We start from the raw sequence: 127500 nt of genomic DNA, 5'->3' as shown, positions 1-127500 counted from the left end.
TACCGCGTTAACATATCGAAAGGGTCTGAGAAATTGTGAATGATGCGGTTTATCTTAGCAAAATACAAGCAGTCGCCCCTGTGACAGAAGAGAAACAGCTGGTTATACAGTACAGTGCAGTGATATAACATTACATAGGTGACTATTAGAAACCGTCTCCTAGAGTGTTTTAAACGTACGTGACTGTAATCCTTTATCCGTCCTCACACTTTTGAGCACAATAGAGCTTGCGTACACTTTCAAGGTATTTTCTTTTGGTTTTCCTCCAGCGCTCAACGAAGGGACGCCCCGCGAAATCCACTTCTCGGATTCGTATCCTGCCAAATATCCCGTCCAAAAGGAGGACACGTGGCGGAGCCGTTTGGATCAGCGCGCGTGTGTTTTGTCGATGGAGGGGGGAGGTTGTTCGTCTCCTCGGGGGTTTGGATTCGGGTGCCGAGGTGTCCGGCCACGCGCGTGCACGGCCGCACTCTTTCCCTCCGCCGATAATGGTCAATCAGAGGTGGAGTGTGAGTAACAGAACTCACATGCCCCTCGGCTCTGACCTCACCGGCAGTCGTCCCCGCCCCCCCCACCCCCGAGTTTGCTGCGGCCTCGGGGAAACTGTGTGCGGTTGCTGCGGTTACCAACACAGAGGTTTTTCCAAAGTCCACGTGATACCTGACTGGTGAGCAGACCCCGCATCTGTTCCCTTCTAACCGTGACCTTGTGCTGACGACAACCCTGCTCCAACTAGTGTGAGGGAACAGAGCGAGGGAGAGAGAGTTTACCCAACTCTGTTTGTTTTATCCTTTGTGTGTGTGTATATATATATATATATATATATATATATAAATTTTGAGTCCAATGTTTACGCATGTCTATATGTATTCTAGTTTATTTTTGCGTACTGAATTTATATTCTTCACTTCTTGCTTTCCATTTGCTTTGGCAATGTCAACGTATGTTTCCCATTCCAATAAATTCATTTGAATTTGAATTGAGAGAGAGAGGGAGAAAGACATATTTACTTTTAAACTGCAATATTAACATTTTCCAGTTTGAATTTTAGGTTATCTGGACCGATATGTATATCTATTTTTTATTTATTTAGGAATGCTTTAAATTTCCTATTTTTACTTTCGGTTATTTTGACTCGCGTTTATTTTTCACTGCAACATTTGCATTTTTCTGTTTTGATTTTCGGTTATGTTTTCCACTTTTATTCCACTTGCTTCGCCAATGTACTTTTAACTTAATTTAATTATTATTATTATTATTATTATTATTATTATTATTATTATTATTATTTTATTTTTAACCATGCCATTTAAGCCCTTTTTTCAATGATTGAAATTTCATTTTAGTTAGAGAAAAAGAAAGAGGAGGGAGGGACCTGATCAGATTTTCATTTTGCGTCTTGATTTGATTTGCCTTGTCACAACACTGACATCTAGTGGTAATAACATGTCGGTGTCAGGTCACTTCATACTGGGCAATGAGGGGTGTGGGGGGCGGGGGTGGGCTTAATTAGAGGACTCAGTTGATTGTGAACTTGTTAGAAAATAATAAGTGAGCCTGCCGAGCCAAATAAATGATCATCTGTATTTCTATAATTTGTCAATATCAATGTCATTAATATGTCCAATATCTGTGGTTGTGCATCACATTCAACATGTGGGGGAGCCAGAGCACAATAAAAACGTTGACACAGGCTGATACGGGGTAGTACAAGCGCTCCAGATCTTTTTGAGATGTCCGTTGGAGCTCCATCGACAAGGGGCAAAAGGGAAACTGGATCACAAAATGTTTTTTTTTGACCTTGAACAGATGACACTGTGAGCTGTCTTTCGCCAATGAAGCATTTTAAGGATTTTTCCTCCACGCAAAACCAACCCAGAAGATACAATATTATACGGTTAGGCGTTTTCCCCTCATTCCCCTCAAACAAAAAACGTGCTTTACTGCTCCCCCAATGCATGACATCATATTTATCACCCCCTCATGCAGCCCCTCCGTGCCCCACCCAAATACCCCGCTTTACCCCCCCCCCCCAAATAAAAAAAACAACTTGCATGCTACGGCGCAGCAACTTGTTCAACCGCCGTCATTAGAGCAGGCACCGCCGTGAAGACAGCCTAATGCAAGCACCGAACGGCTGCTTCATTGGCACTAATTTGTGTCTCCTGTGTTAAGCCGTCAATTTTTAACGCCGCTCGGATGGATGAGGAACGGGCGAAACTGGCCCTCGCGCTGTCCTCCCGATCACTCCCAGATGACAGACTATGATGTCAGCCCTTTATGTGCGGCGTGCTAACAATCTCCCCCCGCCCCCCGCGGGACGCTGGAACATCTGCATTGTTTTGGAGGCCGACGCGGCGCTTGGACAAAGGTCACTTGTTTCTTTGTTATGCATCAACTCCAGACGCCTACGGCTCTGGTTCCGGTGTGCGTGAGCAATCAAGAGGCTCCTCCGCCCCCGGTTCGCCCGCGCCCCCCTGCCGCCGCTGCCTCGTGGAATTAATCTATCTGTCAGAAAGTGAGGAGCAGAGAAGGGGGGCCCTCCCCCACATGGGAGAAAGGCCGATTTCTTTTTTGGAGAAGCCTTCTGGCATTACTCATTCGGACGTGCGTAGAGAGCCTCCCTCTTTTTCGAACAGTGTAATATCGTGGGCGCCGTGCCAACATGTGGAGTGGCCTTTGAATGGGGCAGGGGAGGGAAAGCTGGAGGAAGGTGGGAAATGGGGGTGGGGGACGGGTTTAACCGCAATGTGAGGTTTGGCACGCGGTTAGAGGCCCCCGGTAGGAAGGGGAAACGTGGAGTACGAGGAACATGTCGGGCCAAGGGGGGAGAGAAAGAAGTTTTGAGAGGGTCATTCATCGGCGGGACGGCGGCCGTCCGCTCCGCAGTTTTTACATGGGTTTCAAGGACCCTCTTCCTGTTATTCCGGCCTCCCGCTGCTCGGTGAGGGCACCCTCACGGAGTGGACATGTCCTGTTTGTTATCGCGCTCCGGCTCGGGGCACGGACAGCCGCCGGTTGACCCGGGCGCTTCCAACCGCGGCACCCTTCAGTCACGAGGTTGCCCTTTGTCCTCTTTAGACGCGAATGGACTGACACAGTTCATTTTGGCCCAGAGGTTATGAAGGCTTTGTGTGGTAAACAAAACAAAATAATAACAATCATTGAACCACCACAAATATGTGACACTAAATGAAAATGAAACGCCACTGAGCCTTTAAACCCTCCTGAAGTTTGCTGAAGTTTTCATACTATATACAACAATATCATATTGTTATATTATTATATGAACTATATGAAGTTTTCTAGTTATATACAACTATATCATATTCTTATATTATTATATTAACTATATGATGTTTTCTAACTATATACAACTATATCATATTGTTATATTATTATATTAACTATATGATGTTTTCTAGTTATGTACAACTATATCATAATGTTATATCATTATATGAACTATATGTTTTCTAGCGATATACAACTATATCATATATTATTATATTAACTACATGATGTTTTCTAACTATATACAACTATATCATATTGTTATATTATTATATGAACTATATGATGTTTCTAGCTATATACAACTATATCATATTGTTATATTATTATATAAACTATATGATGTTTCTAGCGATATACAACTATATCATATTGTTATATTATTATATAAACTATATGATGTTTCTAGCGATATACAACTATATCATATTGTTGTATTATTATATAAACTATATGATGTTTTCTAGCTATATTATACCAATTTTTATATTATATAGAAATAAGATTGTGTCATTGAATTGATTGAACTGACTAACATTTCTAGACTCAGACACTGAATCCCGATCTGACTTCCTATTATCTCTAGATATATATGAAGATATATATGAATCTTTTCAATTTGAGCTCGCTCGCCTTAAAATACATTGACTGACCGTGAAGCCCCAAACACCAGCAGCACTGTATATGTGAATGCGTGTGTTTGCGTATCACAATTTAGTTGTATAACAACATACCGACGAGGCGTGTATGACATTTGGATCATACCGAAGATATTGATTTTCCGTCAGAAATTAGCTGATATGAAGGGAGGTCTAATTGGGAGTGGGAATGTCAGAAGTTTGGGTCGGAGCCAGTTTTTTTTTTTTTGGGGGGGTGTTCTCTGCGTTTCTCCACCGGGTAATTGAGTCCATGGACCTTTTTGTAGGGCGCTTGTGTCCGGGCACTCAGCGCATGGAGGAGCATTTCCACCCTCGACAAAAGAAATATATATAAGCGAGCGCTACGTACCCGGATTCCGACAAGGCCCGCGCCGGCACAGAGGGAGCTCTGTGCGGCTCTCGTATTCCGCCGGCTCACGTTACAGCGGAGCCGCGAGATGAACAGCGGCCATACTGTGCTGGTGTTAGTGTGAGCGGCTTTTGTGCCGCGCTCCCTGTCGTTCGCTATTTAAATGCCGGCAAAAGGTTTGCGACGGGCAGATGCCGGGGGCGGGGGGCGGTGGAGGTTAGTGCCAAGGCGACGCGGTCCGCTCGGTGAGGTTGGCCCCGCACGCCTCAACCTACAAGGTCGTTATTTGGGATCACACCTATTATTTATTTATTTGTTTTTTTGTTTGTTTGTTTTTGCGTTTATTTTGCTTTCGCGTTTGTTTGGGGGTTTTTTTTGCATTGTTTTGGGTTTTTTTTCCCTCCACATTCCTTTTCCATTGGCTTTTCCATTGGCTTCTCCACTGGCTTTTCGCGCTCCGCTCGGTGACTTTGGCCCCGCACGCCTCAACCTACAAGGTCGTTATTTGGGATCACACCTATTATTTATTTATTTGTTTCTTTGTTTGATTGTTTTTGTCGTTTATTTTGCTTTTGCGTTTTTTTGTTTGTTTTGTTTTGGGGGGTTTTCACCTCCACATTCCTTTTCCATTGGCTTTTCCGGTCCTCTATTGTTCTCTGTGCCTTCTCCTGCAGGCAGCGGGACTCTGGACCTGCGACGCACATGTAAAGTTGGCTTCAACACTTTGAACGGATTTTTGGGAGGAGTGGTTGTTGTTTGGAGGCGAGTCCTATCCATATCCTTGGCACTGACTGTGACTTTCCAGGGTTGGGGTTCAGGTTATTTCCAGCCCCCCGCCCCCCGAGCTTGAATGGGTTCAATGATTATTTGGAATTGGAATGTGCCAAAAAATCATCCGTAATGTTTCCGGAAGGACCTTCCAGGTCCCAGTTTTGTTGACGGGGGTTCTGGGCGTCGTCTTTTCGGACTTTAGATTCAGAAGTGACCAACACCCACACATACACAGGTGCTGCAGGAACAGCGTCGGCTCCTTCCTTTTGAAGAACGGTGATTGGCCAGTGGGTTTCATTTACTTATTGAGCTTTTTGTTTCTAACTAACTTCAACAATACAAAGGACTTAGCTGTCACCACCCTGTAATAAGATAGATTATTATTATTATCACTATTCACCAAAATGTCATTAAAGTTTAATGAAATGATGAATCTCTGAGTCTCTTCAAAATGTGTCTCTTGATATGTCAAAGGTATCCATTATTACATTAAGCTATATTATATACACACATATATATATATATATATATATATATATATATATATATATATATATAAAGCGACTAAAGCCTTAACGTCACACACAAATATTTTAATTTGGTTACAAGCCTCTTCAGTGACATATTCTTAAGATAAAAAGAAAACATGAAGAAAAACTCTTCTGCTGCGTCATTTGTATGACTGTGCGTATAAACCCCTGACGATGGGACCGGATTACAGGCAAAAATGGGCGACGTAGTACTTCCACGGTGTCTTGTTATTGTAACAGAGAGTGTTACGAAGACATGACTGGAATCCAAATGTTGCCTTCCTCAGTACACGCACACCCACTGCCACCCCGTCCACCCCCACCCCCCGCATGCCTGTCGGGAACTCCTCACTGCAGCGCATATTAATTTCACTCCCCCTCAATTTGGCTAAACACAAAGACTTAGTGTAGGACACCAGTTTGTGCAACTGATCCTGTGTCTGGACAGATTTTACGCTGAGACAGCAAAAAAAAAAAAAGACAGAAGTTTACAGCTGGATTCTCCATGACACACACACACCCCGAAAACCCCTAAAATCGAGCTGGGCCGGCGTCGAAAAGGAGTCCTGCGTGAACTTCTCCGTTCCCCCGCGTCTTGCTTGGGGGGAGCCTACCCCCCGCGGAGCGCGCGCCCGCCTCGGCCCCCGCATCTCTGTTGTTTCCGCTTTGAGCCGCAGCCGCCGTGACGGCTCGTGCAGCAGCCTCATGAGATTCACCGCATTCCTGCATTCCTCCTCTGCTCGAGCTTAGTCACTTTCGAAAGCGCGAACCTGAATGTTCCCCCGACGTTTTGACTGGAAACATTACACGCGTTTAGAATAGGAAACGTGTGGAAAGTTGTGGAAATTCCCAGGGTAATTTTTAATGACTTCCCAGAAATGGGAAGCTTTTAGGTTTCTTGCAAAGTTGTGTTGACCTGAGTCCCAGCGCTGCTTCCATTCAGAAGGGAACCGTCCCACTCCTGTCCCCGTCCGGCTTTCACATGTACGTTTTGTTTTTCTTTATTCGGTTTGTTTTTTAGAATCCTTCCTCGTGAGCACATAGATTTGAGATATTTTTCAAATCACGGTGTAAAGGGATCAAGGGTTTCAGGCCACAGGCCATAAACGTGTCGCTGATGGAATCCATTCTCAAGGATCATGACTTGAAAAAATATTTAAATCTGCCCCGTGACCAAAACACGATGAGCTCTTTCAATGTTCAGATATACCGTATACTCAATTTGGACTTGTTTCCATTTCATGATCATTTGACCGATTTGGGTTACGAAACGACAAAGCAGGCAGATGGCGAGGATGGTGTTTTTTTATATCTCCGGCGCGTCCGACGCGATCCAGCACTGCGCCGCCGCGAGAAAGAAGCTCCGAGAGATGAGGGTGGACGGCCTCCGCAGCCTCCCGGCTGATCGACTTCCTGACACCGGCTGAGGGAAGGCCGTGTCTGAGCGGGGGCAGTTCGGCGACACGGGAGCACCGAAGGAAACTGCCCCCTCACCTTTCCTCTTCACTCTGTATTACCTCAGACTTCCAATACAACGCGGCAACTCGACAACTCCTGTTGTCGGCGGATGTTCTCGGAAGACTCCGCGGTCGCGGGGCGTATCGCTGGTGGACAGGAGACTTGAGTACCGGGAACCGGCGGACCGCTCCGTGTGGAAACAACCGCCTCCTCCCAGATGCGACCGAGACAAAGGAGATGGCCGGTGGATCTCTGGAGGACCGGGACTAAGCCGAAGGGTTACAGGTACCTGGGCGTTCACCTGGACAACAGACCCGGACTGGAAATGCAACACCGAGGCTGTACTTAGTTTAATTCTATTTTATTACATTTATTTCTATTCGGTACAGTAGTTCTTTCATATGTATATGTATATACACATATGCATATGTGTGTATCTGTATATATGTATATATGGGTGTGTGTAAATATATATGTGTGTGTGTGTGTGTGTGTGTGTGTGTGTGTGTGTGTGTGTGTGTGTGTGTGTGTGTGTGTGTGTGTGTGTGTGTGTGTGTGTGTGTGTGTGTGTGCGCATATAGATACATATATATATAGTAATTGATTCAAAAACAACGTGTGTTTTCTTACATTATGTGTGTTTTGTCATGTATGTCAGTGCTGCTCCAACACTGGAACATCCCTTTGGGGATTGATAAAGTATCTTAATCTTATCTCATCTTATCTTATGTTCACTTCTTGTTAAGATTATTTTTATGGAAGGTTGCTTATATGCAATAATTATGCTGCGGTTTGAGTTTATTATTAGGCTTGAGCCTGCTAACAATAAGGGCAACAACAATAAAAGGAAACGTGAAAAGGGGAGCATCAGCAGCCCCACTTGACTGTCTTTCTTATCAAGGTCGATGATAGAATGTGTCTTGATAGAATGAATAGAATGTGTCTTTGCACTGAAATGTGAGGACACAAGGTCTCACCCCAGTGCATTTAATGTCAAGTCGGCCCGTGTAGAACATACAACACAACTGAATAATTGTAAATAAAGGACTTTCACTTTTATATTTTTTTCCACTAGTATTTTTTCCGCAATTATACTTCTACTTATGTATAGGATATGCAAAGCTTTCCAGCAATGAGAAAAAACGGGCTCTTTTGATACATATAGGCCTAAAGCCGTCTAGACTGCTGAATATGTTGCTCTGAAATTCAACGCAATTTGTTATGAATTACCATGTAAAATGTCGTGACACAACAGGGAGTACTTTGATGCACACCTTCTTTCTCTTTCAGCTCGATATGAAGCAAACAATAAGGCCTTCCCAGAAATCACACTGGAGGATACCGGTGATAGAGAAAGTCAAAGCGTGAGGGGGGCAGAGAGAGAGAGGGAGGGGGAGAGAGAGAGAGAGAGAGAGAGGGAGGGGGAGAGAGAGAGAGAGAGAGAGAGGGAGGGGGAGAGAGAGAGAGAGAGAGAGACCGAGAGAGGGGGGGGGGGAGAGAGGGAGGGGGAGAGAGTGAGAGAGAGAGAGAGAGAGAGAGAGAGAGAGAGAGAGAGAGAGGGGAGAGAGAGAGAGAGAGAGACCGAGAGAGGGGGGGAGAGAGGGAGAGAGAGGGGGGGAGAGAGAGAGAGAGGGAGGGGGAGAGAGTGAGAGAGAGAGAGAGAGAGAGAGAGAGGGAGAGAGAGGGAGACAGAGAGAGAGGGGGGGAGAGGGAGAGAGAGAGAGAGAGAGGGGGAGAGGGAGGGGGAGAGAGAGATAGCAGGAAAGAGAGCAGGAAGGATGGGGGGTCAAGGAGGGAGAGGGGGGGGGGGAACCAGAGAGGGGGGACTGGGTGAGAGAGGGAGCGAGGGGAGAGGTGAAAGGGAGAGAGGGGCAGAGAGGGAGAGCGTGAAAGAGAGAGGGGGGGAGTGGGAAGGGGAGAGAGAGACAGGGGGTGAGAGAGGGAGAAGTGGGAGAGAGAGGGAAATAGAGAGGGAGGGACAGGGAGAGGGAAAGGGAGAGAGCGGAGAACAGGGGGAGGGAGATGGAGGTAGGGTGAGAGTGGTAACAGAGAGAGAGAGTGAGCGAGAGAGAGAGAGAGAGAGAGAGAGAGGCACGTGCAGCTTGCTCCGTCAGGGTATATAGAGTCGTGCGCTCCTCCAGACTCGTGTAGACGAAAAATCCTTTCGGACTCTGCAACAGGAGGACTGGGTCGTCTCTCCAGAGCAGCGGAAACAACAGTTTTGGGGGACGACGAGGGCCACCTTCCACAACGTCAAAAATCAAGAAAAAAATTTAATACTGTCCAAAACAAATGAGCGAAGTTCTGTTTATTCGGCTCATTGTGGGAGCCCTCCTCAGTGCGACAGGTAGGCCGCGACCTTTCTGTATTGAATTATTACAATGGACTGGAAACTGTCAATTCCATTACATTACATTTTATTCTGTTGCAAACATATTTCTTTTTATACTTTTTTTTCTTTTTTTTTAACAAAAGGCATCTGTAGTATTACAAAGGGTTGAAACAGGGGGGCCTTATAGCGTTCCATTATGTAGTGGAATAGAACTGTGCTTTCACAGCTTCGACCCTGAAGCGGTTCCACTGCGGATGGGAGCGCGGTGTCACCGACAGAGGGTGACGCTCAGTACATTTTACATTTTACTCCAGGGTTTTTTATGCTCAGCTACATTCCGTCGGGGCCCACATTGGCCTTTTGCCCAGCTCAGGGTCCTACGAATCGATATGTTTTTCTCTTTGATGGTGTGAACAACGTGGCTACACCTGGGAAGCAACGAAAAAAGGAAGTGCACACGCAGAAAAAATGTTAATCTTGTAACTCTGACTTTTTGAATTTTATTCTCTCGTCTTGTTTTAAACTGTATTTGCATATAGCCTTGTATTTGTTATTCTGTTTTAATTACTTTCAGCCATGAGGTATTTCTCACATTAATCGAACTATAAACTATTCTATTACAATTACTAATACTAACACTAATTCAACTATGAGGAACATTTTGTAACTTTTCCCACTTGGTCCTGTGTTTATGAACCAAATAATAAATGTGTAATATGCCAAATTATCAGTTTGACAGAAAGTGAAAGTGACAGTGATCGATTGAGCCATAGAGGATATTAAGTCATAAAAGGTTTTGAACTATTTCATGTTCTGGGGGCTTTTTTCCCGCCCAGTTCATTGTCTGGCTATCTTATCCAAAGGGCCAATCTAAATTCATGTGTTGGTCACATTCCGCCCCCGGGCCACCGGTTGAATAAATCTGCCTGGCCTTCTGATGAACATGGGCATGTGTTCGTTGGTGGCGTAAGTGCCGCAGATCTGTTATTAAAGGGTTCCACAAAGACAACACAATTCTACTAGAGTTTAATACGTGTATGGTTAAAGATTACCGTACTACTGACCATGTACCAAGTAAAAGAAAGAAAGAAAAAAAAGAGATATGTCAGCTACCTTTTAACAGGATGCGTTTAAATGGGAGCACTAGTCCCACTCGTGCCCAATTCTATTTGCATTTTTATTTTTGCTTGATTGTGCAGTTCATTCTGGTACGTTTCTGAAAAACGGAATTGAGAAGTCCATTTTACAACTCCATTGATACTCTTTCTTTTGTATTAGTACCAAAGTTGATGGAGAGTTGGTTGATCTTGTTCCGTAAATGCATAGGTACAATGGATCAACGGTGAACACTGTGTATGTGGATAATAGATTGAAGAGAGTTTGCTAAGAATTATGTTCACATCAACGTATATTTGATCAAATGCTTGAATATGAATGCAAACCTTATCTACTTTTTGTGAGTCATACTTGGAGTTTGTTTGGCTCAGCTTTACTAATCTGGAAGCAGGGGGGAAGCAAAGGTTTAATAATAAATTCAATCCCTAGTGCTTTTTTACAACTGCTCAATATCACTTAAAGGTGCAGTGTGTTGAATTTACAGAACTGACTTCCAAGAGATTCCAAGAGGTTTATTTGTCACATTTGGCAGAAATTGAATATAATATTCCCAAGTATGCTTTAATTTGAGTATAATCCCATGAAAACAGGAGTCGTTGTTTTGGCGTAACCTTAGAATGAGCCGTTTTTATCTACATGGGTGCGGGGACGCTTCCGCCGAGGCCGCCATGTTGCACCGTCATGTTTTTTCTACGGTAGCCCAGAACGGACAAACCCAACACTGGCTCTAGAGAGGGCCTTTCGCGTTTTTCGTGAGTGTCGTGGCTACCGTCTCTTTGGAGAGGTATTCAGTTTGTTGCAATCTGCAACCTCACCACTTGATGCCGCTACATACCACAAATTGCACCTTTAATATCATTATTAACATTGGAAATATTGACATTGTTTTCTGTAACAAGAAAGAATGAGTTTGGATTCGGGTTGAGGTGCAGGATAAAGCATCACACAGGGAAGAAAGGTTATCTGCACAGTACACTGAAAACTCTGCAGCATTTTCAGTAGTCACATAGACCTTCATCACGCATGCCAACCATAACATTTTTTGGGGGTGGGTGAGGGCGGGGGTGGTACCAAAACATCCTCATGAAATAGCTCTCAGCGTGCAGATATCTGTTTTTCAATCTTTTTTCTGTGATATAATCCGTTACTGGTGCTACACAATGGACTTTCCTCGCAAGGGAGAGTAGCTGGACCTGAGCCATTCTTTAAACAACTTGCAGGTGTAGATGCCTCCTGTCCGATTGAGCTGAGCCCGCCGAGCGTCGTGGTTAAATATGGAACCTCGGTCGCGGTCAGCTGCAGCACGTCACACCCAGCGGCTGAAGGAATGGGCTGGGAGGTCAGATACGGAGGAACTAATCTGATGAAGGTTAGAAATGTGACCTGGGCCGTGGAGAATCTCACCGACTGGAATATCAAACCCATGTGCTACGTCAACCTGCCCGAATCAAGCGATGCAGCGGTGGAGAGTCAGTGTCGGCAGATCTTGCCTGTCACTCTCTACAGTAAGTCCTGTTAGTTTCTCTCTTTTTTTTTTTTTTGTTTGTTTTTTTGTTTTTTTTTGTTTGCACTGGACGGATCTTTAAACTTTGTCTGTTTTTCCTCTCTATAGAATACCCTAAAAATGTTACCATCAGCCGCCCTACTGGATTGACCGGCCCTATGACTGAGAAGGAAGAATACATTTTAACATGTGTTGTGGAAGATATTGCACCCGTTCAAAATCTTAGTGTGACATGGTACAAAGGAAACACAACTGTCATCAAAACAGAAAGGTTTATAAAATCTGAGAAGAAACCTGTGGTTCAGTCTTCCGTCCTCGTCTTCAGACCTAGCAGGGATGATGATGGTGTCGGGATCAGGTGTGAGGCACAGTTGAACCTGGAACCTCAGGGACCCAAAATTTCAGTTATTTCGGAAGAGTATCCCCTTGAGGTTCACTGTAAGTACTGTATACAGAGTTGTTAAGTTGCACACTCGTGTTGTGGATTTTGTTCTCCTGTTTCACGTGATATGGCATACATGCTGCTGTGGTTTGTTCGAATAGATGGACCGGACATCAACTGTTGGGATATCGACATACTGGAAGGGGAAAATTTGGAGAGAAAGTGCCAAGTGACTGGAAATCCACTGCCTAACGTTGCCTGGTGGAAAGATGGAAAGCCCTGGGATCCCACAGTCCCTCTGGTTAAGGAAGACACGGGAATTTACACAATTGAAGTTCAGGGCAATACCGATTACAGAACTATAGTACCGGTTCTGGTGTCATGTGAGTCCAACATTCATTATTTACATGTACCTACATGACACTGTGTGCCTATAAACCTGCCCCATCTAACTTGCACAATACTGATGTTTGGTTGTTACTGACCGCACTCTATGCACACATCTTTTTTCAATGCTTTCAGTTGCACCAAAATTAACTTGCCAAAAAAAGTTGCTTGCTGTGGAACACTCCACTCCTGACAACCTATACAAAATTGAGAGTTATCCCGATTCTACGATCACCTTCTACAAAGACGGAGAAGAGGTGTCTTCACTGGACAATTTAACAAGACATGACTCCGGGCAGTACACAATCGTTGCAACAAATTCCATCTCAAATGACAGTTGCATTTTGGAGCTCCATGTATTGTGTACGTTTTTTTCTTTCATCCTGAAAATCCCTGTTGAGCATGCGATTCCAAAAATAGTGCCCACTATTTTGGCCGAGCTGTTACATTCTCCATATTGTGGCTTTCAGACGCCCCCTCGCCGATAGTGGAGCTTGAAGACACCGAAATTGAAGTGGGTTCTTCTGGTGGACTGAAGTGCACCTCCACTGGCAACCCACGACCGGTGTATACTTGGAATTATTACGAGACTCCCAATGTGAAAGTGGATAATGAAGATGGGGTGTCCCGTCTGCACGTTCAAAATGCCACTGGGGTGAACATTGGCAGTTACACTTGCCATGCCTGGAACAGCCTTGGAAACATCTCGAAAACCGTCAGAGTCACCGTAAAAGGTAAGGCTAAATGTAAAAACAACTATACACTTGCCACTTTTATGAGATCACTTTTTAGTTTTTCAGTAGAGCCAACCTACAATCTACAGTTATGATGACACAAAACAGAAATTGAGAATAATATTTACACATATTCATTAAATGCATTTTGCTTGTTTCTCTTCATAATAATAATAATAATCTAAATAATAATATAAATAATAATAATAACAATTCATATTATTATTCAAGTTTCCAATTTAAATCTTGCTTATTTGTCTAATGTATGAGCCCATGTGATATTGTATCATTGAAAAAAATATGTATGTATGTATGTATGTATGTATGTATGTATGTATGTATGTATGTATGTATGCATGTATGTATGTATGTATATATCTATATATATATATACACAAACATACAAACATATATATATATATATACAGGTACTCCTCACTTAACGACCAAGTTCAGTTCCTAGCATCAGGTCGTTAAGCGAATTGGTCGACAAGAGAGGACCCGTGTTATTTCCCGGTAAGGGGGCATGGCGATGCAAACGCTAGTGTAGTGAATACTGACAGAATGCGGGAACCAGACTGAGAATGAGAACCGTGATGAGATGAGATGTATATATAGTGTATATAGTGCAGCGATTCCCAACCTGTTGGCTGGGAATTGCAAGTAGGCCTCCAAATCATGGGCAAAACACATAGATTTTCTTGAAAAAATAAATACTAAATTATTAATCACAAAAACGTTTTTAAATGTAAAAAAAAGAATGATAATTTCATGGTGCTTTTTTCTTTAAAACCTTCAAAAATGCATCATCACTGATAGATACTGGAGGAACTTATGGTAGGGCGTACTACATCCAAGCTGGACCACGATCGACGTGCACATTTTATAACTTGAGGTGATAACCAAAATGAATAGTTGTCTAGCATCAGGCACATTGAAAAGGAAAGAAGCCATTAGTACATCATCTGCAAACAAAGTCCTGGCGAGACATCGGGCAGTCCTGCCTGTCAAACAAAAAAGAAAGGTTCGGAGAAAGTAAGGCGCTGAATATTCATTGGAATATCATCAATCATTGGAAACCTTTACCGCCGTGCGTGGTGGGTTCCGAGATTTTTTCAAACGAAGGTCTAAAGCCATGTAAACTGCTCCGTCACCTCAAGAGAAAACACCAACAGTACATGTCCAAGCCGCTTGAATTTTTGGATAATAAAATCAAGGAGTATCAGGGCAAGAAGAAAGTCATCGAAAAGTCATTTACGGGCACCGAGAACACAAAGGCAGCGGAAGCGTCCTATCAGGTCGCGCTACTCATAGCCAAGCCTGGTAAGCGGCATACAGTCGGGAGAATTTAATTCTTCCCACCACAAATAGGATTGTGAGGGTGATGTTAGGAGAGAAGGCGTGCAAGCCAATCAACCTCATCTCATTGTCTGATAACTCAGTCAAACGCAGGATTGATGATAACGGTGAATGGACTCAACCTCAGTCTTCAAGGATAAAGCAGTGACCATACCATGTTAAATGTCCAGAATAAAATAGAAGCGACCTTAATGAAAATGGATATGTGAGCCAGGCGAGGTGACCAGTTAAACTTTGACTCGTTTGAGAGTCTGTCAGATCTTTTGACAAAGAAAGAAATGCGACTTCTCATCACCATGATCAATCATGTGAAAGAGCACCTGCATGGTTTGAGGACCAAGCTGCGCGAATACTTCCCCATCCAAGATGTGCAGTGCAGCTGGATCAAAAACCCCTTCGCCAGCCACAGAGACGAGACCCTTGCGAGCCTGAGCGCATAAGAGAAGGCCAATCTTGTGGATCTCTTCTGAGACAACGCATTGAAACTGGTTTTCTCACAGAAGTACCTGACAAACTTTGGGCTTCATGTTGCTTCTGAGTATCCCCATCTGTCCAACAGAGCTGTGCGATTTTTGATGCCTTTCCCAATGATGTATCTCTCTGAGGCTAGCTTTTCGGCACTTGTGGTATTGAAGACAAAATACAGGAATAAACTGAATGTTAAGAGACAGATCTTCACCTGGGACTGTCGTCCCTTAAGCCAGACATCAAGCATTTGGTGTCTGCCATGCAACATCAGCCTTCTCATTAGGTGAGTCAATATTAAGGTGCTCCTGTTATTGTTGGTTTTATCAGTGCTGGCGTTAGTAGTTAGGCTATATTCAAAACACTGCACCCTTCAGACAGCACATACTAGATAGCGTTACTAAGGTTACGCGAAAGTTCCATGGATATAAGGTTATTATTAACCCACCTCTTTTTTTGTTTTACCACTAATTCACTGTATGTATGAGAATGCATATGATTGTTAAAATATACGCCTCTGAGAACGCATTGATTGGCTCCCGTATTACTTCTGGTCAGATGTGGGCCGCGAACACTTTCGAGATTTTCAAGTGGGCCGTGAGTCCGAAAAGGTTGGGAACCGCTGATATTGTGTATATACTATATATAGTGTATATAGTATATATAGAATATATAGTGTATATAGTAATATAAAGGGGGATGCGCGATGAGATGCTTGACACTGAGACGGCGCGCACGCAGCACGCACGGCGCGGTATTGTATGCAGCACACAATACAGCCTGGTCGGAGAGCTGGTCGTAAGTCTGAACGGTTGTTAAACAGGTAGATTGTTAAGTGAGGAGTACCTGTATATACATTTGGAAGACATCATCTTGTGATACACCTGGACACATCATCAGTGATGTTACCTGTGGTCATTGGGTGTTTCGGGTCTTTCAACAATCAGATCCCTCAGCCAGGCGACCCGGCCGGGGATGATCAAGCCCTGGCTTGTGTCCAGGTAGCCCATGGCTCTCCTCTCCTGATCCACTGCCATCTTGAAGCAACTTCTGTTGCCTCTGTGGCCAACTTGATGGCCCGTCGCCTACTGGCCCCTGCGATGCCCAGCATGTTGTAGGCCCTGCAGAGGTACTGGCCTGTGAACCCTCTGCATCCCACCTCAATGGGCTCGCACCTTGCTCGCCACCCATTGCTTCGGCATACCTCCACAAGCTCAGCTTGTGGAATTATGCTGTAGTATTCCGCAGTATCCCTCTCGTTTGCCTCCTCAATGCGGTCCTTTCAAGGTACCGTTAGTTCCAAGAGAATTACCTGCTTGGAGGCTTCCGAGATCAGCACCGTGTCTGGCCTTAGCGTTGTTGTGGCAACAGTTTCTGGGAACTTCATTTGTTTCCCCAGGTCAACTTTGAGTTCCAGTCTTGTGCCGTTGCTAGCAGGACAGAGTTGGTCCTGGCAGCTGATGTTGGCTTCTCCCCAGCCCTGAGGAAAGCTACAGTCTTCTTCACTGGGCGGAGGCGCTTACAGTAGCTACTCCCACTGCAGATGGTGTCCACTATGGGCTTCAGGACTTGGTCATAGCGCCAGCAGTAGCACCCCTCACCCAGGGCTTTCAAACAGCAGCTGAGGATGTGCTCCAGGGTCTGTCTCTTCAGGCACAGAGGCCAAGCTGGTGATTCCACCTTCCCCCAGCAAAATAAGTTGCTCCACTGCTTACTTCCATCTTGTCCAGGCTCCCTGCTGCCGCATTCTAACCATCCTGCTGGCTCGCTCTTCCTCGACTGATGCTCTCACCTCATCCTGGATCAGCGACCTCTTGTCCTTCCCCTTCCCCCTTGTTAAAGCAACATGTTTTAATGCAACCCAGGCCAACCCTTCCACGAGACACTGTGCCCACCAGCAACTTGTGCCTCAGCCGCGACTCAGCAACTTCCACGCCCTCTGATGCCCTCCACTTCCTGTCCTGACCTCGATACCAGCCTGAAAGACTTTTGGGTCCCAGGATTCTTTGTATTGCAGCACCTCCCTAGTACAGATCACCATGAATTCTTCTTTCAGGCTGCTGATAGGGAGCTTCAGCTTGTCGTTCTGCTCGTACAGGGCGATGCTGCTCAGGCTCAGAGGTAGTCCCGGCCACTTCCGTAGGAATCTCCTGACCATCCTCTCAAAGCCCTTGACTGTGGAGATCTCGACCTTGGGACCTGCGCCTGGCAACAATTCTGAAAGATATCTTTCCCTCAACATTGAGCAGCGAGATGGTTCTGAAATGATCGATGTTCTTCAACTCTTCCGCATACCTCCACTGATGAGCTACCTTGCGCCTCCTCTAGATCACCTTTAGGATCCTTCGGAGGCTGTGGAGTGACCTTGGGCAGTTCTTGTAAACCTTCTAAGGTACACCGCTCGGTCCTGGGGCTGAGCTTGCTCTTGTCTTCTTGACCACCTCCCGGACCTCCTCCTCTAGCTGGGCTCCTTCCCGCCAAATCCAGATGGATTATTCAAGGCCTTACAGTGGCCCAGATCTTGCTCCCTGGATTCATCACTGAAGGTGTCTCTAAGGTTTTGTGAACCCAAATGGGCTCGCTAGAAAGGCAGCTCCCTTCTCCTTCCCCCGCCTACTATGCCACTCGGCCCTACTCAAGGTTGTGAGCTTCTTGCGGAGGATGCTACCCAGCTCTGTGAGATGTCCCCCCTCCTCTGTCCCCCGTAGCTTCCACGATGGAATCTGCGTTTTGGTCGAACTGGAGCCCACTCCTTCTCCTTGTTAGCTTGGGGCCACTTGACCCAATGATGTTCTGTTGCTTTGCTTGGGTTTGGAGCTTACGTCGCCTGGAGGTTCCGGGCACTGTGGGGTGACCCCAAGCTAGCTGCTCCTGCGTCTCATCAGGGGTAGTTCCTGAGCGCTGTGACACTTGCGTCACCTGCACGCATTTCATCTTGGCCTGGTGGATCTTCAGGCCACGCAGCCTCTTACACACCTTGCCAGAGACACATTCCGCACTCGTCATCTTATTTCTGTTGCCACACAGTACGTCGGTATCCTTTGGTCCCTCCGGATTCTCACCATCCCCCCCTCGGCGATCCCTGCGGGTATCTTTCCGTAGGTTGATCTGTAACTTGCTATGGGTTACTCACAGAAGATGCAGGTCGAGCTGCCAACACTCACTGCCCCGTTGCCGGCTCTCGGGGCTGTCCACTGTCACTCCGGCTAACACCACTTCACTTTTTTAAATCTAGACTTTTTGATATTTAGGTAGCCTAGTCCAATTTCTCCAGTACCAAAATATAATAATAATAATAATAATAATAATAATTTCGTTTCTGAGGTTTTTTTTTCCCTATTACTCGTGATATTCCACTAACTTAGTTGCGGAAAGAAAGAAAGAAAGAAAGAAAGAAAGAAAGAAAGAAAGAAAGAAAGAAAGAAAGAAAGAAAGAAAGAAAGAAGGAAAGAAAGAAGGAAAGAAGGAAAAAAGAAGGAAAGAAAGAAGGAAAAAAGAAGGAAAGAAAGAAAGAAAAAAGAAGGAAAGAAAGAAAGCACATTTTGCCAAGCCTCCAGTGAGGTGCAGCCTGGTGTGAGTGAATAGAGCATAGTGTAATAGAACATTTATAGAGTTGCAGGCGCTGCGGCTCGCTTTGGGGGAGGGCGCTTCCTACCCGCAGCCACAGAGAATCAATCCAGAAGGGAAAAGCAACCAATGAAGGACAAGGGGAAAGGCATCTTTTTTTAAGAAGAAACGGTTTTAACGGAACAGAGTCGGAACTCAAAAAAAAAAAAAAAGAGGCTTTCGGGTCGTCCTTCTTTCTCATGGAGGATCCGCACAATGCTCGCCTTCTCTCGGTCCTCTTGACTCTGGAAGTGCTGTGGCTCTCCGGTGCCGTGTCCAAGTCAAGTGAGTACCGTGTGTGTGTGTGTGTGTGGGGGGGGGGGGGGGGGGCACGGACGGTAAAATGGACTTTTAACAAGCGGACACACGCGTCGAGAGGTAAACCGCCGGAGTTGCCGCTACGGAGAGGAGCGAATTCGCCGATAATAGACTTCGATCGATTCGTCGGTGTCGTTCGTCGAGGCCCAAGTATTTATTTGAGACCAACAACGCGCTTGATTGGGTTTTAGGATCTGGAAAGGACGTTTAGTGTGTGGTTGAAAATTCAGTGGCGGAAAGTAACGAAGTACAACTACTTTATTGCGGCTCTTTAGTATATTCTACGAGTACCTGAACTTATGTACATACTTTTTATTCTATTGCATTTATAACACAGTCACTTTACTTTATTATTATTATTATTATTATTATTATTATTATTAATAATGAATTTATTTATTTATTATTCATATGATTTAATTAGATATTATTATTATTGATCATTTGTTATTATTTATTGTTATTATGATTATTATTTAGAATTGCAACTATTATTTGTTATTAATTATTATTAGTATTATTAATTTTTATTTATTTTTATTTATGATGATGATTATTATTATTATTCATGATAATTTATTATTTGTATTATTTATTTGTTTATGTAGTTATTATTATTATTATTATTAGTAGTAGTAGTAGTAGTAGTAGTAGTTTGTTTATTTAATCAGGGACAAGATCTATCTAACGGTTCATCAGTGATTCATCCAATCCATATACTTTATTACTTTATTATGACACCATGTTATTTTCATTGAAAACTATAAGTCAGGGTATGCATGGTCTCTCATATGCAGAAAAAAGGTACAGTAGGACTTCATGCTCTATATCAGGGCACTGGATATGACAAGCACTTTTACTTTAATTACATTTTAAAACAAGAACACATATAATTTTTACTCAAGTAAAAATGTCAATGTGGTACTTTCACATTTGCTAGAGTAATTCTGTGTAAGGGTAGTCGTATTTTCACAAAAGGAAAAGGTCTGAGTACTTCTACTCCAGAGAGGAAATACTTTAAGAAGTTTAACAAAGAAGTTGTGATTAGGTGCCTGCCCTCATAGCGGGGAGGGGTATATCCTTCCTGAGTGACGCCATTCCTGTATACATAGTGTTTTAGTCACAGCTTTTGTTCAGGAGACATGTGACTCGTTCACCGAGGGCAAAAAGGCCTCAGACGCTCTATGTTTGGAATGGAAAACGATTGGAATAACACTTTTCCTTTGCCCCTTGAACCCCCAGATGCTACATTCCAGTGCCCTATCGAAATAATTCCAGAGAGGATGGTGGTGGCATATCAAGACAAAGGATCGGTGACATGCGAGCCGAACCCCTACCCGTCCAAAAATATCCAAGAAATACACTGGTGGGTCACAGACCACGTCATCGATGACTTCACGTGGACGGTCGACCGCCACGAGGATTGGGACGCCAGGGCTTTCTGCGTCGCCACATTCGAGGGCATTGGAACTTGCCGGAAACCCGTAGATTTCACGTTATACAGTGAGCCTTTCTCTTCCACCTGCAAAAATCTGTCAGCGTTGTATCCGCCTCTGCATTCTTGATACTAGTGTTACTGCCTCCCCAGAAATGCCCGACAGCGTCGTCATCCATTCTGTGAACCACGACGGTCCCATGGTGGCCGGTACTGAGTACCAGCTGCGGTGTGACGTCCTGAAGGTTGCCCCGGTACAAAACCTCACCGTAAGGTGGTACCAGGGGAACGAGTCCGTGAAGAACCAGGGTAGGCAACCACGTCGCTTATTTGGGCCGGAGCAAGGGCGGAGAGCCAGCACCGTACAGTCAAACAAATCAGCCGCCGGTCAACCATATTCCGACGTTCATGTTAAAATATGATCATCATGGTAAAGTCACAATGATGATGATGATGATGTGATAAACGTTTCCCATCGTGTTTTGTTTTTTTTTCCCCTCCCTAGGCACCCTTCAGGTGACAAATTGCACACAGCCCAATAAGGTGCCCTGCGACGGCGTCGGGACCAGGGGACCGGTGAACGTTTCCTCCACCATAAGCGTCATCTTGGACAGGAATCAAAGCCGAGTCGAGTTCCGGTGTGAGGCCGAGCTGGACCTGAACTCGCTGGGATCCCCTCTGACCATGGCGTCCGGCTCCCTCCAGATCGCTGTACTCTGTGAGTTCCATAGAACTGACCAAACGTGCCGACTTTGCGGTATATGAGTATACATATACACTAGAAGTTCAACTTTATCGGGGCCTATTTATTAGACAGTATTATTAGATATATTATGATATACAGTATTACATTGTCCAGTAGCACGGGTCGGATTCTTGTAGTTGATGAGTTTTGATTGGACTTCTCGGGCTGAAGTATGCCAGCTAAAAACAGCCTCACTTCACGGTTCTTCCTGTTTTTCCCCAACATCCTTTTCTCAAATAATTAAAGGTCTAGTTCAGTTCAGTTGCACTAGCAACTCTTATATAATTGTAGACAATTGAGGCAGGTGGCTACGAGTTAAAAGGGTGACAATTAGCCAAAACTACACTTGACGAGTAACAATTTTTGTTTTTGGTTTCCTGTATTAAATCAGTTCACAGACTTGGAATTCCATTTAAAAATATATATATTATTCAAATAAGGCGACGTGATTTGCATTCCCAGCACGTCCCCCGTCGACCAAGCACAGTGTGCGTCGCGAGGAAAACATCGTCCGTAGCAACGAGGCCAACCGCGCCCTTTCACCTCGGGCGAACGTTTCTCCACGTTCCGCCATGAAAGCTCCTCTCCACTGCTTCGTCAAAGAGGTTTTAGTCTCAGCCGTGAGCTTTTGGTGCCATAGGAAAACAACTAGCATCGCCGCATATTTCACCCCGGCCTCTCCCTCCCTCCCTCTCGCTCTCTCTCTCTCTGTGTGCAGACGAGCCTGTCATCAACACCACCAAGCTCCGGAGCAGAGTGCCAGTGTTCCGGGGTTATCCGGCAGAACTGGTATGTGAGGCGGAGGGTCGCCCGCCACCGCAGGTCCGCTGGATCTCGGAGAAGGGTGTCAGCGTCTCCGGAGGCCTCCTCACCGTCTCCGAGGCGGGTGTGTACACCTGCAACGCCACCAACGAGGTGGCTTCCAGCGTCCTGGTCGTGGAGGTGATTTTTGAAGGTAAGAACCACGCTATGAAAATAGGGTGTTTTTTTATTTTATTTTTTTATTTTTTTAAGAGTGCAGCATTGAATAATTTGATCTCTTACATTTATTTTGAAGACCGTCGTTGATTTCTAATTTTACTTTTAATCATTAAAGCAGTCACTTTTATCATCACAGTCGTCATCAACAAAGCCTTTAAGGTAGCGGGCCCTGCCGTTTTCAGGCCTTATTAAAATGTCGGTTCCCATCATCAACTGCTCATTGCACAAACTGGCTGAATGCTTTACTATGGAGAAACTTACCACTCTGCTGCAAGTTCTCTCCGTACAGTCAATGCAGTCCAATGGGGCAAATGTTTATGCCTTAAAAAAAAAAACGTGTTAAATCTCCTTTTTTGAAAAGTCTTGCTCTAATGGCAAAACAATTTTCACAAAGCATTCATTTGACCAGGTTTTTCAGGGTTGTTTTGCCTCTTTTGCACCGCAGCAGGCCAGATCAGATCTTTTGGCTACATCAGTTAAGATGGCAGCTGAAATGTTTCCAAGAGACTAGAAACAGGGAGCTGCGGCGCTTCATTTTTGCGCTCAGGATGTACGACGGCAATTGAGAAAGATAGCACGAATTAAAATGTGATATCACTGTCGTTCGAAACATTTTAAAACATACCTCAGACTGGTACGACTATAATGTTGAGTTTCCCGGTCTCGAAAAAGGAGATTTTTTTTTTTTTTAAACGTTTGCCCCAACCGTGCGGTATTGGCTCCACCGTGAGAAGCTGCAGCAGAGAGGTAGGTTTGTCATTGCTAAAGGGCTCAGCGAGGTCGCGCTATTAAAAGTTACAAATGATGGGGACCAGCATTTCAAATAGGCCTGAGGTTGAAAAAATGGCGAACCTGTTCTTTGATGAGAACAAACCTCAACGGATTAAGTTATTTTTTGGCGCCAGGGTCAAATTTGTATTTTGAACGAATAGAAATCCGTACACTGTTATTCCCGTCATCGATAATACGAACCCTCGTTGATGCAGTTTTGATCCGTCTTGCGAGTGAGGAATTCTCAATCTTCTCCTAATGTACAGTGGTGCTTCTAAGCTACAGGTGTTGGTGTTACAAACCTGTGGCTGCGGAGAAGGAAACAGAGATGGACTCACATGTTTTTTTTTGTTTTTTTTTTGGTATGTTTTGTATCTTTCCACCACAGAGGACTACCTGCCCCTCATAGCGGGCTTTGTGGCCGTCACGGTAGTGGTAATCTCGGTCATCTTTGTCTTCATCTACTCAATCTACTACAAGAACACCAAGATGCGGCGATACAGTCTCAAAAACCCCAAACTCAGCACTCTGAACGGCAACGTAGCTCACAACGGCTGGGACATGCAGCTCCCCATGACCAAGCTGTCTTAGCCCGACGTCTGTTTCTCGCACCAGGTGTAAAGCTCGGGCCCCTCTGAATGGGCGGCCCCCGTCCGCCGCTCGGGCCTCGGCGGCTGAGGCTCTGATTACCGCTCGGTCCGCCGGCTCACTCCAGATCCCACTGGAATCCCCTTGGAAGCCTATTTTTTGTCCATAATCAAGGCGTACTGTGGAGGATTTCCCCCTATTTTGTAATGTACTGAGTATTTCAAATCCCCTACACATCACAGGGACTTTGTGTGAATCATACAAAAGAGCCTAACAACCTGTTCTGCGGCCCCAGTAACCAATTTCGAGATTGAATCGGAGAACTTGCATGTTTTTACTGTCTTTTTTTCATTACATTTACATTACTATTTTTCAAATAGTTGCTCTGAAGGTTAAACCAAAGTTAGTGTGAATATTTGTGCTTTTATTAACAAAAAAAACAAAAACAAAAAAAAACAAAAAACAAGATAAACCATGAAATGGTTGTTGCAAGTACAGTGGCAATGAAGTACCGTGAAGCCAAAAAGTAAGTAAGTGACTGGGTCTACCACACTGGTGACAACTCACTCACGTTTATGAGATAAACGGACAAAAAATTCTGAAAAAAAAAGAAAATGATTTTGAGCTGAGCTCCATCAGAGGCTGCGGAGAAAATGCTGGACAGTATGCCTGCGCGCTCGAACGATGTCACCTTTGAGTTCTCTCACATGATGAACCTCTATATCCACCTTTTATGAAGTATGGTGAAGGTAGAGTCCAATATCAAAATTGAACTCATTGGAGAATCTGTTTCTTTCTTTTTTCATCAGCTCTGACAATAAGATGTTTTTCTTATTGTCATCTTATTGCTTTTCTCTCATTTCACTGATTCAGTTGACTCAATTCTTATCAACCCCCCCCCCAACACACGCAGACAGGAACTTGTGATATATGGATGGATAAAAAATAATAATAATAAAAAAAAATTATCATGGAAGCACAGACAGTATGCTGTTCTGATCATATCAAGGAGAACTCCACTCACTCAAGTGGCACTATTTCCTATTTCCTCCATCTCACACCCACTTCCCTCATGAGATACACTGGAAAATTAACATGAAAACCATGGCAACGTACAGTTGAAAGAAATCCATCGCTGACACCAATTTTTTTGGTTTTTTTTAACGAGAGGAGCACTTTGCACTGCGATATGGACTTGTAACCCTTACAGTGCCTGGGCCCAGGCGAGAGCCTGGGCCTTTTGTTGGAATGTCTTGTGCTGCAATCCTGCTTTATTGGTCTTTTTTTTTCTATTGTCCGCTCCAGATCAGAAATCGCAGGCCAAATGCAGATTCTACTTGTGTTTTGTCATTTTTATTTAAATGTTAAATCTTATGTTTATTTATAAATAGCTGAATACTCAAAACTAGAAAATGGACTGCAAGGAGGGATGAAGATCAATACGTTGCTCTGCTAAAGCACATGAAAAGAGGACCAGTTGTTGGTTTTTAAATGTTTGTCGTTTGAGTTAGTTCCCCCGTGTATGTTTTTTTTTTGCAACATCACTATTTTGGATACTGCTGTGAATTTATTTCTGACAGTTTGTGTAAAACACTTTTAAATATTAAAAGGTTGACTTCTTGATTTTGACTTTTCTTTGTTATTTAAAATTGTCATACACTCACCATGGTTAAAAGTGCGATCAACAACGTGTAAAAAGGGAAGTATACTTTCAGGCTTTCTTCTTTCATCTCAAAATATTCATACATTTCCATTGTAGTCCACAACAATATATTCTTGGCAAATATAGAAAAAAATATATATATATTTTAAAACAACAAATACAGAGGCAATTTACAGAGGTTGTTCTATCGCCTCAGTATATGTATTGGTCACTTTCACCCCCATGTGTTGGGACGGAAACATTGACATTCAACACCATTTCTTTCGAAAATGTTTTGGTTGGACTGAAATGGTGATCGGAGATTGTATTATTTGCTCTTGTATTATTTGACCTTTCCTTTATGTAAACCAAGCCTGGCAACCAGGCGAATCTGCGAGCTCAACGGTGTGTCGAGAAAAGTGGCCGGAGTGTAAATATTGACATGGGAGTGGATTCATGGACCGTTTCTGTGATTACAGAGGCACTTGCAGGTGTATTCATAATCGTACGGGCCATTCAACATGTATGCCTTTGGTTCTTCTGCAAGGCAGGTTGAAACTTGCAGCAACGTCTCACGATTTGGTCTCCAGGACAGGCAAGGGCAAGGCAGGCAATTGCTTGCACAGTAGTCTGCCATAAATAACTTTTTAATATAATGGAAATGGGAGCTACCTGAAATTGTTGATATTGGTCAGTGGGACATTTGTACTATGTAGCATTACTTCTGCGTATAACATAGATGTTTGTTCTTTGTATTTAAAATGGGTCTTGATCAATAAGCAAATCTGACGGCGGCTCTAAGATTCAATGTAGACTAATATAAAACACATTTAAATTGATTGCACTCTTTACTTAAACATTTCTATGTCGTTTTATCTTGTGTTTCTATGGAAAAGGCACTCGTAGGCGCACATAGTTAAGACAAAATAGACCTCTAAAAAAAGAAACATAGAAATAATCACTGAGGACTAATTCAAAGTCATTATAATATAATATAATATAATATAATATAATATAATATATTGTACTAAAATATAATATAATATCATTATTTACTGAATGAGTTGTTGAAAGTTGTGATTCTTGTAATTTAACATTGTTAAGTAGATGTGAACAAGACATCTAAAGAAGCGCCTGGATTCATAGCGGCCGGGCAGCGGCTTCAGCCCTTTAGTGATGTTTCCCTAGACTGATAAATAGAGACTTTCTTAAATATTGGAAGTGAGTCCAATAGCTTCAACTGCATTTTTGGCTTGAGAATTGGTACCACGATGTTTCTGTTAGGAGTTGGAAAATGGAAAAGTAAAAATGCTTCCTCAGAGGGAGGGACAAAATGCGGTAATATAATAAAGTTTAAAACCAATACAGATGCCACAAAAATGTAAAACAAAGGGTCCACCAACCGAGACCCCCAGTTGAATTTGTAAGGAAAACTGTGGGTGACTTCTACACCACCCCGTTCGTTGATAGTGCGACAGGATGGTCGGAGGGTTTGTTCCCACGGGTTCCAGTTCCGATCCCAAGAGAAAGGATCATTTTCTGACTATCACACGGGTTTCACCTCGATGACTTAAAAACACCAATAGTCCAACCAGGCTCAGCCACTGTCATCACTGAGAATCCGATACCAACTCAGACCTATCAGACGGACCACCGGCAGGTCACACTCCGTCCAAGGTTAAAGATAGCCACACGTCAGACAAGCCACTGTTCCCTTTTACGCACGAAGGTATCCAAGTAATGTTAAAACCGCCAAACATTAGCGACCTTAACAGATCAATCAACACAAATCAACAATCCGCAAATAAATCCTGCTGGGTATGTCGCCCACCTGAGACGGAGGACCAAGTACATGGAACCGACTGGCTCTGACTTTGTCTACATTTCGTAGCGGAACTTGCCCCCCTGATCCTCACGAGGAAAGACGATCCCGAGAGTCTTCTATCAAAGAACTAGATTGGAAAAACCCTTCCACCTTCTGACGGCGGACGGTACAAATGGGAAGGAAATGCTTCTGGGGCTGACTCCTTTGACAGTTTGTTAAAGTTTCTGAGGAAGGTTAGTCTGCACGCGAGAGACTTGACATATGTGACCAACTGTAAGCAGAAACCTGGTGAACGCATGACTGTATTTTAGGCGTCGATTGCATGCGGCACGGGTCGATAATGTTGTGATTCCGGAGAAAGTGGTGCTTCAACCCATGACAGGGGCATGTGGGAAGGCCGTATGGTAACTGGGAGGTATCATTGGGGTGCGGTGGAGCCACGTGGCTGCTCCCAAGGTGCGAGGGGATACATATCAGGGTGTCCATCAGAATGACAGGCAGGGGTAGCTGGAGATATTGTCACATGGCTGAGGTGAACGACCGGGAGATCAGTGTTTTAAACCAGCCAAATCAGAAGCATGTGTTTGTACGTCTGATGCCGTTAAATGTGACGATTGAAACCCATCTCTGTCTCAGTAATGAACAAGACAGGAGTTCTAAAAGCAGTTACAGCCATTGATGACTCAGGAGCAGATCACACGTGACTCATCCCCAAAAGACAGTGTGACATTGTTTATTTGGACTAAATTTGTAGAAGGAGTTACGAAATGGTGGGAAAATCCTGACGCAATAAGATATCACCATTCACAAACTCATGGAGCCTCTTATAAAATGCTATGAGCTTTCCTACTGGAGAAAAACCTAAATGATCTGTGCAGCGTACTGCACACACATAAAAAGTCACCTATGCAAAATCAACTTTTCTTATAGAGACTATTCAAACTACTGCCTGATTAACTTGTGTCCCGCCAGGAGAAGTGAACAGTCAGGTGGCGGACGAGTTGTAGTAGAAAGTCTGTGTCCTCTGCTGGGTGACGACCGGGCCGCACAACCTGCAGACCGAGGCCCGTCGCACCAGGGCCAGGTGGGGTCGACACTGCAACATGCTGGTGTTGAAGAGCTCCACCGAGGACTAGGACCGGAGGGCCGGGACCAGCTCTACTGGAAGACGATCCGGGCACTTCCACTGTGTCTACGAACACCACGCTCACCAGGCCGACCGGTTCCTCAAGGCTGACGACGACACCTTCCTGGTGGTGGACGACCTGCGCTGGGTCCTTTCTATCCACTCCCGCCGAGGAGCCCATCTTCTTTGGCAAGCGCTTCAAGCCCTACGCCAAGCAGAGCTTGATGAGCGGAGGTGCAGGCTCAGGAGGTTCGTGGAAGGTTTTCGGACCAATGTGTGCACACCACTCCCATGGAGGACGCTGATCTTGGGCAGTGTCTGGAGCAGGTGGGCATTCTGGCCGGAGACTCCCGAGACACTTTGCATCGACAAACCTTCCACCTTCCACCTGCCTGGCAAGTTCTCAGAGAGCTTCTGGTACTGGAGCTCTTGTTACTACCCGATTGTCGAGGCAAGTGTCTACTAGCGTCCATCTTTTCCTTGGAACTAGTAACTGCGGTAAAACGGGTTTTGTGCTTCAACAGCCATTAAATATATACAATTTTCTATAAATTGGCCCATGACCGATTCACTACAGCATGTCAGTCCTTCATTAGCCAGGTGCGCTCCCCTCTTAGTTTTACTTCACTTAATGGATTAGTCCAATTTAGCCCTTCAAGTCAGAAAGACACATAGTCCAGAGCATAGAGCTTTTAGTCTTGAATATCATTAAGGCACACCTACTGAAAGAAGTTCAAATTTCCCCTTGATTCAATTTGGAAATGTACGTTATTTTATTGTATCGTAGGCACAGCACATTATGAGCACACACTGCAGACAATTTATTTCGGTACTATATTGCCATATGTTTCATGAATAAAACAAAATATACAGGCAGCAAAGCGAAAATTGGCAATTTTTCACTATTGATAGAGCTAAGTCATTATGATTTGCAGTTGAATGAGACAGGTTCATTATCAAGCTTGGTCGTCAGTGACCCTATTGCCGAGAGCTTGGTGTAAACAGTACACTCTATGCGACGTCTTTGAAAGGAAGCAAGACCAAATATTACAATATAAAAGTGATTATGTATTGTTATCAGACTTTCAGCGGTAGATTGTATTTCCAGCAGACCTCAGTGCACTACACATACATATAAAAAGGTATTTTTTACATTTATAACGTGGCGCTTCGCATGTTCATGTTGGTCGTCTCCTCTTTCCACAGGGTCCACGGTGCTGCTCTGACCTGCACGGGTCTGATCTGGGGTACTACGCCTACCACCTGCCAGCCTACGGATACCGCCCCTCCCTGCTCCCAAAAAGTCAGGACCTGGGTTTGCTCTCTCGGACATAGAAGCTGGCAAGAGGTTCCCGGACCAGGGTGTCGTGTGATGTGTGCCAATTTTGAATGGGAATCGATAGGGGGTCGAAGTGCATACGTCGCAGGAGAGGAACGTGTGCAGGTGGCGACGCAGGCGTGGCAGTGAAATCCACCAAAAAATGAACGTCTACCCTCACAAGTCGGCTGAGTCACGTCACTCCTACGTGAGACTAAAAATATCAATGCTATGTTTTGGTTTTGTTTTCCTCCAAAAAAAGAGCGTGTAAGCTTTTAATAAAAAAGTAATAATGACCACCTCTGGGCTTTTGTTGTGGTTTTTTTTTTTCTATTTTTGCTTGAAAAGTCAAGCTCGGCGACGTGTCTTCTTCCCCCTGGTGGATTATCCGTGCACCGCAGGCAGAAGGGCGCTCTCAATTCTAAAACCATGTCTGACAATATTTAAAGACGCCTGACCAAGGACATCAAGTTTGGTTTTTTTTTTGCCTGCTACAATGCAGAATTAAAAGGTTTCTGTTGAAATTTACCAAACCCGAGTTTCAAGCATTCACCCAAACACAAACAATTTCGAAAGTCATGTTTTGTTTGAAAACAAACATGTAATCAAGACATTTCCATTAATTACCGATGTATCAAATATGATCCGTTCTGGCTATTCTTTGATGTGTCACGCTTTTACTCTTCATTTACAGGCTTACAGTACAGTTTTTTCTCAATTGTTTACACACGCTTTCTGAAAACATACCTGTTATTTTCAGAACTCTACACACAAATCCAAAAACTCCACAAATTTTCTTCAAAATGAAACTCCATCCAAAACAATGTGATGTTTTCTCGAAATGGTATTTTGTGTTGAAATGACACATGACGCCATCACATGAATAGACATTTGTAAAAAACAATTGAACACTGATGTGCTCATTGCAAAACATTATGAATGTAAACAAAAAAATATGTTTTTTACTCAAAATACTGTATGCATCCCAACAAACACAAAGTTCACATCCAACTTTTTAAAAGTTTGACATACAGAACAAATAATAGAAACATGCACTGTATACAGTACTGAGTACTGTATTGATATGCAGTACTACAATACTGTCATGAGATTTCTTACCTGTTCTCATTTGGGAGGTCGGGATGATGGACGCTGCTGTGAACCTGCTCAAGTTTGCGTCGACCCTCTGCCCAGCCTCCCTCATTGTTGGACCATGTTGACCACATGGTCAACAAAGTGGCCCGGGCTCTCCTTGGTGTTGCTCTTCCTCCTCCTCCCCGTCCTCCTCCTCCTCTTCCTCTCCCCCCTCTTGCTATGCCTCTCTCCCCCATGTTGGCATCCATCCCTCCAAAACAAAAGAGCTGTGGCCTGTGGCCCCTTTTGTAGCAGTGAAGCTCCGACTGATACTTGAACGATTGTGCAACATGTGTTGGCCCATGTGCAGAGTCAGTGTGGATAGCAGGAAATGTAAGTGTAGTATTTTGAACGGCAGTGTCTTTCACGTGAACACAATAGATTTTATTCTATTTATTCTTTATTCTATTATGAAGATTGTGCCAAATGTAGAGAATTGTGTGTGGTGTTTTGAAAAACGTGTGGTTTGGAGCGGCAATCTGACTGTAAGGCCGGATATGTGCTTGCATCTTAGCAGAATCAGTACAGGGGATTGATGCATTCAAATGCAAATAAAGCCAATTTCGTAGAGGGAGAGAGGGAGAGAGAGAGAGAGAGAGAGAGAGAGAGAAATTAAGTGTCGCAACATTACTAGTATTACGGTAATCCGCGTATCGGCTTTTATCGTCGCTGCTGTTGTTGCCACTAAGTTTGAAAACATCTCACAACGCAGTCGTTTCTGACGGTTCCAAGTTGTCCTACTTAACTCGTGGCCTGGTTGCAAAAACGTGGTTAATCGGTTTCCCGCCGACGTGCGTTCTGTGGTCTGTGTTGTTGTTTTTTTTGTTGTTGTTTTTTTACTCCGCGGTGGGGCTGGAAATCGACACCCCGGCAGTCCGACCTGGCAACACCGTGGGCGTGGCGCTTTCCCCGCGATCCACTGCTCGCCTGGGTCTTGGGGGTTTTCCACGCCTGACCGACCGAGGAGAGGCCGCCGGAGACCGGGAGCGATCGCTTGGAAAAAACTTATACCCTAGTTGTAAATCCGCTAATAAGAGACCGAGACGGGTTTCGACGGGCGGGGACGATGTGCGGCGTCGCGACGTGCCTGTTGGTCCTGGGATGCGCGCTCACGTTGGCAGGTAAAACGGAATGAATCGGGTGAACCGTGGAGAGACGCACGGCGTTGTACCTGCCGCCTACACGTTGGATGTACTCAGGCACCTTGTTTTTCTTTTCTTCCCTTTAAAGTACAAACACCGGGACGCAAAGCGACTCTGGTAAAAGTGCGAAGTGAGTGACAGTAGAGCTACTTAAAGTCATGTCCGGGGTCCCGATGGACCGTCCTCCTCCATGAGCCGCTACTGGACCCTGATTACAATTTACAAAAAAGTCCAACAATAATACTGAACTTATAGTAAGTAACAAGTACATAGGTGTCGTTGTGGTTTTTTTTTTTTTTTTCATAATAATAATAATTATTATTATAATTATTGTTGTTATTTAATTATTTATTTTTTTAGATCAGATCGGCTTCTATGTTTCTTTTAACACTCTTATCTTATCGTGTTTGCGTGGGAATGTAGCGGGGTTAAAGTCAACGTCCTTGAAAAATCCACCCAAGTACAGCGTTCAAGTACTCGTGTATGTCGTCGCGTTCCGTTACCACCGCGCTTGAACCATGGACGCGTCTTTGTCGTCCCGTGTAAATGTAAATGTTACCGAGATGTTTTTCGGCTGCCGCCGCTTCATTCACGCCTGCGTGTGTCTTTGTGTGTGTGTGCGCTTGTGTGTGTGTGTGTGTGTGTGTGCGCTTGTGTTTTTGTTTCCGCAGGCGAGCCGGCGAGGGCCTCTGACCCCATCGAGCTGAGCCCCGCCAGTGTCTTGGTGAAGTATGGAGACCCGGTGTCGGTCAACTGCAGCGCCGCCGTCCCCGAGTCGGAAGGGATGGGTTGGGAGGCGCCATACGGGGGCCAGCCCTTCCAGAAGAATGCCAAGTATGTCGTTTGGTCGGTGGATAGCCTTAAAATCTGGACAATAAAACCCATGTGCTACATCACCATCCGGGATTACGAGCAGTTCAGCCTTGTATTACCGGTCACCATCTACAGTGAGTATCCCTAAGAATGCGCTGACCGCAGCAATGTGGACGCCTCAGTTTCGCAATCCACGTCACGGTATATCAAAATGACCTGAGAGGTCACAGTTTAATTGTAGATCTCCTTCCAGAAACGCCCGACAGCGTGTCCATCTCTCAGCCAGACTTCACCGGTCCCATGGTGGCGGGCCGCGCCTACCGGCTGAGATGTGACTTCACCAACGTTGCTCCATTGAGGAAGCTGTCAGTCGCGTGGTACAAAGGAAATGAGGTCATCGGCAACCAAACATATGACACACATATTGCGACGCCGCAGAATGACACATCCTTCCTCACCATCACCCCACGCAAGGACGATAACGGAGCCCGGATCGTGTGTCGAGTGCAGCTTGACCTGGGGCCTTCGGGCCCCGATCCGTCCCCCGTCATGACCTCGGAGCCATACGTTGTGGACGTACAGTGTGAGGACCTGCACCAACACGCGCGTCCCATCCGCGGCTTCTCTGCCTTTCGCTTATGTGCTGTACGTCGATCTCCCCCGCTCTCCAGATCCGCCCGCCTTCCTGAGTCCCAAGCCGGAGACGCTGGATCTCGCCGTGAACGACGAGAAGATATTAAACTGCAGCGCCGTGGGGAACCCCGCGCCCGTGTACAGCTGGCTGGCGTCCCATCCCACCGCACTGGAGGTGAAGAACGAGGCCGTTTTCAGTCCCGCCCTGCTGCTTCCGGGGACCTACACCTGCACGGCCTCCAACCCTTTGGGGTACAGTGTCAAGAATTTCACCGTCACCGAAACCCAAAGTAAGATTTTGGCTCTCGATTTTCATTCCGACCCTTACCCTATGGGGACCTCTCACATAGGACACCGTGCAAGCTGTGCCAAACACGTCATTGTGGTGACGCGCTTTGACGAAATCCCCGCTGGGCGGATGGAAAGGGGAAGTGAAGCCGAGTTTGTGTTTCCTCAGAGTGGGCCACGGATGCTTGAATTCAGATAAGATGAGTGGTATATTACCAAGGAGATATGATCATGACACTTCCTTGTGTTGCTATGTCAGTTAAATAAGATATGGTTGTGTGAAGACATCTCATGTGATGGCTTTGTTGTAGCAATATTATAATATAATATATAAATATACTAAAAACCCAAAATAATAATACCTTAAACACTGTTCCTAATGAAGAAGTAAAAGAACCACCTGGCCCCTCACACAAGCTGATGCCCACTGGACTGTGCATCCTGTGTAAAAAGCCCAGCTCTGTATCTGTGCCCCACCAAGTGACGAGCACAGTGCACACCGCGTCCTATGTGATAGCCCCTTAACCCTAACCCTGAGCCTGACCCTAACCCAAACCCTTACCCTCACCAAGCCCTGACCCTAACCCTAACCCTGACCCTCACCTAGCCCTGACCCTGACACTAACCCTGACCCCCAAACCTAATCCTGACCCTGACTCTACCCCTGACCCCCAACCCTAACCCTGACCCTCACCCTAACCTCACCCTGACCCTAACCCTGACCCTAACCCTGACAGTAACCCTGGCCCTGAGCCCCAACCCTAACCCTGACCCTAACCCTGACAGTAACCCTGGCCCTGAGCCCAAACCCTAACCCTGACCCTAAGCCTGACCCTGACCCTAACCCTGACACTAACCCTGATCCTAACCCTGACCCTCACCTAGCCCTGACCCTAACCCTCACCCTGACCCTAACCCTAACCCCTAACCCTAACCCTGACCCTGACTCTAACCCTAACCCTGACCCTGACACTAACCCTAACCCCATACGCTGGACGTTGCACGCTGGACTGTGCATCCTGTGTGAAAACGCCAGCTCTGCATCTGCGTCACGAGTGCAGAGCACACCGCGTCCTATGTGAAAGCCCCTTAACCCTGATCCTGACTCTGTCACTAACCCTGACACTAACCCTGACCCCCAACCCTAACCATGACCCTCACCCTCACCCTGACACTAACCCCAACCCTATCCCTTACCCTGACCCTAACCCTAACCCTCACCCTGGCCCTAACCCTAATCCTCACCCTGGCCCTAACCCTAACCCTGACCCTAACCCTCACCCTGACCACTGACCCTAACCCTCACCCTGACTCTAAACATAAGCCTACCCCCTGCCAGTGGTGGAACACAACAAATGACATTTTTCAGGTGTCTCTGCTGTACTTACTAGCATATTCAGTTTTGATTTTTACTCCACTACGTTTCAAAGCAAATATCTATACTTTTTACCCTACTAGATTCAAAAAAAAAAAAAAATCTGGATTCATATTTATATATGTTTTGTTTTGAAAATATGGATTAATATCCATGTACATTCTTAAAATCAGGATTTATATTTATATCCATTTAAAGCAAGACAAATCAGGATATGCTGAGCACTCATCTTCAGCAAAAGAAGGTACAGTATTACTTCATGCAATATTATAGACTGAAGATGACGAGTACTCTTCAATGTAATACTTTAAGTACCTTTAAGTCACAGCTCTGAGTACTTCTTCCACCACTGACCCCCCGGGGTGTCCTCTCCAACTTGGTCCGATGTGTTGGAATGTCCTATAACCATGTCTACGCTGTCGTCCTCTACCAGGCAACCATCCCGGGCTCACCGCTGGGATCGTAGTGGCCGTCCTGGTTGTTTTGTGCTTGGTGTCGGTCGGCGTGGTTTACCACAGACAAACTAAGCCCAAGCCCTCCGGCTCCAGCCCCAAGGAATCTGTATGAACCCCACCGAGCTGAGAGGAGAATGTAACGCTGCGCTGCCGTTCTCCTCCGCAGGGGACCGCACCACCTTCTGCGCCATAGCGGCACCGCTTGGAGCTCTGGCGGTCCTCCTCTTCGGCGCGACGGTTTTGGGGACGAGCAAAGGTTTTTTGGTGTAAGGCAAAGCCGGGCACGCCCCGCCTGAACCCTGTGTGGGTCCCGATTTTCTTTTTTTAACCAGATAGGACCGCGCACGTCCTTTTCGAATGCTTCCTGAAGAACGGGGCCCTCCGACGGCCTTTTGCCCGAGTTGACTTGTGCCTACGATATGTGATGTTTTTAAAGGAGCATGCGGTCCTCCGTGCACGCTGAAATGACCGTCCGCGGCTCCGGCACGTCGCCATTCTATGTTACTTGAATGCATGGCCGTGCACAGTGTTTTACCTTTTGCTGCTTTTAACGCTTTGTTCTTAACCCGAGTACAACACAACATGTCCTTACAGATAAAGCTCTTTGGAAGTGGTGGCGATTTTTCTTGACGAAAAAAAAAAAAATCCTTGGGATAAACGAATGAAAGCCATTTTCTGTGTGGAAGCCGCACACACTGACACCCTGTCGCCGATGCCGTCCATGTGATGTGGTCCTGGGATGTTTACTAATCAGAGGTTTGCATGTTTCTGTGGTGAACGTCCACTCAAAGCCGCCCTGCGAAGACTTCGCCACACAGGACGCAGGCCCCGAAGGAGCGCACCGTTTTTTTTATTCATCTTTTGTTGATTTGGAAACAACTCCTGTGCTATTTGTTCTTCATTTTTTAGTTTTGTGTACTCGCTGAACGTGCCTCTGAGGCATTGCCGGTTTTTGTTTCCTGAGTTCTTTGTTTGACATCGACTGCATCCCTTTTGACAGTGTAAGTCGTGTTATGTTGTACACGTGTCGTTCCACTTGTGTTTCTATGCACTGACACAGTCTTTGAATGTTTTGTTCTAACTCATTTGTTGGGGCTGAAATGTATTATTGTTATTATTTTTTTTTTATATATAAAATTTTGAAGCCAAATTTTTCTTAAAACAAGACTGTTGTTTTTCTGAATGGTTTGGCCGTCACATGACTGTCGTGACATAGTTAGTTTTGGCAGAATATCAAGACGTCCTTAAAAATAGATGAACGTCTACATCCTGAGTCTTCAAATTGTTGCCCTTCTCTTTTGGGGTTAACTGTGACTGTTAATTTATACGATTCAGGGGTGGTTTTTTTTATACCACTACTGAGAAAACTGTTTTAAGCTGAGCAACTAAACAAAACAGCTGTACTGTGTAAAATGTCACAAATAAATCGTTCGAGTTTTGCCTGCGTGCGTTGGATTCATTGTGCAGCCCAGGCCGATGCTCTCAGACGGAATACTGATGGAGGCCGAGGCGAACCGGTGTCCTCCGCTGAGCTACGTCCCCCTGCAACCTTTTGTCGCTCCCTGGGACCTCCTCCTCCCTTTCATTCTATCTGGAATACATTACCCCGCGTTCCGACAGTCGTGCTAATGAGCGCTGAATGTTAAGCACCGGGTTTTCTCTCCTTCCTCCACCGGAAACATAATCATTTATTTTTACTTTTTTTTTAGCCCCCAACGTTGCCTCCTTTAAATGTCATGTCCCCACCACCTCCGGTTTTCCCAGGCCCTTCCTGGGAAAACTGTTGTTCAGATTCGCTCAACGTCTTATGTCACCGCGCTAGGGAAAAAAAAATAGAAAGGCGAGGTCAACGCTTGCAGGAAAGAGCAAATGAATATGAGCAAGATACACATGAACTACAATTTCCTTAGGTACACACTAGACTTCAGGATATCCATGAGCACTCATCTGTAGAGAAAGGTAGAGCAGGTACTTTATTATTATTCTTTTATTTTTTTTATTATAGGCTCTGTTATATCAGGGCACATGCAGTACTTTTACTTTTCATACGCACACAGTTCCCTTTTACTTTTAGGTCAGTATAAATGTCCCTGTGATTCATTCACGTGTACTAGAGTGATTTTTATGTCAAGGTACTTGTACTTTTACTCTGAGTACTCCTTCCAGAGCTGACAGGCTGTGCAGCATTCTGCTCACAGTGAGAGAGAGAGAGAGGGAGGGAGAGGGAGGGGGAGAGAGAGAGGGAGAGTAAAAAGCTGGAGAGCTCCCAAAAATCTGCCTGCCGCTGTGAGTCAACAAAGCCCTGGAATCCTGGAGCCACGGGGAGTCCAAAATGCAGGCGGGAGATGAGCGCACCGGGATCATCTCAGCAAGACACTGGAAACAAAGCCTGACTTCTACATTCCTCATGTGATGAAGCAAGCAGCGCACACAGTGAAGTTAAATCCTTCCAAGCCATTATCTCCTAGTGTAAACTTGAGTACAAAGTAAGATATACACTATGCAGAGGATGTGTTCTCTGGTGCGGCCCATTGTGATTTATTATTATTGTTATTGTTATTATTATTATTATTATTATTATATTTTTTTAACAATCATAAGGTGATCGGAAAGTGAATTATAAAGTGACTTCAAGATGGGAAACAAAAACAAACACCTGTCCAAAATGTCCCCCTCTCGCCTGGACCCCCGCCACGCTGCCCCCCGAGTCAGCGGGCGCAGAAAGCCCCTTTTGTTCCACGTCGTCCGGTCACTTTCCAGTTGCCGAGCGCCCCGGGAGGAATGCAGCGTCTCCTCCCCGACGACCAGACACGCACCGCAGAGACGATGGGAAACCGCGGCGTCCTCGGGTGGATTTGGGCTCTTTGCGCGATCACCTGCGGTGAGAACGTCCTGATCAGATATGACGCGATGCCTGGCGCGCGGCGCGAGGAGCCGCTTTGATGGCGGTTGAGCTTTAGGGTCCAAACGTCTGCGTGCGCGCGTGCGTGTGTGTGTACGTGCGTGTGTGTGTGCGCGCGTGTGTGTGTGTGTGTGCGTGCGCGCGCGTGTGTGTGCGTGTGCGCGCTTGAGTGCGTACGTGCGCGCGTGTGTCTGTGGAAGTGCGTGCGTGCACGCGCATTCCGACAGTATTACATAGATGTATTACTGTACTGCATTGCAATGTAAATGTTATGTAAACACATGATACGATTATTATTAAGTTAATACTAGACAAATACCGTACTACTACTACTACTACTAATACTACTACTACTACTACTACTACTCCCAGTCATATTCATACTCCCACTGCTAAAATACTATATTACTACTACTACTACTACTACTACTACTACTACTACTACTCCCAGTCATATTCATACTCCCACTGCTAAAATACTATATTACTACTACTACTACTACTACTACTACTACCACTACCACTACTACTCTCACCAGCACTACCACTACTACTACTAATAATAATACGACTACTAATACTAACACCACCACCACTACTATTACTACCAGCACTACTACCACCACCACCACTACTACTACTTCTACCACCACTACTACTGCTACTACTACTACTACTACTACTACTACAACCACTACTACTACTAGTACTCCTACTGCTACTACTACTACTACTACTACTACTGCTACTACTGCTACTACTACTACTACTACTATTACTACAACTACAACTACTACTACTACTACTACTAATACTACCACCACCACTACTACTAATACTACTACTATTACTACCAGCACTACTACCACCACCACTACTACTGCTACTACTTCTACCACCACTACTTCTACCACCACTACTTCTACTACTGCTACTAATACTACTACTACCACTATATTTAAACAATGATAAATATAGCTGCAGGCAGCAATACGCAGGGTTCAGGGTAGCCAGCCCTTGGTTAAAGTTCAATGTACAAGTGTGCTTTGGTTCTCTGTTGTGATTTATGATGCAGAAGTTCACTCGTTCCAGCCTGGTTACAGTGTCCTTCTATCATGGGACGGTGTTTGCGGCTGTGGGTGGGGTTGCTACGCCGCAACCAGCGACAGTTATCATTCTGAAGTAGGGCTGCATGATTATGGCTGAAATGATAATCACGATTGTTTAAGTCAGTATTATGAGAATGATTATTTATCAGGATTATTAATCCATTTTGGGGAACAGAATTATTTTATGGCACCTTGTGAATCAACAAAAAACTGCCTTCATCATAATAATGTATTTTATAAACCTATAAATGAATGAACTAAGGAAAGTGGTTTAACCTACTTGAATTTTAGAGGATATATAATAAAATTAATTGTGTGTAGTGGGCTCCACCAAAAACACAAAAGGAATGTTAATATTTCAAAACACATACAATTAATACATGTTCCTTCTATTTAGGGCATTGCTTATAGTTATTGTTACCAGTAATTACAATTCAGGTAGATTGTACACATTGATATCTCTGGAACGTCTATAAATTCTGACATTGGTGTTATGGGGTTTTTGTTTTGCAGAACTTACTCTGGTGCGTGTCTGTTGTCCTCAGAAGCGTATATATTCATGACGTTTTAATACGCTGCACTTTTTTTTAATGCAGTTGTTTTCTGGTAATACTTTTAACTTCATTTTTTTCAAACATAAGGAAGTTGAACCTTTCACCTTGTAACTTCGTATGGTTAATAGTTTGTATCTTATAATCATCGCGGCATATTTAAACGTCATAAATATATACGCTTCTGAGGACAACTGACACGCACCGGAGTAAGTTCTACAAAATACAAAGCCAATAACATCACCGTCAGCAATTAATTTTTCGGGATTATGGGGTGTAGTTGTTGCCGTGTCATCCATGTTCATTTGGATAATGTTAGTGAGCATATCGGTCTCAGTGTCGTTCTATCTGAGTTTTTGCCCTCCTTACGTTTTTTTTCCCCAGAATTTTCAGAGTTTCGCTCGGAGGTTTAAGAAAGTATTTTTGTCTTTTTTTTTAAGAAGAGAGTGGCTGACCCCTAAAGCAGCATGCTCTGTCCGTCATTTCTTTGCTGCCTCGGAATTTGGGATTCTATGAGACTCATAGAAGAGTCTCAAGAAGAGACATTTGTAACTTCGTATGGTTAAGAGTTTGTAACTTTTATCCCTTTAGTTAAAGTCCAATCGCGACTATATCTGCGCTCGACGGTATCTTAGTAGGGTTTGGGTTCCTGACTAACGTGATCGTTGCACTCCGTCAACTGCGCATGTCCTTGGTGAGGACGTGATTGTTGATCACAAACTTCTCCCACAACACTGAACCACCAATCTGGATGGAACTCGAATGACGCCATGTTGGAACTGCCCCAAATACACATATTATTCGATTTTTTCCAGTGGGTTTGTCGGATCCATGACATCCATTTAAGTTCTGGTGTCGGTTACATCTACACGTGCTGCCATCTTGGTGCGGCCCCAATCATTGAACAATCACTAGACTGCAATGCTATCACATGATCCGTGCGCTCAGTCATTTGCGCATGCATGCACATTGCGGCAATGATAGAAAATACAGTTTTCTACTAAATGATTCCGGAATAATGGCGCCATCTGGATCAAACTTGCACGACAGCATGTCTGAACTGACCGGAATACGTATTTTATTAATCTTGTCCGCGAGCGTGGCGAATCCATGAGCTCCACAGACCACAGACGTCAGATTTTCATTAACAAAAGCAAAAAGGGCTCCCGCACCTTCGGGGCCGGACCATTACTAATAACGTTCCGCTCCTAGTGTCAGGAGAAGGCTGCTCCCTGGTCCTCAAGCCGGCCCGGGTGGTGGTGGGCTTCGGGGAGCCCGTGTCAGTGAGTTGTGAAGCTGCTCGCCCGGTGCGTGTCCTGGGCTGGGAGTCAGCCATCGGTGCCACTCACACCCAGCAGCAGCTGTCCGTGCAGTGGACGGTGGACAGCCTCATTGACTGGATAGAGGAACCTATCTGCTACGGGGTGTTTTTCACAGCCCCGAGACAGTGCGAGGAGAAGCTCAACCTTGTCCTCTACAGTGAGTCAGCTTATCTCATTTCATGTCCGACATTGTACGTGAACCTAATCGTAAAAAATAATTCTGGTTTAATTTTCCATTATCTTGCCATATATTTTTATTGTGTACAGTTAGGGAGTTTTTATTGTATATTTAACTTTTTTTCACATATATTCTACTTTTTTAATATAAATATTTTTTATTTATTTATTTAAATATTATGAATATTTATATTGCTGTTATTATTACTGCCTATGGTTTTGATGTGAGCTGCTGGGACATTACAATTTACCTCCAGAGATAAATCAATCTCTGTTGGTTTTTTTTGTTTCTTTTGTTTAGAAACTCCAGACAGAGTCTCCATCAGCTCTGTGAACCACACCGGCCCGATGGTCGAAGGAAAGGAGTACCAACTTCTCTGCGAGGTCCAGAACATCGCTCCCGTGCAATACCTCACGCTGAGGTGGTACAGAGGGCAAGCGGAGGTGTATAACCATTCGTTCTCGGAGCTAACGCCTTCCTCGCCTGTCCAAGTGTCCTCCATTCTCCTGATCACGCCGACCAAAGCCGATAACGGAGCCCAGTACCGGTGCGTGGCCGAGCTGGACCTCGGACACGAGGGACCGCAACCTCCTCCCACGGTGACCTCTGAGCCACTCAACGCCTCTGTGTTCTGTGAGTTTACAAGGCCATGCTGATATTGAAAAGAAAACAGAAAAAAAAAAACAGTCGCATTTTCAATAATGTGCTATTTCATGGAAAGGGTAGTTTCGTTGTACCAGTGTACCCAGAATTCCAATAATAAGCCAAGTTGGGAAAATACATAACTGTCTGTTATGCCAATGCTAATGGCAGTCAAACAAGGAAGCTCATTAACTCACTGCTATCTTCTATGGGACAGATTTTTGGGGGGTTGCCTGTTTGGACTGAATTCTAGTGAGGCCCCATGAAATGGTATCTGGTTCCGCCCCACATCCCTCATTCCAGGCAGACTTGGGCTGGTGAGGCTGGCCAGCAAAGCACTGTAAGAGGGCGGGGTCTGGGTGGATGAAATGGGCAGAGGTGGTGCTGTAAAGGGAGCAATGCTGGCTGTGTGGCGAGGCATAGAACCCACTCCATTATTGGGATGTGGCACAAGTCTCATTAAATGATAACTTCTGATCAATAATAATACCTAAATACTTACAGTATATGTTGTGACCACTTCAATTTCAACCCCTTGGCTCTTTGCCATTTGAAAAGAGCATGAGTTTGGATTTGTCTGCATTTAACACCAACTTAAGTTGATTTAAATACTGGGAACATCAAAGGGAGACTGCAAGGAATTAAAGGGTTTGTACACCGATGGGGATGAGCCACCGTTTCATCTGCATAAAAATGAAACTCAGCATTTGATAAATGATCGCAGAGATGATTCGTACATACAGTATATGGAGAACAGCAGTGGTCCTAGTATGGAACCCTGGGGCACACCTTTTGATACAGGGAGGAATGAAGGGGAGGACCCAGCAAACTGGACTAATGTGTTCTAGCTGATAAGTAATTTGAAAACCAGCTCACAGCCTGCCCAGATAAGCCAATATTGTCGAGTCCGTTCGCCAAGATGCTGTGGTCAACTGTGTCGAAAGCCTTGGACAAATCAATAAAAAGAGTTGCACAATATTTATTTTGCAGTCCAGGGCCTCAATATTGTCATTCACCACTTTATTAGTAGCGGTTATGGTGCTGTGTGGTTTTCTAAAGCCTGATGGATGCTGTGATAGAATACCATTCATGTATAATAATTATTTTAAGTTATTTCCAAACAAACTTTTCAAGGACTTTATGCAAAATACATAATTTAGAGATCAGCCTGTGGTGATTAACAACGGAGGGGTCCCCTCCTTTCAGCAAAGGGAGGACACAGGCTGATTGCCATGCTATGTTTGGAGTGTCATTGTCGGAAAAGGTCGACAGCTAACTTGAGAAAAAGGATGAAGCTCGGGAGGACCTGGGGATTTGTCAGGATCTGGTCGCTTTACGGACCTCCATCACGCCAAAAGAAGTAAAGCTGAATGTGTGAACCGTATAATTAATTGGGGGGCGGTGAAGTGTGAACCCTCTGTTCGTGGGGCTGTTTTGGACCTGGATGCAAACAAACAAAATGTTCATGGAAGCAGTTAGGAATGGCCGGCTTATCAGTTAGAGTGCAAGAGTCTTTCACAACGCAGGCTGGCAACTCCTTCGTGGTCACGCCCCCCAATGAAGATTTTAGGGTCATTTAAGTTGCTAGTAGTTTTAGAAAGGTAGGGTTCAGATTCAGCCAATTTGATGAGAGAGGTAACGCAGCTTCGAAGCCTTCGAACCAAAAAATCAGCCAGTCAGCCTCGGATTTAGATTTTCCGGCCTTAGCGCAGGCAACATCGCCTTCTTTTAGAAGACTGGACGGCTGGGGGGAAAACCAGGGATTGTTTCAGCCTTTCACCCCAAAATTTGCGGAAGGGAGCATGTCTATTTCTAATATACAGAATAGAATCATGAAAGTATTTCCAAGCCAGTACTACACGCTTGCTCACAGAAATTGCTTAAAATGTCGTTTAAGAACAAGAACTTGTCTGACTGTAGCTATGACACAATGGTTGCTCATATAATTTGCAAAAATACCAATATCTGAATTTGTTAATAAAATATAAATCAAGAACAGAGCATTTCTCTGGACATTTCAGATTTTGAGCTACTAATTAGTTGTGTGAGATCAAATGTGTCACGGGTGGATTTAAAACTCTCAGAGACGGAGGACATCCCGTCCTGGTTCAAATCTCCAGCAAGGAGAACAATCCACCTGAAAATCTAAGGTTGATTGGAGATCTAAGGTTGATTGAAGATCCAAGGCTTGTTGAGGAGGGGTCCACAACAACCTACAACAGGGATAAAAAAAAATGGCCTTTAAGAAGTTCCAATTTCAAGGCACGAAATTCTGCTGAAAGATATTGATGATAGGATGGCAGCATGAGATTCATTCTTTATATATAATGGCAACGCCCCCTCCCTTTTTGGGACAGTGACGACGAAACCCACCGTAACCCTGAATTGCAATGTCTTTCTCTGTGATGGATTTGTTAAGCCAAGTTTCGGACAAAGCAAGAGTATCGGTATTTTGCCCGCATTTTTAACAAGATCCAATTTAGGAAGTAGACTGTTGACACTTGGGTGAATAATACCCATCCCAGATCCAGCTTTAAAATCACAAAAGGTAACTCAAACTATTTAAATCCTGGCCAGGCCATCTCCTGGTAGTAACTGCAAGCAAGCAAGATTTGTTTTGGCACTGATTGATTATTCCTAATCCCTGGTCTACTTGGGCGATAAGAGTGGAATGCAAACAGCAAGTCATATGGACAAAAAAGGTGTGGGGGCGGTGATGCATTGGGTACAAAGTTTGAAAAAAGTAGTTTCAAAGTTTTATTTTTCAATGCATAGCATTTCAGCAATGGTCACATGTGCACTTCAGGCCAGTCGCTAAAACCTGTCCAATTAAGTTCAACAAGTCAAGGGATTCAAATAAAGTTAAGAAGATCAGATGAAGGCAATTCCCCAAATATTTACAAAAAATACAGAAAAGTTTATAAAAAAAAAAAAAGAAAACTTACGTAACTATCAGCTGGCCTCCACAGCTCCTTGCAGTCTACACCGGTGGTCTCAAACTCAAATGACCTGGGGGCCCCTGGGCATGTTGAACTTTAAGGGAAAACCAGCCTGTTTTTTTAATTTTTTTTGTTTTATGTTCGTTTTTTTCTCCCGCACATTATTGAATTTCCTTGTAATCCTGTTATAAATTGCTCTTCTTAATTAAAATTATTATTATTATTATTATTATTATTATTATTATTATTATTATTATTATTATTTTATAATTTATTTATTATTTTTTAAATTTAATTAAATGTAATTAATTAAAATGATTATTATTGTTGTTGTTGTTATTATTGTTATTATATATATTTTAATACAATTTAATAAATTAAAGTTATTAATAAGAGAGTTCATAAGAGATAGGATATTATTAAACGTTGTGATTTGAAAAAAATATTTACGGGCCAGATATATTAATATATTATCACCATGTAGCAGGCCACAATAAATCGTCTCGCTGGCCGGATGTGGCCCCCGAGCCAGTGCTTTGAGACCCCTGGTGTACACTATTTAAACTGGACTGCGTTCTTCTCCGTAGTTCCCCCAGCTTTTCTGAGTCCCGAGCCCGAAACGTTGGAGCTGGCGGCGGGCGCCGAAATCAGCCTGAACTGCAGCGCGACGGCAAACCCCGCCCCTGCGTACACCTGGCACGGCCCCGCCCTCCCGCAGGCTACGATGGACGACCTGGCTGTGCTGACGTCCTCCTCGCTGCTCCCTGGAACCTACACCTGCACCGCCTCCAACCGGCTGGACAGCAAGAGCAAGGAGTTCACCATCAGGGCCAAGTCCCAAGGTAGGGGGGCTCTCCGTGAAGTGCGACAGGAACCATTATTACAACTCATTACAGCTTGTGTTTCGTTTCCTTTCATCTCATTTGTTCTGTTTTTTTGTTTTGTTTTGTTTTTCCCCCCCACTCAGGTGTGTGAAACATCCGATCGAAAGGATTTGTTCGCTTTCAGCGGAGATGAATAATAACTTCACGGCTCAAAGGACATTTAGAGGGTCTTGATTTACACCCAGAATCAAATATTTTTGTGTAACGAGGTCAATAGAGTTGATACTGATTTGTTATTGTTTGATAAAAAAATAAATAAAAAGAAAAGATTCATCAGCGTTCTGGATACGCATGTTTTCGTAGGGTAGGGAATCTTAAACGCTTAAAGCCCCTACAGGGTAGTTTGTTTTTTTTTTATTATGAAATACCTGCCACCGCCAACTTGTTTCTCATGCATCTATAACCGAAAGCAATGACACCACGGGCGAGGGAATTGAGAGTTTTTTTATGACATGAATCCCAATCCAAAAATCTCAAATTCCCCTCGAAGGTCCGAGGGAGCGGTTTGCGGAAGGCAGTGTGAAAGGGAAACAGGGGCTTTATTAGCGGCACATTGCCCAGTGGCGTAGGTTGCCTTTGAACACTGGGAGGGGGAGGACACATTAAGCGGGGGACTGGGGGTCCGAGCCCCTGGAATATTTTGAGTTCAAAACGACGTGGGGTGGACGTCATGCCAGTGTTCCACCCCACCCCCCGAAATCTTAGCCTATGACATTACCTCGTTGCCTCATCATAGATCTCACAAACGACTGTTCCTCCGAACCACCTCTAAAACGAATGCATGTCTTGGAGAGAAAAGCGAGCGACGTCGTGGTGTTTTGGGAGGAAAGGCCTCGGGAGCCCCATGGTGGGAAACGCTCCTCTTTTTTTCTTTTTTTTTTCCCTCCAAAACTCATCGTAGGGGCTTTAAGATAGCAGCATATTTATATTATCATCAGTGACATTTGTTTTTTGTATAATTAATACGGAATAATTAAAACAATTTTTTAGTAATTTTCCATGACAAAGCTTAGCAGGATTTTATCGGAATGATTATTAATAATTGTGTTATTATGTACTGGAAATATAACATTTTAGGTAATTATTACTATTATTATTGTTATGTTTCTGGTGTTTCTTAGGTGATTTAATAAATGTTGATTAACAGAAGACGAGGTTCTCGTAAACCGGTTGCAAAAGTCGAAACTTTCTTCTATCTCAGAACTATTCCCAAAATCGAGTCCGTTGTGTTCGTCCAAGATTTGAAAGAAATGACAGCGTGATGTAATGATGCCTTGACGACTCAAACGAATGGGCTTTGTAACGACATACTTAAATATTGACCCGCGTCGACCAAACTGCACTTCTCCTGTCCACGGCTGTGATGTCACCCGATGACATCATTTCACACCTCTTTTTTTTTTTAACTTTCATATTATTTCGATGGCTTTTAAAGCGACGGCTCGCCTCCCTCCCATATCTCTGACACCTTCACCCCATTCATGCCCACGGGGTCACCAAGTGGTTTTCTTCTAGTTTAGATTATTCATTTCCAAGGCATGTAAATATTCATTTTATTAATATCTTATTTTTCTGATATTATATAAAAGGATACTGAAATTTGTTTTATAAAGATCCCTTTAATTTCCTCTATGTAGTGTTCTACTTCTTACAACTTTGACTTCATTTTAGTTGAGTTTATTTTTAAGTTGTCGTTACTTAGCTTTTCTTAAGTTTCTGCTCTGACTGCTTTTCATTTGCCCTTATTAATATATTAGATTGGCACTGTTGTCATTGGATCATTTTTATTATTATTTTTATTCACATTTCTCTCTTCTGCTTTGTCTGGGTGAAGCGCGTTGTAAACCTTTATAAAAACTCCTGTTGAATAAAAAGTTACTAAACTATTCCCCGCGCTTCGTTTGACCTACTTGCTTTTGGCCGCCAGGTGTCGCAGCTGTGCGCGTAATCGGAAGAACGGTAACCGATGCCGCGTTCCTTCGATGTTGGAACTCGGGAAAATGTGACGTCGTGCTCGGTGAAACGATCATTCATTTGAATGTGGGTTTCAATGGAAGTTGAGTTCAGTTGCAATTTCGGGTTCACGTCGCTTGGCGGGCCCGAGGTCGCCGACACAACACAACGTAGCGTGACAGCAACGCGGCGGCACAAAGTTACCTTTGCGTGGACGTTCATTCGAAAACACCTCTAACTTCTCGGTTTGAACTTCGTGTGCTTTTTTTTTTTTTTTTTGCTTTAAGTGAGGACAACACACGTTTGTCAACCTGCCAAATAAACACGCATTTGTTGCCGGCGTCCATGTTTTCCGTGGGAACGACGGAGGGACAATTACCGATTTCTCGCTCGATTCGGAACGCAGCATTACTCTCGTTGGCTGACTTGACTTTTTTAAGGTCACATGACACATGTCACGTGATCAAAACACGGCGCCACAACAGGAAGTGCTGACATGTTTTACTGTCTTGAAAAATATCCAAGGTGGGGATCATAGTAACTTTTTTATTTATATATATATGTATATATATGTGTGTGTGTGTGTGTGAGTGTGTGTGACCTTATAATACAATATAATGTGATATAATATAAACAATCATTATTTCACTTGACTGGATGACAACGCTGCAGATTATAGTGTTGACTTGAACATTTAAAGCAAAAGATATAGCCCATGTTTCGGTGTCTTTTATTTTACTGTATGTATTATGTGTGTATGTGTGTGTGTGTGTGTGTGTGTGTGTGTGTGTGTGTGTGTGTGTCCCCCTTTTAGACATTCAACATGCCACTGAAAGATCCGTGTCAAAAGCAAGCCTGTGCAATTCAAAAGTGCCTGCAAGGTATACAGTAGGGCGTATCGCGGAAGCCAGTCCACTGTTTGCTATCTGCTAGCCGGAGACATGACGTGTATCTGTGTCTGAAACAACCTTCACTCCCCTCCAACAGCCAACAAATACGTGGAGAGAATGTGTGAGGATGTCATAAGGGAAATGCGTCGATGCTGCCAAGCTCATTCTGCTGACCGGTCCATCTGCTGCTCGGGATTCACAAAAGAACAAAAGATCATCGAAAATCAAAACAGTGCTTCGTGAGACGTATACATGTAAATATATACAAGGTTTTGAATAATGCAATAATCTCCTGTCAAATATGATCGCTGAGTTATTAAGTTGTTTGTTGTTGTGCAAAATATACACTATGTGGGTTGTTTGTTAAATTGTTAAGAGAAGATTCACAAAAAATTGGATTGTTGTAAAATGTTCAGGGGCCGTAACAGAAAAGAAAATAAGATCATCTGTTAATATAAGGCTGTGAAAAAAAATACTTATTTATATTCCATTGCACATAAGCCTGTACATCACTGTACAAATCACAGTGTGCAGTGAGTCCAATCTGTACCACGTACAGACTGGACAATTTTGTTGGTACCCTTACAGCTCATTGGAACAATGCTTCATTCCTCCTTAAAAGTGATGAAATTAAAAGCAATTTTTATCATGTATACCTGCATGCCTTTGGTATGACATAGAGTAAAGCAAAGAAACTGTGAAAAGAGATAAATTATTGCTGAAGAGATCAATTATATTTTAAAATGGCCTGGACTGATTTGTTGGTACCCATTAGAAAATAGGAAAAATAATTGGATTATAGTGATATTTCAAACTAACTGTTTTCTTTAATTTAGTATCATAAGTATCACACATGTCTTCAATCGTATAATCAGTCATTGAGCCTATTTAAATGGAGAAAAGTAGTCACTCTGCTGTTTGGTATCATTGTGCGCACCACACTGAACATGGACCAGAGAAAGCAAAGGAGAGAGTTGTCTGAGGAGATCAGCAAGAAAATTATAGACAAGCATGTTCAAGGTAAAGGCTACAAGACCATTTCCAAGCAGCTTGATGTTCCTGTGACTACATTTGCAAATATTATTAAGAGGTTTAAGGTCCATGGGACTGTAGCTAACTTCCCTGAATGCGGCCGCAAGAGGAAAATCGACCCCAGATTGAACAGAATGATAGTGCGAATGGCAGAAAAAGAGCCAAAGACAACTTCCAAAGAGGTACAAGCTGAACTTCAAGTCAAGGTACATCAGTGTCTGATCGCACCATCCGTCGTGTTTTGAGTGACAGTGACCTCCCTGGAAGAAGACCCAGGAGGACTCCACTTTAGAAAGAATAACATAAAAAAGCCAGACTGGAATTTTCAAAATGCATATTGACAAGCCACAATGCTTCTGGGAGACTGTCCTTTGGACAGCTGAGTCAGAACTGGAGCTTTTTGGCAAGTCACATCAGCTCTATGTTCACAGACAAAAAAATGAAGGTTTCAAAGAAAAGAACATCATACCTACTGTGAAACACAGAGGAGGCTTGGTTATGTTTTTATCTCAAGACTATCAAGGCATTCTGGAGTGAAACGTACTGCCCAGTGTCAGAAAGCTCTGTCTCAGTCGCAGGTTGTGGGTCCTCCAACAGGATAATGACCCAAAGCACACAGCTAAAAGCACCCAAGAATGGCTAAGAACAAAACATTGGACTATTCTGAAGTGGCCTTCCATGAGCCCTGATCTGAATCCTGTCGAACATCTATGGAAACCTGAAACATGCAGTCTGGAGAAGACACCCTTCAACCCTGGGACAGCTGGAGCAGTTCTCTCAGGAAGAGCGGGCCAAACTACCTGTTGACAGGTGCACAAGTCGCACTGAGAGCTACAGAAATCGCTAAATTGCAGTAATTGCCTCTAAAAGTTGTGCAACAAAATATTAGGTTAAGCGTCCCATCATTTTTGTCCATGCCATTTTAATTTGTTTTATTATGTAAAATATTCAGCTGAATCAAAAGGAAAGTGTGATTTCTATTTAATATGGAATAAACAATGACGGATACCAATTACTTTTGTGAGTTTCAAGTCATTTCAGATAAAAGCGGTGCACCGATCAGCCACAACATGAAAACCAGCCCTAATAACCACTCATATTGTGTAGGTCCCCCTCGTGCCTCCAAAATAGCTCTGACCCTTGGAGGCATGGATTCCACCAGACCTCTGAAGGTGTCCTGTGGTATCTGGCACCAAGACGTTAGCAGCCGATCCTTTAAGTCCTGGAAGTTGTGAGGTGGGGCCCCCATGGATCAGGCTTGTTGTTCCAGCACATCCCACAGATGCTCCATCGGATTGAGATCTGGGGAATTTGGAGGCCAAGTCAACACCTTGAACTTTTTGTCAGGTTCCTCGAACCATTCCTGAACATATTTTTGCAGTGTGGCAGGGCCCATTATCCTGCTGAAAGAGGCCACTGCCATCAGGGAACACCATTGCCATGTAGGGGTGAACTTGGTCTGCAACAATGTTAAGGTAGGTGGTACATGTCAAAGTAACATCCACATGAATGCCAGCACCCAAGGTTTCCCAGCAGAACATTGCCCAGAGCATCACACTGCCTCCGCTGGCTTTCCTTCATCCCATAGTGCATCCTGGTGCCATCTCTTCCTCAGGTAAACAACGCACAGGCACACACCATCCACATGATGTGAAAGAAAACTTGATTCATTGGCCTTCGATATATTGAAGTTTAATAGACAACACGAATAAAACCTCAGAAAAGCAAACAAACTTAAAAAAAACCCAAAACGATCTCACCGCTTCTTCTTCCTTTATTGACCTGTAGATTTAAGAAAGTCTCTAACCTTTCCTGCAGTCTGACTCTGGTGTTTTGATTCTCCCATTGTTTTCAAGGAGAAAGTATCAACTCCCAATTTTGCAGACTCCACAAAAAGTTCTGTACTTTCCTCAGCATAAATTGGACATTGCAAGACCACATGGAGAACTGTATCTAAAGCCCTGCACTCTTCACAGTTACCATTCCTATGCTTTCCAACTCTTACCAATACACTCTTGTGCCCACAATGTCCCAGCCTTAATGTTGTCAACTTTATATCCTCTACTCCCTCTGACTGACGACTGTATAATATACGTTCGTCTCCCTCCTTTCCCTTCCTCCCATTCCCACTGCCACTGGCTCTAAAGCCCCTCCTGACCATGCTTTTACATTATTCTGGGCCAAATGAAACCTCAATGTCCACTCTTTCCCTTGTCAGACTATCTTTTGCCATCCTATCTGCCCCCTCCTTGCCCTCAACTCCTCCATTAGATGGAACCCATAAAAAAACCCCGCCCTACACCCTCCTCTCTCGAACCTAAAGACTCCTATCATTATACTCTGGATAATGTTTGGTCCAGCACTAGAACCTCCTCCCTCCAGAGCCGCCAGTGCTGCCGCTGAATCAGAGCACAAAGCTGCTTCTCTGGGACCCACTTCCTCAACCCACCACAATTCCCACAGTAGAGCAATTAGTTTGGCTGAGTATACTGACATCCCATCTGGCAGTCTTCTTCCCTGGTATATCTGGATTTGAGGAATGTGCAACCCACACCAAACCCTACTCTTCTACTAACAGGGTTTCTAGAACTATCAGTAGACACCTGAGTATGAGAGACCCACTCTCCCTTCAAATGTTTACCTCCTACTAATATAGGATCTCCAGCATCTTCCTTCTTCGTCATTTCTCGTAGACTTAAATCTAAATTGGGCTCAGGCCATAACCACCAGGGTGCTACCAGCACCCTGGTGGTATATGCCAGCAAATATGGGCCTCCACTTCTACTGTTCAACTCCTTGGTTTTTCTGCCCACCTCCTTACTGACAATACAAAACTGCCCCTCTTTACCCGACCATCTTCACCTGAAAACCCGATTCATCGCAGTCCCAATGGAGCCTCCCCCATTTCCACCGGCAGCGCTGGAACTGGAATGGTAGGTAATGCCCCCGGAACCTCAAATCTTTTGCCCGAATGACATCCAGTTTATTTAGCATTGCAGCAGCTGCAGACCCATGAACTAAACAACCATACTCCAAAACCGACCTTATCATAGCCTGATATATCACCACTGTTGTGCATCTATCTGCTCCATAAAAACACCCTGTCAAACAGCTCATGATGTTGACGACCTTTTTGCATTTCGACGCAGATCTCTCGATGTGTACTTTCCATGTCAACCTTTCATCAAACCCTATTCCAAGTCATTTAGACTCCCTTAACCTTTCGACTTGTGTATAATACCACAGGTGTTGACATTTTCTTAAATAGAAGTTTCACATTTTGGCCTTTCTTCCATATTGCTCCATCGTCTGCAAATAAAGAGGGGCATATTCCTTCTCCCACCTCACCGAAAATACCATCGATCATAATATTAAAAAGCACCGGACCGATTACACTCCCCTGAGGTGGCCCATTGTCTGTTTCTACAATCTCAGAGAGCACCCCTCCCACGTTCACTTGTATTGTACGTGATCTCAAAAACCTCAAATCAAGATCGTCCTCATCTAAATCCACTCCAAAATGGGGGGAAAATATCCTTTCTTTTCCAGCGTACTTACTAGTCAGTCAGCAACCATTCTTTCCATTGACTTGCACATAACAGCCGTAAGTGCAATAGGATACGATATGGTCCAGGACTTTCAGCTGCCTTCCCTGGCTTCAACATCGGAACCACTACAGCATGTTTCCATTCAGCCCGAAGTGGCCCACGTTCCCACACCATATTGATCACCAAAAACACTGGCTACATCACAATTATCTTCATTCGCTGTTAACTTGTGTTTTTTCTCTCATGCCCATCTGATTTTTTTTTTTTTAATAAGCTATCCTCCCCAATGAGTGTCCAAATTAATCAAAGATAACCTTCCCCCTCCGTACCATGCCTCAACACATTCAAGATCTGTCTGGATAGCAGCCCTTCTACATTGAACCCCTTCTCTCCCAAACACTGCACAACCCCCTCCTACTTTGACCCTTTCCATCCTTATGCTGACACTCGTACCCCGGTATGGCAGAATTCAAACATGGCTTCAAACGTGTCTCTTTTACACATATCATCTCATGTTCATCCACAAATCTATTAAATTAGCGACCGCTCACAGCCAGGCAACGGGCGTCCCACGGCGATAGATAAAACCTATAAAAATGAACCACCCCGTCTATTGTTCTTCCTCCGTTCCCTACTTTAAAAGCCTCGGTCAACTCACCGGGGGTTGAATTATTTGAAAACCTGATTGACCCTCTTTGAGCTGGAATAATAACCTGTCTCTCCTCACCCCGTCTCTCCTCACTTCCCTTTATTTTTATTTTATTTGTTTACTTCCTCACTCCGGCTTTCCCTTTTTCTCTCTCGCCTGTGAGAAATTGTTGCTATCCGTTCGCTTCCTATTTTTCTTTTTGGCACCCGACCCCACACCTTCATCATCAGATTGCATTGTTTGCGCTCTCTCCTTCTCACAAAACGTTTTCAGAAACCCAACAAGGTGAGAACAGGGTGGCAGTAATAACCTTCATTTCAAACTGTCAACACACACAATATCATAAGAAAACATCATCATCATCATCGTTGTACGTACAGATGAAACTCGGGAGAACAATATGAAAAGTCATGTCAGACGGGAAGACGAAACAATTAAAAAATAAAATAAAAGTTTAAAAAAAAAATTTAAGTAGAACTAAGGACGCGAGAGTATGACTAAGCTCACTTAAAAACTTTGAACATTCACTGTTTTATTTGCTTTTTTTGTTTTGTGAGGAACAAATCGTGACATATATCGCTGCATTTCTTTCATAAATACAAGGGATCGAGGTTTTCTGTCGATTGACATTTGTGAATGTGGACAATGGCCTTTAAAAAGCTGGCTTTGGTCTGTAAATTGAGAAGTCGTGCAGCTAGAAGAAGAGGCGCACAGATAGAGGACACCGCTGGCAGGCCGCGCGGTTTCGAGGGAAATCTCGGGGATTGGGCGCCGCTGTTTAGTTTAACAGCGCTGTTCCCGTTATTGACCGATTTGCAAAAGGAAATGAGCGAAACCAAACTTTTTTTTCCCTTTAGCGCAATCGTCACGGACTCGTGTTCCAGAGAATCAGGTTTTATAGAAGTTAAAAAATTAAAATTAAACCATCATCTCGAACAATGAATTATGAATAATCGAATTATTAGTAACATAATTGATATTAGTAAACTGGTGTATCTAAAACGAGTCTTACATTGTTAGAAATAAGGCCATTTTGCATAGAACATGATTGAATTCCATCAATGACGGTATCTAGCACAGATTTCAATCTATGAGTCCGCATTAAAGCGAACACTTTCATTCTTATTAAACAAGGAGCTCGGGTTGCGCCCCCTCGTTTCGGAGCGGGCCTTCCGCGACGCCGCCGCGCGTCCGCGTCGTGACGTCACGACGCCCGCTACGTCAAAACGGAAGTAACGCGGCGATTCTTTCTAGAAACTGCCGGAGCGGCGCCAGCCCCAGAGCAACCCTCGCAACAAGCGGGCCCGGGAAACGAGGCTGACCGGACCCGAGAAAGAAAGAGGGACCCCGAAAGAGGGAAGAAGACAAAAAAAAAAAAGCGAAGCGACAAGGCGCAATATTTGCGTTGGCGGCGATCGACCGAGCGCCGGAAAATACTGTTGCGTTAGCGCTCCGCCGTTAGCATCCGCTAGCATCATGTCTGGGATAGACTACAGCGTGTGGGACCACATCGAGGTGTCCGACGACGAGGATGACACGCACCCCAACATCGACACACCCAGCCTGTTCCGATGGAGGCACCAGGTACGGTGCTTGCGACCGTTCCGCAACAAAAGTGCGCACACAACAGCCAAAAAGCCGCTTAATGTCTAAGTGCCGCGTAGGAGGTAAGCAGCAGTCCGGGCGTTTGCGCCGAGGCTGCTGCGGGTTTGTTGGTTTAACAGGGTGGCCGCAGCTCCTTGGCAAATTTTGCAAATATTGGCGATGAAAGGTCATTCAATTGTCTTAAATGTGAACGTTTGAGGTTTGTACTACTGTAAGTGTTGCATTGTTAGAGCCGTTTTGTTTTTCCAAGCCGGTACGCACAGTATATCCGATTTTATATATATCGAGCGATTTTATGTATATCCGATGTATGTATGTATGCAAACTTGCACCATTTCCTATTTTTTACACCGTGTGAAATGTTGATACAGAGGTTTCTTAATTTTTTGATATATTTAAGTTGGTATATTTATCCTTATTTGTAAAAAAAAATTATTACTTTTATCACTACTGCTGTTGTTTTTATGTGAGCTGCGGTAAAACCCCAGGGATGAATGAAGTATCCATCTTCATATCAAATTGAAAATTCGAGCTGCGTTTAACTCAATACCTTAAATATGTCTTGGAAAGTTCCTTCAAAGCATTGAAATTTAACTCTGCCGTCTGCAGGACACCCTGATTTCAATTTAGGCGCAAATAAACAAGCAACACAACATGGAAGAATTGAAGGCAACATCCTGTCAGTGTCTCTGAACGTCGTCTCTCTGTCCCCCTCCAGGCGCGCGTGGAGCGAATGGACGAGTTTCAGAAAAGGGGCGAAGACCTGGAGAAGGCCCTGGGCGAGTGCAAACGCAAGCTGGCGGAGGCGCAGAAGAAAACGCGGGCGCTCGCCAACTCGGCGACCGACGACGCCAAGGCGGAGCTGAGCAAGGCGCAGGCGGAGGAGAAGAAGCTCAAGAAGGAGGAGCGGGAGTGCGAAAGGAAAGTGGAGGAGTATCGGCGGGAGGAGAAGAAGATGCCGTGGAACGTGGACACGCTCAGCAAGGAGGGCTTCAGCAAGGCGAGAAGAGCTTAAGCAAAAAAAAATGTTACTCTTAATGCAGGAGTAGGCTCGGCACCCCGCAGGGCGGCTAGGGTGTCGTCGCACTTCTGATTGAGCTTTGATAGTTGCAACTTTTAAATTGTTCCGACGATAATGTTCCTGCGCTGCATCTGTTTCGCAGAGCGTCGTTAATGTCAAACCCGATCCCAGCGAAGAGACGGAGGAGGAGAAGGAAAAGAAGCATAAAACCTTTGTGGAGAAGTACGAAAAGGAGATCAAACATTTCGGTAAGCGCCGGCGGAGTTCATCCTGACGTTATAAGAAGTACGACGTCGTGTCTTCCCTCTACGCGACGGCGCGGCCGTGTTTTGGTTGAGGTGGCGAGGTGTCCCACTTATTTTTTTTTTTTTTTTTTGTTTTTTTTCAACGCTGCAGGGATGATGCGCCGATGGGACGACAGCCAGAAGTACCTGTCTGACAACCCTCACCTCGTGTGTGAGGAGACGGCCAACTACCTGGTCATCATGTGCATCGACCTGGAGGTTGAGGAGGTACACTTCCTTCAAGCCTTCATCGCCGTTTTCCTGATTTGGCAATAATGAGCTGATGCCCCGGGGTTCCGTTCGCTGGCGTGACTCGTTTTGGGATTCCAACGACCATCAATGCGATCTAGTACGCCAAATTTTTGATTGTAAATGAATTTGTGAGTCCCCCCCGCCCCCCTTTGCTTGCCTCGTAGAAACGTGCGCTGATGGAGCAGGTGGCTCATCAGACCATCGTCATGCAGTTCATTCTGGAGCTGGCCAAAAGCCTCAAGGTGGACCCACGAGGATGCTTCCGTCAGTTCTTCACCAAAATTAAGGTAATGACGCGGGATAATATTACGTTGTTCAACATCTGACTCTACAAAATAGGATGTAATTGATTCGGGTTGTGGCCGATACTGTCTTACAGCCACAACTAGAACAGAATATGTCCGTTGACCTCATGCTTTGAATCCATGCACTACAACTCGTTTCCCTGGGGCCGACGGTTTCCCAAATGTGAACCAACTCAAACTCAGTTATCACAAAATGGAAACCTTGTTTCTCAGCGAGTGCACTCTTTGTCTCAAGTTTTATGTGTTTTGTCTTTGCTGGTTAATGAATATTATTTCATTTTTAATAAAAAATTACGCTTCACTTGAGTAATCACCATCTGGGTGGAATGGAAGGGAAGTTTCATCTGTCTTTCAGATGGTTAATTTTTCTTGTTTTTTCTTGTTTCATTTCTTTTTTTTTTTTTAATATACTTGCATAACGTTGTTGTAAAGATCAGTGGGAATTTTCACGTTTATCCGACTTTGGAGCGATATCTGATAGATTTGCCCACAGCAATCCTCAAGTTATAATGGAGGTAAACAAGGACGGGCTTCCTGCAGCCTAAATTGCGCAAAAGTTGTCCTAAATCACGGGGGGAGACTTAATATTGCAAATTGAAACCGTGAGTATGTGGAGGAGGAGAATCCACTGTGGTTAAACCATAGAAGGACTGTATCTCCATATAGCCAGTCTCTCACACACACACACACACACACACACACACACACACGATAGTGGAGGCAGCCATGTGAGGGGCCGGACTGCTCATCGGGGTTCAGTGTCTTGCTCAAGGGCACTTCAACACGCTGCCAGAGGATCCCGGGTTTGAACCGGGAGCCCCCTCCAACGACCGGATGATCAGCGCTGCGTCCCGAGCCGATGCCGCACGAATGTGGAGCGTCCGCAGGTGGATGGGGAGTCAAAGCAGCGGAGCCTGACGGCCAGTTTATCCAACGCAGCATGTTTACTCGGGTGGTCTTGGAAGGGGATCAGTAGCCAACCTGTAGAATTTTGTGTACCAACCGCGACATTCCAGCCAAAACTATGCAATAAATAATTACGCACACAGTGTGTGCGCACATATTGTAATTTAATTATTAAAAAAAAACAATAAACCAATCGATACAAAACAGCTAGCGTACATTTATTGGGTATTTTAGCTACATCCCTGGGATTGGACCAGATGCTACGACCTGGTGCTGTCAGCCCTCCTCTCCCCTCACTTACTCAACATCCACTGAGCGCAGCGGTGCTTCGTTCTCCACCGCCGCCGCGGTGCTTAGGTGAAATGGGAAGCAGGGGAGCAATGAGCGCACAGATGTGACTGATATAATGTTAACATCTAAAGCGCTGGTAAAAGTTTTCAGCTTGATCGGTGATCAGATATTTTTTTCAGATTTGGGAATGCACAAATAAAGCTAACATTGGGTGTTTTTTTGGGGGGGTGGGGATGCCAGTTTGGTACGCGAGCCCATTATTCCCACTTCAAAGTGCCGTGTCTCCCGTAGACGGCGGACCAGCAGTACCAGGACGCTTTCAACGACGAGCTGGAGTCGTTCAAGGAGCGGGTTCGGGGCCGGGCTAAGATCCGCATCGAGAAGGCCATGAAGGAGTACGAGGAGGAGGAGCGGCAGAAGCGCTTGGGCCCCGGGGGCTTGGACCCTGCGGACGTGTACGAAACACTGCCCGAAGTGAGTGGCGTCAGCTCGTACCGTCCCTTGTTCTGTCAGCGTGCGTGTAGATCTCGACAGGGGGCAGGGGGCTAGATAGCATCTATACCTTTTATCAGTAAACTACGTACCTTCTATTTCAGGAAATGCAGAAATGCTTCGACGATAAGGACATTCAAATGTTGCAGGATGTTATCAGCAAAATGGACCCGACGGTAAGTGGAGATTCAAGAGGTTTATTTGTCACACATGCATACGTTCATACATATATGCAGAGAAATGTTTTTGCAGCGCACCCGGAGAGCATGCACAATAGTTACTAAACCGAACATAATAGCTAACCTAATTCCTACCGAGCAACTAACTGAAACAAACTGATTCCTAAAACGTAATGCAGTTAGTGGATAGAATATAAAAAAAATAAGACTCAAAGGTAATAGTGTGGGGATACAAAAGAGGTAAAAGGAAAAAAATTGAGGTACATACACCGCATTCCAAATTATGCAAATGATATTTTTCTCTGACTTTCCTAAATAATCGATGCAAATGACAGTCAGTATAATTTAGGTCATCAACCGTTAGGGTATAATTCAAATGTTATTGAACAAACCTCCCAATGATAACAGTATTTTTTTCAAAAATAAAAAACTCAAAATGCACTGTTCCAAATTATTATGCACAACAGAGTTTCAAAACATTTTATAGGTTGTAAAGAACTGAAAATGGTCATTTGAGTTTGCAGCATTAGGTCATATTTACTGAAATCAAAAGTTATTTCAATCAAAAACATCTTAACAGGCCAAGTTACATGTTAACATAGGAGCCTTCTTTGATATTGCCTCCATTGAACTTGTGAGTTTCTGCACACCTTTCACACCTTCAGGGACCCTAAAGGGGCCTATCAGCTCTCTCCCCATGATTCCGGCCCCAAAATTAGACTCCGCCACCTCCTTGCTGACATGGTGGCCTCCACCAACCATCCACTACTCTATCCATCTGCACCATCCAGGGTTACGGCGCTCATCAGTAAACAAGACTGTTTGAAAATGAGTCTTCATGTATTTCTGGGCCCCCTCAACCGTTTCTGCTTGTGAGCATTGGTAAGGAGTGGCCCAATAGCAGGTTTATGCACAGCTGCAAGCCTCTGGAGGATCCCACACCTTGAGGTTGGTGGGACTCCAGAGGCACCAGCAGCTTCAAATACCTGTTTGCTGCTTTGTAACGGCATTTTAGCAGCTGCTCTCTTCATCCCATGAATTTGTCTGGCAGACACCTTCCTCATCGTGCCTTTATCTGCACCAACCAGTCTGTGCTCTGAATCAGCCACAAATCTCTTCACAGTACAATAATCACGCTTAAGTTTTTGTGAAACATCTAATGTTTTCATACCTTGTCCAAGGCATTGCACTATTTGAGGCTTTTCGGCAGCAGAGAGATACTTTTTTTTCCCCCCCATGTTGCTTGAAACCTGTGGCCTGCTTCATAATGTGGAACGTCCTTCTAAAGTAGTTTTCCTTTAATTGGGCTCACCTGGCAAACTAATTATCACAGGTGACTGAGATTGATTTCAGTGATTGAAAGAGCCCTGAGACACAACACCATCCATGAGTTGAATTGAAAAACAAAAAATAATGTTTATGACACTTAAATCCAATTTGCATAGTAATTTGGAACCTATATAGGATAGATTATATGTATATACAGATGTGTGCAGTGAGTCTTTTTTTAACCACAACATACAAAATACATGGTTCAATATCTTGTATGGTAATCGGTATAAAATGTGCTTTTTTTTTTATAAATTTTTTTTTAAGTGACCAATTTTATTTTAATTTTGCCTCGCCTAAGAAATGTGTTTGTTCCCTGTTCTTCAGGAGGCGAAAGCTCATATGAAGAGATGCATAGACTCGGGGCTCTGGGTTCCCAACTCCAGGATAGACATTGGCGACGACAAAGACGACGACGCCGCGAATGAGGATGCCAAACAGGAAGAAACTAAAGAATGACCAATAGCGGCTTTTTGCGGCGCAAATGTATCGCTCCCCACTGTATCGCTCCTAGTATGTGTGCGGCCCGTTTGTTGAGCACTGCAACCGTTATGTATCTTCTCAAATGTATTTAGCCCAGATTTTAAAGACCTGTCGTGGCATTCACTCAAAGAACACACTGTCGTATTGGAATCACCTGCTTTGGGTCGGATTTGAGTCGAACTGATATTTCTTAAAGTTTTTTTTTTTTTGTTTTTGTTTTTCTTTAGTTTTGGACCTCAGTAAAGGTGTGTTATTTTGCTTATGCTCATACTTGTGTCTTTTTGTGAGTTCTTTGCGCTCATTACGGCTCGTGTCATACACCGTTGGTGTCCCTCCAACCTCCCGTGTCTGTCAGTCGTGGCGTCAAACTAATTGGGCTTTATTTTTGTTTATTTCTTTGTATCGGAGGGATCGCGCATAAAATCGCAGCGTTCTCTGTGTGCGTCGTGGCGGAGGCCTCTCGTGGTTGTAAAGCGAGGGAGCCGCCGACGCTCAGTTATTAGGAGCGGGGCGGAGGAAGTGGGACTCGGCTCTCAGGGGAGGGGCTGATGTGTCATGCGCTTCTCGAGAACCGGTGGGCGGGGAGGACGGTTCCCCGGAGCCGCGGATCGTGAAGGGATGTGCGTGTCGTAACAACCTTTCCGAGGCTGCCCGGACGCTCCGCACGGTAAGATGCCGCCTCGTAATGTCCCGCTCGCAGGTAGATGTTGTTAAGATGGCAAAACAAGTCAACGTCGTGATGGTGTAACGGCGTAGTTTTGAGACGATACGGTGTGAGTGAGTGAGTGAGTGTGTGTGTGAGTGAGTGAGAGTGTGTGTGTGTGTGTGTGGTGTTAATTTATAGCTTTTATTATTGTTATTATGTAAACAATAATGGCTGCTCCCCCGGAAGGCCTAGGAGTGGATCTGATATAATGGATCGCTCTGTCCATTCGCCTGTGTTTGGAAGGCGTGTGATAAACACATTGGCGATAATGCATTTATATCTATATATAAATATATTATTATTTTATTTATTTATTATTATTTTTTTATATGTCGACTGATCCCAGCGCGCTCGCTGTACGCGGCATGGTTTCGTTTCAGCCGCTCCAGCAATGTTCGGACGTAGCTCCTACCAGTTCAAGAAGGTCCGGTCGTGTGAGCGGCGCTGGGATTCCGCTCCGCGGGGGGACGGGGTCCATGTGTTCCTGTACTGGACCAAGGCGGGGGCTCGCTACCTGACCCACTCTGCGGGACCCGTCACGGCGGAGAGCCTGTGCGTGTCTGCCGCCCAGGCTGTGGGTGAGGAGCTTTGTTTACTTTTGTGTGTTCGTTTTATAGAGCCATAGGTTTGTTGTTCTTTATAAATTATATTTGTGTGTGCTTATTAAAATATACGTACTAAAATGTCGTTTATTGCATGTTGCCAATGTTTTTGTTATAAGAATGATCAATTCTTATTACTTAATTATTAGTACCTACTGTGTTGATGTGTGCTGCTGTCTTGTTTTGATACTTACGCAATTTCCTGTCATGGATGATCTGTCCGTCCGTCCGTCTTTCCATCTTTCTGTCGTAATGATGATAATAAAGAAAAAGAAGAATGCATTTTACAGAAATAAATATTATACCCTACTTCAGTTTTGGGCCATCAATTATATATTGAACGACCTTTTCTCCACAAATGATATTCAACCGTTATTTCCCTCAAATCATCGGTCTTAAACTACTCAAAGCAAAACTCAAATAATACTCAAACTAATATTCACAATAGTTTAGGGCACTGTTCAAGAGATTAAACACATTGCAATGCTCAAATAGCTGTCAGATATAATAATAATAGCATTCAAATAATATAAGTCAAGTGGAAAACGGCAGGTTACGAACACGCGAACGAAAGAAGACGTTCAGAAGCGCAATGAATTGAGACGGCTGTGACTGACGTTGCGGAAGTAACACGGAAGCTCCCTTCCCAGGCGTCACCCCGCTGTGCCATGTGCTGTTTGGGCTGTACGACCCCGTCTCCTGCTGCTGGTACAGCCCAAACCACCTCTTCAACCCCGACAACGGCCAGGCGCTCCACTACCGCATGAGGTCCGTTGGTTTTTCTGACAAGCAGGCAAGAGTATCACGCAGCGTGGCCGGCCCCCTCATGAGAACTTCTGCGTTCCAGGTTTTACTTTCGGAACTGGCACAGGCTCAACGAGGATGAGCCCACCGTGTCCCGTCACGCGCCGCGTTCTGGGACGTCGGCCGAAGGGGGATCCCCTCTGCTGGAGTTCACCTCCTTGGAATACCTATTTTCGCAGGTTTGCTTTGCTGTTGTTCTTAGTGCGTTGGATTCTGCGTGCCTGCCCTGCATTATGTTTCCCCCCTTTTGCTTTCATTCACTACACGGATAATGAAAATCTGTAACGTGTCCCCATTAGACCAAATATGATTTCATAAACGATGTCGTGCCGATGGAGGAAGCGCAGTCGGAGGAAGAGCTGAATCGCTTCAAGAACGAGAGCCTGGGGATGGCCGTGCTCCACCTCTCGCACGAGGCCGTGCAAACGGGCTCCACGCTAGAAGAAGTTTCCAAAAAAATCAGGTAACGGGAAAAAACGGGGCGGGAATGGCGGGGCTGAGTGGGGAGCTGCTTTTTGCAACACCCGTGTGAAAAGGGCAAGCAGCCGTTTTTTTGGGTTGGTTTCCTTCGCCAGATAAAATGTTTTTATTCACTCACTCATAATATGTATTGTGCGTTGTGGGCTTTGGTGATTCTGTTCATCATTTCCTCATGCCCACATGAACAATGTTATTTTTAAGAAGTGCCCTTCAGCGCCTCTGTTTTACCGTAACAGTGTATAAAAAAAGGTATTGATTTTAGGAACTGATCAGGAGATGAAACTCTTGAGTGAATCTGTCATCGTCATCGCTTTGGCGTTCAATATCTGAGCTCTCAGCTCTGGATCCTGATTACTTTTTTATGTGTTTTTTTATTTTCATTTTTAATATTTTTTTTCCCCCTCACAGTTTCCTGCACTGCATCCCCAATTCTTTCTCCAAACACCTCGCCAAGAACAACATCTTGACCAAGCTGAGGATCCAGTGCGTGTTCTCGGACTTTGTGAAGACCTTCCAGAAGCACACTGTGGAAATGGGCCGGCTGGGCGCCCAGGAGGTCATGTGCAAGTACATCTCCACGCTGGAGCACCTCACCCCCCGGTTCGGCACGGAGACCTTTTCCGTGTGCCACATGGAGCTGACCAAGGACGGGAACGGGAGCGGCTCCTACCTCAGCGCCGCCCACGGGGCCTCGGGGGGCAGCTTTGACGCTCCGGCCACGCACGAGGTCATGATCTCCGGCACGGAGGGGATCCGGTGGAGGGAGGTGTCCGGGCAGAAGGCGAGTGCAATCGGAAATATGTCATCGTTCCGTTTTTTTTTTTTGTTTTTTTTTTTGGTGGTGGGGTCTTGTTAAGCGGCGTGTGACTCCCCTCCCTCCCTCTTAGGCCCAGGCCAACAGCTACTACGGAAACGAATACACGGGTCACACAAAGAAGGCGAAGCCCGTCCAACAGCCCGTCCAACCCGATGCCAACGCTTCCAAGGAGTGGAGCTCCTTCTGCGACTTCCCAGAAATATCTCACATTGCCATCACCGGAACCACTGTGTGCATCAGCACTCAGGACAACAAATCCATGGTGAGATTACTCGGATTCTGCGGTAATGTATTTAGCAAATGGAAGGCTGGTTGCAATGCATTAGTTGAATTGATGTTTGATGCTAATCAGGCGGAACGCTGGGGCTCGTAAGTATCTTTGAGCGCACTCTGCGCACACGCCGGGGGCCGTGGTTTTAGATCCTATTGGGTGAACGCCTGATGGGTCACTTTGTGCGCGTCCCGTTGCTGCCGGACCGAAGCTGATCGCAATGTGTTTGTTCTCCCATGTCGGTTTTCTCCGTAGGAGGTCCAAATGAACTCCAGCCTGGAGGCCCGGTCCTTCATCTCCCTCCTGGACGGGTACTTTCGGCTGACGGCAGATGCCCACCATTACCTCTGCCATGAGGTGGCCCCGCCCCGGGTCGTGCTGAGCACCACCAACGGCCTGCATGGACCGTTGAGGTCAGTCCTGTCCCGTCGCCGTAGAGGGGTGTGTGTGGGTGTGTGTGGGTGTGTGTGGGTGTGTGTGGGGGTGTGTGGGTGTGTGTGTGGGTGTGTGTGTGTGGGTGTGTGGGTGTGTGTGGGTGTGTGTGTGTGTGTGTGTGTGCGCGTGTACGCGCACATGGAGGAATGAGAGCTGTGCCTTCCTACACTGCTGCTGATGATATTTGCGGCATTCAGAGATGAAAATGGCAGACAAGCTGAGATCGAAGCCAGGGACAGGGTTAACGCCAAAGCATTGAAAGACATAATATCTCATACCTACGTAAAATACAATAACACTGTATGGCATTTAACTTGCATAGCGGAATTATTGAGGTTTTTTTTTTCTATCGATTCTGCATTTTTCGACTGTAATGCAATTTCTCAAGTCAATAACTACATTGATTTTTTTATTACAACATGGATTTTTTTCCATTTTAGTACTAGTACAACTTAGTACTTTAGTATATTTTAGTACTTCATTAGGTTTAGGTGTCAACTTGTGGCCAGATTGGTAAACTCCAAAAACATTCGCGAATTTGCCTCCTAAGTGCTTCGCACACACGACCTATTCCGCTCTCATTTCCCGAATAAGACGCCCTGGTGTGTGTGCCACCTCTGCTGTGTTCTCAGTGAGGAGTTCATGCTGCTGAGGCTGAAGAAGGAGGCCACGGAGGACGGGGTTTACCTGGTCCGTTGGAGCGCCGTGGACTACAACCGTATCATCCTGGCTGTGATGAACAGAAGTGAGGTGAGAGCAGATCGATGCCCCGCCGCAGACGTCACAGATCCCCTCGACGGGGGGTGTTATAGGGGTTTCGAGGACTAAATTATTTTTTTTATTTTTGACAACGACCCGCAGGACGGTTCGAAGCCGACACACAAGCAGTTCAGGATTCTGTACCAGGACTCCAAATTCTGCCTGGACGGCTGGAACCAGCAGTTTTCCAACCTGAAGGAGCTCACCGACAGCCTCAAGACCTTTGTGCTCAAATCTGGCACCAGCAGCTTCACCGTGAAGAGATGCTGCCTGCCCAGGCCCACAGGTTTGGCCTCCAGCAATTTGGCAGTGTTGCCAACGTGTTTTGGCGTGGTTTGTCTGCTTCTGCACAGATTGATAATTGAATAAAGGGTGTCTGTGTGTGTGTGTGTGTGTGTCTCTCTGTCTGTCTGCGTGCAGAGCTATCCAACCTGTTGGTGATGAGGAACGGTGTCCATCCCTTGTCCCTGTCCATGAACCTGACCCAACTGCGTTTCTACCAAATCAAAGACAAAGAGATCATACAGGTCAGAATTAAAATTCATCACAACGATTTTATTTTGCCGTGTACGAGGAATATGTGGCGGTGTTTAGCCGGTGCGTATCTCCAAATGATTAGCATAAAAAAAGCTTGACAGTCAGAGTACCAAAAATAAAAAATAAAATAGAATAAAAAAAATATAAAAACATATGTGTATGTATGTGTGTGTGTGTGTGTGTGTGTGTGTGTATGTATATATATATATATATATATATATATATATATATATAAAAAAATTGCAACCATCCAGTTTATTTGCATTTCATTTATGTATAGGAGCAACATTTGGGCCGTGGGACTAGAACCAACATCTATTCTGGCCGCTTGCTGGTTTCTGGCGGCGCGGAGAATGAAGATGGGGAATTTAACAACAACCCCAGCGACCGCGAAGGGATCCGCGTGGTTCTCAAGATTCTGGACCACACCCACAAGGATATCGCGCTGGTGAGGGGCCGCGGATAAACCGGCGCAACCCGTCGGCTTGCCGTTGACCCGCTGTCGAGTGTTTTGCTTCCGTCTCAACGTGCCTTTCCCGTTCCCCTCTCGCAGGCGTTTTTCGAGATGGCCAGCCTGATGAACCAGGTGTCGCACAGTCACCTGGTGTTCGTGCACGGCGTGTCGGTCAAAGGATCCGAAAGTAAGACGGTCATACTTTTTTTTTTTTTTTTTTTTTTTTTAACTGCTTTAAACGCCGTTACTTCCACCCGATTATCTGGCGACTTCCCCCTCCCCCGTCGAAACCCATGGCTCTCTGACGTGTTTAAATATGATTGTTGGAGTTTGGCTTTCAGAATGCTTCCCCATTTTCTTAACTTACCCGACAACTTTTTTTTTTTTTTTTTTTTTTCTTTCCTCTTTTCTTCTTCTTCTTCTCCACAGACATAATGGTTGAAGAGTTTGTGGAGTTTGGGCCTTTAGACGTTTTCCTCCGAAAGGAAAAGGCTGCGGTGACTCCGCAGTGGAAGTTCATTGTCGCCATCCAGCTCGCCAGCGCCCTCAGTTATCTCGTGAGTCCCTGCCCCCTCGTGCCGCTCATCTGAATATCGCAAAAATGCAGAGCGCCTTCGCCGCCCGTATCTCTGTCCTTATACATTTTCAGTTTTTGCACTTGGACATTGGCGTCTATTCATCTCCATATTTCATATTCGCAGGGAAAATTTTATCAGGTCGTAAAAAAAAAAAATATATATATATTTTTACGTCTCTACGCTTTTTCTGGGAATGGGTTTGTTGATTTTGCTCCATCCCTTATCTCTTGTCTCACAAAGCAAAGCCAGTGTTTATTTTGGTCAACTCTCTGCAATCTGGCAATGTCGAACATCAATGCAAATGCTATTCTACTATTAACACAGCAAGTTTCTTTCAAGCCTTTTTCTAATGGTAGACAAAATGGGGACTGAATAAAAAAAATAAAATAAATAACTAAAAAACAACAACAAAAAAAAAACATAAATCACATACATATTGGTGTTCTAACAGTTTACTTTTCCTCTTGGATTTCTGAGTAACTCTAGCCATCCTTTCTTCCCCCCCCACCGAGTCATTTTTAAAAATTCTGCAACAAATGTCCCAAGTTAACGCATGTCTCAATCAAAACGGCGAACCCCCTCCAGGAGGCGAAGCGTCTGGTCCACGGCAACGTCTGCGGCAAGAACATCCTGGTGGTCCGCCACGGCCTGGAGCACGGCACCACGCCCTTCATCAAGCTGAGCGACCCGGGCATCGCCCTGAATGTCCTCTCCCGGGAAGGTCAGGACCGGACGCCTGTTTTTAACTCCGCTCGTCCAATTTACCCTTCTAGACGCGGCCGTTTTTTTTTTTTTTTTCAATCTGCTTCGACCGTCTTATTTCCAGTAGATTAGGGCACAGGAAGCCTCATGCAAAACGTGCCAATCATAGACGCTTCCTGTCGCCTCGCAGTCGCAACCATGAAACACTAATAACCCGCCATTAAGGCGCGATCAATGTCGAATAGTGTTTTGATCCTGTCGTATTTTTATTTATTTATTTATTTTTAAAATTGCTTAGTCGATATCGTGAGCGCGCAAAGTAGGGTGTGAGTGGAGATGTCGGCGACGCTTTTATTTTCAGAACCCTGCAGGAAGCACCTCTATAACAAGCCTTATTTGTGTCTGCAACAGTTCCTGTTTTCCTGATAACGCGAAGTGACAGTTTTGTTTTTTGTTTTTTGTCGAAAGTAACACCGACACCAACTTTGTGGACAGCGATACCTGGCAGAGGGAAATATAGTGTCAAAATGGTTTCATCTTTTTTTTTTTTTTTTTGGGTTACATTTTCACCAATCTTGATCTTCCTTCTCATAAGACTAACATGAGCAATATTTTGAGGCGTTGCAAAATACATGTATTTCTTCATCGTTGCTTTGGGGCAGATAATATCAAATCAAGTGTATAATCATTATAGAATTATTAAAGATGCAAAGTGGATGTATTTTCAGAGTGGATTTCCCCTCGTCGTCACTGTACTTAGTATTTTATTTATTTATACTGTATATATTTTTTTAATTTAACTTCTGTATTCTGAGCTATTTATTCCACGACATCATTTCAAGTTCTTGTAAAAACAGTACACGACGCATGATAATCGTAGTTGTGTCCCGGGTTGGGGGAAAAAAAAGCGGAACCTGTAGGCTTTGAGATCGGTCTTCAGTCGATTCTATTTTAATCACTTGTGTCGCCACCGCTGTCTGCATCGCAGAGCGCCTGGAGCGGATTCCGTGGATCGCGCCTGAATGCATCCAGAGCGGCGCGCCCATCGGGAACACCGCCGACCAGTGGTGCTTCGGCGTCACGCTGCTGGAGATCTGCAACAACGGGGATCTGCCCATCAGCGGCAGCACGCTGTCCGAGGTGAGGCTCGCCGCCGCACAGGCTCGCTCCCAGTCCCCCCTCCCCGAGCCCCCGAACGCGTCACCCAACGCTCTGCTTGTCCTCCGACAGAAAGAGCGCTTCTACCAGCAGAAGGGGCGCCTGGCGGAGCCGTCGTCCCAGGAGCTGGCCAGCTTCATCAGCATGTGTCTGACCTACGAGCCGGTGGAGAGGCCGTCCTTCCGCGCCGTGCTGCGGGAGCTCACGGAGATCATGATCAAAAGTGTGTAATCCGGGGCTGCTCCACGGCTTTTCTGTTCGGGATTTCCTCCTCAGGTGAAAAAATAAAAAATAAAAAAATATATTTATGTGACGTTTTATCTCCGTGCTCAGATCCTGACATATCCCCCAGCGACACCTTCTTCAATTCGGACCCGAGTGTTTTCCACAAACGCTACCTGAAAAAGATGCGAGACCTGGGAGACGTGAGTTCAGACGGGGAAATGACCGCCTTCCAACCAGTGTTCCCGTAGTTAGACAAACGTACACATTTTGCCCCCTGCCCCCTTCCCCTCTTGTGCCCCGGGTCTCCAGGGTCACTTTGGAAAAGTCACCCTCTACTTGTACGATCCGGCCAATGACGGGACGGGCGAGTGCGTGGCGGTCAAGGCGTTGAAACAAGAGGGGGACGGCCACCACCTCGAGGGCTGGATGAAGGAGATCGAGACCCTCAAGTCCCTCTATCACAGCAACATCGTCAAGTACAAAGGCTGCTGCACCGAACTGGGTGAGCCGGAACACCACGCCACCGAGACACCCCCCCCCGAAATAAAAACGTGATTCAATCCCCCCTTTCTTTATATATATTTTTTAAAACCCTTTTTAGGGCATACGTGATAACATATAGTCATTGATTCACTCACAATCTATATTTGAACTTCACACTTGATCCGATGTTTGACTGTTAGGAAACGCACGCCTTAAATCGTCCGAGGCCCCTTGATCTCTGGCAACCATGGTTCAAATGCATACCTATTTTAAACACTATAAACTAAGGGGGTATCTCTTATCTTCTCAATCTATATATCTATATACACCTGAGCTCAAGAGGTGGATGGTCGTCACCTTTCCTTTTAGAAGGGATCCGCCTATCGCTGTTTTCATACGCGAGGCCTTGCGGTGACGATGGCCGGGAAGCCGGACGCCAGTGATCCAGGGTGAGGACGGAGCTCGTTCCCGCCGTCGAGCGTCCCGGGGGAAGCGGGGAAGGCCGCCGCCCGACTCGCTCATCGCATATTTTTTGTTTTATCTATTGGGTGAAATCAGCTGGTGAAATCGGGCAGGAGTCTCCGTGGACTATGATGTTCGCGGATGACATTGTGATCCGTAGCGAGAGCAGGGAGCAGGTTCAGGAGAAGCCTGGAGAAGTGGAGGCGTGCGTTAGAGAGGAGAGGAATGAGAGTCAGCAGGAGCGGACAGAACACAAGCGCCTGAATGGCAGGGAAGGCAGCGAAAAGCTGAGAACGCGAGGAGTGGCGGTGGAGAAGGCGGATGAGTTCAAGTACTTGGTGTCGACCATCCAAAGCGGCGGAGAGTGCGGGAGAGAGGTGAAGAAGAGAGTGCGGCAGGGTGGAGTGGGTGGAGAAGAGCGTCCGGAGTGATCTGTGACAGGAGGGTTCCAGCAAGAGTGAAGGGGAAGGTGTACAGGACGGTAGTGAGAGCAGCCGTGTTGTACGGTTTAGAGGCGGTGGCACTGCCAAAAAGACAGGCGGCTGAACTGGAGGTGGCAGAGCTGAGGAAGTTGAGATTTTCACTGGGAGCGACAAGGATGGACAGGATTAAGAACGAGGACGTTAGAGGGACGGCTCAGGTCGTGGTTGGACGCGTGTGTAGGAGAGATGAGAGTTACGTTGGGAGAAGGAGGCTGAGGATGTAGCTGCCAGGCGAGAGGAAAAGAGGAAGGCCAAAGAGAAGCTTTATGGATGTGGTGAGGGGAGGACGTGCAGGCGCTCGATGTCAGGGAGGAAGATGCACAGGACAGAAGGAGGCAGATGATCCGCTGTGGCGCCCCCTCACAGGAGCAGCCCAGAAAAAAGGAAGAAAGAAGATTTTATCTGTTGGGTCTGTGCTGTGTGGAGTATCTCGTGTGTTGCGGGCGTTTTTAGTCGACGTCACTTGTGCCCCTCTCTTGTGAAAGCGATGGGGGGAAAAAAAAACAAATGAAGCTTCTTTAAAAATGTGTCTCTCGTCCATGGGCAGGCGGGCAAGTGGTGCAGTTAATAATGGAGTACCTGCCGCTGGGAAGTCTCATGGACTACCTTCCCAAACGCAAACTGGGCATTCCCCAGTGCCTCCTCTTTGCCCAGCAGATCTGCCAGGTGAGCAAAACGGAGCACTTTGAGAAAAAAAAAAAAAAAAAAAGACTGTATTACAAACGGTGATCTAAGTTATTATTTTTTTAATCACTTCCAGCTGTTAATGTCTTTTTTTGTTTTTTTTTCCATAAGGGGATGCATTACTTGCACTCGAAGCGATACATCCACCGAGACCTGGCCGCTCGCAACGTTCTCGTCGAGAACGACAATTTGGTGAAGATCGGAGACTTTGGCCTTTCAAAGTACATCCCAGAGGGCGACATCTACTACCACGTCCGCAAGGACGGGGACAGTCCTGTCTTCTGGTGAGTTCACGCAGCATCAGGATAGTTGCACGTGAATAAGGACTAAGATCCGCCTTGAATTAACCCAGAATTTCTAATGTGCCTTTCTGAGACTTGGCTTCATTTAAGATGAATCATTTAAATCATGTTATTATTATCATTAGTTATTTAATTTAAGACTTCACTTGGACCTAGATGAGTTCTGACGATCTGGCCGCAGCGCGGAACGAAAGAGAATCTCCAACATGGGAAGGAGCGCGGCGATTCAAAGCTTAACAAACAAAGTGAAACATCTCCTAAAGTCAGTTCCGAGAGACGCAGGCGCCCGGCCCGGTCCACGGCCGGACACAGTCGCCGCGACACGTGTCGGGGCGCCTGCGCGGCAGAGGGGACGAGAGAAAAGCTTTTTACCTTTAAAACCTGTTTTCCTGTTCACAACATCAGTTTGTATGCAGACGATATCCTACTGTACATACGGAACCCAATATCATCCCTACCGGAGGTGTTCAATCTTATATCTAAATTCTCAGCTATCTCAGACTATGAAATAAATTGGACTAAAACCACAGTCTTACCACTCACTGGGGGGGACTGTAATGCTGCAACCCAGAAACTTCACTTAACTATCACAACCTCCCCCAATCTATCAGATTTGTTTACCCTTAACTTCACTCCATTGCTCAAATCCATTGAAGAAGACCTCATTCGATGGAACAACCTACCCATCTCACTAATTGGTAGGATAGCAGCAGTGAAAATGAATATACTTCCAAAAATAAACTATATATTTTCAATGACCCCAGTGCAACCAACAGTACATTGGTTTAATACTCTCGACTCAATAGTCAACAAATTTTATTGGAAATACAACCGAGAATTAAACTAGCAACACTACAGAAAAACAAAGACTGTGGAGGCCTAGCAGCCCCAAACTTTAGATACTACTATCTAGCAAACCATCTTCAATTTATAATTAAATGGTTACAACCAGAGAAACAATTGGCCCATGGATGGCGAGACATTGAACAATCTGAATGTCAGGAGTTATCCTTATCCGATCTCCCATTCCTCACTGAATCTATAAGGAAACATGATTGCTTTAAAAACCCACTTATCGCAACAACTCTGTCAGCCTGGTTGAAATTCCTCAAACTCAGTGTTCACACTCTATCTCCAAACAAATTCAACCCAGATTTCTTGGTTAAAAACAGACCAATAATCTTTAGGTCAGACAAGGAAGACAAGGAAGACAAGGAATTACTCATCTGGAACATATTTTTGAAAACAATTCGCTTATATCCTTCCCAACTTTAACCCAAAGGTATAATATCGGTGGCCACGGCTTAACCTACAATGAAACGGGAAAGAGACCTTGCTGTTCCCATCGATATCAACCTGTGGAAGCTTATTTGCGACCTTTTCTATGACCCGAAACTCATCCAATATAAGATTTTGCACAGAGCCCATATCACGGAACACAAAATGTTCAAAATGGGTTTTGTGGATGTAGACATTTGCTCCCACTGTTCCCTTGATACCAGAGATGACTACTTTCATGCCTTCTGGCCCTGCCCACCTATTCTAGCATTCTGGACCAACATCACCAAGAAGCTATCAACCCTTCTGGATCGCAGCATTCCATTCTCCCCGTCTATATGTCTTCTCGGTGACCTCTCCTCAGTCGACCCACCACTGAAACACCTCCAACCCATTTTGATCGCCTTAACAATGGCCAAGAAAACCTGTAAACCTGAGTCCTGGACCTGGCTGGCTGTGCTAGGCGCGGGGCTCACCATGTGGCCTCCTTCGTGGGTGGCGGTCTCCTGTCATCACACCGGGCTGCCGAGGTACCTGCCCTCTGACGCTCTCGGTGCGCAGCAGGCCGCGCAGCAGGCCGCGCAGCATGCCGCTTGTCGCTGGGGAGTCGGGTTGTGGGTGGGGGTGCCGTCTGCCGCCCTCTGTTTCTGTAGTCCGCATGCTCGGCGGCTGGGGGCTGACCAGGGGCCTGATGGGGGTGCTGAGCTGCCCGACATGGCGGAGGCGGATGGCGGAGGCGTATGGCGGACGCTCTGCGCCCTTGGCTGAACGCTTTGGGTTGGCTGCCACCAGGTACGGGAGGTGGGCGCACTGGGGCGTGTTTGGGTCCGGGAGGAGGGGGTCTGCGTGGTTGCTCCCCAGCCTGTTGCGCCCCTGGATCAATCCGGTCGCGACTTGCCTATCTCTCCCAGTGCCAAAACTCATACTTAGCACATACACCACACAATAGGCCGAGGGCTTGCGGGATGGGCGGGGTGCAGGCTATGTGGGTGGGGATGCGGCGGGCAGCTGCCATCTTGCCTGTCACGCTCCTGCCCAAGCGTGCTTCTCATTCGTCCCAAAAATTTTAATCCCACTCACATTAGCTTAACACAACACTTTAGTAACACATACACTGGCACATCAATCCTACTCCGAACAACACTCCATTAGACCAGGGCCTGCGGGACAGGAGGGGTGCGAGTGATCCCGGTTCGACTTGCCTGAAGGACTCATAACTCGCAGTTACCAACAGCACATTGAGCACTGGGTTTTTCTTTTTTTTTTTTCTCCCCCCTCCAGGGTGGCTGGTCGCTGGCGGGTCGGTGTGAGGGCGTAGTTGGCCAGGGGGCGGTCGGGGGGTCCCCCCCTCCCGGCTTGGCGGGAGTCCTGACGGCTTGCCACCTGGTGCTTTCCGGGACCCCTGGGGGGACTGCTTGTCATTGTGGGTGTGGGTTGGGGTGTGGGGGACGGCCGTTGGCCTTTTGCTTCTGCGGCGGAGCTTCTCTGCGGCGGGCGCCCCGGGTGCTGGGGGTGGCGGAGGACCTGCATACCTGGCGGCCTGCCGGCATCGTCGGTTGGGGGTGTAACATCGAGGTGCCCCGCGCTGGGCACGCGATGCTACGTGTATGGGCACTTGGCACTCACGCCGGGCGGGGCGCCTGTTTGGCTGCGGTGGGGCGGGCCTCCCCCCTTGTGCGGGGCGTGGGTGGGCTTGGGGATCCTGCCGGCCCGCCTATGGGGCTGGTGGCTCGGGGGGGTTGTCGGTCTGTCACCGTGGGGCCGTGATCTGGGCCCGCGGTCCGTACCTTGTGCCCGTGGCCAGGGTTCTGTGCCGGCGGCTGCGTATTGTGCCTGCGGGGCCTCCTCGTGCTCCCTGGGAGCTGGTCATGCTCCTCGGGCTGGGCGCGGGAGTTGCTCCACGGCCCTCTGGCTTCTCTGGGGGCCCGGGGGTCTTCCGTGGCCGCAGGGCAGGGTACCCGGGGATCTCCGGCAGCCGGGGGTTGTCCGCGGGGCTGTGGAGTTCGGGGGGGGCTTCGGGGCCCCTTGCGCTGCTTGGAGGCGCCGCGACATAATACTGACCTTCTACACCAGTACCAATGGGGATGCTGGGGTGCACCCCAGGTTGCTGGTCGTAGTTGTTTGTTTCTATGTTTATTTGTCTCACCGGCTTGATTCTCCCCCTCTTGGAGTAGTGATCAGTTGTTTAGAGACCCAAACATGATGAATAGTTCTTCAAGTTCAAGAGATTATTTGTCACATACATACACATACGGTCGTACATATAAGCAGTGAAATGTCATGACACCCGGTGATTACGCACAAACTCTATAAGCTCGAAAAATACTCAAATGTGCGTAATCGACACGCGGTGCCCGAAGGGGCGGCGCAACAATCGCGATTCTGGGTTCTATAATAAGGGTAAACAAATCTGACAGATTGGTTTGAGATATCATTACCAAGGTATCTAATATGCCTGTTGTGATAGTTAACCTGTGTATTATGTTTAGATGTTTAACCAATGTATACTGTTTCGGCCACAAGTGGCCGGTGCTATAAAAGTCACTTCAAAATTTTAATATATGCATATTTAACCTCCTAACCTCCTAATTATCATCATATCACTGACTATCATTACAAACTTGACCAGATATTTCAGTTTCCAAAGAGGTGGGTTGGTGGTGGCTCTCCATAACCAAAACTGTGCTCTAGTCATCCTACAGGTTGTCCACAGGACAGAGTTATTGCAGCAGTTCTTGATGATTTAAGAATTAATAAAGAGCTGCATTGCAGGTTGAGAACTTGAACTCCACTTGCAGACTAACTCTGTCCTAGATGCAATGGCACAAATATTCTGTGTTGTATGGCCAGCATGCTGACAGCAGAGGTTAAAAAAATTTTAAAAATAAAACTAATTATAAAAAATAAAACCTGTTTTCCAGGTACGCCGTGGAGTGCCTCAAGGAGAACAAGTTCTCCTTCTCCTCCGACATCTGGTCATTCGGCGTGACGCTGTACGAGATCCTGACGCGCTGCAGCCGAGCGCAGAGCCCGCCCCACGTACGTCACCGTCGTGCCCCGGAAGACGGGGATACTTGAACGTGTGTCCCCGTAACCTGTATCACGACCCCCCCCCCCCCCCCCCATGCCTGTTATTTACTGAGCTGAAGTGCACGTCTGACCCAACAGGGCCGTAATCGAACCCCGAAGCGTTTGACGATGACGAATCACGTTACGCTTTGCTTCCCCTTAGAAATTGATGGAGATGATGGGGGTGGAGCCGAACCAGATGGCCACGATGGCGCTGATCAAATTACTGGAGAGACGGAACCGGCTGCCCTGTCCCAAAGACTGCCCTCGCGAGGTAAATCTTGAAATTCTCCGCGCGACAAATGCCGAGCTTTCTGGATGTGGACTAACCGACACCCCACCCCCCCCCACCCCCCCCCAAAAAAAAGGTGTACATGCTGATGGAACAGTGTTGGGACAACAACCCTCGAGAGCGGCCGCCGTTCCAGTCCCTCGTCGAAAGAATCGCCGCGACCCGCAAAGCGTACGAGTGGCAGTCCAACGTGAATTTCCCCTTGGCCAATATCAATTCCTGAGGCTCCGCGGCGAGCGGGGGGGAAATGCCGCCGGCGCCGGTGACTCAACGAGACGCTTTTTCGCTCCCAATTTTATCGTTTGCCATCTCACTGTGGTTTTGAACTCTTTCACTTTTCCCGTTTCCTCGGTCCGAGCCCGCACGTAACCTTTCGTCCGTCCGTCCGTCCCCCCCCCCCCCCCCCCCCCGTCGCTTACATCATCGTGAGAATGGCTTTTCTAGAAGGCCTAGGCTGGATTTCTTTTTTTAATTATTATTATTTTTCTCCCCTCTTCTTCTTCTTCTTCACACATTTGAAAATAACATTAATACAAAATTCAGCTGCTACATGTCAGATGTGTGATTACAACCAGGCTCTCTTCTTTATGACCTTTGTCCTTTTCTGTTGTTGTGTGTAGTAGCGGTAGCTGCCATGGATACTGCTCAAATTATCATGGATGTGGAAAGTTCCTAGTGAGCAGCTGATGGTGGAAGTTGTGGAAGTGTCCGCGTACTTCCCAAATGGCTTCTGCTGGCTGGTTTCTCTAGTTCATACCCAGGATTTGGACTGATCTGAGTGCACAACCCAACAGTAAACCAACATACTAGTGTCTTTGATACAGGTGAACAGTAGCTTGTGCAGAATGTAGTTTTATTTCTGTTACTGTTAAATATTGTGCTGTGCCGGGAAAATAGGAACAATTAAAAAAAATAAAAAAATAAAATATATATATATATATATATATATATATATATAGAGCTATTTTCTTTTTCATGGTACGAGCCGTTTAAATCCTTACACTTCCTTTTGTTATTTCTTTTTGGACTCGATATATATGTAAACATTTTGCTACTCGACTATTTCTTCATCGTTGGATATCATTTCTACTCCTCGATGACCCCTGCCTGTGCATAGCTGCTTCGCAACCAAAGGCTCATGTATAAAACATGTATAATAAACCCACTGACATTGCCTTTAAAAAGTGACTGTTTAATATACTATGGAAATAAATAAAACCTTTGAGCAGTTAGAATCGACTATGGTATGTGAGTATGATGTGAGCTTATGTGACGGCAAATATTAAATGTTTCGCTATATCACTTTCTAACTTTTTGTGCTGAATTTATGTAATTTTTTTACAGAGTTGAAAAAAATATATATATATATACATATAATATACAATGATGAATTTTTGCACAACCTCATTTATGATATGTTTGTGATTGTCTAATATCAAGAACTTTATACAATTTTAAAACATTTGTGTCGATTTTTATTTTTGCGAACAGGGATAACAAAGGGGAAAACGAGCAAATAAACAAAGGAAAGAAATTAAAATGAATTGAACACATTTTGTCATTGAGTAAATTAAAAAAAAATTAATTGACCTGTTTAATTGTTTGTTCTGTAAATGGTTTTATTGAAGGGCCAATTAATACTGCTTTGGTTATTCAGTTCATACATTTTACAAATTGGAAAATCCTAGTTGTAGTTGAATCTAGATTGTGGGTTCCCAAACTGAGGTCCGCTGTCCCCTAGAGGTTTATGGAGGAATTGCAGGGGTTCCGCCGCAATTCATTGATAATTTTGTTTATCTTAAAAAAAAAAAATGAAGTATTTATTTTTTCACAAAATATAAAAACTCCCAATAACGAAGTGGATTCCATTTTTTTTAATGTGAGCTCTTAGCGAGGTTTAGAAAACTTCAGATTCGTGCACTGCGCACATTGGTCACAGCAGTTTATTACAGGCAGATCAATTAGATTTGTTTTTATGTGTTTATTATAAAGTCTCTATATTTGGGGTGTTGTTGTTTTTTTTTGTAGTCTGTTTGTTTTAAAGCTTGGGAATCTCTATTCTAGATCGGTGACAACGTTTTTGTTTTTTTGTCTCTGGGACCCCAATCGGAGAAGATGTGATTTAGTCCCAAACTTCCATCCCTGTTGCGGGTCAAAACAGTCATTATATCGTTCCTCCTTCGATGGTGCTAAAATTTACAAAAAAAAACAAACAAGATTTGCTGGGAAACCGCTGAAACCTCGTGGGGTGGGGCGGTCCGCGGACCGCACGTTGAGAACCCCGCCGGTCGGAATAACTTTATTGTCATTTCCATAACGTGACGTTGCTTTTACCGGCGAGGCCCAAGCCCCGCCCTCCGGCCACGTCACCCGGCGTGCGTTCTGCTCTCCGCCAATCAGGAGCCGCGCTGGGCCCCCGTGTGTATTGTTTAAACTGCTCAAAAGTGACAGTGCGCGGAGGCCGCAGAGGAGACCCCTGAACCCTGTGATGGCGGCCGCCGTGTCCGTTAGCGCTGCCGGAGAAGAGAGCACGGGCGCCGGGCTCGACTTCGCTCACCGTCCGCCGCCGCCGCCGCCCAACGACGGCTACGGCAGCCCCGCCGCCGACGACCCCGCCGGCTGGGTGCCCGGGCAGGGCGGGCGTCCTCCGGAGGTCGAGCCGGGCGGCGGCGACTCGCCGGGCCACGAGTGTCGGCGCCGGGTCGACGAGGAGCTGACGCTGCTGAGCCCGGACGAGGTCGAGGGTCGCCTGGACAGAACCAGACGGGAGTTTTACAACCGTCGCAAAATTACGATTAAAAACCTTCCGTCTGATGTTAGTAACCAGGTGAGACGCAGAACGAGTGAAAGGGGGGGAAAAAAACCCCCAAAAACCAACAGTTTGAAAACAACAGCCTGCGGGCGGCGGCGCGCTCCGATTGATTGATTGGTTGATTGATTAATCGCAGCCGTAGCGGCTAGCGTTAGCTTAGCGCAAACTTTCTGCCATGCCATCAGTTTAGCTAGCTCGTTAGCTTTCTAACCTCGTCTCTGTTCACTTATTCCCGTCCCACGCTTCGGCAGGTGCGACGAGCGCACGCTTTTCAACGCGTTGATTCGACGTTAAAGACCAATACCGCACGCTGATACAATCGATTAAGTTGACTTTGCGGGCCACCACGGCGGATATTCAATTATTAAATAGGGAAAAAAATGACCTGAAAGGGTGGGGGGGGGGGGGGGGGGGGGTCCAATATACATACATACAATATACCTCTGCGTTGACAACTCGCTCTTTCCAAATAGGAAACTGCATAAATATACAATCGTTTTCACTTTTACGTTAATTGGGAACAGTCAGCATGGCGTGGTAGTCAAACATATATTATAAAGCAAAAACGAACAAACAAATTAAAACATAAAAATCAAATCCAGCGTTATGGCGCTGACATCACAGTGATGCAATCGGTTGTTTACTCTGCGGGCTAACCGGGCCAGTAATTTAATAACTACACGGGCAGGTCGTCAGATAAGTTAAGCCGTGCCCCGCGATGGACGTCAACATTCGGAGGGGGGGGGGGGGTTGACAGCAGACGACCACGGTGCTTAAAAGTCGTGAGAGAAGTAGATTAAAGTTGCCGGGGAAAACCCAAAGCACCGCTTCGATCGCACTGATCGATCCCGGAGTTTCAGATGATGCCACATTTTTTATTTTTTTTTGGAACGTGCTTGACTGGTGGGGAACGGGCCTTTTGTTAGGCCCGAGCTGGGAGTTCCAGATGGGGACGGGAGTCGGGACAACAAAGGGCAGAAGGCCTGGAGACAAAACGCTTCGGAAAGTGCTGGACAGCATCGCCGCGCGTTTGTGGCAGGAAAAGCAAAGTCTGAGCTATTTCTCACGCAACAAAAGGGGGTCGTTTCATGCACCCAGGAGGTGTTCGTGCGCGGGCCGTTTCCATCCAAAGGTTTGATTAAGGTTGTAATTTGATATCGACTGAATTAACTTCGCCCCTTCGTGTTTTTATTTGAATTTTTTTTTATTTTTTTATTAACGAGACATGACATGCGGGATAAATGATTTGGCAGAAATGCAATTACCTGCTCGTTATTTATTTCTTTTTCAGGAGGTGCATGAGCTGCTGAGCAACTACGACCTGAAGTACTGCTTCGTGGACAAATACAAGGGCACAGGTTGGTATGGTGAAGAAAATCTCTCTTTTTTTTTTTTCTTTTTTTTTTTTAATTATTATTCTAGTGGGTTGTGAAAGTAATTCAAAAAGTTAGTATTTCAGTGGTCTCCAAGCGCACGCAGTCAACTAGAACATCACAGTATTTAACTTTTCAGCCGGGGGAGGGGTTTGTGTTTGTTTAGCTGTTTTGTGTATAAGTTTCCATCACACTGTGTTGTGCCAATACATCGTTTTATATAGTTTCTAGAATAGACAAATATTTTCAAGTAGTAGGAGCCATGCTGAGCAATTGGGTTTTTGAACATTTTTGAAGTTACTGTGAGATTGATCCAATGAGACCTTTTGTTTGGCCTCCAAAATAATGATGTCATCACTGTATAAGATAATATGTATTTGTGGTGCTTGTATAGAGTACACCCATTCATTTCTCTAGCCATTTTCAGTATTCTGTTCTGACAGCCTAATATCAATAAATCAAACAGTATACCCTCCTTCTCAGTTATCCTCCTACTTACGAATAAACCCACCTCACAAATTATTACTGGAGCTCAGATTTTTCTTTAACTAATTCAGATAAATGGTACAAAAAAGATTACACTAATGATGGGGTCAAATTGAAAAATCAAACAAACCTATGTATGTTCAATAGTAAATGTACTCTTATGGGCATGATGAAAGTAACCATTGACTATTGCATCAGGGAGGAAATGTATCTAGGAGACGTACAAATCTCATTATAAAGCACATGGTGAAAATCAGTCAACCTTGTTGATGTGTGAATGAGGGTTCTGTAGGATAATACTGGTGTGTTTAGATGTCTTATCTCTGGATGTGCTAAATTAATGACTAACCTTTGGTTCCTCATGGTGACTACAAGCAACAATCTCAAGTTATGAAACAATGGTACAAATGTCACTTAACAAATGTTTCCTGTATGGTGCACATTTTTCTCTTCTCCTTGCCCTCAGCCTTTGTCACACTGCTTAATGGCGAGCAGGCACAGTGTGCCATCAAGGAGTTCCACCAGCATGTCCTGCGGGACCGGGAGATCTCCGTGCAGCTGCAGCCCACTGACGCTCTGCTTTGCATCGCCAACCTGCCCCACGCCTTCACCCAGCAGCAGTTTGAGGACCTGGTGCGGCCTTTTGGAAACCTGGAGCGCTGCTTCCTGGTGTACAGCGCTGCCACTGGCCACTCTAAGGGCTACGGCTTCGTGGAGTACATGAAGAAGGATTCTGCGGCCCGCGCAAAGTCCGAGCTCCTGGGGAAGCAGCTAGGCTCCCGCACCTTATACGTCCACTGGACTGAGGTGGGCTCCCTCACCTACCCCTTGCTCCACTCCAGATGCCTGTGCGTGGACCGCCTGCCCCCGAGCCTGCTGACTGCCCAGGACCTCCGCAACGCCCTCGCTGACACACATGTGCCCGTCTTCTGCCAGGTCTGGTTTACCACAACACACTCACAACCTGCTCTAGAAATGTCCCAGGGACACAGGACTGCACTTCTATTCATAGAAGTGCAAAGAGGGGTCTACTTTACATGAGACATTTTATATTAGAAACCATGCTGTATATTTTGACCGTTGGAGCAATTAAATTAAATCTGATGTCTATGCACTTGAAAGTTGCACAAGTACAACCGGGACCTTACTGCAGTCTTTTTGGTAAAGGAAGCAAGAGGGTATTTCAAAATATTTTACTTTGATTTTGCACTACCGCTCACCTTTGCCCTGGTTTTCACATGTCCATTCATAGTTTCTATAGCAATGAGCTAAGCCAGTTTCTATGGCGATGACCACCTGACTCCCCCAGGTGGTGTCATTCTGTCGGCCATTCTGGAATGGGAAAGAGTGCTGTCCTTTTCGTGTGAAAGACACTGTATTACTATCTGTTGACTCCTGTTATTTTAGGACCGCAACAAATGTTTTGGACATTTCCAAGGCCCTCACATTTCTAAAAGCTACATTAAATGCGCTTTCTGATGTAATATGGTATGATTATGTGGGATCAATAACTGGCTTTGTAACAGTAAGACCTGATATGTAAGGAATTGTTGCAACCTGGTGTTATACAGGGCTCACAATTTAAAAAGATGAAAATCAAAACTCATTGCTATAAAATGTATGTATAATTTTTAACTAATACACTTTTCTTTCCCCTTTTGTGAGTGGCAAAATGGTGGGACTACAAATGAACAGACTCAGGCTCGGGCTCGGGCTTAACACTTGCGTTTTTAGAACAAATTCCCTGAACGAATGTATTGCCGTAGACCCGTGGCGGGTGCACATTTTGCTTGTGGGGCAGTGCAAGAACATGAACCCAAAGTGGCCCATCCATCCCCTCAGCTGCACTCATCTGCAAATGATATACGTCACAACTAAATGTCTACTGACACTGCTGCAGATTGACTTAGACACACCCACCACCCCACATGGACACATTTAACAATACTATAAGGATATACGTTGAGAACCCCGCCGATCGGAATAACTATATTGTTATTTCCATAACGTGACATTGCTTTTACCCGCGAGGCCCAAGCCCCGCCCTCCGGCCACGTCACCCAGCGTGCTATCTAGACAAAATTAAAAGATTGGCTGGCTCACTGACCGTTTTATCCTTGGCTTGTTATTCCTCTTCTCCTACTTGGACCCATGATAGACTAGTCTATTTTCTTTTTGTGTAGACACAAACTTTTGAAATAACCCCATCCATACCAAAAACATAAAATCAAAGAATGCGAACTGACCGAACTAGCCAGGCAACAAGTGTGGAGTTCATTTCCTGCACAGTGTCACTTCAGCTGCCAATCAAATACGTGCAAACTGCCACAGTGGGGGAGACGTGAGGGGAAGCCCATGAGGGCAATCTCACTCTCTGTCAGAATCGAGAATTGATCATCCTGAGGCGGTGTTATTGACCGTATTAACAGTGGGGTACATTCTTCTATTTATTTTGATTACGCTGTGCACCCCAATCATTTGCCAATGGTTCTTTTGCCATTAGTCGGCCCTGGCAGTATGAAGTCATATCACGATTAAATTGTTTAAGATGCCGCACTAGATGTTTTACCCTGCCAGACCTTTATGGTAAAGCACATTGATGCACCTAATTGAATGAAGTCCAGGGAGTTTCATGGTAGACAATCTATCAATTTGAATGTCCTTGCTCAACCTAAAGGGGAAAACTAAAAGTGTCATCAATCAACCAGGTTGTATCAAAATGCAAAGAATTTTTACCAATAACATTGGTTATTCCGCGAGAGGAACTTCCCCTTGTTCAGTTTTGCTCTTTTTCCACAGCTGGCTCAGGGACAAGATGTAAGTTTCCGTCGTTTTGCCGTGTTGGAGTTTGCTGCAGCGGAGATGGCTGAGGAAGTGCAGAGACTGACTGATGGAAGACTGCTCGGTGGGGCGCACGTCCGGGTTTCGTTCTGTGCACCAGGGCCACCGGGACGGAGCATGTTGGCGGCTTTGATTGCTGCCCAGACCATGGTACTTTAAAGGAGAAATGGAGAACTGTTTTTCTTTTACTTATTATGAAGTTAATGTTGATTGCACAGTGTCTTGGCTGTATAATAATGACACTGTCTGAGTTTTTATGTTGGTTCCCTATGAGCCCCTATCGCTGTTATACAGTCTGCCACCAGGTACGAACTCTGGGGAAATCGAGGGATTTACGGCAGTGCATCAACCAATGCGCAACCATCAGCAGAAATGGCTGACGGTGGAGCAATTTACTCCACCTAGATCATAAATCCTCGAGTATAAAAATGACTCATTGAAATAGTTTGAGAAATGTAAAAGTTGGTGCTTTTTTTTATCCAGAAAAACCGCAGTTCCCCCATTTACTTGTATTTGTTTACAGGCCAGTCCAATATGGTGCCGATGTTGACGTATCACAGTAACGAAGCAGTCAATGCGGTGTATATGTCTATGATTGCGCAACAAAAATAGATCACATCAAACTAAAATTGTGACTTAAATTTACCTCTTCAGTGAACGTGCTTCTAGCTTTTATTTCCAAAGTGATGTTGCTCACTTCCACAGAGCGCTCTGAGTAAAATGTAAAGCGAGCCGGTTGTCTTTGCAACAGCGGCACAAGCAATAACACCGCTTAGAAACGCCAGGGAGGAAGTTGAAAAGGTGTCTACTGCTGCAGCTCTATAAAATATCAAGTCACTCTAGTGATCTTGTTGACGTTGAAGGTCTTTTTCTCTCCCGCCAAGGCCGTGAACCGAGGGAAGGGCCTCCTTCCCGAGCCCACCGCCATGCAGATCCTCACGGGCCTCAGTAACCCGGCGACACTTAAGATGCTGCTCAACCCCCTGACGCACGGGCGCAAACAAGGTGAGGCCTCGCAAGGCCCAGAGGCGCTGGCGAAGTGTCATTGCCGTTTGTTTGGAGTCGATCCCTCACAGGATGTTCTGTCGGTGTGCAGGTCTTCTCGGCGCTGCCCCCGCTGTGCCCCTGCTGGCCAACCCTGCCCTCTCAGCCGCCCTGTTCCAGCTGCTGCTCCAGAACCAGGCCCAAGCCCAACAGGTACCCCCTGGCTTCTCTTTATTGCCGCCGTCTTGACCTGTCAGTACTTTCATGCGGACTCAATCACACTGAAAGGTCTTTCCCTCTTCACCACTAGCAAGCCTTTCTGGGAAATCATCTTCTCTGGGCTCAAGTGCTGCACAATAAAGAAAACCGTCTAGTGCCTTGTGTGAGTGATAATGACATGAGGGTTTGTAGATCAGTGTGTGGCGTCATGGTAAAACCCAAAACGGCCCCTTTTTTCTTTTTGGAGTGAGTTTTTCTTTCTTTTGTTTTTTTTGTGTGTTGCGCTGAGAACATTTAAATACATGCAGCAAGGACATAATTGCATATGTGGTGAGTAAGCCTTGGTGAGGTTGAAGTGTGCCAATGTAGCCCTAATTTTTTTCCTTTTGCTGTGAGTTTGGAAGGGAATCGGCTTGTCCCTGTAGTGACCTTTCCCTTACCCATGCCTTCTCTGGCCAGCAGGCAGGACTGATGGGGGAAAATCCCCTGGCCGCTCTGCCACTCCAACAGAGCGTCCATCTGCTTGGAGACCCACCCCAAGGTTTGGAAACCATTCACTCCAGCCGCTCGCCCCTACAGCCACAAACTGTCCTGCTCTGCTCCTGCGAAACATCTGTTGCCATAAATGCCTGCTACTCGCGTATGATTTGCAGACCGTTCTCGTCAAATGTTATGTTAATGTTGTGTTCCGTATTGCTTTGCCTTCTCTGTAAAGTTGTGATGACGCGTTGGTTTTATTTGCTCCTAGGTGGTATGTTACCAGGTTTTGGTCTGCCAGCAGATCATTTGGCCCCCCTAAAGCCCATGTCTCTTGGCAGAGCCCTAGGAAGGGAGCAGGAGTCCCCCACAGCAGCATGCACCTTCCCCCAGACTCCCTCCCCCACTCTGCAGGGGGTCTCGATGCCCCTGATGGGTGGCATGATGGGGACAGAAGGGCTTGCACCACAAGGGGTGACTCTCTAGCTTTATCTTATCCTCTTATTTCCTGATTGCTATAATTTATAACACCAACTTTTTGGTCACTTTTTTCCCCCTCTTTCAGGTATCAATACTGGGGGAGCCCTCCAAGGAGGTTAACCTACTCCAGGGAGCTTTCCTGAACGCCCATCACCTGTTTTCATCAGGTGAGTTGACCTTTTATTTTTAATTTATTTATTATATAAACCATCTTTGGTTGGTAATGCTGTTTGAGTTTATTTTTTGACTTATTTGGGCCTGTGTAGTTTGACAGGTTTATATTTTGATTTTATTTATATTTATTTATTTATTTATTTATTTATTTATTTATTTATTTTCCCCTCCCTCACACAGGAGCGAACTGCAGACCGCACCCGTATAGGAAGAGGCCTACTCTAAGCAACGTGTCAAACCAGCGAACAAACCAGAGCCTTCATGCAAATTATAACTTGCGCTACCAGGAGTCTTACAGCCCAGAGTACACTCCTCTACACCAGGTAGCCACTCCTTTTACTTTGTTACCTAGCAAACCTATCTGTTATTTAAAAGGACTGCAATGGACCATATTGATCTTTGCCAGGCTGTAGCGCTCATGCCATCTGGCTACTTATTGCGCAGCCTTTATGATTTGATTTGGTGTGAGAACAGTCTGCTGTTTGTTCCAGGATCCTCTGGCCCACCTGTACAAACAGCAGGAGAATCTGGACACTGGGGCCTTGGCAGGGTTTGGACCGCAGGTAATGGGCCTATAATCTCATTCTAGGACCCCCACCCCATGCTCAGATGTAGCATGAGCTATGACTTGAGGCGCAGTATACATTGCAAATCCTGTGACAAACCTTTTAAGCCCTCTGCTATTTTGACTTTTCAATGCCATTACCAATAATTATATAGTTGGTGGGAATAGAAATCTTTCCTTCTTGGGACTATATTTATTTTGAATTTGTGGTGTGATGAAGACCCAGAATCAGGTTTGGAGTTTAAGAATGGTGTATTGACATTGGTTGATGCAATCAGATTTTTCTCCTTAACTGTTTGAATCACTATAGCTAGGATGGATTCAATTTCTTTCTAAACTAAAGAAATGGGTATACCAGAAATACAACAGTCAATTGGATGTTTAGCTTCATTGCAGCAAAGCAGTAGTGCCAGTCTGCCGCCACACCAAAAACAGCTATTAGCAGATGGCTATTAAAGCTACATCCCTCGGGTTGGACCAATCTTGAGCTTGTGGGTCTGTACAGCCCCCCCCCCTCCCCCCATCCACTCACTCAACATCCACTGATACGCAGTGCAGTGAGCGCAGCGGTATTTTATTATCCACCAACCCGTAACGCTGTATTGCTGAGATAAAAGGGGAAGTGGGGGAGTAATAATAAAGCACAAAAATGTGACAGTTGTGTTCACATGTAAAACATGAGGTGCGCGATCGGCCGCTTCTCAGCTTGCTTGGCCGTGAATGGTGACCAACCAGATCAGTGTCAGACACATCTGGTTCTGTGCCAGGGAAATTTAGACGCCCGATACTGTGCTCATGTACTCTAAAATTGTTCCATGTTGTATTTTATATTATTGGAACTAAGGGACAGTATCATTGATGTACAGCGGGTATACCCAATGAGACCATATTATGAGAGAATTTGATTTCTCTGATCACGGATATAAACTTTAAATGATCGGACCAACATGTAAAATAAGTCAGTTTTATTATGAACATACAATTTAATACAGTTCTCAATCGTCCCGACTCGGCAGATCAAAACTGTTTATTAAAAAAAAAAAACCTGAAATCAAAGTGGCCAAGAATCGCCGCATCTCTAGTAATTCGGTAGCTTTACGCGATGATGCGTTTCAAGGTGTATATCCTCATGAGATAAATTTGTGTACTTGGTTAGTTGTAGTAGCTCGCATACGCTAGTTTGTTACGTCGTTCATTGCATACGCTCGTTACCAGACTGCTACGGTGTGGATAACTCTTGGGAGTAATTTAGCGGCGCTAACTCGGACACCCCAGACTCCGTTACACTATTGTGGTTTTCAAAATATTTTCCCAAGGTTGGCAGCTCTGCTATTCCAACAGGTATATCCGTCCATACCTTCTAAATCCATCCTTTTCCTGACGCTCTGTTTAAGTGGGAGGAGCCTCATCAGTCCACCAAAATCTGTTACTAAGCAAATTTGAGGCGAGAAATAAGCAATCCAGTTTCTGCATTTTCACTCGTTGGATCTACAAGGCCTCGTTTAAAAGTGTGTTCCGACTTATGTTGCCGTTCTGCAAGCTTGTGGGGGGGGGGCGCACCGGGACACTTTTTTTTCTTTTTTTTTTTTTCATGGAAAATAAATACATCTACAATTTGAAAAACTCTATTTATTGGTTTTGTTTGGAGAAACGCACAGCGGATCACGCACCACAGCCCAGTCTATCTTTTGCATACTTTGTGGTTTTAATTTTTATTTTTATTTATATATATATATACACACACACACACGTACGTACATTTCCATCATCTGCAGTTTCTTCATGGACAGTTGGTAATAATTCTTCATCCTTAAAAGATTTGTGCTGGTCTTCCCAGCAGTGGTGGGTAAACACCCCCTAGGCTCACTTTGTCTGGGGCGCCCCCATACTTATATTTTACCGGTAAAAACAATTTAGTGCCACGTGTCAGTGTGCTAGGACTATTACTCGGGCACACTGCCACACACACACACACACACACACACACTGAAACACCAATGCTACAGAAAAGTAATTCACAGTCTATCTTGCAAGCTGGTAAAAGCTTTTGGCTTTCTAAACCAAGAGGTAAAACACCTGCAGCAGTAAAGAACACCCTGTTTTACTGAGGCAAAATCACATCCTTACGGAGATACAAATTGATCGGCTGTCTAATACCACAATGAAACAATGCCATAAAAATACAACAAACACAGCAGCACAATCATAAATACATATTCATTTTTTAAATTTTATTTAAGTTTTCTGACAGAAGTCCGTAATGAGGCTGGTAAAATCAAACTTGCGCAGGTAATCACTTTCAATGGATGTCAGACAGGTGGTTTGGTCTGAGATCCCATTGTGGATTGGTTTATTTTTAATTTAGTCCCAGTTTTGACAAAGGGCCGCTCCCCGCTGGCATTGGTTACAGGCAAAGTCATAAATAGTTGCAGTGTTGTATGATTTGGAAACGCTGACTGTAGTTTCCTTCCTCTAAAAGTTGCAGCAGTGACCTTGCTGAGGTGTCCTTGATTTCTTTGAATTCCGCTCCGCTGTTATTTTCTTTGACATTTTGCCGCAATGCGGTCACGTGCAGTGACGTATTATATGAATACCATGTTGACCTGATGAACCTGGCCACATGGACCACACATCTGCCAAATCAGCTGCTTTAATTTTTTAAATGATTCTTATGGGCCAATAAGTCATATCATTTTTTTTTTTCTAATTTTTATCCCTTCCCCCTCTGAAGTGAATTTAGATGATTGGGGGGGAAAAAAAAAAAAAAAGTCTGGCCAATCCAAGGCAGTTGCACATGTGGGGCCCAGATACAGCAGCCTAGGTTAGCCTGTGCATTAATCCACGCCACCTCCCCAGTGCCGCTTTTTGTCTCTTATTTTGCCGGCCGTGGGTGGAGTTGCTCTCAGGTGGAGGGCGGTTCTAATGCTACTGAAGCCCTAAATGACATGGATGAGGGCTGCCAATCTGAACAGCGTGCTTCACCACATGTTTTCTGAAATAGACAGCTCACCAAAAAAAAAAAGGTAGTCGTCTTATTTCACAGCTTGTGTGTTAGTAGGCCCATCAGGAGTTTCATATTAGGTTCCCGTTTAAATCAGGAGTCTCTTATTTTCCGCAAATGCTTCCTGTTCTGATTTGAAGATGGTTGTGTACCAGTGACACCAGTGTATAAATCAGTTGTGTGTGTCTGCAGCTGTCCTGCCAGCCAGAATATAGTGAGCAGTCTTCCCGCTATGGCTTCCCTCCAAGTCCACCCCTGTCCTCATACTTCAGCTTGGGACCTGTGCCCCCCAGAAACAGCCTCTCCTCCACCCAGCTCAACAAGGTGAGTCAGCTGCTTTTTCTCATCGATTGTTCAACCACAAACTGACTTTTTTTTTTTTTTTTTTTTTTTCCCCCTCTCTCCCCAAATCTGTATTAATCACAATCAGATTTGGGGAGAGCGACAAAGGATAAGTAGTGGTGTAAATGTTGAAATTGGTCATTAATCATTTCTGTGTAAGCTGTCTAGATTCATAAATGGGTTTCTGTGGTTGAATATTAACGGTCTGCTCTGAACTCAGGCTGTGGGAATGCCTCCTGTGAGCCACAACAGCTACCCTCCTGGATTTGGAAATGGGATGAAGGTATTTTACTTAAATGTTCCTCTTTTCCCTTTAAAGCAAAACTGTTGTGTTTTTTTAATATAGATAGATAGATAATCTCTCTCTATCCATCACACACCTTACAATAACGGCTTCAAAATCCTTTTGATGGTACTGTCCTGTTAGAACTTGTAATATGGAGACTGGCATCTCTTTCATTCCCACCTGCTCTCGCACTTTGTAACTTCTGTGTTTGGGTTCGCAACCACGGAAAAGTACATTACGCTCCACGGCACTACGTCGCTTCCTTGATGTATGGTTCAGGGTTTATGTTGGCCGGTAATTGCAGTTCTTGTTGTCGTTTTCTCTCGTGATTAATATTAAAACATCAAAAAAATATATTAAATGGATTATAAACTTGCCTGTCTACATATCTGGTAATGTTCATATGAAATGTAGCCGCACTCCACCTCTCGAGCGGTACATGATATCTGCGTTTGTTACATAGATTTGTTATTGAAACGTGACCGGTGAGGTTTGAGTTTGTCCGTTAAAATGAATTATTTTCCAACGCCGGAGTTTTAAGAGTGGCGGGAATGTGCAATTGCACTCAAACTGTAGGGGCGCCAAATACCAAATGTTACATAGGGCTGCTTTAACGTTCACTTACTTTTACTAACCGTTTTTAATTGACGTCCTGATTTGTTAAATTGCAGACTCCTATTGGTGGCCATAAGCGGGACTTCTCGCGGCTCATCCCGTCTCCAGAGCCCAGTCCCGAAGGCGGCTACGTTGGCCAGCACTCCCAGGGCCTGGGCGGCCATTATGCAGACTCTTATTTGAAACGCAAGCGTATTTTCTGACAACCAAATGGCTTTTGCTGTGAGTAGTCATGTTGGGCTACTGGGACCTCCAGTAACAGGCGTCAGTTTGGCAGTCCACAGGTTCCTCCTCTGTGCGCTCCTGTAGGTGACCCCTGGAGGGCGCTGGGAGCGCAGCTTGTTGCTAACCGGACAGTTGTGTGCCAGTCTATGGGAGTTTTTGATGTTTCCTTTTCCCTATGTATATATGATTTCAGTGTGTTTGTAACTTAATTTTTTTTTTATTCAGTTTTAAGTTTGCGTTTTAATTTTGTTTTTAATTTCTTGAAGCCCTTTTGCCAAATACTTTGAGTATCTTGTACAAGAACAGGGGGGGAAAAAACCAAAGGTAAAGAATTTCTTTTGAGTCTCTCTTGCACCCCCTCCCCTAGTGAGTGTGGTGTCAACCGGTGTAAATCTATGGTTCAATCATTGCAATTTCAGTCATAGTAGTGCTGAGTTTTTGATTTATGGCCCTTTTTTATTGTCTGCAAACTACTTTCTAGACATCTTACTGTGATAATGCCTTTTATATAGCATACATTTAGGCCATTGCCAAGAAAGGGAGAAAAATATTGCAGCTATTGTAATGTATCTAGTAATCACTCTTTATGACTTATGATTTAAACAGCCTCCCTGTGTGTTAAAGGTTCATCGTTAAAGGTCATTTAATCAAACTGTTTTCAGGGTTCTTATTTGCTCCCACAGATTTGTTTGTCTGCGTTTACATATCTGCACAGGATTCAGGACTCTTCCATCCAGCAAAAAAAAATCTGTAAAGATGGCTGATATTGCCCTGTGTGTGGGATTTTTTTTAATTTTATTTTTCTCTCCTCAATCTCCTCTGGAAATGTTTTTCAAGCCTGAACTTTTCACGTTGTTTGTCTTTGAACTGCACCATTCCAACTTGTTATGGAGTCTGTGCTCTGCACTGGTTGAGCGTTTCACTCTGAAGGTTACTGGTCACATTACTACTGTTCTCACCTGTCTAAACTGTTTTCGCAAGAAGATGATCACTCAATTTATGTACAGTTTAACTTTTTAAATTTTTTGGGGGGGGTGTTTTATATGCTGAAGTTTATACTTTTTTTTTTTTTATGTTCTGGATTCTCAATTCCACACCTAAATGCCCCTGTTAAATGGGTGGGGTTGGTGTAGTGTTTATTTTAATTTTTTCCTCTGGTGCCATAATAATGTATAGACGCCTAAATCCTGTTTTCTCTTTGAGGCTTAAACAGTTCCCTGTCTTGAGACTCCTCATCTGCTCCTGGACGCCTCTGGCCTGCAAGCCAGTGAGGCCGGGCCGGGTGGAGCTGGCTTCTCCAGCCATTTGGATTGGTTGTTTTCCACAGCGGGCCGTGAAGGACCCACCGTGCTGCTTGTCATTCAAACAAAACACTGCTCCAACCAATTTCACTAAAAACAGCCCCAACTCTGGTCAACTTTTTTTTTTTTTTTTTTTTTTTTTTTTTTTTTTCGCCTCTTCTTTCTTTCCCCCGTCTCCTACAATCAATTTGTGTAGCATTTGTTAGGAATAAAGGCGTGCGTACTGATGGGCCTCTGTGGAACTTTGGTTGCTAACTGCGGAAGTAGACAGTGGTCGGACGTGCAAGGATGGGCTTGGGGAGCGTCCTCGAAATCTTGAAGCTTAAGTTTTCCGCTTGTCTCGGCTGCTGGAATTACCTCTCGTCTGGGGGCTGTCTTGATGAAAGCGAGCAGCGGATTGGTCAGTGACCGTTTGCATGTTTTGAACGATGCCCTGGTTGACAATTTGATTGTGATAACCCATTACCTCTAACTTCTGATGGGGACTGCAATACACTTGAGCCTTAACAGCGTTTGTGACCTCATGCCCTGTGTGGGCTTCTGACTAAATTTACTGTTTGTGTGTTAACTTGCTGTGTAAATACTTAAGCTTGGTTTTCCTTGGAGTCCTATACTCTTGTTTTCCTTGATTACGCCTGCCTTTGCTGTATTTTTTTTTTTCCTCCCTATAGATTGAGTTTGCTACTTCATGTGTTTGTACGTTTGAACAATGGCGCCGCGGCCCGCATGTGTTGTCTACACCAACGGATGCTGCTGAACTGTCATTCATTTCTGATTGCCTTGGGTCTTCATAGCTTCTCGTGCTTTCACCTGTACAGCCATGATTGTCTCTGTATGCCTGTGTGATGTGCGCAAGTAAATGTTATTTAAAACACACTTTTCTCATCTCGTCATTTAAAAACAAATGCATTGCTGTGATTTTCAATCTGATAGTGATAAGAGGGGCAAATCATAGTTTGAAAATGTGTCTACTGCCACCTTGAATATACTAAAATTAATTTTAGTATATGCAAGGTGGCAGACAAATGCTGGTTGCCATGGTGACAATATGTCGTAGGTCTATCACAATGGCTGTAACACTTGGGAGCCTTGACAATAAGGACAGAGTTGAATAGTTACGCACCATGCTTGTATTTGCTGTTAGTCTTATGGCTAAAATTATACATTTGAGCGAAAATAATTCAGACTATGTTGCCTGGCTGTTAGTTTTCATACCGCTCAGTGTAACCTAAGGCTGTTTTTATCTTACCCTAAAATGCCTGTTTTTGAAGAAACTTCCCAACCAGACACAATGGCATCGCTGTCCTCAAATTCCCCAGTGCAGTCAGGTTATCGTTCCTGCCTTGGATGCTTAGACCAAGTCTGTTTCTAAAATATGTAATGTTTCTGGAGTGAACTTTGGGTCCTCAGTGACTATTCACAGAAGCAAAGGTTATTTATATATAAATAAAATGTTTTGGTCAAGAAATGAATCTCCTAAGGCTCCACAAGGCCATTCCCACTCAGTCTACCACTGATTTATTGCAAAGATTAGACACTTTCTAATGGGTGGCTGAGTTTGTTTGGCCCATAAAATCTCTGCAACAGATCGAGCCTTTGAATGTGCCTTAAAGCAAAGCAATTTTATATAAATTTGTGACTTGCGGTATCCCACCCCAAACCTAGATCAGAGCCTTGGTGCTTTGCACTACCTGTCCTGCTGCACAGGACCCATAACTAAGATGTAATACCAGTGAAATGTCCAATGGCAATGATTTGAGACTTTCCCAGAGCTAATGACATCCATATAAGTAAATTGAACTCCTCTATAGTGTTAAACTCTCCCTGGAAAAACAAAAGTATTGAATCAAAACTTTATTTTTTTCATATTTCACAAATCTGCAAAATATCATCTACACAGTATGTTATTCTAATAGAGGTATTGCTCATAGTAGTAACTATTCCACTGATCCAACAATAAATCTCTGAAATCTTCTCGCTTCAGGGCTTGAGCACTTGTGTGGCTTCTTCCACCTTTTGTTGAATTTTTGCCAAAGGCTTGGTGAAAACCACAGCTTCCTCTGAGCAATAAACAACCTTTTTTTTTTTTTTAATATAACTTGTTCGTTGTAGCCCAGAAAATCAGATCTGTAGATACAATGTTTTGACGAGAAGGATCCAATGCTTTAATATTGGCATTGTGGTCATCAATCTTTTTGATTCTATTATTGGTCTTGGGACTCAGCTTTGCCAGTCCTTGGGATGTGTTATTATTTTGCTTGGAATTTTATTTTCTGTTCATGGAGCAGATGGATGATAATTATTTAAAAAAATAATAATTTTGTTAAAGGTGGAAAATTAAAATGCATGAAAAGACTAAAGCAAAGGTAAAACATTTAGTAATCACTCTAATGTATAATAGTCTGTGCCCAGTCCATGGGGAAATTTAAAAATCAATAGAAGAAATGTTCAATCAGTTTTTAAACAAGCAGGTGGTGTGCAATTTCAAAAACAAACTTAGCCATTTTGATCCAATTTGTGTAAATTAACTAACACCATGTCCTGGAAAGGGGATCATGATTGATGTGCCGGGTTGTCGGCCTCCTGCGTGGACATGCTTCCTCCCGCCTGCTTCACGTCTGTAATTCCCTCCTATATGTCCTCCTGCAGACTGTCTGCACCCAGAGTTCTCTGAGGGAACCACCAGGGCTCAGTGGACGGTATGTCAGACACATTTAGATTCCTGCCTTTCATACTTCCACCCACACAGTCACCCTGCGCAGTAGCTGCTGAATGCTGCTGAAACCTGTGATTTTCCCAAATACAGAGAGGGCGGTGGAAGAGCTCCAAAGGCAGAGCACTGCAGCAAGCGCTCACATTTGAAGAGGATTCTTATTTTATATATATATTTATGCAATGGATATAGATAGCTTTCTGTCATAACTATTGGTCACAACATTATTATTTTGCAGGTAGATTTGTATACACACGTTTTGTTTTTTTTATACGTAATTGATAAGAACTAGAAAGGCCATTTCCAGCTTCCTCTTGAATATAAGGTAAAGTAAGTATCACCGACCGGGGTCTGTCACGAGCGCCATTTTTAGCCGAATTAGTCATAGGCCTACACATCATCCCACTCCCCTGTATGACAATGGGTGTTTATTTTATTTTACACAATCGTTTAAAACAGAAGCCAGCAGAGAGCTGCTGTCTGCCTGTGGTTAATTCAAGTGGCGGAAAAGCTGCTCATTTCCTCTTATTTTGCTTTACCTAAAAACTAATTTTCACTCATCAGAATCGTGCTTTCAATTCCTCCGCATGTTCCCTCTCTCGTCTCAAGGTCGTTGTGCCATTCCATATTTTCCATTCGATTCTCTGTAAATGTTTTACGTGTGTGTATGTGCATATACAGTGTGTGTGTATATATGAATGATGTAATTTGACCAGTGGCGTAAAGTAAAAATACTTTGTACTTGAGTAATATTTGGGGGTTTCTGTACGTTACTGGAGTTATTTCTGTCGACTTTTCGCTACATTTAGCACCAAAAACCTATCATTTTACCCCGATGCATTTCCTTTGAACAACTTTGCCACTTTGCTATAATCGGGGGGGATGCTGTTAGTAAAGCCAGTCATCACGAGGTCCATGAGTGTCAACAATCGCTCTCGAGCTCGTGTTCAGATTTGCCAGGTGCGTGGTTTTCCCACTGAATTGGACGACTTTTTAAGGGTTGAAGCGGGATGTTCTCTTTTGGGGTTTTTTGGGGGTTTTTTTTATTCGGGGGTTGGGGGAAGGCTGGGTTTGTCATGGAGACCTGGCAACCACACCCGTGTTCAGTTTAGTCTTGTGTGACGTTGCTACTGAACGAGCACAGGATAGAGCGCTGGAGAGAGACGACCACAGCGAGGGCCTCCTCCAACGGTGGTGATGCCCCGCCCGCACCCCACCTCAACACCCCTGGCCATGTTTACAACAAATATTTTCTTATGTCAGAGTGTAAGATGCATCTTACCGATGGAAGTACCTCTTATTCTTACTGAAAAATAGAGAAATATTGGCAACCAGAGAACACAAACAAGCTCATAGCCAAAAAATGTACTACAATCCTGGCTTTTTTTTTTTTCAACAGCATTCACTTTGAGTTTTGACGCTAAAGCACATTTGATATCATCTTCCTTAAGGCTTTTACTCCAGTATTCAAACCAGTTAGTAAGATATCTCTTCTTTTACTCAAGTGCATCTTTCGGGTACTTTTTCCACCACTCAATATGACATTCTCTCTCATAATGGAAAAATGTAGCTGCACCTGATTGTTAAATATTCAACGTAGTATTTTCCATTGTGTGCGCAGGTCATAGAGTTTCCACATTAGGACCGTATCTCCATCGGACGAATAACCATTAATACCATATGTTTGGGAGAGCATTGGCAGAGCTGTTATTGGAGGAGGAAATCGGACAGCCTCGTGGTTAGAGAATCGCCGATACTGATTCTGTTTTGTTTTTTTCGCTCTCCGGTTACCTCATTACGTCCTCCATGCCTAATCCATCCGGCGGAGGAAAGGCTTTGGAATACAATTTTATCGCAGCATTCGAGGGGCTCTGCGGGCCCTCGAATGTTGTCCCTCACCTGAACCTCCGTCTCGGCGACTTGTCGGAACGTGTTGTGGGGCCGTTGCTAACCGGCGTGGGAGGAGGATTCCTCCCGCAGCGACTCGTCCCCCCCACCCCACCCCCCCCGAAAAAAACCCGAAATGACACGGATGTGGATATGCACGACTGCAGTATACCTTCCCCATATGCGATTTCGACCTAAAGGAGGCTCTGGGGAATGGCCCTCTCGACGTGAACCTGCTTCTCCCTCCCCCGTCACTGCAGCGCTGCACAAAACAAAAGAGGAGGGAAAACTGCAGACGCTCCAGTCTGGGGGATATTTCAGGAATCCTTTCATCGTGTGATAGAAATGACTGGATCGCCGGCTGGAAGTCTTATTACTTACTGCTGCAACTCCACCGTCTCCGAGCACTCCTGTATATCTGCCTGTGTGCACATAGTCTCTCGCTCGCTCTTGTTTTCCCTCCGTCTACCACTCCCTCCCTCTCCCTCCCTCCCTCTCTCTCTCTCTCTCTCCCTCCCTCCCACTCTGACACTCGGATACACATGTATCACTCGCAGGGAAAATAAAGACCTGTTTAGTCCGCTCTGGTGTTTGCGCCCGGGCTGGGGGACACACATCTTCCTATTCTGACACATTCCACTTACCGTTGACCACTTATCACTCTCCACGTCTCCGAGCGCCTGCGAACTCCGCCGCACGGGGCAACCTTCAAAGTCTCTGCCCTCCGCACTCCAGGCTCGTACATTCGTGGCGGACTGCTTCCTCGCCGTCAGAAGGTGTGAATTAATATTTAATGGCCCTCTGGTGGGGGGGGGGGGGGGGTCTCCAATTCCCAGGGTTCCCCGGTGCCTGATGTGTTCCCTCAGCCGGGGCCAAACACCAGACGGACTAAAGGGTCTTTTTCCGCGAGTGATACGGAGCCGGCTGTCGTTTATTACTTTCTGGACTCTATTCATCGCAAAGTTAATCTACTTTGAAATAAGCGTGGCCCTTAGGTCCGCGAGAGACGCCCGACACCGCTCGGCCGCGTACGCCCTCAATACACCTTTTCTACGCAGCCCATACGCTACACCACACAATATATGGCTGCACTGAGTCCTTTGACATTTCAATTATTCCTCACAGTATGAATGTATAATGGGCAGAGCCATTCGTCTGGCTCGGACATAATAAATCAGCCATTCACTAAATTAACTGTGCAGCTGACTCAGGCAAGATGGACCTTTTTTCCCTCTTTGGAATCCACCCAAACGCATTGTGGCTCGCTCATTTTCGTCATCGGGTTTGTCCATTTGCTCAATATTTCCAGCATCTTTATTCAGCGGCGGGCCGCGTTAAGAGAAGCTCAAAAGCGAGCCGACCCTTTTAAATGTTGTCAAAGACTTCAAACTGTGGATGAAAACAAGTGTATATTTATTGTACACTCCTGTGCATTTTACACATTTGGTCTTTCTAATGTAGGGGTTGTTTGATGTTATAAGGGGAATCGTGACATGATTCTTATAAACTGTATATGATTTCACTTTCAACCAGGATTTCAATTTTCTCTTTTGTTTGCATGTTCATAAAAACTGCTTTTACATTTGATTCTTCATCCGTCATTTATTTACACTCTGCTTTCATTTCTCCGATAATTTATAGAAAATATCCATATTCGGAGGAAAAACGGAGGGCGATGGCGGTCCTTTCAGCCGCATAATGTGTGTGAATAGCCAGTTATGCTGTTAAAAAAAAACGGGGGGCATATTGGAATATGTTGGGTGGGGAAACCTATAATGCCAGTGGGTTGTGGGGGTGGTGTGGATTGAGCAGCCACACCTGACCTGGATCTAGGTGATAGGGATCAGAGTGGCTGCATACCTGTCGCTCGTTGGTTGGTCTAACCAGCAGCAGGTAAAACCCCCATCCCCACACTCACTCAGGGGAGGAGCCCTTGTCATGACACATGTCCATCTGCTCCTGGGCTAATTCCAACTGGCCCACGCGCTACAATTTACTGGTGTTTACAACCCCCGTCTTCTGTGTCTCTGTGCCGGAGGTCCCTGAACACGTTACTTGGATGGCGGGTGGTGGGAGAAACTGCCACAGCCACCCTTTCTAGTTGTATGTACTTTATGTACTCGTTCATTCATTCATTAGAAATGTGTCATTCATTCCTAGGTATGAATTTCTCCATTTAAAGACACCATCATGTCATTAATTGATATAAGTCTTTCAAATGAAACACTAAGACATATAGCATTAGTGTCTTTTCGTTGTACAATATATAACATTTAAATAAAAACAAAGAATCTGACAAAATCACACTACAGTGATGACAAAAATCACAGTAACAATTTTAGACTCATACTGGGAATACTATAGGATTATTATTATAAAAATGGAATACCATTATGATATAAACATACTAGTATTTTCAAATAAATGCTATGGTGAGCAAATAAATAGATTGTTCTTATAGTTAACTGTAGTGACGCTATAATGAATGCTCATAGAGGTTCTGGGTTATGTCTATGATATCTGGGTTAGAACGATGACGGCCACATGTACAGGCGTGTACCAAAAAGTGTGTACAGTCAATTCGCCCATTGGCTCATCTTACTCCACTCCTCCCCACTCCTGTTCCAGGGAAAAATGACGTTTTTTTTTTTTTTCAATTATTTTTAAGGTTTGAAAATGAAGGGAGCATAATGATATTATTAGTACGGCATGTCAAAGCCCGGGAGAAGGTCAGGGTTGTGCTGACATGGACTCTGATTAGCATTTTTTCCAGCTGCACAAATGGAGGGTATCGAATGGTCAATAACACAAACCAAAAATAAACAAAGACACATTTTTCAATTCCCTGAAGGACCGAGATCTATTTTTTAAGTCAAGACAAACTTTATTTATTGAGTGCATTTCATGGTTAAACAACTTGATGTGCTTCAGAGGGAATGAAAATAACAATAATAAAGATAATACAGTGCATCCATGTGTGAATAAAGGTTTTATTTGTATACATTTAACATCTAGGTTTGACATCTGGGGCTCTACTTGGCATCACTCCCACGTACGGTTGAGCAAGCAACGGCGCAGACTGGAGGCATATGAAATATGCGAGTGATGGAGTTGAATCCCCCCCCTTGGATAGAAGGAAAATCTTAAAATCAATCGCTGCAGTGGTGTATGTGCTTGTTGTTTTTTTTTTTTCTTGAGTGAATCAGAACATTTTTAAATAAACTGCATCCTTTTTTTTGATTAGACCATAGAAAAGAACAGTAAACCTAGTCTACTGGGAACAAAGGCGTGGATATGTTTTTCAGGGTCGCGGTGCGTTTAATGGTGCTGTTAATATGATTTTCAAAATCCAGATGTCGCATTAAGAATTATACAGAGCTTTCTGACAGGTTTCATGCACTGTGGGTGAAAGGGAGTCTAAATAATCGGTCACTTTTCTTTCTCTATGGTTTTATCTCCGACAACTAGTTATTCTGCTTTGCTTCTGCTTTGTATTTGAACAAGGTTTCGAGACATCCAGTGCTTTAGTTAAGGATTGTGGCAATAGAACTCAGATTCCCGAGTGTGATTGAAGTGCAAAGGTGTGAGTCATCGGCATAGCTGTTGTGGCGCAAGTCATTCTCCCTCATAACCAGACCCTGCGCCAGCGTGTCAATGTTTAATCACAGGGGTCCTCGAATTGACCCCTGGGTGACACCACACACCAAGTTAACTTCTTCAGACTTTCGAATTTCCAAGAGAAGCGTATAAGTCTGTCTCATTCACGTACAGAAGCTCGCCAAGTCAGAACTGGGCCATGCAGGCCTACCAATTAATTGTGTTTTGAGTAAAATATACAGGGTGCATTGAGTGTAATTGTTTTTAAATTATGTATTTCACGGGCTTGTCCATAATAATTGGCATTTGGTAAAATACTTGTGTTCAACCAGAACTGCTGATGATTGTCTTGTTGACTCCACTATGTAAGGAGCTGTTCAGACACCTGGCAAAATAAGCAATAACAACAAAATAATTGTTTCTATTTAGAACTGCAGCATATCTCCAACAATGACCCTTGTCTCACAAATTCACTGGCAGTTAAGGTTTTTTTGGTCTGATTCAAGTCTCTTTCTAATCATTTATAACTCTGGTAACATACATGTATACATGCATTGTTGTTGTAGTTGTCATTGTTGTTGTTATTCTTTTGCCAAAACACCAATACGGGCAACTGGTGAGTTATCAGCCCTGCAATTCTCCAAATCAGCATCGGATGGAGCCAACAGGCATGATACTTATCACGTATTGATTTGGAGAAAATACTTGTTTATGGCGATATAACAATGTATTTAACCAGCGTATTTGGATTGGTTCAACAGTGGCATCAATCCAGCATCATTTGTGGTGCATTATATGGAATCCTGCAATCTTGCTGGTGGTTTTTGAGTCGGTTACCAAACTGCGAAAACCACCGCCACTCCAATCGGCACCCTCTTCCACCGTTATGTTGAATAAGGCCCACTGCATCTCCAGAAGGCTCAACAGTGAGTTCCACAACCAGCCTCGGCCACATGCACAACCAGCACCTTCATTCAGCCCACCTCACCTCTGAAGGATAAATGAGTCAATAACAGGTCCGGTTGCTTCGGGCTTCTTCCATATTGTTTTTAATTATGAATCATTTGGAACCTTGGCCACCATACATCCCACATAAAGAACAAAAACAACAGCAGACATAGCGAGGGACCTGGGCTGGATTGTCGCTCACAGCTCCGTAAAAAATATTTTCATAGAAAAAGTTCCAGTTCCCGAGCTCTCCTCCGAAGTACCATTTGAAAACATGTTGAGAGAGGTCGGTTCGTGTCTTAGCTTTTTCCACGATGCATACATTGAATAATTGCCACATCATTTTATTTCTAAATAGATAGTTTCAGTATAATTTCTTTAGACTTTACGGCTTCCTGTGTAGGTGGCAATGCTTGGTTCAAAACATGGACCTAGGTGGATGTGTCCATTAATTGTCTAAAGTGGCACAGGATACACTGGCACCGAATTCATGCCTCCATAAATCGTAGCTTGTTTTCTATTTCCCTTCGTGCTATTCGAGTCTCAGTCCCTTTAACTATTTAAGTGCCACCCTAACACACACTGGCAGGGTGTTAAAACCAATAGCATGGAAAGAAACGTTTATTTAAATGCCTTCATCCAACCCATCCCCAATGACAAATACATCCCCAAGGCCACAAAAATAAGGTTTCTATTTTTGTCAAATTAAACAGTCCTTACTGGTTAGTTGTTGTTTGTTTGTTTTTTCGGTTCGTTTTTTTTTTTTTTTTTTTTTTAAGGGTTGAATTGGATCGTACAAAGGAAATTATGTCACAAACAGACTATCAAATCCCAGCATTTCAAATAGCGCCGCTATCAGACCCCAACCCCTTTAGCTCTCATCGGTTGAGCAATTCTTTGTGTTTACATTCAAGGACTCGCCCTCAGTCAGGCGGATGGAAAAAAGAATGGACGAGCAATTAGAAGGAGTAAAATCCTTCAGGTTTGACAAATCCTCGAGGAGGACAAGCACCAGTCGTGCATGGATCCTGTTGAGGGAGGGAGGGAGGGAGGGAGGGAGGGAGTAGAGAGAGCGATAGAGAGAGAGAGAGAGAGAGAGAGGGAGGGAGGGAGGGAGTACAGAGAGCGATAGAGAGAGAGAGAGAGGGAGGGAGGGAGGCATGTGGGCCATGCATCTGCATACAGTTTGTCTGACATATCTATGAATGTGTATGTACAGTTTATGTATTTATTTATGTATGTGTATATATACAGTAATACAGCATAGTATATGTATATATGGGTGCATTCGTGTGTGTTATAGCAGGACAGTGTACTTAATAATGTTAGATATCGTGTGTTACTGTTTCATTTAAAATTGTTGTCCACTGTTAATATTAGTACTTTTCTATCCTATCCGCACAATGAGCTTTGGCAATACTGTACTTATTTATGGTCATGACAATAAAGCCTTGTTGAACCAAATTAAATTGGGGGGGGGGGGGTATAGGGCCAGAAAGGGAGACGTGGGAGTGCATAGTGAGATAGTAAAGGGAGGGAGCAGGATGGGAGAGATGGTAAGGGGGAGGGAGAAAGAACGACAGAGAGGGAGGGGAACTGTATAGTGGAGAGGGGGGGCTTTAGTGGGAGGGTGAAGAGAAAGATAGAGAAGGGGGGATCAAATGCAGTGGAGAGAGGGAGAGCGAAAGAGAGGGGGGGAGATAAAGTCGATCGAAAGAGAGAGAGAGAGAGAGAGAGAGAGGGATAGAGGGTTTGAGGGGGAGAGAAAGAACAAGAGAGAGGGGGAGAACAGGAAAGGGAGAGAAAATGAAGTGGAGAGAGGGAGCATAGCGATAAAGAGTACAGAGAGACCGAGAGATGGAGAGAGAGAGAGAGAGAGAGATCGACGGGGGAACAAGAGAGTGGGAGGGGAGAGAAAATGTAGTGGAGAGAGGGAGAGAGGGAAGTATGAGAGAGCAAGGGTGAGTAAGGGAGTGAGATGAAGAAATGTTTTTCATAAGAATTGATAAAGAATTGGTGGAGAGTGAGAGAGCGAGAGAGAAAGAGAGAAAGAGAGAGAGAGTGAGAGAAAGAGAGTGAGAGAGAGAGAGAGAAAGTGTAGAGTGGAAGATAAAGGGAGTGGAGAGAGCGAGGAAGCACAAGAGAGAGGGGGAAGAAGGAAAGAAGGAGGGGGAGAGGGGAGGGACAAAGGGGGGAGAGAGAGGGAGAGGAGCGAGATAAAGTGTAGAGGAAGATATAAGGGGAGTGAAGAGAGAGAGAGAAAGCGTCTGAAAGAGGGGGGAGAAGGAAAGAAGGGGGAGGAAATGTAGTTGAGAGAAGAGAGAAGGGAGGGAGGGAGAGAGACAGAGAGAGAGAGAGAGAGAGAGAGACTGTGAAACCATCCAACCTCCTCATTTCCGCGGAGGAAACATTGGGAGGAACCGGGAGCCTCGTGTCCGTCTCCAACGGAGTGATGCACCGACCGACCGGCCAGGAGGGGACCGGAGACCGCGCGCCTCGATGAAGTCCAGTGTGTCCGGTTCCCGGTTTTGAGGAGCCATCCCGCCTCCACCGGAACTGACCCTTCCATGGAGGAGCCGCTCGAGGGTCGCGCGGGGCGCACGCACACACACACGTGAGACGCCGCGCAGCGTGCACCCCCCCCCCCCCCCCCCCTTCGAGCGCGATCGTTAAGCGGCACTTTGATGGAGACGGCGGGTGACGGGCAGACCCGCGCGACGCGCCGGCGGCAATAACCCCCTCCCTCCCCCCCCCCCCCCCCCCCCCCCCCCGCCACACGGGTGGGAACGGGACGGAGCGTCTCCGCGCAATAAGAGGCTCGTCGTCCATAGCAGCAATACATTCTGCAAATAAACGTTATGGATGACGGGGCGTCAAAGTTCAGGAGCGGCGGCACCGGCGGCACCGGCGGCGCGAGCCTCCCACCACCTGCACCGCGAGACCCATAGACCCGTGGCGCGCGAGGATCGCCGCGGAGCGTAAGCGGCGGCGGCGGCGGCGGCGGCGGGCAGCCCGGTTCTAACGCGGACCACCACCGAACACCGGGATGAGCGTCTTCTGGGTGAATCTCCCACTGTGACGGTTTTTGATGCTTTTCCGAAATCCGGAGCCGCCCGGAGACAACTGTGCGCTGGGTCACTCTGATTCCCCGACACGCGACCAAGTGACAGTGACGGACACGAGGCGGCTTCTGATCTGAGGTGGACCGGACACACAGCCATATTTACATCAACCAATAAGTTGAGGTATTATTAAAAAAAAAAAAAGGGGGGACCCGTATTTTCCTTCTTCCCCTTTTCGTTATAATTATCTTGCACTATGATGGAACCGCCACCCTGCTCCAAGAAGAGCCTCTCCCTGTCGCTCCCGGTTCCCCGGGAAGGGCAGGCGACCCTCAAGCCCCCGCAGCACCTCTGGCGACAACCGCGGACGCCCATCAAAATCAAACACCGGGGATACTCCGACACCGACCGGCACCACCACCACCGGCAGATCGAGCGCTCCAACGCCGTGGACACGAGCGACCGTCCGGGGCTGAAAAAGTCTCGGATGTCCTGGCCATCCTCGTTCCACGGCACCACGAACACGTCTATCAGCAAGAGCGTGGGGAATAAACGGTATGTTCTGGTGCAAACATTCCCAGTAGTAATAACAAACGCGCAGGCCCTTTAATGAGTGCACAATAACAACAATGCAGTGACGCCCCGAAGGGTTAACCGAGCTGAAGTGCCTTGCGTCGGGAGGCGGGACGCGTGGGCTCCCGGTGGCGGCGGCGACGATGCGTTCGCGGGCTCCGTCGAATGAGTTCTGAGGCGCGCGGCCGGACCGTGAGCGAGGTCACCCGCCCACTCGAAGGCGAGGAGCCGCATCGACGAACGCCAATAATGTTTTACAGTTGCGCGCATGTTAAAACGAAGGCGACCGGCTGATAAGGAACTTACGAGGCACTGTGGCTTTTAATGGCTCCAAAGGTCTAGTGGGTGCTGTCGTGCGTGCGCTGATCTACTGAGGTATTGCCATTTGCCATATGCCCGCTCAGGCTATATTGTTGTGGAGGTCCTTATCAGCTATAGTCAACATACACACTTTAAGAGATAAGGGCGTTATATGAAATGGGGCTGGGCGATATGTCGACATAACATCGATATCGTGATACTAAATTTTGTTTTGTTGGTCTGCGATTACGGTTATCATAATATCGTTCTATAGTTAAATGTAGGCAAATAATGCAATTTTCGGAACTTCCCACGCTGTTCAGGCTGTTCTCATCAATGCCTCGACCTGTTTGTCCGTAATACCCCGTCCGCAACGTCGTGAAATTATCCATATCGAGGTATTATTATATCGAGGTATTTGTCCAAATGATTCGGATTTCTGATTTTGCCAACACAGGTGTTTCTCGGAGACGATTCAGAAAAATTCCAAATATTGCTGAGGGGTAAAAGGTGGAGGCACCAGCGAATACTAGAACAATGTGCTACAGCATATCTTCCTGGAAATTATTCAGCTGCTAAATTAAAAAGGCATGGCCCGTTAAACAAGCAGCTTACTGCAAACCCTGCTGGAACGACACCGATAAACCGCATTAAAAGAGACGAACATGAGCAATCACGACAAAACAGCTCTACAACAATAGCCACAGGATATTATCTCTTCGGCCACCCTCATGTCCGTACATTATATATGAGCAGGTAAGCTTGTTCCTGCTCGGCTCCGTGTTAGCAAGTTCACCACCCCCAGACATTACATTACATTTAGCAGACACATTTATCCAAAGCGACCGAGAATTATTCAAACACTGACGGACGCAGCCATCAGGAGCAATTAGGGGTTAAGTGTCTTGCTCAAGGACACTACGGCATGCTAGCAGGAGGAGCCTGGGATCGAACCAGCAACCTTTAGATTACTAGACGACCAGCTCTACCTCCCGAGCTACCATCCATTATTATTATCATCCACATTCCGCCCCGGAAGCCTCCTGCAGAAGTCTGTGTAGAAGAGCAGAGTTGTGTTCGAGTGTTTGTGACTCTCCACCATGGGTCACTCTCAATTGTTTTCTCCAGTCACTTAAAAAAAAAAGACCAACTGAGCTGCTCCCAGAAGAGCAGGGCAGAAAACAGGGAGATTATTAAAGTGATAACACTGACTCACGAGTGTATCAGGCCCCTAAGCAGGCAGGCAGTGAGGGCCCTTTCCTGTGTATTGCTTCTTCCTTTTTTTTTTTTTTTCCATTTTATTTTATTTTATTTTTTTTGCCGTGCCACGGACGGCCTTCACGACTGGCTCTTGGGAATCGGCCGAACTCCAACTGACCGGAATTGAAGGCCTGGTTCGTATTTTGGTCCCCAGGATACGCTCTGAGGCAGTCCATGCATTAGTGCAGTGGGACTGACTCTGCCTGCCCTTCTGTGGGCGGTGCACCACGAAGCGACAGAACGAAAGAGAGAGGGAGAGAGAGAGAAAACTCTAACAAGCTCTGTTCTGGGAGCTCCGTGCGTGTGTGTGTGTGTGGGATTGTGTTTGCATTTATACTGCAAACAATAATTGATTTATATGTATATAAATGTAACGTTGTTATATATATATATATATATAGGGTAAGGGTAAGTATATATATATATATATAATATATAGATAAGACATATACAGTATATGTAGGGTTAGCATATATATATATATATATATATATATATATATATATATATATACATATACACCGATCAGCCAAAACATTAAAACCATCTGTCTAATTTTGTGTAGGTCCCCCTTGTGCCACCAACACAGCTCTGACCCGTGGAGGCATGGACTCCATAAGACCTCTGAAGGTGTCCTGTGGTATCTGGCACCAAGACGTTAGCAGCAGATCCTTTAGGTCCTGTCATACCGTTTTCAATTAGCTGGTTGACCCGGGATTTTTAATACCCGGGTCAACCCGCTAAAAATAGGCGATTGACACCTTCCCCATTTCCAGGAGAAATGCAGTTTTTTTCCGGTGTGTCACTTTCGAAATCACGAAACATGAACCGGATCGTTAAAAAAAATTTGCACGACCCAACACTACAGTAGAAGCAGCAGGTGCGCACAGATACCCTATGCTGCCGGTGCGCACACCGGTCCTCTGGTGGCAGGGAGCGGGGTTCTCCGCTGTGGTCCCCACGGTGCGATCCCCACGGTGCGATCCCCACACTCACAACATTTCACCTGGCCTGGCCTGATACACAGATATTCTTGTCGATTTATGCGGCAACGTCCAGAATTTCAACGCGCTTCGCATCACGCAGGTAAAGGGGCCAAAATGACTGGGTCGACGTGGGTGTCCTGTTCACATCAGAGCCGATCGGAGTTGGAGCCGATTAAAACCCGGGTCTATTGATCAATTTGACCTGGAACTGAGACCGGAATTTTTCCCTTCCCACTTGTGACGAATGCCGGACGTTAGCAGGTGTAAACCAGGTTTTTGGTGCAGTGGTAAAAGGGGTATTAGTTGCAAGGTGGGGCCTCCATGGATCAGGCTTGTTGTTCCAGCACATCCCACGGATGCTTGATCGGATTGATATCTGGGGAATTCGGAGGTCAAGTCAACACCTTGAACTCTTTGTCGTGTTACTCAAACCATTTCTGAACAATTTATGCGGTGTGGCAGGGCAAATTATCCTGCTGAAAGAGGCCACTGGCATCAGGGAATACAATGTTAAGGTAGGTGGTACGTGTCAAAGTAACATCCACATGAATGCCAGGACCCAAGGTTTCCCAGCAGAACATTGCCCAGAGCATCAAACTGCCTCCGCCGGCTTGCCTTCTTCCCATAGTGCATCCTGGTGCCATCTCTTCCCCAGGTAAACAACGCACACACACCATCCACATAATGATTGAAAAGGAAACATGATTCATCAGACCAGGCCACCTTCTTCCATTACTCCATGTTCCAGTTCTGATGCTCACATGCCCACTGTAGGCGCTTTCAGCAGTAGACAGGGGTCAGCATGGACACTCTGACCGGTCTGTGGCTACACAGCCCCATACGCAGCAAGCTGTGATGCACTGTGTGTTGTGACACCTTTCTATCATAGCAGCATTAACTTTTTCACCAATTTGTGCTACAGTAGCTCTTCTGTGAGGTCGGACCAGACAGGCTGGACTTCGCTCCCCACGCGCATCAATGAGCCTTGGGCGTCCATGACCCTGTTGCCGGTTCACCGGTTGTCCTTCCTCTGACCACTTTTGGTAGGTACTAACCACTGCATACCAGGAACACCCCATAAGACCTGTCGTTTTGGAGATGCTCTGACCCAGTCGTCTAGCCATCACTATTTGGTCCTTGTCAAAGTGGCTCAGATCCTTACCACGCCCATTTTTCCTGCTTCCAACACATCAACTTCAAGAACTGACTGTTCACTTGCTGCTTATATATCCCACCCCTTGACGGGTGACACTGGAATGAGATGTGCAATGTTATTCACTTCACCTGTCAGTGGTTTTAATGTTGCGAGTGATTGGGGTATACACAATTCAAGTGTACCATGTATTTGACAATGTACACTTGTGCAACACAGTGATGTGGTAGGAAGGTGTCAAAAACATCTTCTGCGCTGTGAGATACGTGTTTGTTGTTGTTATTTGCGTGCGTCTCATTGTGTGTGCATTCGTGATGGTGTGTCTGTAATATCCGTCTTCATTAGTGTGAGGTTGGAGAGACTTATGTTGCGTGGAGAGCTTTATTTCCCTTCTATTCATTTATTAGAACAACATACCGCCTGAACACTGACGTCTGAATAATAGAAGCCACGGCTGAGCCATGTGTATCCAGAGTCTCTTGTCATAGCCCAGGGCCGGCCTCGCATGGGGTCCGTGTCACGCACAGCTGCTCTCTGAAGGCCCTCGCCGGCCGCCGCTCCCACTCCCATGCCTCGCCTCCACCATTTAGTCCACGGAGATGGTGAGACGTTCTCCGCGTTGAAATGCTCCGTTGCGGACGCTGAACTTGACCATTGACCTTGGTGTTCGGAGAGTGCAGACAGATCGATGGCTGCATGGGGGAGTTGGCGGCCGGGTTGTTGAGACCTGTCTGGAGAAAAATCAATCGCCTTCTCGAGATATGTTGCTCACATATTAGATATCACCACCAAGAAAAAAAAACGGACTACGTGTGGTGTTACTACTGTGTTGTGTTAACACGCTAGATAGGCTGCTTGGACGGTTCCAAGTATCACCCCGCGGATCCGCCTTTGTCCGGACAATTTCCACCAACAAAATGGTGGCGTTGAGCAAAGGACACCCTTTGCCTTCCTGACTCGTCTTCCTTCTTCCCCGGGTCTTTTTTTTCATATGGAAAAAAGTCTCAACCCTCCGTTTGTCGGAGGCGTGCTCATGCTGCCGTACCAGTCATTACGTCCCGACGCCCCACTCAGGACCCTGGGAAGCTCCCGCAGAGGAATACACGACCGACGCCGAAGGAGCCGCGGAGCCTAGCTGTTTCCACTATTCTGTTGCCATGGTTACTTGTTTTGTACATTTGTAGAGTAGATTTCATTTAACCAAAAAAGGCAAAGCGGCTCGATCCCGTTTTTTTTGTGTCTTTTTTGTGTGCGGTGTCGATGTGATACCGTGGGACATACATTACGAGTCGCATGCATTCGAGGTCTAAAAGACTGTACAACAATCCCCCTTTACCAGTCGGGAAAGTGCCTTGGCTCTTAGTCACAGGTCTCACCACCGCTATCATGTTTACTCCCCTGCAACACTTTGAACCGCAGCCTCTCTTCCTCCCCTACCACTTCACATATTTTACACACCTGGTTTGAATTTCAAGCCGATTTCAGGGGCGATTGACGAGCCGTGGGTTTGCCTCTCCCCTATGCCGATCGGTCGCCCCTCACGATCCATTAGCGCGGGTCTCAGAACGCGAACGCCAAGCCTCGGGATTAAAACGAATGCGATTTCAAAACCTACCGCTGACGAAGCCTTTGTGTCGCCGTAGCCATCTGTGTGAGATGCAGGACGGTGCTCTTCTGTGAACACAGCGTGTTTACCTCGCAACCCCCCAGATCTAATTAGTATCTGGAGGCATTTCATAAACTGGAACGGCGCTCCGTGTTTAGCTCTGATGTGGGGATCTCAGGTTGGAGCCCTCCCCGGGTCCTTAGCGCCGACGCGAAAAACACTTTGTCGGCGCTAACAGTTTGCAGCCCTCCGGGTTTTCACTCCCCCCCCCCTGCGCTCTGCCTGTCCGTTGGTGGATGGTGCTCCCGTAGGCCTTTCCAGGGGGGCCCCCGCCGCACTTTCCGTTCCCGCGCTCCGCAACCAGCCACCCCGCCGCCGCCGCCGTCTCACTCAGTTATGCGCAGCTGCCGCGCCCGTGAGCTGGTTTCGGCTCTTCCGGAATTTTTTTTTTGCCTTTTTGTGACTTCCGGTCCGCAATTCCTTCACGATTGTGCTCGTTGAAACCCCTCTGCCGTGGACGGGCGCAGCTCATCGCAGCAGTAAAAATGTCAACTAGTGCTGGGAGAAAAAAATCAAACACCCCGATATTTTTCGACGAACACCTCGATGGTGATTATTGGATTATATTTTGAGGATGACTATTTGTGCTTTTACAAGATGTTTTCACACAAGAAACACAAGGGAACGGTCAGTAGTAATGTGGAGTTTATGGCCAAGCCGGTAGAGGCTCTAAATAAAACAGCTTAAACAGAAAATGAACTTGAGGAAAGAATATCACATCGCTGTAATGCAGCCTTGAAGACACCATTTAACTATATCACAATATTATAAAAATGATATGACAAAGTCCAAAATCCTCATATCAAGCTATCAATTATATCAACCTATTTCCCAGTCCTCATATAAATTATCTTTACATTTTTTTAAGCAAAAAGATGCTTATATATACATAACATTAAAGCAACAATTAGATAAAATGCCCCGGATCACTCGTGCTTGAATCTAAGCTGCTCATAATGGCACGTTAATTAAAAGTTGTAACCGTATCGGATCTACAAGTTCTTCACCGTTTAGCGCGGCCAATGGGGTAATTCATTCACTTGACCTCCGGGCGGTTATTATTTTATGATCATGTGCGTTCAGTTCCCCCGGTGGTCCTCAGTGGCTGTTCTCCGTTGGACTTGGACTCATCTCCGCGGATGCTCTGATAAGCCACGTTGGCACCTTTCAATTTGGGTCCTGCTTGTTCGTACTACTCCTTTGTCCGTTAAAATTACGGGCTTTGGTCATGGAAGCGCCCCCCCTCCGCGCCGGCTTCCATTCTCTCATCATCTTATTTCTCGGGACTATAAATGGGGTGGGAGGGGGCGGGGGGGTGGGAGGGTATTGATTCCATCTTTGTTTCCTGTCCCCTCTTTGTGCGTATTGTTCGGCCTCCCTCTGGTTCTGACTGAAAGCCTCGGAAATTCCATTTTGACCGCCTTGTTCTCGCTTACAGTATGGCTGTGTTAATCACGCGGCCGCTCTATCACGGATCTATCATTTCATCCCCCCCTCGACCTCCCCTGTCGAAACGCCGTCTCCGAGCCCCAACTGGACCTTAAATCTTAATATCCCCGTGCTGGTAGAATGAACTCCGCCCGTCGCTGACAGGCCGTGGCGTTTCCATTCTCTTCTCTCTTTTTTCTCTCTTCTTCGCGCAGGTATTCTTCCGTGAGTGATACCGTCGGGAATTTTCAGATGCACTTTCCGGCGAATGCCCCCCCCCCCCCCACCCGCCACCCTATTACAATTCCAAACACGTTCACTGGCGTGTCTTGTCAAATGTGAAGTGCTGTCGACTGTCGTGACAGAGGCTGTCAAATTAAAGAGGCGCTTTTTTTTAAAACTTTATTTATTTATTTGTTTTGGTGGGAGCTCCGTGTGAGATTCTCTCGTTTTGCGCGTCAGGCCGTTGGCACTGTGGGTAAACAACTTTCCGTCATCATATATTTATCAATTTAGCCTCCGCGTCCAACCAGAGCGTGTTTATCACTTCGATTTACGCCGGAGAAGAGTGAGCGACAGGTCGGGATAAGGACAGAACGCACTATCCTTGATTGAGCCTCGTTCATCATTTTTAATTCCAATTATGATTTTGTTTGATCGCCAATCGTCCAACCCCCCCCCCCACACACACACCCCCCTGCATGTGGATCGCTCGTGCTTTTTAAGTCGTGCTTATTATAAGGGAAGATAATTTGAGAAATGTATTGAGATTTAATGTTGTTTACTCGCCCTGGAAGCTGCTGGAGACTCACACCAGAGGATCTTGAACACCGCTCCTTCCAGGGATCTACAGTTGTTAATTATTTTTTCAAAATCCCCTCCATTACCCACCAGAAAATAAACACATCAGCATTAACAGTCACCATTAGGAAATTCATAATAGACTTTTTTCCTCATTTTACTGTTCTTCCCTTTTCTTGTAAAGGAACGTGTTCTGTTAATTTATACAATTGGAATTCCCTGTCTTCTTTAATCTATATTTCCTGTATTATCTAGTTGAATTAAATTGCATATGCAGAGTTAGACTAATGCCTTATTATTATACTTATTATATTATTATAATGATATATAATTCATATATAATTATGATAACAATATAATATAACTATTATATAATATTATTACAGTATAATTTAATTAATATATAATTTATATAAATATTGTTATTTTTGTTGAACTACGGTCCTGATGAAATCCTGAAATACTGTGGGAAAAAAAAAAGTGGTATTCAATCAGGGCTGTGAACTCCGCAATATTCTCAACAGGTTTGCATCCAAAGTGGCTTTCTTGAAATAGAACTACATTAAAGTCCTCTTTTGTCGTGATTCCCACGTGTAGCGCGGTCAAATCACTGCAACGTCAAGGTGTAAACCAGATTTAGATTGCGTAGGCTGAGACAGACCGCACGATGTAAGCCACCTAATCTCTACCACCGGTCCCCAGTCCCATTCTCACATTGTGGAGCCTGAGCGCAGAGCGTTTTTGGGGGGATGGGGTGGGGGTGGGGCGAAGGGGGTGGGCGAGCGCGATCTGTGTGAGTGAGCGAGACAGACAAATGCCTGTCAGCTGCATGTCACCGCACCCCGTCGCAAACGCACGTACAGTGGAGTGGAAGGAACAAACAAACACGACGCCCGCCTGCCGAACGCCGAGCGGAATGGGAAAAATAATGCATGAAGGGTACATCAAGGGCCCGCGCACAGAAAATAAATATTGCCCGGTATGAGTCAGGAACCCGCAACAACCACAGCAAAAAAAACAAAACAAAACAAAAAACCCCATGAAAAAGTGCACCTGGAGACCCAGGCGTAGCAAAGGATGAAAAGCCTGCATTTTGCCTGGTGCAGCCTGGCAGCACCAGCGCAGCGTCTCTTTTGACATATGACTTCCCGCTCTCCAGCCCCTATACGTGAGTCCCCAGGAGAGCATCCTCGCCCAACGTTGCTGGCAGAAAGCCAACCTCTCTGGACGATTATGAAAGAGCGGCGGTGCTGCTTAGAGAGGGAGGACAGATGGTCACGGCAGAATATGTCACACCACCCGAGCACACACACTAGCTCTGCGGGAGGCGGTATATACCATGTAATAAAGGAGCTTTGGAACCCCTGCTCATGGTTTTTTTATTTTTTTTATTTTTTTTTTAAATCTTTATTTATTTATTTATTTATTTTAATCGCAGTCATATCAGCTTTTGAACAATTGAGTAATTGGGTAAAAAATGAACACAGGATGTTTCATTCAGAGACTCATCTATTCAATCTTCATGGTTGTATCCAGGGCTTTTGGGTTCTGTTATTGTAGCATCATGATATATACAGTAAAGGCTGTCTTTATTCCTTGTTTACTGTCATGCAGCCTGCATGACAATAAACAATGCAATTTTCCCAACTTCATACAACAACAATTGCAAACTACGGATGAACGCTTCTCAAACATTTCTTGTGTGTATATATCTAATGAGAGCACCGATAGCCATCCCCAATAACCTCTTGTACTTGAACTTGAACTTGGACTTGATATCCCCTGGCTGTATTTGCATCTTCCTCGTCTTATATTTTCCAATATACGAGCGGGCGACGTCCACCTCTACATTCCGTCTTCAATATCATTGTAATGATTGCATGGGATTGCAGGGGCATCGTGTGTGTGTGCACAGTTCACTGCATGTTTCTATTTATGTGTACACAATGGCTTCCTTCGACAGATCTTTATGAATGCGGCGAGCACTTTGCTCCATGTCTAAGAGAGAGCGGGGGAGAAGAAAAAAAATTGTGATGGTTATTGCATCAGTGTTGTACGGACCGCCGAGGAAAACAAAAAGGAGCAGAAGCAGAATTTTTTTTGGTCCGAGAAACAAAAGAAAAGGGGCTCGGGCAGTCTGTACGGCTGCCATACAATTTGTGGAATCGCTCAATAACTGTACATTATGGATGAAGGTGAAGTGTTTTTAGATTAATCACCGTTGCTAACACGAGAAGCACTTGTGTAGTTATTATAAACCCGGCTTCTTCCCCTGTGGGGAGAAACACTCTCGAATTGTAGTTCCTCAGTTAAAAGTCAGGGGTGAGAGCGTAATTTGCCAAAGTCAGGTTTCAACTTGCCTTTCAAACTTAAAAGAATATATTCGCCCCAAGGGCCGGGTTGACTCTGGGCTTGTCAGGTCATGGACTCCTTCCCTGGCTGTACCATGTTTCACTACAGTGTGATTTACATGATGGGGCTTGATCACCTGCACCTCCATTTATTGGTATTGACGATTGGAACATAAAAATTTGGGTAGACTCTTTGTTTCAACACAATGGTTTGTGGAAACGCACCTAGTTGACATTTTATTCATTGCAACATTTCTATCACAGATTTAAAATTCGGATTGGAAATTTGGGTGGAAACATTTTACAAAAACTTTGCGATCTGCTCAAATATTTGCGATGAGACGGTAAAGTGAATATTGCAACGGCTCTAATGTCACGTGGCCTGATATTGCAAAAATCAACGATGTAAATGGCTTGTGTACGCCAATCATTGTGTTTATCATATTTTTATTGGAAAAAACCAAAGACTATCAGATATTGTCTTGCCATATACTGTATAATATTACAAATTTCGGCCATACCGCCTAGCATTAACCTGCTTGTATATACTGTATATATCTTTCACCTCACATTTTATGGAGGTGGAAGATGTCTTAGAATAACACAATATATCAGATAGTAGTATAACACGTAGCGTAACGAGAGGCTTCCACGCGCGGCAGCGGCGACTTCCCCGTGTGCTCCGACAAACGGAGAACTCCCAACCCAGCTCTCTGAGTCAAGCAGGTGGAAAAGGGGAAGCGACACTACGCGAAGAAGGTGTGAAGATAAGAGCATGGAAGAACATAAGGTACACGTGGCAAACAGAGGACAGAGCACGCGTCTGGAGAGCGTAGACCGAGGGTGGCTGCCATTACAGATCACTGACAATTGTGCATTTTGTCACGTCAAATTTGTGCCATGCGCCGGGTGCGATTGGTGCCGTCCGCCGTCACTCTTTTTGGCCACTGAATCACCAGCCAGTAGAGCACACGCGGAGGCCTGCCTTCCTCTCTGTCAGAGTTCTATAAATAGGGGAAGGGAAGGCCTCAGGCACCCAATGTAATGAGATTAAGCCAAACCAGTTTCATCTCCCAATGTTTTATTAAGCTTCATTCCAGTATCCATTCTGCATTTCCATATGTACAAGGGAGATATGGCGTCTGCGTGACGGACATGGAGTCCATGTGGAAACGTTGGTTTTCCTGTGCATCGCTTCTTGTTGCACTGTGCGGGTTCAGGGACAGAGAGAGAGAGAGGGAGGGAGAGAGAGAGAGAGAGAGAGAGAGAGGGAGGGAGAACCTGAAAGACATTGAGCATGTGTGCGACATCCTCGTTTTGCATCCCGCGGGGCATGGCACATCTCCTAAAGATGTGTTCATGATGATGGTAAAGCATTTGTCACCATAACATTGTGCTGTCACGAGGCTCCAACCACGGGGTTGAAATTGTCACAGCTCTCTCGTGTTTACACTTACTTTCTTTCCGTTTTTTTTTTTTTTTTTTTAACAGCGAGCATATTGTATATGTTGGAGGTTTCCGTGCTGCCAATGAAACGTGATGGTTACTGCAGTGCCGAGGCCTTTGAGCTGCTATTGTTTATTCCTGGTTCGTGAAAGCCAGGCACAGATCCGTTCTGGCACAGCTTTTGTGACTGAGCGCATGGGTGTGTGTTGTTTGCGCACGTCTGTGACTCTGTATGTGTATGTGTGTGTGTGTGTGTGTGTGTGTGTGTGTGTGTGTGTGTGTGTGTGTGTGTGTGTGCGTGCGTGCGTGCGCCTGTGCGAATGCTTTTGTGAGACGGAATGTGTCTGGGGACATACAGAGTGGGAGACATCCATTCTGTTTGGACATACTGCTGATTCACACAGCACATATTCCCCAACTCTGATGTGTTAGAACGGTCTGTTACTACACTGTTCCCACCGTACCTCACAGGCGTCATTAACCAATCACAGTCTCTTACTCCATCATTTTGCCGACAATTACACAGATCTCAGTCCCCCAAGTTCGGCGCGCTCGCTGTCAAGCGCAGCCTTTTAAGCACATCTGCCATTTGTCTCCCACATCCTCCTCCATTAGATATAATACTGGGAACATAACATTATCAATTTAATCAGCACTTGGCCTTCACCGCTGTGAGCGTCACCAAATCGAAGCATCCATCTGCGGTTGGAGAATGAAAGGCGGAGAGTAAGAGGGTACAATGGAGAGTCCTTTGTCATACTGTCAAGTCACAGAGAGGATACAATGGAAAGAACGGATCCTTGCATCTCAATGAGAACATTTTTGACGAGGCTAATGTGCACAATTAAGTTTCAGGGTGTGTCCCTTACTGTTTCCAGATTTGAATTAATGGTACACTACTTGTGATATTTAGTCAGACACCAGCACACAGCGACTGCATGAACACAGAAAGATGTGGAAAGTCGCCTCGTTCGATGGACTTTGATGTGACAACGGGAGAAAACTGGAGGCAGACTCTGTGCGCCTCATTGGGGAACATTCCAAAGTCTAAAATTAAAGTGCTTAGAACAAAAAAACAAAGGGTGACTATATCCTTTACGGGGAAAAGGTATGGATGACAGACAGCTTGACTCATCAGCTGATCTCGTCGCACACTTTGGCAGCCGACGGGGACAAAATAATCCCCACAGATAATCTCGACATTCCCACACTAATGACTACTTTACTGCTATCTGGGATAATCACACTAGATCGTCCTATTTTTCTACCATTAATACGATTCTCCTGCTTAAATCCTTTTACCACATATGCCGTAGTAGAGGAGCGGGATACACGCCAAATCTCACAAATGTTTTTTTTACGGGTTTCAACGGGGCACTCTGAAGGACAATGCAGTAAAGTGTGTTATCGAGAAAGGCGGAAGACGTTTATCAATGTGTTTACGCTTTTTTTTTTTGTTCATTTACTATACACACACACACACCATCATCATCAGCGATCACTCGGGGTCGAGTATGACTGTCCTCCTTCTTGGTCCTTGTGGGTCTTCTGGTGGGCGAAGAGGCCTATCCTGAAGCCGCATATTTTGGTGCAGTGTGGGCAGGGGTGAGTGGTGATGGTCGTGGGTTTAGTTTGAGCCTTTTTGGTGGAAGCTCTCTCTTTTCTGAGTCTGAGCTTGTCTTCTGCAGCACAGCTGAGATCGTTGTTATAAAGAGCAGCACCTTCCCAGACAATTTTTCTCCAAGTCAAGTCGCCCTATCGGTTGCTGTGTCCTCCCAGGTGTCAAGGTCTATGTTGCAATTTTGATGTTTGTTTAAATGTTGCCCTTATACCTTTTCTTTTGAACCTCCCGAGGCATCCCTATGAGAAGCTGGGAGTATAGGACTTGTTTTGGAAGACGAGAGTCAGGCATGGAGGTCCCTTTTTCTCAGTCTTGAGAAAACCCAGCTGGCACAACTGAGGCGGTGGATGTATTTCATCATCAATGTCAGCTTTGGATGATAGGAGGCAGCCGAGAGTGATTTTCCAGGTTGGTATTTTCAACAGACGTGATTGTGGGTAGGGCAGGAGTATTTCTGTTGGGTGGTGGCTGATAGACTTATGTTATGTTATGTCTTATGTTAAGAGCCAGACCAAGCTGCTTGTATGCCTTGGTGAAGGCATCCAAAATGCTCTCTAGGTCCTCTAATGAGAGGGTCACAAGGGCATTGTCATCGGCATACTGCAGCTCAGTGATGGAGGTGGTGGTGGTTCTGCTCTTATCCTTGAATCTGTTGATGTCCAGAAGTTGTCCCTCGGTTCTGTACAAGATTCACATCTGCAGATGTTTACCCATGAGATGGAGGTTAGCAGCTATGAAAATGAAGAACATGGTAGGGGCAATGACACAGCCCTGCTTGACTCCAATGTAGACTAATTTCCACTGCCACTTAGTACTGTGGCTGACATATTGTCATGCGGCAGTCTCAGTATCTGGAGTATATGACTGGGCAGCCAAATGCAGGACACAGACTCAGAGACATAGAAAGGAAGAAAAAGTTTACTGATTTATGAGGGTCTGGCATGGAGGGGAAGTCAGGGAGCAGGATCTGATGCAGGGATGACGGGGAATGGAGGTGCATAGTCGGTGGGTAGGGTAGAAGGGGAAATGGCAGCAGACAGGCAGGCAGGACAGCAGCCACGAGGGAAGATCCTGGGACATGGAGAAACGGGTAAGAGAGGAACAAACAGGACACAAGCAATCAAAGAGACTCGGATCGAAGTTGGCTAGTATGTAGTGTCACAGAGCTGAAACAATGATCTGGCGAAGAGTGGGTGAAGTGTTGGGGTGTAAATGCTGTAAAAGTGAGATGAGGCGCTAATTGTCTGCAGGTGTGCCAACTGAGTCACGTCCACGACAACATACAAACACAGAACCATACAGAGAAAGACAGGACACACAAGGAAAAGGAGGACAAATAGAAACACAAGCGAAACCAACAATTGGAGGCACGGCCGGGGTATGCCATCAGGTCCTGTCGCCTTGTTGTTCTTCATCTTCTTTATGGCATCCTGCACCTCTCTCTGACTGGCTGATGCTCCCATGTTCTCACTTATGGGATGTTCAGGGAGTTGGTCAACAGTTCCTGCGCCACACACAGAACAATACCCACGGGCGCTGTGCTTTAACAGCCCGGTGAGGTCCATACAGAGTCCTTCGTTCCCTGCCTCGACAAGGGGAGGGGCCTCAACAGCACGGTTGGTGGAGCCGGAGGACAGACTGATTGGCATTCGGGACACGGGATGCACCATTTACGCATATCTGCCCAAAGCAGGCCATTAACCACTGCAGTGTTTTATCGTGCCTGAGGTGACTGGCCATCGGGCTATGGTTAGCCAGGAAAAGCATTTCCCGGTGGCTTTTCAGAAGCAAAACCTGGGTAATTTCCTCTCCTCACTGAGTGTCACAGCTCATTCGATATAAGCTGTGTCTAATCACCGAGGAAAACGGATGAGTGAGCGTGGCATCTGGGCGCACCAATTCGCCCTAGATTTTAACTACCTGCTCAAAGATCATCTGTGGAGAACACCACGGGGTCCAGGGAAGTCCCCAGTGGGGACTCCTTCCTAACCCTGTAGCAACGACTAACAACACAGCGTCCCTGTGCCACTCAACATTTACATTTCCCTACCGACCGTAAGTGCACTCCCCCAGCCTACCTCATTAAAGTGTCATGTTCTAACCCTGGACAATCCTTACCCAAAATCAGGGAGTGGGACAGGCGGCAACTAACCACAGCCTTCACCTTATGCTTTTTCCCTTTGTAACAAATTTCAAGCCATACCATTGGATACCATGTGAGTCTCCACCCGTGACACTTCCATCAAACCTTCCGTCAAACCAGGCGTTGCTGGACCATCGTCTGAGTACAGCCAGAGTCCAGCAAAGCCTGATGTCTTCCCCCTTGTACTCTTACCGGTACGTTGGATGAACGACTCCATCCACCTGTCGGAGCTCCATCATGGGGCAGTCCCGCAGAACGTGGTCGGGTTTGTGCACAGCGCCAGCACCCCTGCCCAGGAGTTTGAGCAGCTTTCAGGTGGATGCAGCGGACGTTCTCCTCCAGGTTGCTTGGACGAGCTAGGGACCTGGCTAAGACCGTGTAGGTCCTAGGCCGGATGCAGGGCTGGTCATCGGGCAACTGTCATTCTCAGGCACCTCCTCCTCCCTGTGGCACTCCTGCCTCCTGGAGTCTGCGGTAGCACTGTGGCGGTGCATCCGAACACCTGACCCCTGCAGGAAGTGCAGGTTGGGGACTGATCCAGAGTTAGCACTAAAAATGGTGGCCTTTAGGCTGTCTGCAAGCATCAGGTTTATCGTTAGGTCATTAGCCGTTCATTGATGCCCACAGGGAGTTCAGAGAGTTGGCTGATGAGGCTGTTCTTAATGGCAAAACCCACACCATGGATCCTTGGCTCATCAGCAGGTTTTCCTTTCCAGAAGAAAGGATATTCGCCTTTCTCCTCCTTCAGCCGCCCTTCATCAACCAGTCGGGTTTCGGAGAGGGCTGCAATATCAATCTGAAATCTCCTTAGCTCTCTGGAAATGATGGCAGTTCATCTTTCAGGTCCATCACTGGATTGGTTGTCCATGAGGGCCCACATGTTCCAGCCTCCAATATTTATCTGTTTCTGTTCATACTTTTTGTGGCAGTTTCTCCTACCACGCACCATCCAAGTGGCATGTTCAGGGCTGTCCAGCACAGAGACACAGAAGATGGTGGGTTGTAAACACCAGTCTATTGTAGAGAGTTGGCCAGTTGGAATTAGCCAGGAGCAGATAGACATGTGTCATGACAGGGTTCCTATCCTGAATGTGTGTGGGGATGGGGGTTTTAACCTTTTGCTCATTTGACCAACCAACGTGCAACAGGTATGCAGCCACTCTGATCCCGATCACCAAGATCCAGGTCAGGTGTGGCTGCTCAATCCAGACCATCTCCATACCACATACCCCGACACCAAACTGAGGCAAGGGAGAATTCCTGGCCGAAGCCTAGCCCCCTCCCCCACCACCAAGCAGAGAACAAAAACATGCTTAAAACAGTCTCTGAAACAGGGTTCCTATAACTAAAACGACTGACTCTGACACAGGATTCCTATGCCTTAAATAATAAAAACACCGGACTCTGAAACTGGGTTCCCATACCTTATACAAACAATTGTCCACTAAAATTAACTGGTCCCCTTCCAGAGGACCTGGTTCCCCACAACACCACGGTCGACCGGCCTCCTTCCCCCAGGTAGCGGGTTCAGGGCCCTCCGGCACAGAGACACAGAAGCAATGGGTTGTAAACACCAGAAGATTGTAGAGAGTTGGCCAGCTGGAATTAGCCAGCAGCAGATAGACATGTCATGACAGGGCTCCTATCCTTAGTGTGTGTGAGGATGGGGGTTTTAACCTGTTGCTTGTCAGTCAAACCAATGAGCAACAGGTATGCAGCCACTCTGATCCCAATCACCTAGATCCAGGTCAGGTGTGGCTGCTCAAACCAGACCATCCCCACACCAGACTTTTGTTTCTGTTTCTGACTGTGTGATTGTGATCTCCCTGGATGTTGTAGTACAGGCAGGAGTTTTTGAGACAGGCTATTTTTAGGATACCCTTTGAGCCCCTTCCCCAGCAAGGGTGAGCAGAGTGGAAGGGACTGCTCAGTCATGGGTGCTACTGCCAAAAAAGTGTTTCTGCCTCAGTCGAAGAGCTTAACGACCGAGATAAGCCACCCGTCGCCTGTGTGCCAGGTTTTTGCTAGGACTGCCAGACTTCACGGCCCTGAAGGAACGGATGTTGAGCAGAGATCTTTTAACGTGGAGAGGCTGAAGTGCCTGCAGCAACCACAAGGTCCTTGGCAGAGGGGGGCCAGGTTCCAATGGCATTGGTCCATAACGAATGGGGATCACCCTCTGTTCCAGCTTTCATCCCCCTTCAGGGCTGTTCTGACTTGCCGTCATCCTCCACCAGTTCCACCATTAAGGTCTTGGTTGGATCACACTTCGTCTGGAACCTCCCCATCTACGTTACCGCCATGCGTGATCCTACCAGTTGCAAAGCTCCATACGGCATTGTCTCAGGCTCATTCAAACACACAAGCTTCACCACGGCAAGGTGGCGATCTGGGGAGAAGAACACACACACACACACACACACACACACACACACACACACACACACACACACACACACACACACACACACACACACACACACACACACACACACACACACACACATCGAGCATTTTACCCTGTGTGCAAATCGAACCTACATTTTGTCTTGGTCAGCTGCACCCAGTATCAAGCTTTTATGGAAATACTGCATTATATTCATTATCCATCGTTACGGCATAATAAGCGGCATAATATCTTTGTGTGGAGAAATTTGTGTGACGAACGAGATGCCAAGACTGCCTATTAGTCTCCATTTAACTTTGAGATTGGATTAGATGTGACGTAATTTGGAATTATAGAGGGAGGGAGGAGAAAATTCATCATTGGATAAATAGATAGATAGATAGATAGATAGATAGATAGATAGATAGATAGATAGATAGATAGATAGATAGATAGATAGATAGATAGATAGATAGATAGAATTTTCCAGCAACAAAAGGGTGGAAAGCCGAGAAAAGACAGATGGAGGGATAGATAGTGAGATGGTGAATAGGAACAGAGCCACAGTGACACAAAGGTAACTCTGGATGACTCACACTTATCTCTCTCTCTCTCTCTCTCTCTCTCTCTCTCTCTCTCTCTCTCTCTCTTTGTCTCTCTGTCTCTCTCCCTCTTTCTCCCACTTTCTCTTATCTCTCTCTCTCCCTCTCTCCCTCTCTCCAGTCTGGATTAAAATAAAAAGAGGCCCGGCAGCCCCAGCCTGCAGAGAGGGAGTTACGCGCTCCATCTCGGAGATAGGGTGATGCGCTAAAAATACCATTCCTTGTGTGGGCTTGTTGGGGGAAGGGGGGGGGGGGGGGGGGTTACAGATTTGGTGTTATAGTATAGAAGCCAACGCTATCATGAGACGCAACCGTTGAGATTGATCGTGTTTCAGAGCTTCCTCGGCCCTGTTGCTTTGCTCGTTGTCGCTACTTTATCGCGGTGCACTAATTAGGTTTCCAGGAAGCCTCTTGGTCTTTCTTTCTTGGAATCCCGGCCAGTGCAATTAAGAGGTAATGGAGTTGAATTCCTGGGAGGAGAATGTTTTATCTTGTGCAGCTCTCTGCTCTGGTGCCCCAATGCTGGTGCATCTTATTCCCAACCCGCCCCCTGCCAAAAAAAACCAAAACTCCCTTCATCATCCAAGGCAGATGGATACGGTTCAGTTGCCCTTGCATTACAGGGGCCAGATTCTGAAAATCACCATCTCACTTTTTGGACATTTTTGTGAGGAATTGCATTTTTTTAGAATTCCTAATTTAGTTGCAGAAGGCAAGCACACCACAGAGTGAAGTTCTCTCTCCTCCTCTCTCTGTCAGCTAATCCATTTGTTCAGCCTAGTCTCCGTCTCAGATTCTAGAACAACTGAGCAGGAGGGGAGCTCAGCTCTCAAAATTAGGGGTTGAGCGATACAGATACTGGTAGTGGGGTTTGGGTATTGGGTTGATGTCTTACTAAAATAGGGTATGAATATTACAGAATATCCTTAATTTACAAATATGACACGCTACACGATATGTGAAATAAAATTATATTATTGACTTGACTTTCTGTCCATGTTAGATGTTCCTTATTCGGAAAATGGTTTAAATGTCGAGCATTATGTTCTGTTAACCCTGAACAAATGGTCAAACTCTATTCTGTTCAATGGAAGTAATCAATCTGCTTCGGCACTCTGTATCGACTGACGCTTGATGTTTAGGACTCTCGATTACTATCAGTATTGAAAAGGTGGTGGAATAGGTCCAGCCCCAGGTGGAACTCAGACCTGTGCGGTGCTTCGTGAAAAAGTGAACATTCACCAAATAAGCCTTTACTTACCCAACCCGTAGTACTATTTGGTGGTAGACGTGTGTGTATACTGTCCTATATGTTTAAATAGATCAAGCACAAAAAGACAAGCTGTGTTATCATTATTGTGGTGTGGGGATGGGATGGTTTGAGCAGCCACACCTGGCCTGGGTCTAGGTGACTGGGTCCGGGTGGCTGCATACCTGTTGCTTGGGCTAACGAGCAACAGGTCAAAACCCCCATCCTCACACACACTCAGGATAGGAGCCTTATCATGACATGTTTTATCTGCTCCTGGCTAATTCCACCTAGCCTCCTCTCTACAATTAACTGGTGTCTACAACCCATCGTCTTCTCTGTCTCTGTGCCGGAGGGCCCTGAAAACGTCACTTGAGTGGCGTGTGGCAGGCAGAACTGCCACAATTATGTACGTTGACTATGAGCAGACCACACTCCAGGCCATCAAATCCACACTGACAAAGAAATATGCACACACCCCCAAACACACTTCTTCACTCGCCATCCGTCAGTGTGAAACGACATGTTAAATTGAAAGATTTTACTGATATATTTAAGGGAGAGTGCGGAAAGGTGGACCAATTTTACCTAAGTTTAAGGCAGAAATAAAACAGCATACAAGAAGCAATAATTCAGGAAGGTTCCTTTTTATTGAAAGGATGACAACAATACATACAATACAAACAGTCACAAGAAGATATCTTCACCCCAGTGACCTGATTCTTGTCAATGGGTACGAATCTGGGGTTAATTGACCACCAAGTAAAACCCTGAACAAAATTGCAAGTACGTAGAAGTGAAAAACCTTATTTTTCCAAAGGGAACTTTAAGCTTAGGAGCCAGTTTGTGTTCTCAGCCCTTTGCTGTTCTTTGCCATTTAGCAACCTCACACACATTGGCACAAAGCTGCTTAGGGACCGTTCTCTGCCTGACTGATTCAAATTCAGTTTCTTGGTAAGGAAAAACAGCCTTGACTGGTGTTTGGAATGCACTCAATGACAGTCGGCGCCAGAGGTCCTTGTGTCGTCTAAAATGGTGTCTATGAACATAACTTTTGTATTCTCTGCATTCAGTGCTCAGAAATTGGACGGAAGCCATTCAACCACCAAACTGGTTTACGGAGATGGAGGGTGTCCTCGGAGTTTAGGGTGTCAACAATCACTTAATACTTATGTCAACAAACATCTTATGTCAACAAACATAATACAAATACTTGACAAAGGTTCTTTTGGGGGTGGATGCTACTACTACAACAGATATTTGTGTCGAGTGTGAAAAACATTGGTGACAGGACTGCACTCTGTATCGAATCCGCTGATCAATCTGTCAATCCAGTGTCCGTCAGTGGATTTTCAGTGCCCTGTGGGCTAGTTGCTATGCTGTACAACCCACTTGTGGAAAGAAATCCCCTTTCCCTCGGGATTTTCCAGATGAATGTTGTCGTCGAAGAAATCAATTGTTGTTGATCCTTCTGGCTTCTTCCTGAAAAGCAGGTGCCTGCACTTTCCGAGCCGCCTGGTTCCTCTCGGCGCTTGGCTCTTGTGGTCAGGCTAATCTGCTGTAATCCCTGACTGTGTTATCGGACTGCGGCACAGCGGATGTCCGATACGATGTCAGGACCCTCTCCGACCAACCTGTCATTTCCTCAGCCGGTCAGACATTTTGGCCTCTCCCCAGCCCTTTCTTCCCACCTTTAATGTTGTCTCCTCCCTTCTGTCCTTCTCTCTCGGCTCCCTTTATGTCTCCGCAGCTGTCAGGCGAGTGAGGATCCAGAAGCCGAATGCCCTTTCTCTTGGCCCGCGTGGCTCAGTGCCAGCGCTTTCTCTTTGGAGCGGTAGTCTCCGAGGCGTTGTACAGTAAATGTCGGCTTTAATGTGCAAACAGGACCGAGCTTGACTGTGTCATCCTCACCCTGCAAAATGCACAGAGGCAAAGCAGAGGTGGCAAATCTGCCCTGGACATGTAATTTGATCCGTGTCAGCCCTGAGTATGTTGCTCTCAAAGCACTTAAAGGAAGCGCTCTAAGTAGCTCGCAGAGATCAGCTGCTGATTCAACCTTATTCAACACCAGCAATAGAATTAGGCTCTAATTCTATGATCGGCACATAAACTTAAAGCCTCCCCTCGAATGCTACTCACTAGTTGCGCCCCCCCCCTCCGCGATGCGTAGCAATCCGCCAGGTGCTAAATGCCTGGGTGAGGCACAGCGTACGTTTGGGGGCGAGGACGGGTGGGTGGGAGGTTGAGTTTGCACGTGGAAATAAGCATCTGTGGCTGCTTGGCAGA

The 127500-nt window shown here is 45.5% G+C and overlaps 6 protein-coding genes across 10 annotated transcripts in view; all 6 read left to right on the top strand.

The window, feature by feature from the left end:
• Positions 1-9222: 9222 nt before the first annotated feature.
• On the top strand, positions 9223-36974 carry LOC307236366 (vascular cell adhesion protein 1-like). 4 transcript variants are annotated; one of them, XM_080008759.1, is made up of 14 exons: positions 9223-9408; positions 11730-12014; positions 12122-12451; positions 12557-12778; positions 12918-13145; positions 13253-13516; positions 20507-20767; positions 20853-21008; positions 21205-21417; positions 22163-22399; positions 32643-32918; positions 33038-33367; positions 33456-33707; positions 35702-36974. In XM_080008759.1, the coding sequence occupies exons 1-14, from the start codon at positions 9354-9356 to the stop codon at positions 35803-35805; spliced, it is 3213 nt and encodes a 1070-aa protein (XP_079864885.1). In that variant the 5' UTR covers positions 9223-9353; the 3' UTR covers positions 35806-36974. The 4 variants fall into 4 exon arrangements, with proteins under 4 accessions (XP_079864885.1, XP_079864884.1, XP_079864886.1 ...); XM_080008758.1 differs by having other exon boundaries at positions 35514-36974; XM_080008760.1 differs by lacking the exon at positions 9223-9408 and having other exon boundaries at positions 11988-12023; positions 35514-36974.
• A 1387-nt stretch (positions 36975-38361) lies between these two features.
• On the top strand, positions 38362-47539 carry LOC307237367 (vascular cell adhesion protein 1-like; the record flags this gene model as incomplete). Its single annotated transcript, XM_080010080.1, has 5 exons — positions 38362-38416; positions 41310-41576; positions 41898-42230; positions 45766-46020; positions 46146-47539. 5 exons carry the CDS (start codon positions 38362-38364, stop codon positions 46151-46153), a joined length of 918 nt encoding a protein of 305 aa, XP_079866206.1. The 3' UTR covers positions 46154-47539.
• A 7855-nt stretch (positions 47540-55394) lies between these two features.
• On the top strand, positions 55395-61551 carry cdc37 (cell division cycle 37 homolog). Its single transcript, XM_080009961.1, has 8 exons — positions 55395-55718; positions 56458-56739; positions 56903-57008; positions 57157-57272; positions 57461-57583; positions 59090-59272; positions 59395-59466; positions 61126-61551. Exons 1-8 carry the CDS (start codon positions 55611-55613, stop codon positions 61255-61257), a joined length of 1122 nt encoding a protein of 373 aa, XP_079866087.1. The 5' UTR covers positions 55395-55610; the 3' UTR covers positions 61258-61551.
• Positions 61552-61869: 318 nt separating this feature from the next.
• Positions 61870-78171, top strand: tyk2 (tyrosine kinase 2). Of its 2 annotated transcripts, XM_080008783.1 has the most exons (24): positions 61870-61948; positions 62368-62565; positions 63240-63357; positions 63437-63572; positions 63693-63856; positions 64282-64654; positions 64761-64952; positions 65217-65374; positions 66029-66146; positions 66258-66441; positions 66576-66682; positions 66973-67140; positions 67246-67333; positions 67576-67703; positions 68310-68445; positions 69415-69566; positions 69657-69807; positions 69918-70009; positions 70119-70311; positions 71784-71902; positions 72032-72204; positions 76422-76539; positions 76733-76843; positions 76938-78171. In XM_080008783.1, exons 2-24 carry the CDS (start codon positions 62379-62381, stop codon positions 77082-77084), a joined length of 3513 nt encoding a protein of 1170 aa, XP_079864909.1. In that variant the 5' UTR covers positions 61870-61948; positions 62368-62378; the 3' UTR covers positions 77085-78171. The 2 variants fall into 2 exon arrangements, 1 of the variants encoding a protein (XP_079864909.1); XR_013844374.1 differs by lacking the exons at positions 76422-76539; positions 76733-76843; positions 76938-78171 and adding exons at positions 73769-74030; positions 74782-74829.
• Positions 78172-79349: 1178 nt separating this feature from the next.
• raver1 (ribonucleoprotein, PTB-binding 1) lies at positions 79350-92416 on the top strand (the record flags this gene model as incomplete). Its single annotated transcript, XM_080008868.1, has 14 exons — positions 79350-79688; positions 80965-81031; positions 81999-82468; positions 84332-84523; positions 85258-85378; positions 85470-85570; positions 86036-86117; positions 86325-86527; positions 86619-86700; positions 86888-87030; positions 87199-87270; positions 90466-90597; positions 90836-90898; positions 91573-92416. 14 exons carry the CDS (start codon positions 79350-79352, stop codon positions 91717-91719), a joined length of 2214 nt encoding a protein of 737 aa, XP_079864994.1. The 3' UTR covers positions 91720-92416.
• A 13089-nt stretch (positions 92417-105505) lies between these two features.
• pde4a (phosphodiesterase 4A, cAMP-specific) overlaps positions 105506-127500 on the top strand; it is a gene marked incomplete at both ends in the record, with an annotated part of 44887 nt that continues 22892 nt past the window's right edge. Inside the window, one exon of the mRNA XM_080009151.1 lies at positions 105506-105804. Coding sequence (XP_079865277.1) covers positions 105506-105804 — 299 coding nt within the window. The remainder of the gene's footprint in view (positions 105805-127500) is intronic.

Source organism: Zeus faber, assembly GCF_960531495.2.
Source record: "Zeus faber genome assembly, chromosome: 11".
NCBI classification, from domain to species: Eukaryota; Metazoa; Chordata; class Actinopteri; order Zeiformes; family Zeidae; genus Zeus; species Zeus faber.
This window is presented reverse-complemented; position numbering and strand designations above follow the sequence as displayed.

Coding starts and splice junctions, on each gene's coding strand:
- LOC307236366 (XM_080008758.1), top strand. CDS start 9,354: ATGAGCGAAGTTCTGTTTATTCGGCTCATTGTGGGAGCCCTCCTCAGT. Junction 12,779..12,917: donor AGTACCGGTTCTGGTGTCAT/GTGAGTCCAACA, acceptor CAATGCTTTCAG/TTGCACCAAAATTAACTTGC. Junction 21,009..21,204: donor CGAGTCCGTGAAGAACCAGG/GTAGGCAACCAC, acceptor TCCCCTCCCTAG/GCACCCTTCAGGTGACAAAT.
- cdc37 (XM_080009961.1), top strand. CDS start 55,611: ATGTCTGGGATAGACTACAGCGTGTGGGACCACATCGAGGTGTCCGAC. Junction 55,719..56,457: donor TGTTCCGATGGAGGCACCAG/GTACGGTGCTTG, acceptor GTCCCCCTCCAG/GCGCGCGTGGAGCGAATGGA. Junction 57,009..57,156: donor AAAGGAGATCAAACATTTCG/GTAAGCGCCGGC, acceptor TCAACGCTGCAG/GGATGATGCGCCGATGGGAC.
- tyk2 (XM_080008783.1), top strand. CDS start 62,379: ATGTTCGGACGTAGCTCCTACCAGTTCAAGAAGGTCCGGTCGTGTGAG. Junction 64,655..64,760: donor GGGAGGTGTCCGGGCAGAAG/GCGAGTGCAATC, acceptor CCTCCCTCTTAG/GCCCAGGCCAACAGCTACTA. Junction 76,540..76,732: donor GAGCGCAGAGCCCGCCCCAC/GTACGTCACCGT, acceptor GCTTCCCCTTAG/AAATTGATGGAGATGATGGG.